The 120,620-nt window shown below is 38.7% G+C and overlaps 4 protein-coding genes across 4 annotated transcripts; 2 read left to right on the plus strand and 2 right to left on the minus strand.

The window, feature by feature from the left end:
* Nucleotides 1-29,047: 29,047 nt before the first annotated feature.
* On the minus strand, nt 29,048-37,845 carry LOC132650629 (vomeronasal type-2 receptor 116-like; the record flags this gene model as incomplete). The annotated part of the gene is made up of 2 exons (XM_060375977.1): nt 29,048-29,913; nt 37,731-37,845. Coding segments are annotated over 2 exons (981 nt in total), but the record flags the coding sequence as incomplete, so codon positions are not given.
* Nucleotides 37,846-46,019: 8,174 nt separating this feature from the next.
* Nucleotides 46,020-59,919, minus strand: LOC132650628 (vomeronasal type-2 receptor 26-like). Its single transcript, XM_060375976.1, has 2 exons — nt 59,359-59,919; nt 46,020-47,049 (listed from the first exon to the last, which is right to left on the minus strand). Exons 1-2 carry the CDS (start codon nt 59,577-59,579, stop codon nt 46,749-46,751), a joined length of 522 nt encoding a protein of 173 aa, XP_060231959.1. The 5' UTR covers nt 59,580-59,919; the 3' UTR covers nt 46,020-46,748.
* Nucleotides 59,920-86,097: 26,178 nt separating this feature from the next.
* LOC132650630 (vomeronasal type-2 receptor 26-like) lies at nt 86,098-90,564 on the plus strand. The gene is made up of 2 exons (XM_060375978.1): nt 86,098-87,020; nt 89,621-90,564. Exons 1-2 carry the CDS (start codon nt 86,800-86,802, stop codon nt 89,919-89,921), a joined length of 522 nt encoding a protein of 173 aa, XP_060231961.1. The 5' UTR covers nt 86,098-86,799; the 3' UTR covers nt 89,922-90,564.
* Nucleotides 90,565-99,743: 9,179 nt separating this feature from the next.
* Nucleotides 99,744-108,579, plus strand: LOC132650631 (vomeronasal type-2 receptor 116-like; the record flags this gene model as incomplete). The annotated part of the gene is made up of 3 exons (XM_060375979.1): nt 99,744-99,861; nt 103,958-103,963; nt 107,693-108,579. Coding segments are annotated over 3 exons (1,011 nt in total), but the record flags the coding sequence as incomplete, so codon positions are not given.
* Between the last annotated feature and the right edge of the window lie 12,041 nt (nt 108,580-120,620).

Here is a 120,620-nt window from a genome sequence, read left to right on the forward strand (position 1 = left end):
TTTCCTAGTATTAAACAATTATCTACACCTATGCTTGGAGCATCCCAGGTACTCCCCAAGGAATATAAACAACTGTGTTCTGTTTTCTGGAATTAAAGTTGAACTTACTTTCTGAGGTGGCTCCCAGAGTGGCTAACCACTGTTATGCTCGTGAGCTTTCCAAGCTTTATACTACTCATCTTCTGCCCCTCATGCCTTCCTGGGCTGGTGGGAAACAGCCCTCCAGGCAGCAAGAGAATCACATTCTCTGAAATGCCTGTGATAAAATATTTCAGACTGCATAGCATTTCAAATTTCACATGTTTCTGGATTTGAGATGGTCAATCAAACAGTATCTTGGGATGGGACTCATTAAAATGAGTTATACTTAGTGTTTAGTTCAAGGTAAGGTTGCAGGCAAGCTTCATGGTATGAAATCTTCTAAGGTGAGTACAGTGGCCCATGGAAAATAAATACAAGCAGAAATTTTATTTTTCTGTTTTTAATAGCTGAGTACTGTTCTGATAATGTAAGGGTGAATGGCAGGGGAGAGGGACTCTCCTTTTGAGTAGTCTACGGGAAGGGGATGGGGGAAGGTGGATGGAGGGACCAGTAGGAGTTGAGGGAGTGACCTTCAATCAGCATATATAATGAATAAATTGTGAAAAATAAAAACAATTAATAAAATAACATATAGTAAGGAAAACAAAGCAAAACAGCAAAAATTTGAGTCTAGTTTGGTTAACTGCCCTCCCTCAAAGAAAAGAAAGACGATATATAGAAAGAAAAGAAAAACAGAATCTTTGTCTTTGTCACCTTTCTTCCCTGTGAGCTCAGTTGAAGATCATTATGCAATGGAGACCATGATTCTCTCTCTGAAGTTTATGTTACCATAGAAGTAGGATTCAAACCTGAAACTAATGGGAGAGTTTCCTAGTTAACATATCAAATCAAACCTACCTGCCATTTTCTCTCAGAAATCCTTCAGTCCTTCCATGTTATCTGTCCGTCCAGGCTAGTACAGCCCATGCAATACCCTGAATTCTCCTTCCCAGGGCCTGGGATAACCTTACCCCCCCTCACCCACATATAGGCAAATTATTTGGGCTACCTGGTTCTGTCAAGCACCATGCAGGAGCAACAGCAGAACAGCGATAGAACTCATGGAATGTGGCTCCCTTGTTAGCATAATCATGATGAGTTTGTCTTGGAGAAGCATAATCCCAAGAACTAATTTTCCTGATGACTTTGTGTTCTTATGTAGCATATCTCTGCTTGTTGCCTTTGTGATGCCCATATTCCTTATAACATGAGTTGTATGAAAACTTTAAGAAAGCTTCTATCTCATCACTGGGCAATATCACTGGCATTTAAAATTAACAATGCTTGATCTCTTTTCACATGTTTACTGGAGCAGTTTAATGAATTAAGCATTGCCCTTGAAATGAGCTATAGATGTAGATTGTTAGCAATGACCATTATACTTAGAAAGAATTTGGAAAAAAATAGATTGTTTAATAAGGTCAGGGAAGATGTTTTTGCTAACGGCTCTGTTGTAAAAACTCTTAGAGAACAATTTAAATTTAAGAAAAGTACACTATTAATAGTAAAGCCATGGATGTTTTAAGGTTGATGAGCTGAAACAATAGCCCAAGGTAGCATTGGCTGTCTGGGCACCCTCAAACTGGGTCTAAAACTAAGACAGCAGTTGATTCCTCTATATTTGTTTTTCCCCTCAGCTTCCTGATATGATTTAATAAAAATGATTAATGAGTAGATGCACACCCCTTTAAGATTTAAAGTACAGTTGCCAGTACCATGCCATTTTTTATTACTGTTGCCCTATAGTACTACTTGAGATCTTGGATGAAGATATCTCCAGAAAATATTTATTGTGCAGGCATTTTTTTTTAAATCAATTCTGGTTTTTTTGTTTTTCCATATGAAACTGAGAATTGTTCTTTGAAGGCCTGTAATGAGTTGTGCTGGTATTTTGATTGGAATTGCATTGAGTCTTTAGATTTCTTTTGGTAGAGTGGCCATTTTTACTATGTTAATCCTCCAATCCTGGAGTATGGGAGATCTTCTGATATCTTCCTGAAGTTCTTTTTTTTTTTTCATACAAGTCATTCACTTGCTTGATTAGAGTCACACCAAGGTACTTTATGTTATTTGTGGCTTTTGTAAAGGGGTTTTGTTTCCCTAATTTCTTTCTGAGCCCATTTGTCTTTTGTATAAAGGAGGGCTTCAGAATTTTTAAATTTAATTCTGTATCCAGTCATTTTGCTGAAGTTGTTTATCAGCTGTAGGAGTTCCCTGGTTGAATTTTTTAGTGTTATATCACATCATCTGCAACACAAGCTGGAATGGATGTGGAGAAAAGGGAACCCTTCTCCATTGCTGGTAGGAATATAAACTTGTACAACCACTTTGGTAATCAATCTGGTGCTTTCTCAGAAAATTATGAATAGTGCTACTAGAATATTCATTTATACCAACCCTGGGCATATACTCAGAAGATTATCAACCATACAACAAGGACATTTGGTCAACTATACTCATAACAGCATTATCGACAATAGCCAGAATTTGGAAACAACTTAGATGTCCCCAAACCGATAGACAGAGAAATTGTGGCACATTTATACAATGCAATACTATTCAGCAATTAAAAAGAAGGAAATAAGGAGGCAAATGGATGCAACCAGAAAAGATCACTCTGAGTGAGGTATCCAGAAGCAGAAATACGCTCATGGTATATACTCACTCATATGTGCATATTAGTCATATAATATAGGAATAAAATACTAAAATCTAGAGTCTTAAAAGATCTAAACAACAGAAAGAACCCTAAGGAAGATGCTTAATCTTCATTCAGAAGGGCAAATGGGATAGACATCTGTAATGGGGGAAGATAGGAAACAGGGCAGGAAACTACCACAGAGGGCCTCTGAAAGAATCTACATAGCAGGGTATTGAAGGAGATTCTTAGACTCATACCCAAATTTTGTGCAGAAAGCATGGATTAATATGGAAGATTCAGGAGCTAAAAAGGCCTGGATGGGAGAGGCCCTCAACAAGGAGGCCAATTGAGCCAAAAAATATGGGCCTAGGGGGTCCTGTTCCAACCAAGGACCATGCATGAAGAACACCTAGAACCCCTGCTCAGATGTAGCTCATAAGTATCTCAGTTTCCATGTGAGTTCCCTATTAAGAGTAACAGGGGCTGTCTCTGACATGAACTCAGTGACAGGCTCCTTGATCAGCTACTCCTGGAAGGTTCAGCCTTGCCAGGCCACAAAGGAAGAAGGTTCAACCATTCTTGGTAAGACTTGATAAGATAGGCTAGGATAAGATAGTGGGAAGAAGGACTTTCCCTATCGTGGACTAGGAGAGGGGCATAGCGGGAGAAGAGGAAGGTAGGTTGTAACTGGTTGAAGATGAGGGTGGGGCTTACAGCCAGAAAATAAGGTGAATAAATTATAATAATCAATAAAAAAGAAAAAAAGGAGGATTTTTTTTTCCTGAGATGGCTGGACTCAGGCAACTGTCTCTTAAAAACAACTAGAAAGAATAGTATTTCATCTCTACTCATTTTCCTTTTTCCTGTAATACTATATATAATAAATACCCTTGATAAAATTCAGTGGTTTGTCATATATTCCTAGTATTATAATATTGTAAAATATTTTACAATTCAAATTTTGATGTTAAGTGTGTAAAAATAGTTTATGAAAAAGTGGCTTGAATTTTCAAAGAAGCAAAGAATGATTACTCAAAACTCAGGAGGGTGAAAATAAAAGGAAATTGATGGAAGGATAAATTATATATAAAAAATTAATATCTCTTACACAGTAATTAAAACATTTTGGTTATTGAGATTTAAAAAATATACACAGAATATTTCTCAAGTAAACAATGTAAGCTATTAGTAATAGCTCCTATGCATGCACCCTGAAGTATTTCTTTAAATTATTCCTCTTGTCACTGGAATGTGTTCTTTGACAAGTCATGCCACTACACCCTGATGTTCAGGCTCTAATACTGGCCATTCAATTCTTATTTCAGGGTACTGACTGCTTATAGCCCAATTAGGAGTGAAGTCAGACAATGTTTGATTTCTATGTCTAACTAAGGTCACAATTTTTGATGATACGTTTTTAGTTCGTCCACAATTTCAAAGTAAAATGATTGACTTTCTTGAAATGTTAAATGTTCTCTCTCACATACATGCACACACACGCATATATAATGTGTGATACATGTAATAGGAGTTATTGGCAACACAAGACTTGAAATTGAAAGAGCCAAAAGAGGGGTGTATGGGAGATTTTGTAGGGAGGACAGAGATGTGAGAAATAATGTGATTATATTAAAATCTCAAAAAAATGTATATGTTTTCCATGAATAAAAAAACTGAATATTATAATATTTTGCACTGATGTGATTCAGGACAATCAAGTCTATTCTATCTTAGCACACAGTCAGCTGTGTTTCAGTAAACATGAGTATATATGTGTGCTGGACTTGCGCAAGTCATCTGTTGTTTTCATATGGATAATGGTAGAACTCCTCATTCAGTGTGTACAGTATATATTCTCTTTTAAATTGACTCAAGAATTGTAGGAATTTTTTGTGCGAACTGTATAAAATAAAGTTCCCCTAAACTTCTATCTTGGTCCACATTCTTCTACTGTCTCCTTACATCCTTTTACACAGAAATGCTATCTAACCTGGATGGTAAAGAGTGTTCAGTAGATGAAGCAGAAGAATGGACATTTTTTGTCTAGTCCATTCTGTTAGTTCCTGTCCTTCTGTTGGAGAATTGGACAACTGAGTTCAGAGTTTTCAAAGAACAATGTTTATTATTTCCCTTTATTTTGTAGTTATGGTGTGTGGGTTTTGCCTCTTTTTATTTGATGCTTGGGATAATTCATTTTTTGTCTTTTATTGGATGTGATTAACATTTTTAGATAGGAGTTTTGCTTTGATTGGCTTCTGTAGTGAAGGAGTTTTACAAAAATACTGCTCATATTTTGGTTTATTGTACAATATATTTTTATTCACCATTTACTATTGAAAGTTTACTGGATATAGTAATAAGGATCCCTTAAAGATCATATACAATCGGTCTCAGCCATTCTAGGTTTAGAATCTCTCTTGAGAGATCAGGAGTTACTGTAATGAGCCTGAATGTATATGCAACTTAGTCTTTTCAACTTGCAACTTTTAATATACCTTCTTTGTTTAATATACTTTTCTTTACTTTTAGGGTTTTGATTTTATGTGATGAGCACAATTTCTTTTCTGGTAGGCTTTGTTGTTTTCTATACTTTTTGTACTTTTATAGGTTACCCCTTCTTCATTAGGTTAAGGATATATTCTATTATTTTGCTGAAAATATTTCTGGGATTTTGATGTGAGTTTTGTCTTCTTCCTCTATTTCTATTATTCATAAATTATTTTTTTGCACTTTTTAAATATTCTGGATCTTTTGTGCATGGCTATTTAACATTTCTTTTGATGCAATTATCCAGTTGTTGTTGTTTGTTTGTTCTTGTTGTTCATAATAATCATCTTCATCTTCATTTCTTTGTCCTCCTCCTGCTTCTCTTCTTGCTCCTCCTCCTCCTTTTTTTCTTTTCAAAATAGTCGCTTTACTCATATATTCACCCTGATTAAAGTTTTCCCTTCCTCTAACCCTGGCAACTCTTTCCCATCTCCCCTTCTATCCTGTTTAAATTCACCCTCATATAAAACAAGGAGGGCTATAATGTATAATAAGAAAGTAAAATAGAAAAAAGACAAAAACAATCACATCTTATTAGAACAAACAAAGAAAAGAAAAAGAGCTCAAGGGGAGAAAAGATGTAGACTTGTTCACACATGCAGAAATCTCATAAAATATTAAACACAAAGCAGTAGTACACACAGAGGGTCCATGTAGCTTTAAAACTAGTAAAAACTCTTCAGCAAATTAAAATGAGAACTGTGATAATTTTTTTTAAAATTCATGCCAGAATTACAGGACATGAAAATCCAAACATGCCAGTGAGCGAAATTTTTGCCATCTACCTTTTGGAATGTATGCTTAAAAGTACAATTAAGAGTAGTCCCTCGGATAAAATGAGTGTACCTTGGAGAAAACTACATTTTCATTTGCAAGCACTTATCATTTAGAGATAGGGCTAGGGACAACATTAAATGCCTTGTGCATGCTGCCTCAGTCTCTCACAGCTTATATATTCTTCTGTCCTCTTAATTTATAATGCTTTCTTCTTTGATATCCTCTATCCTTTCTGGCTCTTATACTCTCCTGGCTGAATTACTGAAGAGCCTGGAGGGCATATTCTGAGGTCTCTCACTGACTGTCTATTTTCTCTATTGGTCTCTGAATTTGTTTCCATCAGCTGCAGGAGGAAGCTTCTTTCATGATGGATGAACAAGATACTGGTCTATGAGTATAGCAGAATGGTGGCAAGTGTCATTTTATTACTTTTAGTACAACATATTATTTGCTTTTTCCCTAGAACCCTGGGCTGAGTAATTTCTTTTTCTTGATCAATAATCCAGTGTCAGGTGTGGATTGCATCATGTGAAGTGGGCCTTAAGTCCAACTATAGATTGGTTATTTACTCCTACAACTCTTGCACTAATATGTCTTACAGGTAGGACATTTTTATAGTTCAAAAGTTTGGTAGCTGGCTTAGTGTTTATATTTCTCCTCTTGTAGTTGCAGAGGACTTCCCATATCAAAATTGCTAGAATATAAGTGTGAAGGTTCTATGTAGGCACAAGCTCTATTTATCTATGTTCCATGTAAGTGTAAGTGTTGTCTCCAGCAAGAGGGCACTGCATTCAATTTGTGGAGAGCAGCCTATAGTCTTGGCAAAAGCCTGTATTGTTTTGGCATTACAATCACACTACTTTGGCCAATACCTCAGTTAAATATAAACTATTATCAGTACTGGATGCTTTACTTAGTGACAAGAAATTTCCAGTTGGGACTTTTATGTGTGGTGATTTCATTTATATTGGCTCTTAATATGAACATGATTTAAAATATTTCTATTGGATTAGGTTTCCACTGTACCAAACAAATGACCCTTAATTTTACCTGTCTTTCCTCATGTTACCTTTTCATTCCCCTCTTCCTTTCTCAATACCCTTCAATTCTATCTTTTTAGCCCACCTTCCATTTGTACCAAGTATTTTATTTCCCTTTCCTATGGAGAAATCTCCAGTTCTTAATCTGTATGTATCCCCTGCAGTATTATGTTTAGTTGCTTGCATATCATGCATCTTGCAACTAATATATATGTAAAACAAATACATACCTTATTTCTCTTTTGGGGTCTAGGTTCTCTCACTCTCAGTTACCTGCAAATGTGCATTTACCTTCATGTTTCATGATTTGATTTTTTAAATGTCTGAATAATATTTCATTATGTAAATGCACTAGTACTATAAAAAATAGAAATACACACTGGAAAGCTAGAAATACACACTGGAAAAACAGATAAAATCTTCATAAATGGTACTGACAAAACTAGATGTATATATGTAGAAACATAGAAATAGGAGCTTATTTTCACATAAAGTCACCTCCAAATGGATTAAAACCTCACCAAAGTTCATATACAGTTAAATCCATGAAGTCAGCACAGCTATTTGACAAATATTTAGCACAGCTGAGCTGCATGTTACAATATGCACCTCATGCTATCTTTCAGGCTTGGTCTTGATCTCCACTTGCTACATGCTTAGAGGGCTTTCAGTACTTGTACAACCTGGGGTCATTGGAGCAATGGAAAAATTTTTAATGAATCATTTATGTCTTCACTCTGTGGTACTGCTTCTAAGCTTCCCCACAAAAATCCCGAGCATACTGCCCCTCTCATTTTTAGGGGAAATATCAATTATCTGGCCCTACATGAATGTCTTCCTTGTGGAAGTTGTAACTCACATAAAAATGGCAGAGAATTCCTTATGAGACTTCAGCTCCAAGATAGTCTTGCAAAATCTACCCCTGTGCTTCCCCAAGAAGAAAACAATCAGAACAACATACTCTTAAAAAGGCAACCAAAGTTTGTAGTGCTAGGAGAGCTGATAGCATTTGAGATTAAATACCTCATACTGCTGTATCTTCAGGTGATTACTTGGCATATAAGATTAGGAGTTACATATGACATGCCCCCCCAATGACTATATGGAGCTGTAAATGAATGGCTGGATATACCATCACCTTAAACTAGAATCTACAATGATGGACAAAGAATGTTTTGTAAAAATTAATTTAAAAGTGAGGTATTAGGACCTCCTTTTCCTAGAAATATCAACTTCCACAGTATCACTGAGGTGTTGTATGAACAAAATAATGAAAGAATACTTCAATTTAGCACATAAATAAATTCTACAAAGATATGAGGTATAGACATTGCATTATGCCAGTAATTGAATAATAACTGTTGCTGCTTTGGCCTATATTGTTCTTCCTGAGGCTGTCCATTAAAATTTGATAATATACTTCTTGGGACAAAGCAATATGCCCAAGCTGGCTTGAAGATTTTTTATCTATTGCCATTGAATCTGAGAATGCTTCCAACCTGAGGATGGGCTTTCAGGCTGTGGCAAATAGGCCTCCAGATTCTCAAAAATGTCAGTTTATGGGATTGATGAAGAAAAATGATAGTAAAAGATAAGGTTTATCACTGATGACTAAATTTATGACCAAGAGACAGTTAAAACTTCTGTCTGGAGACAAAAAAGGATATCATCTATGCTTTATAACAATGTGAATCTATCTTTTATTATTGAAATCTGTGTAAATAAAGAAGTACTCTGACTGCCAGCCAGTCAAGACTCTCAGTTTCTTTGGACAACCATGTCTGACTCATTTCTGCCCTGCCTTATCCTTCCCTCCTCTCTGGATACTATCAACTGCTGGGGTGATCCCCAGTCTTTTGCCACATTTTTTCTTTTCTTTCACAGTAGGGTGAATACTCACAACTGAAGATCTAGAGCTATATGCTTCAGAGTAGATAGGACATGTGATATCTGTTTTCTGGATTTGAGTTACCTAACTCAATATCGACATTTGTATTTTTATCTACTTGTGTGCATACCATTTCACTTATCTATATCAGTTTTATTTAGGTGTTCCCCTTTTGTACCTATTGTGAACAGAATAGCAATGACTCTGGTTGAGAAAATATTTTTGAAGGAGTATGTTGAGTTCATTGTGCATATGTCAAGGTAAGTTATAAGCTGTTCATTTGATAGATTTATTTTCATCATTTTGAGAATTCTACACACTGATTTCTGCTGTGGATGTACAATTTTTCAAGCCCCCTTTGCCAGAGATCCAGGTATTTGCCTGTCCAATAGAAGATGTCAACTGTCAACCTAATTACTGTTTCCTCCAGAAAAACAGAATACTAAGGGAAAATATATAGTACTTGTATTATTTATCACAATTACTATTATGTAATTAAAATTTGAATACTTATATTGTCCACAAATTAAAAAGTAACATGTATAACTTACTAAAATGTGTTTTCAGATGTAGTTTCTATTCTGAAATAGAGTGTATCTATATAACATTGCTTAAATGAAGGGCTCTTTTAGTTATGGTTAGATATACATTTTATATAAACTTACTAAAAGTAAGGGTAAATAATTTCATTTGAAGACACTAAGGTATTTTATTATAGTCCAGTTATTGGACTTAATGATGGTGCTTGAGAAAGATCCCCAAAATGACAGCTGTGCTGACAGATAAGCACAGAGCCATGCAGGCCAGGACAAAGCCTAGAGGATCCTCAAAGGACAGGAAGGTCACTGCCATGAACAGGCACTGGTTTCTCTCAAGGTTTGGGTACTCTTGAACTCAGCAAGGAATACACTCCTGATCTGTGGGGATAAAGTAAATCAACATCTCAACTCCTATAAGTCACTCCATGTTCATTGCATGAAGAAAGATTTCCAATGATATTGTGTGCATCCTATCACATTCTCTTTTACTATAGTGCCAAGAAGGACACTAAACATACATTATTTGCAATTTGAGGTATTGGTTGCCTAATTTTTCTTTTTCTAGCTAGATCTATGATTAAAGATGGTGAGTAGTTTTTGTGAGTTTCTCAGTAAATTGTGTCTTATTTATGCTTCATTCTGTCACCCATGTTTATCATTAATTTTTACATTTTTATTTACTTTGAATTCCACTTGTAGCCCCCTCCCTCATCTACTCGATGTACCACTATCCCTTCCTCCTCCTCCCCTATCCTTCTCATGTAGTCCTCTGATCTGGAAGGACCTATCAGAGCCTAGCCTATCAGGTTCCATTAAGACTCCCTGTATCCTATTCATCTTTAGGCTGTCTAGGTGGCCCCACCAGGGAGAAGTGATCAAGAAGCAGGCAACCAAGTTCATAGACTGTCTCTTCTCCCCTTACTAGGAATCCCATATGGAGACTGAGCTGTCTATGGGCTACATCTGAGCAGGAGACCTAAGTCCTCTCATGCTCTTTGGTTGATGTATCAGTCTCTGCAGGGCCCCAGGACCCAGAATTTTTTGGCTTTGTTGGTCTCCTTGAGTGACTCCTGTCCCCTTTATGTCCTTCTATCTCCCACTTCTTCAATAAGACTTTTTGTGCTCTATACAAAATTTTGCTGTGGGTCTCTGCATCTGCTTCAATCACCTGTTGAGTGGAGTCACTTAGTGTACATCCGTGGAAGGCTGTTCTCTCTCTTCTATGGGTTCTGGCATCTATACTGATTTCTTTTCTGAATGAGAATTAAGCATCTTCCCTATGTTTATCCTTGTATTTTAGCTTTTAAAAGTCTGTAGATAGATTTTAGTATGTCCAATTTATGTTGTAGGGGTAATGTCCACTTATAAGTGAATATATACCATACATGTATTTCTGCTTCTGGGGTACATCACTCAGGGTGATCTTTTTGAGTTCCATCCATTTGCCTGCAAATTTCATGATTTTCTTGTTTTTAATACCTGAGTAGTATTTCATTGTGTAAATGTACCACAATTTCTGTATCCATTTCCCCATTGAGGGACATCTAGTTTGATTCCAGTTTCTGGCTATTATGAATAAAGCTGTTATTGTCATAGTTGAGCAAATGCCCTTGTTGTATGGTTCAGCATCTTTCTGATATATGTCTAGGGGGTGTTTAGCTGGGTCTTGGGGTAGCAGTATTCCCAGTTTTCTGAGAAAGCTCCAGACTGATTTCCAAAGGGGTTGTACAAGTTTACATTCTACCAGCAATGGAGGAGGGTTCTCCTTTCTGCACATCCTCTCCAGCATGTGTTGTCCCTTGAGTTTTTGATCCTAGCCATTCTGATGGGTGTGAGGTGGAGTCTCAGAGTTGTTTTAATTTTCATTTCTCAGATTTTTAAGGACATTGAGCATTTTTAAGTGTTTCTACACCATTCAATATTCCTCTGTTGAGAATTTCTGTTTAGCTCTATACTCAATTTTTAATTGGATTATTTAATTTGTTGAGTTCTTTATATATTCTGGATATTAGCCTTCTGTCAGATGCAGAGTTGGTGAAGATCTTTTCCCAGTATGAAAGCCATCATTTTGTTCTGCTGACAGTGTCCTTTGCTTTAGAGAAGGTTTTCAGTTTCATGAGGTCCCATTTATTGATTGTTGATCTTAGAGTCTGTGCTACTGGTGTACTGTTCAGGAAGTTGTCTTCTGTGCCAATGTGTTCAAGGATCTTTCTCATTTTTTAAATAGCAGAGTAAGAGTGTTAGTTTTATGCTGAAGTATTTGATCCACAAGGACTTTACTTTTGTGCAGGGTGATAAGTATGGATCTATTTGTATCTTTGTATATGTGGACATCCAGTTAGACAAGCACAATTGGTTGAAGATGTTCTTTTTTCCATTGAATGGTTTTCTCTTCTTTTCAAAAATCAGGTGTTTTAGGTATGTGGGTTTATTTCTGGTTCTTTGATTCAATTCCACGGATCCACCAGTATGTTTCTATGCCAATACCACACCGTTTTTACTGTTTCTCTGTAGTACAGCTTGAGATCCAGGATGGAGATACCTCCAGAAGTTTTTTATTGTACTGGATTCTTTTAACTATTCTGGCTTTTTTTGTGTTTTTATGTGATGTTGACAATTGTTCATTTCAAGGTCTGTAAACAATTGTGTTGGTATTTTGATGGGAATTGCATTGGATCTCTACATTTCTTTTGGTAGGATGGCCATTTTGCTGTTATTCTTACTGATCCATTAGTGTGGAGATCATTCCATCTTATGATATCTTCTTCAATTTCTTTCTTCAAAGACTTGAAGTTTTTTTTTATACACATTTCTCACTTGCTTGGTTAGAGTCACACCAAGTGCACTTTATGTTATTTGTGGCTATTGCAAGGTTGTTGATTTTGTTCCTAATTTCTTTCTCAGCCCTCTTGTCTTTTATATATGAGAGGGTTTCAGATATTTTAGTAACTTTTTATCCAGCCACTTTGCTGAAGATGTTTATCATCTGTAGTAGTTCTCTGGTAGAATTTTTAGGGTCACTCATGTATACTATGATATCATCTCTGAATAGTGATACTTTGACTTCTTCCTTTCTGCTTTGGATCCCCTTGATTTCTTTTAGTTGTTTTACTGCTCTATCTAGAACTTCCAGTACTATGTTGAAGAGAAAGGATACAGTGAGCAAACTTGACTCTGAGTTCAGTGGGATTGATTTAAATTGCTTTCCATTTAGTTTGATGTTTGCTATAGGCTTGTTGTATATTATCTTTACTGTGTTTAGGCATATGCCTTTTATCTCTGATATCTCCATGACTTTAAACATTAATTGAGCTTGGTTTTTATTAAATACTTTTCAGCAACTATTGAGATGATCATGTGGTTTTTCTTTTTCAGTTTGTTTATGTGGTACACTGATGGATTTCTTTATATTGTACCTCCCCTGCATGCCTGGAATGAAGCCTACTTGGTCATGGTAGATGAGATCTTTGATGTTTTCTTGGCTTCATTTTGTGAGTATTTTATTCAGTATTTTTGTTTCAACATACATAAGAGAGAATGGTCCGAAATTATCTTTCTTAGTGTATTTCTGCCTTTTAGTTAGCTTTTGTGAGGTTTAGGTATCAAGGTGAATGTGGCCTCATAGAATTAGTTTGGTAATGTTCCTTCTTTTTTTTTTTTGTTTTGTGAAATAGTTTGAAGAGTATTGGTGTTACCTCTTCTTGGACGGTCTGGTAGAAATCTGCGCTGAAACCATCAGGCTCTGGTCTTTGTTTGGCAGGGAGACTTTTGATGACTTCTATTTCATTAGGGCATATGGGTCTTTGTTTGGCAGGGAGACTTTTGATGACTTCTATTTCATTAGGGCATATGGGTGTATTAATTTAGTTACCTGATCCAGATTCAACTTTGATAATTGGAATCTAGCAAGAAAATATTCCATTTCACTTAGATTTTCAAATTTTGCGGCATATAGACTTTTAAGGTAAAACCTAATGATTCTTTGAATTTCCTCAATGTCTGTAATTATCCCCCCTTTTATTTTTTTGTGTTGCTGATTTGTATAGTGTCTTCCTGTGTTTTAGTTAGTTAGGCTAAAGGTTTGTCTGTCTTTGTCATTTTCTGGAAGAACCAGCTCTTGCTTTGTTTTTTTTTTTTTTTTTTTTTTTTTTTGTTTTGTTTTCTTTTTCAATTGTTTTCTTTGTTTTTAATTTATTGATTTATGCCCTAGGTTTGATTATTTCTAGCCATCTACTCCACTTGTGTATGTCTGCTTCCTTTTGACTAGGTCTTTCACGTGTGTTGTTATGTTGATTTGAGATGCCTCAGATTTCTTTATGAAGACACTTAGTTCTATGAACTTTTCTCTTAGAATTACTTTCATTATGTCTCATTAGTTTGGGTAAGTTGTGCCTTCATTTTTGTTAAATTCTAGAAAGTTTAATTAGTTTATTTCTTCCATAATCCAGCTGTCATTGATTAGAGTTCAGTTTCCATGCATATGCAGGCTGTTTACCATTTTTGTTACTATTGAGGTCTAGCTTTAGACCATGTTGTTCTAATATGATACAAGGGATTATATTGGTATAATGTGCTTTTTTTTTGGAATGTATACAATTTACCCTTGTCTCTTCAAATGCTGATTTCTGTCCTCCACTGTCTGGTTTCAATCCAGGTATTGTATTGTGATGCTTTTTCTAAGCATCACCTGCCTCAAGTTTGCATAAAAATGCCACCATTTGTTCACTATATTGTCAATTAAAACGAACAGTCCCAATACTGAATAATGGAGAGGATAAGGTGAGACATCCTGGTCCAGAGTGGGAGGAACAGGAAGGAGGCAGAAGAGGAGAAGAGGAGAATCTGCAGGAGAGGTCTTGGCACCACAGGTAGAAATGAACTGGAACTAAGATATCACTGAAAGCAATATGATGGGTGATTCTGAATGGTAGGAAACTCTGTGGGCTTAGAGGTTTAGGATGGAGTAACTGTTGGCCAGCATTGTGCTCTAGGTTAATTAAATAAATCCTAGTCTCTGTGTGGTGATTTTGTTATACAGCTGTTTGGGAATAACCACTACTTAACTAAAAGATTTATCAATAATAAATATTAATAACCTACAACAAATGGCACACAACTAAGCTAAGTATCTACACCCTTTAAATCCAACTTTAATATAATTTAGTGGGGGAGAGGAATAAGCTCCCAGTGATACAACCCAAACTTTAAACCTAAAAACTCCCAGATAAATTACTGGCTCTTTAAAAGAGACTCTTAAACATGCCTCAGAGCAAAAGACAGCCTACTGTGGGCAGACCTGAGACTGAACAAAACTGGTTGCCACTACAGTCTAACAGGATGAGAAAAATATTAAAACAGACTTCTTTGAGCCTGGCTGATAATCTCTTCTACGGTTTTAAGACAGAAATAAAGGAAAGTTTAGAAATTATGACTATGGTTACATTCCTATCCCTCAATTTAACTTTAATAATTGATTTAGCCTTTTATCTCTTCTCAAATGCAAAGGCTTTAGAAAAGATACTGGAACAACACAAAGAACAACTAGAACAATATAAAGAAAAAAATAAAAGTTAGAAGCAAAGCATAAAAACAAAATATACAAGAGATTATTGAATAAAACAAACAACAGAGAGATAGGTGGGAAATATGTGTACAGACCTTAAAAGAAGAGTTTAGAATACCAAGTAAAAAAAAATACTCAGGCAGACATGAAATATAATAGTAAAGAAAGCCAAACAAAGGTGGTTAGAAAACAAATGTTAGCTTATCTAGTCAGTGTACAGGAGAGACCAGCAGATGATGATCACCCACAGGAATACCATGAGCCTGAATGGCACCCTGTGGAAGTGCTAGACCTGAGAAAATTTAAAGAAAGTGTCACCAATTTTGGAATGGATTCACCATTTGTAAAACAAATGCTGACTTCCTGGCCAATCAGTAAAGTAATCCCAAAGGACTGGGAGGATATGGCAAAGGCAATAAAAGAACCTGAGCCATATTTACAATGGCTAACGTGGTGAAGAGAAGAGGCTAGAGAGATAGCATACAAAAATAAACCCAGGGTGTTGGTGTTTCTAAGCAACAGCTGCTTATTGATGGCCAATAGGCTGACACAGAGATACAAGCTGTATATAATGAAGAAACCTTAGCATTATGTCATCTAGCAGCCTTAAATACCTGGGACAAGGTTGAGGAATCAGGAAAAAGGCTTGAGCCATTCTTTCAGGTCATACAAGCTCCATGTGAAACATTCATTAATATTTTGCAAAGATTGACTTCAGCTGGGTACAATATATCAGATCCACTAGCTATAAAAGCTTTTGAAAATGCAAAGATTTTGAATGCAAAGAGGTAATACAGCCATTAAAATCAAGGTGTGCACAAATAGATAAATAGGTTATAAACACAATTGACAACAGACCTCAATCACCCAATTTGGCCTTGATAGGAGAAGCTACCCCTAAAGACATTGGGAAATGTCTTAATTTTTATGGGCAATGTTGCTGCAAATGGAGTTACCAGGAAAAACAAAATAATTCAAAAAGGGAGCCTATACTTTCTAGAATATGCAGAAGATGTGGTAAGGGTTAACATCGGATAAGTGAATATACAGCACAGATAAATGGGGTAATCCTTTATCAAAAAATGCCTGAAGGGGCCTTTCTCAGGCCCCAATACAGGACAGGGATACTCCTCCACAAGGAAGTTAAACACCACTGCTCTGGGAATAAACATTAAAATCTTCAACAGTGAGGCCAGGGTAGGTTTTATAGATAAATCAAAAAACAAAAAACAAAAAAAAACCAAAAAAAAAAAAAAAACAGGAAGGAGAAAAAAACAAATATATTGGCAAACCTCTATAAATGATCATAGGCCAAATTTAAAGATAATTTTAAATAATATTGAAATTGAAGGCATGGTGGATCCTGTGGCTGATGTCACAATTATCACTCCTAAATTCTGACCCCCAAATTATCCAATTCAAGAGGTGGATATCCAATTCCAAGGAGTTGGGACTTTATCTAAAGTAAAGCAACATGTCAGATGGCTTAAATGTATATGACTGGAAGGTCAAATAGGAAAATTAAGGCCATGTGTGGCTGAGATAGACATAAACTTATGGAGAAGAGATGTGTTACAACAATGGAAGACCCAGATTAACATCCCCCCATGTTATGAGACAAAAAACAGGTAATACTCCTGATAAAGAAGCTAAAATTATTTTAAAATGCCATCAAAAACAGTTTCAGACTGTCCAGGCTGTCCATAAACAAAATACAGCAGAGGCCATTTTTTCAACTGCCTGTTGGAAAGCCACTGCTGATAAAATTCCCATAGCCTTACCACTAAGGTGGTTGGAAAACCAACCTATTTGGATTGAACAATGGTCTATGAGTAAAGAAAAATTACTGGCACTAGAACAGCTAGTCCTGGAACAACTGGAGGCTCAACATATAGAGGAGTCCAACAACTCTTGGAATTCTCTGGTATTTGTCATAAAAAAGAAATCTGGCAAATGGAGGATGTTAACAGATCTCAGAGCCATTAACAAAATTATTCAGCCAATGAGATCATTACAATCTGGAATTCTATTGCCTTCCTTGATACCTAAAGAATGGCCTATTATGGTGATTGATTTAAAGGATTGCTTTTTCACAATTCCTTTACATGAGCATGATAGGGAAAGGTTTGCTTTCTTAGGATCCACTTTGAATAGAAGCTGTCCAATAAAGAGATACCACTCGAGGGTCTTACCACAGGGGATGTTGAACAGTCTTACTTTGTGCCAATGTTTTGTACAACAACCATTGGAGGTAATTCGTAAGCAGTTTCCTCAATCCATAATTTACCACTATATGGATGATATCTTATTGGCTGATTCAGATAGAAAAACATTAGAAAATATTTTTGATGAAATAAATAGAACTTTGCCTTGTTGGGGTTTAGAGACTGTGCCCGAAAAAGTACAAAGAGGAGATTCTATTAATTACCTATGATACAAAATAGGTCTACAGAAAACTCGACAACTTGGAAGAACCCAATTAAAAACTCTCAATGATTTTCAAAAAATTACTGTAAGATATTAACTGGCTATGGCCTACATTTTGTTTAGCTACTCAAAGCTAAATAACTTATTTTAAACCTTATGTGATGAAAAGGACTTTAAATGTCCAAGAACATTATCAACCGAAGATGAAAATGAATTGGCTCTGGTAGAAAGGAAATTACAAGATGCATATATAGACCATATTGATCCAAAGAGGGCCTGTATTTTGGTTATCTTGCTTTTCACTCATTCTCCCACAGGAATTCTTATGCATAAGGTGGACTGTGTCTTAGAATGGGTATTTTTGGTACACAAGCAAAATAAAAAAATAAAAATCGATATAGAAAAGTTCCTGAATTACTCTTAAAAGGAAAAATGAGACTTCATCAGTTGGCTGGAATAGATCCAGCTGGAATTGTGGTGACCTTTCCCAATGCTGAGATTGTATCATTATGGGCAGTGAACGGATATTGGCAAAGAGCTTGTTTTGAGTTTTTTGGAGAAATCAGCAACAGATACCCAAAAATCAAGTCACTTCAGTTTATAAAAAGAAACAATTGGATTCTTCCTCATATAATAAAAGGAACTCCAATTTTTGGAGCTCCCACATTTTATACGGATGCCAATAAATCAAAAAGGGCAGGTTCTAAGTCAGAAAATCTGAGTAAATTGATGGAGAGTCCTTATGATTCAGCTCAAAAATCAGAATTATATGCAATTCTCTTGGTATCTCTTAATATAGTCACTGACTCTCAATATGCAGAAATTATTGTTCTACATATAGAAACTTCTGATCTAATTCAGGATAATTTGGACTTAAGTTCACTGTTTCTTCAATTCCACCGAGTAATCAGAAATAAAAATAATACATTGTATATAACATAGATCAGATCTGATATGCATCACCAGGCACTCTAGCACAAGGCAATGATGAAATTGATCAACTATTGACAGGAAGTTTGTTAGAGGCCTCAGAATTTCATTTTAAAAACACTATGTTAACAGCAAAGGTTTAAAAAGAGAGTTTTCTATCACTTGGCAACAAGCCAAAGAAATTGTGCGAAAATATCCCACTTGCTCTTTATATAATTAAACTCCACTACCTGCAGGAAGTAATCCAAATGGTAAACAAAGAAATGAAATTTGGCAAATCGTGTGTTTTATTTTATAGAGTTTGGTAAACTGAAATATGTGCACCATACTATAGACACACATTCAGGGTTCCAATGAACAAAAGCCATAAGTTCTAAGAAGGCTGATTTAGTTATTACAAATTTATTAGAAGTTCTGGAAGTTATGGTTATGCTTACACAAATCAAGACTGATAATGTTGTTGAAAGCCGCGTGATTGTCTCACCAGCAAGAATGCACGCGGACACAAGAATCCTTCTGCAACAGGCTTTTTATTACAGTCAAGCGATGAAAGGAGGAGAGAGCCACGGGACCGGCCCCACCATGCTCGGGGCGGCAGCGCGCCACGGCACAGGCCTGGCCACCTCGCGGGTGCGGGAGGCGCTTGCATTGACCGACGGACGCCGCGGTGTCCCACGGGCCACGGCCGGGGCGGGCAATCTCCGGGCAAGAGAGATGGAAGAGAGCGCGAGGGCCCCGAAGTGGCGCTGTTTATATAAGCCCTGGTCGCACCTAAGTGACGTGTCATAACTTGATTGGCTGCTCACTCTTTACCCCTGGGCAGTGGCTTGGCGTGCTTATGCAACCCGCACATGCGCTCTGGAGGTTCTTTACAGTTTTGAGGGTGGATGTCAGTGCCAGTAGATGGCGTCTGAGTCTCAGCTCTCCACATCTCCCCCTTTTGTTTTAATAAATGAAAACTGCCTTAAAGCCTTATAAGCGCGGCACAAGAGAGCCCTAGGCTCGATCAAGCGAACTCCTTCTTTGGGGAGTAAGCGATCAAGAGCTTTAGATTACTCCCTTACCCCACCAGGTGCAATGGAGACAAGTCCTCTAGGTGCAGGGGCTAAGGGAGAAGATTAAAAATGGAGGTGACACCCATTCCCGTGCAATGGAATAAAATTCCAGGGAGTGCAAGGGCTGTCAGTCTCCTATCTAGGTACCATAGCCGCTTAGGCAAAGGCAACATTGTGACTTGGATCACTCATCGACTCAGTGCAATGAGTAAAACCCCTGAGGTGCATCGACTGAGTGTCACAGTCTGTTTTAATTTTTTAACATGGATAACCAAATCTTGGGAGATGATCCTTGTTCCAAGGCCACAAGTGCTTGCGCGATCGTGACCTTGTCACGTTTGTGTTGGGTATTGAGTTTGCAGAACAACCAGAGTAAAAACACTAAGCCACAACATAGTGCTGCACCAAACATTCCAACCCCCACCCAATCTTAAAATAAGAAAAGGTGGAAGAAACCCAGGATAATAAGCCATCTGTGAGCGATGAATCCACTCGAGTTGAATTAGTGGTCACCATTGCCGCCCTTAATTCTTCAAGTAGTAGCAGGTGTATTTGTTGAAAGATCATCTTCAGCTGTCAGGAGCTTTCATGTGAGGTGCTCCGGTACCCAGAATGGATTGTTTTCTTCCTGTGGGAAAACACAGACAGCTCCCTTAGATCTTATTAAGATAGGATCCGGGCCTTTCCATTGACCAGTCAAGACCTTCCATTTGATCATTTCCTTAGGCCTATCAGGCCCTAAGCAGTGGCGATCAGCCACCGAATGGCCCTGACTGTCCAAATTTAAAAAATTCAGAGTAAAGAGTGTCAAGGAAACAATTTGGACCTTTTTAGTGGCAATATGCAATCCCCATTGCTGTAGGGTTTTTGCAACAAAGGATATGGCATTAAAATTGAACAGTACCTGAACAAAATGGTGGCAAACTCATAGTTTCACCCTCTTTATCTCCGGACCAGGATGGCGGCTGGCCACGTGCAACTGAACTCAGCTGGAAACCCTAGACAAACATGGCAGCCAAACTACAGCTTTACGTGTTTTTTTATTGCTGAACCATCATGGCGGCAGGCCATGTGCTAGCATTAGCACAGGCTGTGACTGACAACACCAAGTACAGCCACTAGGTGGTGTTGATACAGTAAACACTGTGGAGCATCTATAATCCCCCACAACCAAAAGTTTTTAGTGATTAAACAAGCTTTAGAATCAACTGCTTAACAGAACAATTTTAAACTGTAAGAATTATTTTAGCCATACCAAACCTATCAGCTAGAATTTTTTTCTTAAAAGAGCATAAAAAACATTTCGTAATGAACAATCACCAGCCCTTTAAATGAATTATGTGGAGAGCACACGGGAGGCAGGGCCTCCTTGCCCGAATTAAAGATGGCGCCGGCCATGTGGAAACCGCTGATATACCCAAGGTCCCGCCCATTTTTCCCAAAGCCAAGATGGCTGCGCCCAGTTACCGGCCACGTCGAAGCCTCTGATGAAAGCCAAGATGGCTGCGCCCAGGCATTTAGCGGGAATTTTAATCTTATTGGATAAAGAGGCTTTTCTTTTGGGTTTTTCCTTCTCCTTTTACCTTTCTCTCCCAGGGCGTTTTTTCCCCTTATCTCTTGCTTCTGTGGCTTTAACATCCACAGAAGGGCCTTTCTTCTTAGAGACGTATCTATTTCTATCCATTGGGGCCCCTAATCTTTTGTCACGTCCTGTTTCTGACATGCCGTCTCGCATCTCCCCTAACACTCCCTTAGTGTCTACTCTTAGCCTTTTGTTAATCTCTTTCCTTCCGAGGCCGCCCTCAAGCTTGCATGAAACCAAAAGAAAGAGGGCTAGGGCAGCGATCACAACAGGGAAGGCAATAAGGGCTTCTGCTAGCTGAAATGAAAAATGAGATAAATCAAGATCGAACATGCCTCTCAGGACTAACCTCGATGTTGCAGTTCTGAATCCTTCCCCGCGAACGGGGGCTCTCCTGGGTGGCACTGGCGGTGGGAGGCTCCATGCTTCCTCAGTGGTTTGGTCCTGGGTTTCGGCACCAGATGTTGAAAGCTGCGTGATCGTCTCGCCAGCAAGAATGCACGCGGACACAAGAATCCTTCTGCAACAGACTTTATTACAGTCAAGTGATGAAAGGAGGAGAGAGCCGCAGGACCGGCCACCTCGCGGGCATGGGAGGTGCTCGCATCGGCCGACGGATGCCGCAGCGTCCCGCGGGCCAAGTCCGGGGCGGGCAACCCCCTGGCGGGGAGAGATGGACAAGAGCGCGGGCCCCGAAGTGGCGCTGTTTATATAAGCCCTGGTCGCACCTAAGTGACGTGTCATACCCTGATTGGCTGCTCACTCTTTACCCCGTCTGACGGCTCGGGCTTGGCATGCTTAGCGTGCTTATGCAACCTGCACATGTGTTCTGGAGGTTCTTTACAGTTTTGAGGGTGGATGTCAGCGCCAGTAGGTGGCGTCTGAGTCTCAGCTCTCCACATAATGTTACAGCATATGTCTTTAATAAAATGGAAAGATTTTTTTTACATATTATAAGATAAAACATGTAACAGGTATTCCTCAGAATCCTGACAGTCAAGCAGTCATTGAAAAATCGAATCGTACTTTTAGGGACATGCTTAACAAACAGAGAAGGGTATTAAAATACCACAGAGATAGATTACATAATGCTTTATTGACCTTAAGTTTCTTAAATGTTAATGATCAACAAACAACAGCTGCACAAAGACACTGGGTTATAGAAAAAAATTGCTGAATTATTTCAGCCTATATATTTCAAAGATACCCTAACTTCACAATGGACAGTAGGGAATGTGTTACATACTGGGGAAGAGGTTTTTCATATGTTCATACAGGAGAAGAGAAATTATGGGTTCCTTCAAAACTAATAAAAATCAGATATCACAGAGGAAGACCACCCGATAACCTTGGTCACACACAAGAAGAAAGAAATCAAGAAGACCAAACAATACAGGTAATATAAATTGATAATCGCTTCACATGGGAACAATTCTAAAGCTGACTGAGACATAAAAAATGTCTCTAGCCAGAACTTCAGCAGTACATGACCAATAAATCCTTGGCTATAATATCCTCAATATTTATTATGCCATTCTTTTAATTGGCATTGATAAAATTGGTTTACAGCTTAATTTCATTCTGAACATCTCATACATTTATAATTTTGGAACTGTATAATGCTTGTGAGAAATTATGTTTGCAGAACAAAAGGAGTGAATACTGGAGATGCTGGACAAAACCTGACAGAATACTCCTTCCAGCATGCTGAGACATTAACACATCTGTTTCAGAATCTTGCATGTTCCAGAATTCTGCTTGTTTCTGCCTCAACTGCTTCAATTGCTGTTTCTAATCATGACCTGTTCCCAAGAGAGCTTTGAAGAAAGCTACAAATCTTAATTGGTCCAGCATTTTAGACTGTTCTAAACAGGACTTTTATTAACTCTTATTATTTTCTCAACATTCAAAGACTGGACCACAAATATTGCCTGCTTAATTAAACATGTTTTCCTTTATCTTTGGGTCCCCAGCAGTATTTTTGCATGTCCAAAATGTCAGCTATAAGAAATCACTGATAATGATGTCCTATTTTTTTTATGGGGGAATGGGTAGGTTTTTGGTTGTTTTCTGTGGCTACAAGTGTTTATTGTCGTTGGGAGATATTTATAAATTAATAATGGTCTTACTCAGAGTAAAACTGTTATGTCCAGTACGGGAACCCCAAAAGACCATGGATACACTCTGCTGTAAATACATGAGGTTTTTAAAATTGTATACATGTTTGGATATGGGACATAAACTTCCTGTGGACACAGGAGAGGGATGTAGCCCTGAGATCTAGGGAAGCATGGTTTTTATGGGGCAAAACTGCAAGCAGGAACTTACATGCTTTGGCATTACATGATTGGGGAAGGGGAATTGACTTTTGAAATGATTGGTCCACTTTAGGTACTGAGAATACAAACAGTTCTAGCCTGGTCTTATGGGCCAGTTTCTTAGCAACTGTATAATTAGTGGGCAGGAAAGAATGCAGTAAGGGTAATTTGTCCCCTCAGGGCATTAAGGCTAGTTCTTCCCCAAGGTGGCTGGACGTGTTTCCAAGTAACTAGCCTTTATTCATACTTCTGCTTTAAACTTTAAAACAATACCCACTGATTTTAAGTCTTTGGTCTCTCAAATCCACTTAGAATTAATGTAATTGAGATTTTAAAACTGAAATAAAATGAAGTTTCAAATCTTTCTTCCACCTGCTATTTTTCCCATAAACTCTACTGTGTGCCTTCCTTGTGAAAGGAACCTGACAATGTGCCAGTAGGCCTGGTTTTGATATTTTTTATTTCAATATTATTATTATTTTTTTTATGTGTTTTTGAGACAGGGTTTCTCTGTGTAACACTGGCTGTCTTGAACTTTCTCTGTAGAACAAGCTGGCCTTGAACTCACAGATACTCACCTGCCTCTGCCTCCCAAGTGCTGGGATTAAAGTGCGTGCCAACGTGCTTGGCAGGACTTTTCTGTAGCCTGGTTGAAGTCATACTATGTAACTTAGAACATGTCCAGTGTTGTGAGTGTAAAGAGCTGGCAGGGGGCACAAGCCCTTGTTTTTTGGAGACAGGCTTTCTCTGTGTAGCCTTGCATGTCCTGGACTCGCTTTGTAAACCTAGATGACCTGGAACTCATACCACTGCTTGCCCCACTGAGGGTCACAGGCATGTGACATCACAGCTGGCTTTTGTTATAATCCTTAAAAATGATTTATAATCTCTGTCTACCTTCCCGAGACCAGGCCTGTTTTGACTGGGAGAGTGGGCACTCACTAAAATAAAGAGGGCCAGGGACCCCAGGATTCCTTTTTCAGTGAGCAGGGACTGGTTGGGCCCTGGCTGAATAGAAGAATTTAAACTGGACACATTTAAACTGGGATTATGTAAATTTGTGGCTGGGGCTGTGTGTGCAATAAACTAGCTTTACTTACTAATGGAAGGGTGTGTTTTTCCCCCTCTCTTAGGAAGTGTAATTCTCATCTGATTGTTTTTATATGTATGAGTGTTTTGTCTGCATGGGTAGGTGTGCCTGTGTATCAGATGGAGGTGAAGGTGTATGAAGAGGGCAGAAGAGGGAGCTAAATTCCCTGGAACTGGACTTACAGATGGGGGTAGATACCAGGTGCAAAACAGATCTGGTCCTTGGCAAGAACAAGTACTCTTAACCCCTGAATAATCTCTGTAGCCCCTGAACTATAAAAGGCATCCATGATCTCATCCTCAGTGTTGTGGCATATTGGTAGAAATCCTCTCACAATATTGACCATAAGTCTAGAAGGAGGTCACTGAAATTTCTGGGATCCTGCGATGCTCTTCAAGCAGCATGACCTTGCCCCCGGTGGTATGGGGGTTAGTAAGGAAAGTGGCCAACACACTGCAGAACACCACCATGCTGGGTGTCAGAAGCCTGGCTTCTGTAAATATGTAAAGCTCTAGCCAGTAAAGTGATAGTGGGCACTCCCCAGTGATGGGACAGGTGGGTATCCCAGTATACAGTAGAAAGCAGGAGTTTTGTCCTTGTTGAATATGACAATTGCCATGGCCCGAGAGCATAGATTTGGGTCACTCCAAATTCCATGTTCCAATGTGGAGGGAGTCCCATGAAATATTTATAATATCAGAACAGCCATAAATTCTCTTCAGTTAGACCTTAGAAAAGTTGGTTATGGCAAAGCATAGAAAATTCAGCTATGAGACTCCAATGCCATCAGGTGAAATTCTTAACATTGGGCCTGCCAGACGCTTGTGTTCTAGTTAGCACCACCCTACAAGTATTCATCAGTCCTAGAATACTAGGTCCAACAAAGAAGCTGGAAAGGAATGGCTAATAGGGGCTGAAGAGGGCCAAGACAAATTGTTATTAGGCTCTGGACACACCGTCTCCACCTCACTCCAGTTCTGATTGGTCGGTCAGATCTGTCCACATGTTTCCTCTGTGGGAATTCTCTTTCCTATGATGAGGTAGGTGTACAGGTTCAGGGTTTGCAAATCTGTCAACATGGGAGAGACATTCCCACCAAACTCCACAGACAACAAGTCAAATCCAAGAGCAAATGAGAAGGACAGATAGGCGACTGATACCAGAAACCACCTCAGTGTTCCAGAATTATAGAAAGATCCACACATACACATATAGCAGTATTTTTTCTCTGTCTGTCTGTCTCTACCTCTGTCTCTCTTTCTTTCTCTCTCTCTCTCTCAAACATATACACCCCAAATGAATCATGAACAGAGTCTCAGAGTGTCTTGCTGGGTAATGCAGATGACTGTGCTGTGGTGGCCAATAAAGAATAAATAGTAGAGGAAGCAGTAGCAGCAGATAATCAAGGGATGGCTTAGAATTCTGGGATTGCCCTTGACAATGGCCAGGAAAGCCTTAGTACTTCACAAATTTATTTAAACTACAGCAGTGATAGCAAAGAAGCACAGAGATGCACCAAACCCTAGACCAGAAAACCCTAAATGGCAGGCCATATCATTAGTTTGGGGAGGTGGATTTATGTCACGGGCACAAACTTTCGTATTTCATAAAGAGGAAATTGTCAGGCTCCAATCTTCCAGAAATCAATAAAATGGTTGAAGTGCCTAATGTTATTAATAAAAGGAGCAAAGAAAAAACATGAGGGAAACATGGGTGCAGAGATACAGATATTCGCTCAAACAGAAATACCATGAAATCGTGAAACTAGAAGCCATATGCATACAAAAGAACTGAACATATATTGTTGCCTTGAAAACCCACAAATATGCCTTTGAGTTTTTCTGTTGCCATTTGTTGCTGCTCATGGGGCTAACCAGTTAGTCTGGTTTGTGGGCCCTTGGAGAAAACTAACTTTAAAACTTATTATTATTATTATTATTATTATTATTTAAAGAGGTAGTGAGTGTTCTTTTTGGAGGGAGGGGAACTTTGTTGATGATCCATGGTGTATTTCTTTTTTTTCCTTTGAAAATTTATTATTTGTAGAGTATTTTGTCTGCATACCAGAAAGAGGAGCCAGATCTCACTATAGATGGTTGTGAAGCCACCACGTGGGTGCTGGAAATCGAACTCGGGATCTTTGGAAGAGAAACCTGCACTCTTAAGCTCTGTGACATCTCTCCAGCCCCCTCGTTTATTATTATTTTATTTTTTAATGTTTTATTGATTCATTTTACATCCCTGTCATAGACCCCTCCCTCCTCTCCTCCTTGTCCTACTCTCCCTCTTTCCCCTATCATGCCTCACCTGGCTCCTCAGAGAAGGGGATCACCCCCCTCCCTTGTGTCCACCAACCCATGCCACCAAATCAAGTCGCATCAGGCCTCAGTGCATCCTTTTCCCCTGTGGCATAGCAAGGTAGCCCCAACAGGGGAATGTGATAGAAAAGCTAGCTTGTGGGTCAGGGTGCATTCATATGTGTGTTGGTCATCCTACTCTCCCTGTTTCCCCTATCACCCCTCACCTGGCTCCTCAGAGAAGGGGATCATCCCCCTCCCCTGTGTCCACCCACCCATGCCACAAAATCAAGTCATATCAGGACTCAGTGCATCCTCCTCCCCTGTGGAATGGCAAAGTAGCCCCAACAGGGGAATGTGATAGAAAAGCTAGCTTGTGGGTCAGGGTGCAGTCATATGTGTGTTGGTCCTGCTGTGTTTACAAGACCTTGTTACCCTCATGCCCTTCATCCCCTCTGTCACTTACACTCTGCACACAGAGTTCCTTGAGCCCTTAGGGGAGGGAATTGCTGGAGACATCTCATTTAGGGTGAAATGGTCTAAGGCCCCTCACTGTCTGCGAATCAACTGGATATGGGTCTCTGTATTTGTTCCCATCTGCTGCAGGAAGAAGTTTTCTATGATGGCTGAGCAAGGCACCCATCTGTGAGTATGGCTGCTCCTTTAGCACAACTATAGCATTTACATTTCTCTGATGTCCCTGGTCTGTGTAGACTCAGGCTCTTGGCCACCCAAGCCATGTTGGATCAAGGTTCCTTTTCATGGAGTGGGCCTCCTGAAATTCAACCAGATATTAATTTGTCACTTGCATGAAATTTGTGTCACAAGCACATCATCAAATCTTGTAGGCAGGTTACCATTGGAGACTGAAGGGTGTATGGCTGGGTTGGTATGTACTTTCCTCTTTTGGTGGCCTGTGGTGAATGCTAAGGGTAACACGAGCACCCGCAAGCATGCATGCCATGTCTTCAATGTCTTATGTATTGTTGAAAAAGCAGGCACTTGAGAATAACTATAAAGTTATACTCCAAGAATCTGACACTTGGTGGAAATTAAACTTTCAGGAGTTAGCATGGCTCCTCTTCATTTTCCTAGTTCCTCCTGTATCATATTATTTTCAGGTATTTGAGACTGAACAAAAAACATCTTTTCAGGCTGGAAATGGACTGTAGTTTTTAGGTTAGATAGCAGTAGCATAAAATTTGGTCAGTGGTGAACTATACTTATCTGTGTGCATTATTGAAAATATCTAGATGCAACATGTTTATATTCATGAATGGACTTACATGTATTATAGGGATTTTATGTAGATAATTCACAGTATGATTGCTTAAAACTCTTTCAAAAATTTACTGTTATTTCACCCACTTCCTTTTTTTATCTTTATCCTCCTTCATAATTAGAGTACCTCCCCTGGTTTATTTCAATCGGATCAAATGTATCTGCCATTGTATTGCTTACCCACCATGCCTTCTTGTTTCTATAGTTATTCCATGATGAATACTCACAAATCAACATTTGGAGCTAGATGCCCCAGAGTAGAGAATGAAATATATTTGTCTTCTGGATATGGGTTACTTAAATTATGTTTTTTTTTTACTTACATCTATTTATATGTATGATATTTATCATGATAAACATATTTATGAGTTTCCATTTCTACCTATTGTGAACAGAATAGCAATGAAGGTGACTGAACAAGTATTTGTAGAGTGGGATGTCTAGTCATTTTTACGTATGTCAAGGAAAAGAGAGCAGAGTCAGGCAGCAGATTTATAATTTCTGTTTAGAAAATTCTCTACTCTGATTTCTGGAATGGCTCAACTGTTTAAAAGACACACCACCAACCCCTTTCCAGAAATTGATTTTCATGCTTGGTCTATAAAAGAATCTCAGATATCACCCAAAGCCCTGTATACTCCCTAAAATAACAAAGAAAACAAGTATTTGTTCATGTACTGTTTATCTCAATTACTTTCATGTAACTACATTTTGAATATGTATATTTTCCAAAAATTAATAACATGCATAACTTACTAAAATGTGTTTTCAGCAGCAGCTTTTATTCTAAAATAGAATGTCTGTGACTGTTCGACAAAGTGAGGGGCTCTTATGTTTGTTTAAATATACATTTAAGAAAAAGTTACTTAAAAGTGGGTAAATAATTTAATTTTAGTATACTAATGGGTTTTATTAGAAAAAAGAAAACTAATACATCAAAATGATCACTTTTTATTTGCTATTTTTTGTTTTTAATAAATCTCAAAGAGTTTTTATCAGGTCTTAAGATAATAATGTAGCACTTAGGGAAGAAGATGCACCCCAGCAGCCCTGCACTAGAGGCCAATATGGAGAAGACCTCCACAGCCACGACGGCTTTGCCCTTGGTGCTCTGGTAGACAGGGATGAAGATGACCCAGACACTGAGGAAGACCAGCATGCTGAATGTCAGGAACTTGGCCTCATTGAATGTGTCAGGCAGGTTCCTTACCAGGAAAGCCACAGTGAAGCTGCCTAAAGCCAGGGTCCCTAAGTAAGCCAGCACACAATAGAAAGCAGTAACTGAGCCCTTGTTGCATAAAATGATGACATGAGCATGTTCAGAGTGTTCATCTGAGTCAATGTAGGGAGGCGAGATTCCCAGCCAGACTCCAGAAAGAATAAGTTGGATCAGGACACAGATGGGAATGACAGTATTATAGGCGCCTGAGACAAACAACCTTCTCATTGTTCTTCCTGGCTTCATGACCCTAAAAGCCAGAATTACAGTTATAGTTTTTGCCAAAACAGTGGAAAGAGCCAAGGTGAACACAAGTGCAAATGTTATTTGTTGCAGTATGCAGGAGACTGTGTTTGGGCGTCCAATGAAGAAAAAGGAGCAGAAGAAGCAGAGGAGGATGGAGGTGAGCAGGATGTAGCTGAGAGTCCGGTTATTGGCCTTAACAATGGCTGATTCTTGGTGTTTGAGAAAGATCCCAAGAACTGCAATTGTGCTGATAGAGAAGCACAGAGCTGTGCACGCCAGAGCAATGCCCAGAGGATCCTCAAAGGAAAGGAAGGTCACTGCCTTGGGCAGGCAGTGGTTTCTCTCAGGGTTTGGGTACTCTTGACTTGGGCAAGGGATACACTCCTGCTGATCTGTGTGGAGAAATTGGATCAACATTTCACCTTATATAAATATCTATTCATTGCACATTTAATTCATTAAAGTGCTTTCGAATGATGTGTGTACCCTGGTATATTCTGCATCCTGTTTACTGCCAAGGACACGAACTCTTTACAATTTGCATTTCTATTGTTTATCTTGTTTAATTAACAATAAGATTTCTGCTCAACAGCTTATCACTGTTTCTTTGGGGCACTGAAAACTATTTTATTTATATTCAGATAAAGTAATACTGTTAAGTATGCCTTCAAATGATTTTTTTACACTTTGAGTTTCTAAATACGTGTACTTTGTGTTTTGATGACATCAATGTATAAAAATGCACTTCCTTGTTTCCATCATCATGGGTTCTTCTCATTTTTCTTGTTATTCACTGTTTCAGTGGATATTTGTTATCCCACTCCTATAATTTTTCTAAGGTAACATGGGAATAATTTAGGTCCCACCTCCATGACCTACGGAACAGTTTCTGATTTGGCAATAAATATACAACACTTGCATCAACAAACTCCCGATATAATCTCAGACCAATCTTTACCTATCTCAGCTGTGGAAGTTGCAAATAAATTTCTATAGTCTTTGATATCCTTTGATTCAGGAGAGGACTCTTTGATTTTCATTATTAAGTCCAGAATAATCCTGGGAATTGTTCTAATTTTCACTCTTGTTCTTACAGTACTATTCTTAAGACTAAAAAATGACCTACATGTCATAAATACCATAAATCTACAAAATGTTAAATCAGAAAGGGAGAATGACAAAGCCATATTCACTGAAATTGTTGAGAGTCATGAAGCCGGTACAGTTATTCGTGCTATTCCAGCAAAGCTGAGCAGATTGTTACAATCATTGTTCTTCTATTTTTAACTTCTGTTTTTCTTGTGTGTGTGTGTGTGTTTGTGTGTTTTGCATTACTGGGGTATTTCTGCACTAAGATTCAATTTCTGTTTTTTTTTTTTCTACAGAGAAATTGTGTCTGAGTCATTTTTTAAATTAGGCATTTTAAATTAATTATAGTTTCTTCACTTTGTATCTTGCTGTAGCACCCTTGCTCATTCCCTCCACACCTTCCCATGCTCATCTCCTCCCATGCCCCTCTCCAAGTCTTCTGATAGGGAGGTCCTCCTCCCCTTCCCACTGACCCTAGCCTATCAGTTCTCATCAGGACTGGCTGCAGTGTAAGGGGACCAGGGACTCCCTATGACATAAACTCAGTGGCTGGCTCTTTGATCACCTCCCCTTAACAGGGAGCAGCCTTACCAGGCCATAGAGGAAGACAGTGCAGCCAGCCCTAATGAGACCTGAGCCTTATGATAATACTAAACTTAACTTTATCTATCCACTGTTTTAAAATCTTTGTGACCTGGAGATTGTTAAGCAGAGTTAAGCAGAGAGAGAGTTGAGGCCATTATTTCTGGAGTTTTTTGGGGTATATGCCCCTAAACAGTATATTGGTGCAGGGTAAACAGAGGCAATGTGACTACCCTGAGAGGCCTGGAGATTCATGTATAGGTTTAAGATCCTTTATTATAAGCTTAGAGCTCCTGGAAAATGTAGTTTAATGATAGAAGGTCACAGAGGGTACACTCCTGACAGAATAAAACTTAGTAAATAAGATAGATTGACTTAAATAAACTTTTTCTAGTTTGTAGCATAGATGGTGATACATATAGTAAAGGGAGCTATTTATTTGTATTTGCTGTGCATAAAAAGACCAGTTAAAGTATTTTCTGTTTCTCTGGACTGCACTCATACTGCAAACAATGCCAGCCTAAAAGCACACTTTCACATATTAAATGTGTTTTCTTTGAAGGAGACATTCTTTAGATTATTTAGAGTAGAGTTATAGGGCTAATAATGATGATCAAATATGTTCTGTGTGTACTTTTTAAATTGTAACTGAGCTTTTATTCCTGCATAATAAAAAAAATCAAACACCCATTCTGTACCACTTGTATAATCATTAATCGGTGTTCGCACTGTGAAACTTGTATAAACAAGAAGAGCCTTATCAACAATAAGTCAGAGACAAAGAAAGGTCTGAATTTTAGACGTCAGCTGCTAGAGTACCCTGACCACTTGAGCTGACTAACTTCCTCTCATTGCTGACCCCTCATCTGCTCTCTGGAGCACCCTGTAGGCAAAGACCTCTCTTTTCCATGCTCAGAATTGCCCCACAGAAAGGCTCCTGGCACAAGCTCACAGAGAATGAACTCCCAACAATAGAGCATGCATGGGACAGATATGGGATCTCTGCACATACATAACAGTTGTGAAGCTTGGTCCTTATGGGGACACATAACAGAAAGACCAAAGCTGTCTCTGACTCTTTTTCTCCTAATTTTACTGCCTTGTGTAGTCTCAATAACAGAAGTTGTGCTGAATCTTATTTCAACTTTATATGCCAAGGCTGATTGATATCCATAGGGGACTTCTTTTTTTTTTAAAGAAAGGGAAGAGGGGCACATTAGGTTGGTAGGTGAGGTGAGAGAGAGGGTCTGAGAGGACAGGTGTGAGCAGATGCTGCGATAGTACACAAATTAATAATATAATAAAAAGAAATAATATTGTAATGAAAATGAGTGAAACAGAAACAAAGAAAACAATACATACAATTAACCAAAGGAAGAGCTGGCTCTTTCTGAAGATAAAGAAAATTGACAAACCTATATATCAAGTGAATTAAGGAAAAAATTGAGTACTTAAATTAAAGGAAATTACAGAAAAAAAAACATTACTACAGAATTCAATGAAATTCAGACTATTCTAAGGAAATATTTTTAAAACATACTATATTCTAGTCAGCTTAAAAATGGTCATGAGATGGATGTTTTAGATTTAGTCAAGCAACCATTATTCAAAGATATATTCAACAATAATTCAGCAACCTAAATAGAACTAAACAGACCCAAGTGTAAATTCAAAAGATCAGAAAAGGCTCCCACCCAAAAACGAAAATGATGAAAGATCAAAACAAGGAGACTCCAATATGGTGGAGACCAGTGTGCACCATATCTGAAGGGCAGAGATTCAGAGATTCTGAGACCAGTGTATGGACAGGTGGCTAGATCCAGAGCATCAAATTTGCTGCTTCCTTTTCTAGACAGGTCGTCCAGAAAATGGAGTTGATCTGATCCAGGCTCTCTGTGGCCATCTCACGGAGTCAGGAGTAGCAAAATTTGGGCCACCTGCCCCTTCACATATTCCAGTGAGTTTGGATCCCCATATCCAGGGACAGTTTGCTCTAGCAGCCAGAATTCGGATTCCTCCTGCTCCCTGTAGAGCAGCTTCAGGATTTCTTGGAGAGCATCCAAGCCACCAAGCCACTGTACTACTGGTCATCCTGTGGACACGAGGTGAGCAATAAAATTACAGGGATCCCAGATCCAAGAAGAAAAATCTCAGAGGAATCTGAGTACAGGGAGCACCATTTGGGGCAGGCCTGCAAGTGGCAGCCCAGCTTTATTCTGAGGAATCCAGGGATGCCACTTGAGGCACCTGCACCTTGATAATGATGAGCACCAGTACCTGCACCCCAAAATTCATGGTTCCATTGCATGCACACACTTGTCTTCAATTCACCAGTCCCTACATGTTTATGTGTCCATATGCTGCCATGTGCTTTGCCCTTCAAGGTGCTGGCATCTGAACTGCCAGTATCCATTCTTGAGCCACTGCACATTTGACATCTTCCTGAATACTACTCTAAACTCCAAAGACAGGAAGATCCAGTCTTTGCTGCAGTTTCCAAGAAGAAACAGGTAAGGCTACAGACAACCAGATGGCTAAAGGCCAGCATAGAAATGCAGTCAACAAAAACTGGGACATCCTGGCTCCACCAGAACCCACCCCCAAGAGCAATGAATATTCTAATACAGCTGAAACACAGAAAAAGCACATTAAATATATGTTTATGCAGTTATTAGAGACATATAAAAAGGAAAAGAACAAATGTTTCAAAGAAATACAGGGCAAACAAAGAGAGGCCATCAAAGACAAGAAACCACAATTAAACAGGTGAAGGAAATTATTAAAATTATTCAATTCTTGAAAACAGAATTTGAATCAATAAGGAAACAAACAAAAACCCTGGAGATGGACTATGTAGAGAATAGATCAAGTACCACAGAGATAAGCATCATCCACAAAATATAAGAAATGAAGGAGAGAATCTCAGGCATTGAAGATACAATTGAAGAAACTGATCTATCTCTCAAAGAAAACATACAATCAGAAAAGTTCAAGGACTCCATGAAAATGTGAAACCTAAGAAAAATAGGAATAGACTAAATAGATGATTCCAGGCTCCAAGGTACAGAATATATTTTTAATAAAATCGTAGAAAAAAATTTCTCCAACCTTAAGAAAGAGATAACCTTAAACATACAAGAGGCTTACAGTACACTAAATAGACTAGAACAGAAAATTTTCTTGCCATAAAATAATCAAAGCAATTAATCTACACAACGAAGAAAAGTATGTCAAAAGCACGAACGAAAAAGATCAAGTGACATATAAAGGCAGACTTATCAGAATCACACCTGACTTTCCAACAGAGGCTATGAAACTCAGAAGGGCCTGGGGGATGTCATGTAGATGCGAAGAGACCACAGATGCCAGAGCAGGCTACTGTACTCAGCAAAATTACAATCAACAGAGATGGAGGAATCAAGATATTCCATGACAAAACTAAATTAAACCAATGTCTGCACTATCCCTGACCTTGAGAAGCTACTAGAAGGAAAACTCCAACCCAATGAGATCAACTACACCCACAAAACACATGATATAGATAACTTCAGAACAAAAATAAAAAGAAAACAAACACACTATCAACAATAACACCACAATAAATGGAGCTCATATTCATTGGTGACTAGTATCTCTCAACATCAATGGAATCAGCAATCTAATAAAAAGACACATGCTAACAGAATAGTTATGGAAACAAGATCCAACATTCTGCTGCATACAATAAACACACTTCAGCCCAAAAGATAGACACTACCTTGGAGTAAAGTGCTAGAAAAAGGTTTTCCAATCAAATGGACCCAAGGAGCAAGTGGCAGTATAATCTTAATATCTAATAAAAAGTCTTCCTACCAAAATTAATCAAAAGAGAAGTGAAGGATACTTCATTCTCATTACAGAAAAATCCACCATGAGGACAACAATATCTTGAACAACTATGCCCCAAATAGAAGGGCACCTGAATTTTGTAAAAGAACCATTATTAAAACTTCAACCACACATCAGTCACAACACAGTAATAATGGTAAAGTTCATTACCTCACTCTCACCAAGTGACAGATCATTGTCACAGAAGCTAAAGAGTGAAGTAATGAAGCTTACATAGGTCATGAATCAAATACCTAATAAAAGTCCTCAAATATTTTCACCCAGGCACTAATATGCCTTCTTCTCTGCAAATCAAGGAACTTTCTCCAAAATTGAACATAAATTCAGGCAAAAAGCAAGTCTTAACGCATACAATAAGACTGAAATAATCCCTTGGATCCAATTACACAACCATGTTCTAAATCTGTACTTCAACAATGACAGAAAAAGCAAAATGCCTACTCATACACATGGGACCTAAACAACTCTACTCAATGACAGGTGTCATGGAAGAAATAAAGAAAGTATTTAAAGATTTCCTAGAATTCAATAAAAATTAAAGCACAACATGCCCAAACTTATGGGACACAATGAAAGCAGTGCTAAGAGAAAAATTCATAGCACTAAGTGCCTTCGTATAGGAATTTGAGACATCTCTTACAAGCAATCTAATGACACAACTGAAAGACCTAGAATAAAACAAGATGTAGACAGGGCCAAGAGGAGTAGAGGTCTGGAAATAATAAAAATCAGTGCTGAAATCAACATACTATAAATGAAATGATTCAATGAATCAACAAAACCAAGAGCTGGTTCTTTGAGAATATCAAACAAAGAGACAACCTCTTAGCCAAAGTAACTAAAAGGCAGAAAGACACTATCCAAATGAACAAAATAAAAAAGGAAAAGAATGATAGAAGTACAGAAATCGAAGGAATCATTAGGTCTTACTTCAAAAGTGTATACATCGCAAAAATTTAATATCTATATAAAATGGACAATTTTTGTGATAGATTCTACTTACCAAAGTTAAACCAAGATCAGGTAAATAAAACATCCTATCTTCCATAAGGAAAGAGAGGAAGTCATCAAAAGTCCCCATCCAAAATACCCAGGGCCAAATGGTTTCAGCTCAGAATTTGATCAGACCTTCAAATAAGAGTAAATACCAATACTCTTCAAACTATCCCACAAAAAGAAACAGAAGGAACATTAACAAATTGATTCTATGAAGATGCAGTCACATCACAGTCAAGACCCAAGAAAGACATGAACTTCAGACCAATTTCCCAAATGAACACTGACACAAAATCCTCAGTAAAATACTTGCAAACTAAGTACAAGAACACATAAAAGATATCATCCACCACTGTCCCATAAGCTTTATCCCAGGTATGCAGGAGTGGTCCAGTCTATAGAAATCCATCAATTTAATCCACCACATAAACAAACAGAAGGGTAAGAATTCCATGATCATATCCATAGAAGCCAAAAATCCAACACCTGTTCATGTATAAAATTTTGGAGAGATCAGGGACACAGATCACATATCTAAACATAGTAAAGTCAATATACAGCAACCCTACAGAAAACATTAACCTAAACAGAGAGAAACTCAAATCAATCCCAATTGAGGACTTCTATTAGGTATTTGATTCATGACCTATGTAAGCTTCATTATTTCACTGAAATCAGGGACAAGGTATGGCTGCCTGCTCACTCCATATCTTTTTAACATAGGGATTGAAGTCATGTGTCACTCTGCAAGGAATTTAACCCATGATAGCTTTAGAACTTAGAATTAATTTTCAACATTTGATCATTTGCAATAATACATAAAAAATTCTGCTTGTATTATGGTTGTCTAAGGATTGGCCTTTTTAATATAATAAATAGTTGATTCTCATCATTATATTAATGTATTTTCCTTCTGACTTTTTATTTTCTTGTAAAAATTTTCATTTTAAAAGTAATATAATTACCTCACTATGCTTCTTCTTTTTCATTTCTCTAAATGTTCTCCTGGACCCACCTTATATTTATTCACTCTCAAATACATAGCCTCTTTTCTTATTAAATATGTTTGTGTCTTTGTGTGTGTGTTTGTATATAACAATGCAACCTGCTCATTCCATATGATGTTACTTATATACGTTATCACACAGTTGACCACAACACTAAACAGGCAGCCATGTTTTCATTTACAAAGACTTGCTTTTTTTCTATTGTTGATACTGAAAATGACAACTGTGTTGTAAATGCAGTTCAGTTTCTTGTACATTCAGAAACAATCAGACGTAGTTTTCCTGGAGTTACTTTGAGGCAAGAATCATTAGGCTTGTTAAACACAGAAATACAAATAGATCCTGGACAACTGGAGATCTCATATTTAATGGGGAACACTGCAAGAGCTGGTACACTGCAAGAGCTAAGATGGCACTTCCATGCACCAAAAGGCAGGTTTTTAAAAGTAGGGAACATATGACACAATAGCATGAGAATTGCTACTCTAAACTTCACACATTGTGTGGCTTCAGCAATGATTAATAATGGATTAAGGGATGAATGTTAGAGACATAGGGAACAGCACTACATTATGACACCAAAGTCACTTCTTAACTTTCCCCCTCTGCATTCCCAAACATTTTGAGTAAAAGTATTATTTTTCTACCTGTCTGGTTGGAAATGTGCTGCTCTGGACAAAATGCACAAGAAAAACAGCAGACCAGTCTGTCTTTTTGTAGAACTTTCCAGAATCCTGGACCACAGCTCTGTGTACATACAGATTGAGGAGTCTGAAAGCAACACAGAAAAACTGGTCATGATATTGAGCATCAGTTTAAAATAGTTTAGGCTAAATACACATAACCTATGAAAATTGTATTTGTTTATGAGGAACTCTGCGGTTTTAATGTGGGAATGTAGAATGGAGATTTAAACTTACCATGCTTTTCAATACTAAATGTTCAACATCCCTTTATGTGACCAAACCATGACTCATTACTACCTAGCCTGTGTGAAATGTATGGGGCATCAACATATCCTCTTCTGTGATGCAGCCAGCCAGAACTCATTTTATTGTATGAATATTGGAACAGTTTGTTTTTAAGACAAGAATCTAATCATACTTGCCTCCAGGCACACTTGTTTCTACCTTTATATTTCCAGTCTTGTAGTAACACCCATGCACTCTGATTCAGCTGCAAAAAGAAGTTTAATTTTCTCATGAAAATGGTTTGGCCATTGGTGAATTATAATCTGTTACTGTGACTTTTACCCTTGACTCCCAAAGCTAGTGATTGTTCTTTGCCTTTCTTTTCAAACGTTATTGTAGTCATTAAATGGGATTTCAGCAGTTGCATTCTTAGATAATCACATAACTAATAAAATTCTAATGCAATTTTAATTTGTTATATATTAGAAATTTTGTAGGAGAGAGAATATTTCTATCTTAGACCTCTTTTCTGCCTTGGTTTGGATTCAGTTTCTGTCTAATATGTACATATTAACAGTAATGTGTTTCTGGATAACTGGATCAGCTGTTAAGAGTGCATACAGCTCTTGCACTGAAATATGAATTCAGTAACTGACACACATTTTGGACAGCTCATATGCATTGTTTACAGAAATGTCTTGTGTCCAAATCCATAATTTATTGTTTATGCTAGCTCACAACATTGTGGAATTATTGATATGCTTGACCATAAGTTGTGTGAATGGAAGAATGCTTGAGCATCAGCTAACCTGTATAATTAACATATGTGAAAATTTCATAAGTTTGTGTGCATGTGTATGTTTACATATAGAAACACTCATACATACCACTATATCACCATGAGCTCTCAATTATCCATTCACTGCATTATGAACAAACACAAACATTCAAATTCAATTCATCTAATTCTAGATAAGGAATTATCTGACCTTATGTGTGCATTTGTATGTGTATTTATGTATATATAAATATATGTAATTCTAAAATATTGGTTCATTTCTGATTTAAAGTAATCAAACACAACTAAAGAGATGTTTAGTATTTAACATGCTTGCCACATAAGCAGGAAAATGTGAATTTGATCATGATGAAAGGATGGAAGACAAGCTGGGTGCAGAAAAAAATAGGCCTGTAATCAAAACTTTATGATCATGAAGACAGAGAGAGAACCTAGGTAATGCTGGCCACTGAGTTCAACCAAATCAGAAAGTAAGGGTTTCACACAGATAAAAATAAAGTTGACAGTAACTGAAGAAGATAACCACAGTTTACTGTGGACTTAAGAAGCACATGTGGTCGTGTGCATGAACACCCACACAAGCTCAAAGTCACAATAGAGCTAAGAATTAAAATTTCACAATTATTTTAAAAATTCAAAGAATCATTACACAATCATTTTTTATAATTCTTTACAAATAATTCCCTTCATATTAAATACTGAAAATTTTCCAGACCTGTTTGTAGTTGCTTGGCCATTGAATCAGAACTTCATTGATGAAAAAGCCTTGAACTTGTGCACTCTTGAAGACAAACTCTCCCACTTTAAGTAATAATGCATTTCGAAAACTATATGCAATAAAGTTTTGTATGTCATACGTTTCCCTAATATTCTTGTTCTCATCAAAGCTTATTTCATCTCCAGCAGCATTTATAAATTTAATTTTCCTCAGAAATGGATGCAGCTGAAGAGAGACATCATATGATATGAGTGGCCCACACAGATTACTGGCTGACTTTAAAGAGAATTTCATTTTCCCTCTCTGTAACATGGCTTTCTTTTTGAAAGTGCTTAGTTTGTTTATTTGTCTTCCCAGTTGTTTAGAGAGATTAAAATTATTCCCCATAGAAATAATGCAAAAGCTACTGAACACAAGTAGAAATATTGTCTATGAGATGCAAGATACTATAGTGTGTAGCATGTCCTTAGTTGAAAAAAAGCCCTGTGTTTTTCTCCAGGACCAGAAAATAATATTTCCATTTAGAAGATGTAGATTTGAAGAGGATCCAAAATGGCAACACCCAGTGTACATGGTTACTAAGGATTTGACTGTAGTGACTTCACAGCAAGTGAGAGGTCATGCTGTGGACTAGAAAATGCCAGTGTCTATGCTTCACAACTGTAAAGAAGATACTAGAAGGAAAAGCCCAACCAAAGAAAGTAAACAACACCCAGAGAAACACAGAAAATAAATAACACCGCTGCTGCAAAACCAAACGAACAGAAACACAAAAACTTGCTGCAATCTTAAAAATCAAAATAACAGGCACTAGCAATCATTAATCATTAGTATCATTCAACATCTATAGACACAGTCCCTCAATAAAAAAACACAGACTAACACAGTGGATGCATAAAACAGGACTTATCAATTTGCTACATACAAAAAAATCTTAAAAACAAAGGAAGACATTACCTCAGAGTAAAGGGATGGAAATAGGTTTTTCAAGGAAACTGACCCAAGATGAAAGTTGAAAGAAGCCATCGTAATATCTAATAAAATGATCTTTTAACTGAATTTATTCAAAACAGATATGAGAGGACACATATCATAGCAAAAGGATACATAAAATAGAAAAAAATACACCAAGATGATGCCTAAATTTTGAATATTTTGCTCCAAATACAAGGGCACCTACATTTGTAAAAGTAACATTACTGAAGCTTAAATTATACACTAATACAGCCACAGTAATAGAGGGAGACTTCAAAACCCCACACTCACTAAAATACAGGTCATGAAGACAGAAAATAGAGAAACAATTACACTAACATATGCACAGATCAAATAGATTTAACAGACATATATAGAATTTTTACCCAGAGAAAAAGAATATACCTTCTTTTTAGCAACTTACAGAAGCTTCTCCAAAATTGCCCATTGACTTGGACAGAGAGTGAGCCTCAAAAGGTACAATAAAGTTGAAATAACCTTTTTATCTTATCAGACCACCAAGGATTAAAGCTAGATATCAATAACAATGGAAACAAGAGAAAACCTAAAAAAACAAAACAAACAAACAAACAAAACAAAACAAAAAAAAAAACTCATGGAAACTGAAAAACTCAGTGGCCACTGAGTCAGGGAAGAAATAAATTAAAGAATTTCAAGAATTCAATGAAAATGAAGGGGCTATTTCACTCAGAATGATCTTTTCTAGATCCCACCATTTGCCTGCAAATTTCATGATTTCCTCCTTTTTGATTGCTGAGTAGTATTCCATTGTATAAAAATACCACAATTTCTGTACCCATTCCACCGTTGATGGACATCTGGGTTGTTTCCAGGTTCTGGCTATTACAAATAGAGCTGCTATAAACATGGTTGAGCAAGTGTCCTTTTTGTGTACTTGAACAAACTTTGGGTATATACCTAGCAGTGGTATAGCTGGGTCTGGAGGAAGCACTATTCCTATTTGTCTTAGAAAGCGCCAGATAGCTTTCCAGAGTGGTTGTACCAGTTTACATTCCCACCAGCAGTGGAGCAGGGTTCCCCTTTCTCCACAACCTCTCCAGCATGTGTTATCGCTTGAGTTTTTCATCTTGGCCATTCTGATGGGCGTAAGGTTATATCTCAGGGTCGTTTTGATTTACATTTCCCTGATGGCTAATGAGGATGAGCATTTCTTTAAGTGTTTTTCTGCCATTCGATATTCCTCTGTCGAGAATTCTCTGTTTAGCTCTGTTCCCCATTTTTTAATTGGATTACTTGGATTGCTGCTTTTCAGCTTCTTTAGTTCTTTGTATATACTGGATATTAGTCCTCTGTCAGATAAAGGGTTAGTGAAATATCCCAGAAGGAGAAAGACAAACATGGGATATACTCACTTATATAGACCTATAAGATATGATAAACATAATGAAATCTATACACCTAAAAAAGATAATCAATTGAGCGGACATGGGGTAAGATGATCAATCCTCATTTAGAAAGACAGATGGGATGTGCATTGAACGTATGACAGGAGTCTACTGAGCGCATCTGAAAGACTCTAACTAGCAGTGTTTTCAAAGCAAAGACTCATGACCAAACCTTTGGCAGAGTACAGGGAATCATAAGAAAGAAGGGGAGTTAGTCTGATGGGGAAAGGATAGGAGCTCCACAAGGACCAAATATATCTGGGCACAGGGTCTTTTCTGAGACTGACATTCAACCAAGAACCATGTATGGATATAACCTAGAACCTCCACTCAGATGTAGCCTGTGGTAGCTCAGTAACCAATTGGTTTCCCAAAGTGAGGGGAACAGGGACTATTTCTAACAGGAACTCGATGACTGGCTCTTTGGTCTCCCCACCCCCGAAGGGAGGAGCAGTCCTGTTAGGCCACAGAGGAGGGCTTTGCAGCCAGTCCTGAAGATACCTGATAAAACAGGATCAGATGAATGGGGAGGAGGTCCCCCCCATCAGTGGACTTGGAAAGGGGCACGGTGGAGATGAGGGAGGGAGGGAGGGAGGGACTGGGAGGGAATGAGGGATCGGGACACGGCTGGGATACAGAGTTAATAAAATGTAACTGATAAAAAAACAAAAAAAAAAAAAAAAAAAAACATCCGCCTGCATTTAAAATGACATTCTCACAGAAGACTCTAAGGACACATCTTCATTATTAGATCAGACATTGGCCTTTCAGGAAACAGTGACAGTGAGGGATGTGACCCAACTTCAAGCTCTTAGAAGCAAGGACAGCATCCTTTCTTTGGGTGTGCAGAGCCACAGGGCATTGCAGCATGAACAGACAGATGCTTGATGAATGTCCACTGACTGACTGGATGGATGAATTCATGGATGTTTCTTCATTTATAAAACATGTGGCAATAAATAGATAAAGAAAGAAAGAAAGAAAGAAAGAAAGAAAGAAAGAAAGAAAGAAAATGAAGGGGCAACATGCCTAAACTTCTGGGACACAATGAAAGCAGTGCTAAAAAGAATTTTATAAGTTATAAAATTAACATATAAAATCAGTAGTCCACATGACTATAAATGATAAATGGGCTTATAAAAAATTAGGAAAACAGCATACATCACAATATCCAGAAGTAATATAATATATCTTGGGGTAACTATCCAAGCAAGAGAAAGACCTCTGTGACAAGAACTTCACATCTCTGAAAAAAGAAACTGAAAAAGACATCAGAAGATGGAAATATCACCCATGCTCATGGATTGGTCAAATTAACATAGTAAAAATGACAGTCCTACTAAAAGCAATCTACAGGTTCAATGCAATTACTATCAAAATACCAACACAATTCTTCACAGACCTTGAAAGAACAATTTTCACCTTCATATGGAACACACACACACACATACACAACAGAATAGCTAAAACTTTTTGTATAATAAAAGAACTTCTGGAGGCATTTCCATACCTGACTTCAAGTTGTACTACAGAACAATAGTAATAAAATCTTATGGGACAAAATGAAAGCAGTGCCAAGAGGAAGTTCATAGTACAAAGTGCTGCCAGAAAGAAGTTTGAGACATCTCATACAAGCAACTTAATGACACACCTAAAATCCCTGGGGGGAAAACTAGCAGACACGCCCAAAAGGAGTAGAGAAATGGAAATAATCAAACTCAGAGCTGTAATCAATGAATTAGAAACAAAGAAAACAATTCAAAGAATCAAAGAGACCCAAAGCTGGTTCTTTGAGAAAAATCAACAAGATAGACATATCCTTAGGCAAACTAACTAAAAGGCAGAGAGAAACTGTCGAAATCAGCAAAATCAGAAAAGATAAAGGGGACATAACAACAGATACTGAGGAAATCCAAACAATCATTACGTCTACTACAAAAGCCTATATGCCACAAAATCTGAAATTCTAAATGAAATGGACAATTTTCTTGATAGATTCCATTTATCAAAATTAAATCAAGATTGGGTAAATAGATTAAATATAGAACTCTATATGCCCCAAAGAAATATAAGCAGTCTCAAAAGTATCCCTTACAAAAAAGTCCAGGGCCAGAGGGTTTCAGTGAAGAATTTTACAGACATTAAAAAGAGCTAACTCCAATTCTTTTCAAACTATTCCACAAATGAAAAGCAGAATGAACTTTACCAAACTAATTTTATGAAGCCACAGTCACCTTGATACCTAAACCTCATGAAGACCCAACAAATAGAGAACTTCAGACCTATCTCTCTTAAGAACATTGATGCAAAAATACTCAACAAAATAATTGCAAACTCAAACCCAAAACACATAAGAGATATCATCCACCATGACCAAGTAGTTTTAATCCCAGGAATGCAGGTTCAATATACAGAAATCCATCATTGTAATCAATCATATAAACAAACTGAAGGAGAAAGACCACATGATCATCTTCTTAGATGCCAAAAAAGCATTTGACAAAATCCAATACCCACTCATGTTTAACTAAGTCTTGGATAGATCAGGGATACAAGGCACATTCTGAAACATAGTAAAGACAAAAATACAGCAAGCCTATAGCCAACCTCAGACTAAATGGAGAGAAACTTAAACCATTTTCCATTTTAACTTATACTTTCAATTATAAGATGAAAATGTTTTATTGGCTTGACCACAGCAAATTACTTACTAATAATGTAAGATTCTCAGCTTCCCCTGCTTATGAGTGAGGCTTACCTGCCATGGTAGAAGCCAGTCTGTGTTTTTGTCTTCTTTAGATTCCATTTCAGTTTTGCTCAATAGCATTTTATGCAGGGCATGGGCCACTGCATACACTGCACTCCATATGGAATAGCTTGGCTCAGAAATAGTCATCATATCATTTATTTTATCCTTAGTCTTTAGGGAAATATTCACTGGACAAGGTTTATGATTTCCACATCCTGAAGCAGGAGGTGAACAATTAAAATTGTCAATCCAGAACTTAGAGAAGTAAACATCTCCTGGGTAATGGGAGGGTGTAAGGGCCTCAAGAAAGTGCTTGAAGCCAGGGATAGTTCTCTTTTTTAAAAATGAGAAGCTTCCACTGAATAGGTTTATCAAAACATGCTTTTCATTTAGTATAGACTCTAAGTATGTCGAGTGTGGCTTTGCAAAGATCCACACCCTCTTTCTGGTGATAAAGATACGCATGTTTACACAGAAGAACAGCAAGTCATCCATATCACCATAGAATAAATTCACATTTACTCCTGTATGTTGTTTCAAGTTCAGCAAACCATAATCATATTTTACATTTTCATTCCAATTCTCTGGGAGTTTTTCTGCAAAAGCCACACAGATATCTTCTGACACCATCATTACTTTCAGGTCAGAGAGAAACTCCCGTCCTCTCTGATCATCAGAAACAATGAGCCCCACCCACTTCCAGCCAAAGTGGAGTAATAAAGAGATTAGCCCTTGGGCTAGACCTCTGTCTTTAGTAGACATCTGATAAAGAAATGGGAATGTATCTTTGTCACTAAGCATGGAATCAAATGGTCCATATGTGACCTGAGGAAGCAAAGAAAAAAAGTGATTCTGAGTTTCAGGTATTTGGAATCATCACCCTGTGTGAGGAAGTGACTTCATTATTCAAATATGAAGATTAAAGGACTGAATACTGTTAAGGAGAATGTCTTCTGTGAGATTAGCTTGTCCCTAAATTATGTGGTGGAATAGTCTTTTACAAATACCATAGGATCCAAAGTTACTAAGGTGTCTGCAGTAGCCAAGAAGTAAACAATAAGCTGTTCACTGGCTTTGAAAGGCACGAAAGATCTCTCTTGTTGCATTAACAATGCAAAAGAGTAACTGATGTAGAGAAAACTGCAGAAAGCATTAACATTAATCACATAACACCATATTTCAGAGAACCTTCACCTTTATAAAAGCAAATACAGAAAGAGACTAACAAAGTTTTTAGAGATTCAGTTTCCTAAGTTAAAATGGTGCAAGTTGTGATGACCTGGGGCCCCATTGCCAGGGTTTATTGTATCATCCCTCTAGTTAGATTTGATACAGACAAATCTCAGACAGATGAAAATTATTGTCTTTTATTTTTATTAACTTAGCTTAAAATACATTGATGAATTGTTTAACTGAGTGATAACAATGAGAGTTACCATGTGGGTTTTTTAATCTTGATTATTGCTGATTCTTGTTGTCACCAAGTATTTTTTGTTTGTAGTAATGCCTGATGACAGATGCATTTCTTCAGTGTAGCCTGGCAAGAGTCATTTGTGATGATACAGCTAAGTGGTTGGTCTCTGTGGCTGCTATTCTAAGATCTACTTTCCTGAATGAGATCATTAATTCCTTGAAAGATTTTCATCAGTGATGGCATTAAACATTGTTCCAAACTTAGTTACATGTCCTGGACTTTCTTTTTCCATATGTCAGATATTGACAATTGTAGGAATTTTGAGATGTTTATATGCTAGATTGGGCAGTTAGGAATCTTTGCTGTAGAATTTGACTTATTATCAAATGCAGACTGAGTATCTACAGTACATCATCCATTTTTTGGAGATCATGGATACTACTAAATGATCTGCTTGGAAATTTCGAGAATTTGCTGTCCATGGTTTTCACCACACTCTGTCATCTGTTAACTATTGCTAAATCAAAATAATTTGTTCACTACTATTTGAAATCTGCCTACAGTAAACATAATCCACTTTTCTGTTTTCTTTTGTTTCTTCTGTTATTGCTCTTTTGTTGGTTTGTTTATTTCAGTCATGTGTAAGATGTGGTTGTGCTTAAAAATATGTTTCTAACTTACTTGTGGGACATTGTAGAGCTCTGAAAGTGTTTCAATTGCAGCAGAAAATTCCGGCTTTTTTCCTGAAATGATTCCTAGAGCTTTGTGTTGAGTGTTGCACTTGTAGTTAGGGATATACTCACTTCTTCCAGACAGCCACATCAGAGGGCCCTCCAAGGTCATTTTGTTAGAATTAAAGGCATTGTAGATGTGAAAACCCAAGGTCATATTGGGAAGCAGGTTTGAGTCCTTGTTGATCTCTTCAATGGCAAAGTATAAGGTCAGCAAATATTGATAGTTTCTCCATTTCAGTCTAAACCCGAGGGATAGAAGGATGGGTATTGTCAGTACATTTTTCTCAAAAAGTCTTTATCAAATACAGGACTCTAGAGGTCCTAGCCTTTGACTTTTCCTGTTACATGTAAATCTTGTGTGAATAAGCCCCTGACAAGTCAGGAACGTCATGGAATGGCTCCTAAACTCTCAGAAATTTAACTGTTTCTAATATTTTTTGGTGTACATTGTGTGCGTAAAATATCACTTCTTTGTATCTTATGACTACTGAATACTTAGGTGCTTATGACATTTCAGCTCATGGAAGCCCTGGGTTATAGAAGAGTCACTAAGGTGTTCACTAGGAATATAATAAGTAAGAGCTTCACAACCTTTTCTTTTGTAATGATTTAATGTCATACTCACTTTTGAAAATTCTAACAAGTTTATGTGCATTCCTAGTGTTAAATTGTCTCTTTGTGGTATAGACCCCTTTGAATAAAAGCTAGTATCAGTTCTCAGTGCCCACAGGGTGGCCTTGGAAACATGTTTAACTCCAATTCACAATATCCTTTCTGGCATCTTTGGTCACCAAGGACACCTGTGGTATTCACACATATATAAGAAGGTGAGCTCTCGAATAAATGAAATAAGAATAAATAAGTATGTGCAAAATAGTGTTCTTGGGTTTGAAAAATGACTGATATGTTATGACTAGTTGCTGCTCTTGTGGAGGACCCTTATTCAAGTCACAGTAGCCAGTTTTAGGTTCCAATAGTGTGTATCACCAGTTCTAGAGGATCCATGTCCTCCACTGGCCTCTGAAGGGACACTGCATACAAGTGGTACACACAAAAATATGTAGGCAAAACACTCATAAACATAATGTAAACTTTATTAAATCTTTACAAAAACTCAAAAAGTATTTAAAAATTAGTAAAGGAAAGGTGTTTCTCTAAGCTTGCAAATTAAATGAATGAGTAGAGTTTTCTAGGTAAGGCAGGGGGAAAAAGTAATTTAAAATAACATATAAAAAAGAGGAAAACCCAAAATACATTAAGACAGTACAAAAGTGCTCATAATGGGAGAAAGTGGTACTTTGTTGCAGGTAGGTGAGTTGAACTGTGTCACACATAGCCTTCAGTGCTTGGGGTTGGGTCCTCAGAAGCTTGTTTCAAACATTTAGTATATAAGAATCTGGGTGACCCTAACAGAGGGAGCTAACAGAAATTATTAGCCTGAAATCCACTGGGTTCTACTGAAGGAAGGATTCTGCTTTCTGACCTGCCATCACCAGAAAGAAATTCCATTTGGTTGTACCACATTAGTCTGGGATCTGTGGCTAGATGTTCTGTTAAGAAAGAATCTATTGGGCAAAAGCAGGGAATTAGCAACAACATAGAGAAAGAGAATTTGTCTTCCTTAAGGATTATCTCATACTAAATATTGAACTGTAGGAATGTATGCATGTATCAATGAGAACTCCTGGACAGAGCTGTGTCTACAAAAACTGGCTATAAAAAATTCATTGATGTGGAGAGATTGCAATGTTGTAGTTTGAGAGGTTCATTAACATAGCCCAGGCTACCTGTAGCACCCTGAGTAGCCATTTCTTGGACAAGTTATGGTTAAGATGATGCCTATATCTATATCTGTATCTGCATCTCTATCTATCATCTATCTATCTATCTATCTATCTATCTATCTTTCTATCTATCTAGATATGCTATAGCTGAGATGATGAATAAAATAATTTTAGAATGTAGTAACCCAGCACATTCCTAGCTTTTGCCAATCTAAAAGACAAGAATGACATCACATAGCCATCTTGGGCCTATATGATAACTTGCTCCATTTTACTGTCAACATCCTCTCTGAGGTTTCCAGTGCTTTATTGGATTTATAGTTTTCTTTATATATGCTGTTACTATGAAAATTCATGAAGCTGCTTCCACATTGTATCATGGAATTTGTGATAGCCTAAATTGTGTTCACAGACTCTCAAATTTATAGAAGAAATTCTATCTTTTTTTCCATTTTAGCTGAGGGCTTATGTTTTTCCAATCACATGAAAGCAATACTAAAGACTAAAGAATCGATTCAGTTGGTTATGTCTGTATATTTATTCATTTATATTTGTGTGACAGGAACGTCACAAGAAGATCATCAGGGTCAATCAACCAGGCCCCAGAGGGTTCTAAGAAGTCTGATGCACCCACCAAGCACAATACAGGGTCTCAACCTAGCTCCTCTACATATAAGTAGCTGATGTGCTGATTAGGTTTTATGTGGGCACACTAGTTAATGGAGTGGACATGGATTATATTGTATGTTTGTTTATCACTTTACCCTGATAGAACTTATCTAACTGACCACAGGGGAGTAACACAAACTCAATCATCATAAGACTACAGGGGCTGGGGTGTGTAGGTAGGGGCAGAAGAGTGGAGGAGGATATGGGAGAGAGAGTAGGATTGGGAGGAGAAAAGAGTGGGGCCTATGACTAAGATGGAAATGTAATTAATCAATAAAAAATATTCCAGTGAAAAATACGATAATAAGCTAGATGTTCTCCCTCAAAGCCCTCAGAGAGTTCTGCTGAGTACGGATTTAAGGAATGTAATGAAAATTATTTCTTTGCCAGACATCTGGAGTTGGTTGCTAAGATATGCAGAAATGGCCTTTCCTTTGATCATATTTCAACTGTGATGATGATGACGACTGAACCATGAATTGCCACATGCTTCACCCAACAATAAATCCCTGCCTAACCTTTGGACACTGTTGAGTTAAATGCTCTACTCTGCCTGACCAAGGTAGGTTACTTTTCCAAGTTCCTGCTCCATAAAAAAATAAAAAGCAAAGGCCTCACAAGTCTGATGTTTAGTTTTCGTGATGCCTTATGTGGCAGCTGAAGACAATGTTGTTTTGTGTGGCATCCAAAGACTGTCAACCTCTGTTCCCTACAAAGTCTTTGAGAACAGCATGGAGGATCCCAGACTTGGTGCCCAGGTTTCCAGTAAGTCTCTGTCATTTTGACTGATATAGAGGCCAATTGGATTATACTTCCTGCTCAAATTTACCCCTCTCAGATCTCTTGTCATGTTCAGAGCATGTTGTCACCATAGAATTTTAGCAGAGTTTATGAAACTTTATACAGCTCCTCTGAACAAGGCTGCAGCTGCATGGTTAGTCCATATCATGCATGAAAGCCAGGCTTTGTTCTTTTCTACAGATATCTAGATCCCCTGCTGAAGAAGGCATTATCTTGCTGGCTTCACACTGAAACATCCAATCTCACAAAATTAGATTTAAATGAGATTCAAAATGAATCTACTAATACCTAACAGTTTACATTTTATGATTCTTTCATTTAAAAGAACTTGCTTGTCAATCTGTCTCCTGGTAAATGCATGGATGGGGGAAACAAATACTTTAAAGTTGATGGAAATTTTGAATGTCTAAGAAAGTTATTTAACGTATGTAAATGCAAGTTGTAAATGTCTGAGAAAGTGGTTTAAAGTATGTGAAAATGAGACTTAATGAGTTTAATATTTCAGAATTTTAAAATATTAATCAGTGGAGTAATGATATGCTATGAAAACCACCAGGTGAAAGCACTGGCTAGTCTTCTTATAGTTACAGGACCAAAATTTTTAATGTCATTTCATTCCTGCTGAAGATATAGTTCAATGCTTCTCATTGTGCTGAAATCTTATCTGTCATTAAATATTCAGAGAGTGGAAAGGCTGTTTGTTTTTTAGCCCAGAACCATCCTTATTTGGTGCCCAGTCTGATTTGTGAAGCATCAGTCTACTCCAACTGTTTACAGACACTTGTTACCTGTTTTTCCTACAGTGAGAATTTCAGTGTAGATTATAGATTGTGGTCATGTTAATATATTTAAAACTTGTATATCTCTGTGTAAACTTTAAACAACTATGATTTAATCTTCAAGGAGTTGAGACTTGATCCACCTATCATAGCTCAAACAGAATCTAGATTAAGACAGGTCAATTAACGATTCAGTCTTTTCTGTCTTTTATCCATCTCTGAGGATGGGCTCTTTTCTTCCTCCTGTATTGGGATTCCTTCTCTCTCTTGCTGCAGTGGGCTACTGAACTATGGTTTCTCTATCTTGTGAAAGCATTCTTAAGAGTTCTTTACTTCCAGAATAAATTAGACATCCTTGGTCATTGTTTTTTTTTTTTTTTCTATTCAAGTACTCTATAACAGTAAAAGTACCAGGACTTTAGTCTAGTATGTTTGTTTCCTAATCTGAGAGGAAATAGGCATTGAAGTTTCAAGAAGGTACTTTTCAGCAAAGGACCACCCTATTCCCAACACTGATGTTCAAATGAACATATGTACCAATTATAGCATCAACTGAAAAACAGGAATATAAAAAAGCCTAATGATTCCTCCACATTATCATAAATAACCAACAACCTACAATACAGTTTCTCAGAGAGATAAAGTGGCAGATATATATTTCAGAAAGTAAAGAGATGAACAACAGAAAAGAAGACAGAACCAAGCAATGAATTCAACTGGGCATCGAGATAAGAATCAGGAGTCGCTCCTTCCTCCTCGGCACAGGGGCACAGCGGACTCATCTTTCTCAGTGCAGACCTAACTGCCTGGGGTATACAGCCACTGAGACGGAGCCCCAAGCACTTTAGCGGCAGACAAAAGCCAACAGTACGTGCCCCGGAGTCCCAGATTCGCGCAGCGGCTGCACCATCCTCCCAGGGCGCGAATCTGCTAGACACCATACTAGCTCAGCAGGATCGCCATCACTGACGGTATGGCCCACCTAATCCCACAGTGACAGAGAATACGCTATATACTCACCAAAACCAGGCAGAGACGTCATACAACCTGGACACACCAGGCGCTGGGCCTCCCAAGCTTGGAGAGCACAACAAAGAGATCCCAGGACTTCCCAGAAAGCATTGGGACTAGCAACCAAGTCTCCACTTACAGCAGGACGTGGCAGCGGAGCAGCACTGAACTGACGGGGCACCACAGCCCTCCAGTTTAAGAATAACCAGGGCCAAACCAGAGAACAGAGAGCCTGGTTACCCCATCCCTGCTGAAGTGACCACCCTGAAATCTCCAGCTGCAGCAAGACCTCAGAACCTGGCAGTGACAGCAGCACAGAACTGGCGGAACACATCAAAGAAGCAGGGCCAAACCAGAGAGCAGAGAGCCCCAGATACCACGAGACCTGCCTGTAAGTGAGTGCACCCTTGAGAATCTGCAGTTCCCCAGATCCTGGGTTCTTCTAAATCAGAAGCCAGGCATCGAACCCCCCTCCCACCCACATACCCACTTTGGGAAACAGAGGGGCACTAGGGACATTGAAGTTCCTGCCCTGTGGGCCTGATTGAGGAGTTAAGACAGTTAATGCCAGAAATTGCACTGCGATCATCATTAGCGCCTGTGACATATACAGTGCAGATCCCCTCCCACACACTCAAGGGTTCAACATTAGCCATCACTCTGTCCCTCGAGTAACTCATCCACGCACACTTACACACACAGACACACACACGCGCGCGCACACACATGCTTGCATTTGCCCCGTTTGCGCCTGCGTACTTTCCTCCCACAGGTACAGCTAGTCCTCAGCACACGCTGAGAGTGCTCAGCTTCCTGAAGAACTCTCCAGACACCAGAGAGAGACAGCCCCAGTCTGATCTGCAGAATCCAAAAACAAACAGGGAAGGTTTCAGATAAGCCAATGGCCAGAGGTAGGCGAAAGAACACTTCCAACATAAATCAGGACATCATGACTTCACCAGCAAACCCCAAAATCGATGGATACACCAATTCAGCAGAAGCACAGGAAAATGATTTTAAAGCCATGCTTGCCCAATTATTTGAGGCTCATAAGGAGGAAATGAACAAGTCTTTCAAAGAGATGGCCAGTCAATTGGAGGCAAAGAAAGAAGAAATAGACAATATCCTTAAAGAAACACAGGCAAACATAGCCAAACAAATAGATACACAAGTAGAGGAAAAATTAGTGGCATATAAGAAGGAAATGAAAAAAGAAATAGAGGCCATCGTGGAGAGACAGGAATCCAAATTCAAACACATGAAAGAAATGGTGCAAGACATGAAAACAGAATTAAAATCAATAAAGAAAACACAAAATGAGAAAACCCTTGAGCTGGAGAACTTGGAGAAAAGATCAGGAACCACAAAAGTAAGCATCACCAACAGAATACAAGAGATGGAAGAGAGAATCTCTGGAGCTGAAGACACACTTGCAGAAATGGATACTTCTCTCAAAGAAAAAGTAAAATCAGAAAAGTTCCAATCACAAAATATCCAAGAAATCAAGGATGCTATGAAAAGACAAAATCTAAGAATAATAGGAATTCATGAAAAAGAAGACTCCAGACTCCAAGGTCCAGAAAATAGTTTCAAGAAAATCATAGAAGAAAATTTTCCCAACTTAAAGAAAGAGATGTCCATAAATATACAAGAGGCCTACAGAACTCCAAATAAACTAGACCAGAAAGGAAACACATCACATCACATCATAGTCAAAACACTAAATCTACAGAACAAAGAAAAGATATTAAAAGCAGCAAGGGAAAAAGGCCAAGTAACATATGAAGGTAGACCTATCAGAATCACACCGGACTTCTCATCAGAAACTATGAAAGCCAGAAGGGCCTGGGCAAGTATCATGGAGACTCTAAGAGATCACAAATGTCAACGCAGACTACTATACCCTGCAAAGCTTTCAATCAACATAGATGGAGAAAACAAAATATTCCATGACAAAACTAAATTTACACAATATCTACACAGCAAACCATCCCTACAGAAGATACTAGAAGGAAAACTCCAATCCAATGAAAACAAATTCACCCAAGAAAACAGGGCATACAGATAATGTCCCAACAAAAATGAAAAGAAAACAAGCAATGAAACAGGGTTAGATCATCGACTCCATTACAAAAGGAACTAACATGCATTGGTCACTATTATCTATCAATATCAATGGACTCAACTCACCAATAAAAAGACACAGGCTAACAGAATGGTTAAGGAAACAGGATCCAACATTCTGTTGCATCCAAGAAACACACCTATGCAACAAAGACAAACACTACCTCAGAGTAAAGGGCTGGAAAACTGTTTTTCAAGCAAATGGTTCCAGAAAACAAGCTGGAGTAGCCATCCTAATATCTAATAAAATAGACTTTCAACCCAAGTTAACCAAAAAAGATGAGGGCCACTATATTCTCATCAAAGGAAAAATCCACCAAGAGGACATCACAATCTTGAATATCTATACCCCAAATACAAGAGCACCGACATTCGTAAATGAAACATTATTAAAGCTTAAATCATACATTGATCCTAATACCTTAATAGTGGGAGACTTCAACACTCCACTCTCACCAAGGTACAGATCAACTAGACAGACACCAAATAGGGAAATAAAAGCACTCACAGAATCCCTAAATCAAATGGACCTAATAGACGTCTACAGATCATTTCACCCAAACTCAAAAGAGTACACCTTCTTTTCAGCACCGCATGGAACCTTTTCCAAAATAGACCATATAGTGGGCCACAAAGCAAGCCTCAACAGATACAAAAGGATTGAAATAATCCCTTGTATACTATCTGACCACCATGGACTAAAGCTTGACCTCAACAACAACAGAAACAACAAAAAGCCGACACGCACATGGAAACTGAACAACTTACTACTCAATGACAGCTGGGTTAAGGAAGAAATAAAGAAAGAAATTAAAGACTTCCTAGAATTCAATGAAAAGGAAGGAACAACATACCCAAATTTATGGGACACATTGAAAGCAGTGCTCAGAGGAAAATTTATAGCACTAAGTGCCTGCAAGAAGAAATTCGTAACATCACATACAAACAACTTAATGGCCCAACTGAAAACCCTAGAAAAAAAAGAAGCAGATACACCCAAGAGGAGCAGATGGCTGGAAATAATCAAACTAAGGGCTGAAATCAATCAACTAGAAACAAATAAAACTATACAAAGAATCAATGAAACAAAAAGCTGTTTTTTTGAGAAAATCAACAAGATAGACAAACCCTTAGCCAAACTAACTAAAAAGCAGAGAGAAACTATCCAGATCAGCAAAATCAGAAATGAAAATGGGGATATAACCACAGACATTGAGGAAATCCAAACAATTATTAGGTCATACTACAAAAGCCTATATGCCACAAAATTTGAGAATCTAAATGAAATGGATAATTTTCTTGAAAGATTCCATCTACCAAAACTAAGTCAAGATCAGGTAGAAAGACTGAATAGCCCTATATCTCCCAAGAAAATCGAAGCAGTCATTAACAGTCTCCCCTCCAAAAAAAGCCCTGGAGCAGATGGCTTCAGCGCAGAATTCTACAAGACCTTCAAAGAAGTGCTAACTCCAATTCTCCTCAAGCTATTCCACAAAATAGAAACAGAAGGAACACTACCAAACTCATTCTATGAAGCCAGGGTCACCTTAATACCTAAACCACACAAAGACCCAACAAAAAAAAAAGAGAACTTCAGGCCTATCTCTCTTATGAACATTGACACAAAAATACTCAATAAAATACTTGCAAACCGAATCCAAGAACACATCAAAGATATCATCCACCATGAGCAAGTAGGCTTCATCCCAGGCATGCAAGGGTGGTTCAACATACGGAAATCCATCAATGTAATCCACTACATAAACAAACTGAAGGAGAAAAACCACATGATCATCTCCTTAGACGCCGAAAAAGCATTTGACAAAGTCCAACACCCATTCATGTTTAAAGTCTTGGAGAGATCAGGGATACAAGGCACATACCTAAACATAGTAAAGGCAATATATAGCAAGCCTATAGCTAACATCAAACTCAATGGAGAGAAATTTAAATCAATCCCACTGAAATCAGGGACAAGACAAGGCTGTCCATTGTCCCCATATTGCTTCAACATAGTACTTGAAGTCCTAGCCAGAGCAATAAGACAACTAAAAGAGATCAAGGGGATACAAATCGGAAAGGAAGAGGTCAAAGTGTCACTATTTGCAGATGATATGATAGTATACATGAGCGACCCCAAAAATTCAACCAGAGAACTCCTTCAGCTGATAAACACCTTCAGCAAAGTGGCAGGATACAAAATCAACTCAAAAAAATCAGAAGCCCTCCTATATACCAAAGACAAAAAGGCTGAGAAAGAAATTAGGGAAACAACACCCTTCACAATAGCCACTAATAACATAAAGTACCTTGGTGTGACTCTAACCAAGCAAGTGAAAGACCTGTTTGAGAAAAACTTCAAGTCTCTGAAGAAAGAAATCGAAGAAGATATCAGAAGATGGAAAGATCTCCCATGCTCATGGATTGGTAGGATTAACATTGTGAAAATGGCCATACTGCCAAAAGCAATCTACAGATTCAATGCAATTTCCATCAAAATACCAACTCAATTCTTTACAGACCTTGAAAAAAAGATTCTCAGCTTCATATGGAGAAACAAAAAACCCAGAATCTCCAAAACGATCCTGTACGACAACAGATCATCTGGAGGTATGTCCATTCCTGATCTCAAGCTGTACTACAGGGCAACAGTAATAAAAACTGCATGGTATTGGCATAGAAACAGAAAGGAGAATCAATGGAACCCCATAGAAGAGTCAGAAACAAATCCACACACCTATGAATACTCGATATTAGACGAAGAAGCCAATTCCAATCAATGGAAAAAAGACAGCATCTTCAACAAATGGTGCTGGACCAACTGGATGTCTACATGCAGAAAAATGAAAATAGATCCATATTTATCACCCTGCACAAAACTAAAGTCAAAGTGGATCAAGGACCTCAACATACAACCAGATACCCTAAATCAATTGGAAAAAAAAAGTGGGGAACAGCCTAGAACTCATTGGCACAGGAGACAACTTCCTGAACAGAACACCAACAGCACAGGCTCTAAGAGCAACAATCAATAAATGGGACCTCATGAAACTGAAAAGTTTCTGTAAAGCAAAGGATATCGTCATCAAAACAAAACGACTGCCTACAGATTGGGAAAGAATCTTCACTAACCCTTTATCTGACAGAGGACTAATATCCAGTATATACAAAGAACTAAAGAAGCTGAAAAGCAGCAATCCAAGTAATCCAATTAAAAAATGGGGAACAGAGCTAAACAGAGAATTCTCGACAGAGGAATATCGAATGGCAGAAAAACACTTAAAGAAATGCTCATCCTCATTAGCCATCAGGGAAATGCAAATCAAAACGACCCTGAGATATCACCTTACACCCATCAGAATGGCCAAGATGAAAAACTCAAGCGATAACACATGCTGGAGAGGTTGTGGAGAAAGGGGCACCCTCCTCCACTGCTGGTGGGAATGTAAACTGGTACAACCACTCTGGAAAGCTATCTGGCGCTTTCTAAGACAAATAGGAATAGTGCTTCCTCCAGACCCAGCTATACCACTGCTAGGTATATACCCAAAGTTTGTTCAAGTACACAAAAAGGACACTTGCTCAACCATGTTTATAGCAGCTCTATTTGTAATAGCCAGAACCTGGAAACAACCCAGATGTCCATCAACGGTGGAGTGGGTACAGAAATTGTGGTATTTTTATACAATGGAATACTACTCAGCAATCAAAAAGGAGGAAATCATGAAATTTGCAGGCAAATGGTGGGATCTAGAAAAGATCATTCTGAGTGAAATATCCCAGAAGGAGAAAGACAAACATGGGATATACTCACTTATATAGACCTATAAGATATGATAAACATAATGAAATCTATACACCTAAAAAAGATAATCAATTGAGCGGACATGGGGTAAGATGATCAATCCTCGTTTAGAAAGACAGATGAGATGTGCATTGAACGTATGACAGGAATCTACTGAGCGCATCTGAAAGACTCTAACTAGCAGTGTTTTCAAAGCAAAGACTCATGACCAAACCTTTGGCAGAGTACAGGGAATCATAAGAAAGAAGGGGAGTTAGTCTGATGGGGAAAGGATAGGAGCTCCACAAGGACCAAATATATCTGGGCACAGGGTCTTTTCTGAGACTGACATTCAACCAAGGACCATGTATGGATATAACCTAGAACCTCCACTCAGATGTAGCCTGTGGTAGCTCAGTAACCAATTGGTTTCCCAAAGTGATGGGAACAGGGACTATTTCTAACAGGAACTCAATGACTGGCTCTTTGGTCTCCCCACCCCCGAAGGGAGAAGCAGTCCTGTTAGGCCACAGAGGAGGGCTTTGCAGCCAGTCCTGAAGATACCTGATAAAACAGGATCAGATGAATGGGGAGGAGGTCCCCCCTATCAGTGGACTTGGAAAGGGGCACGGTGGAGATGAGGGAGGGAGGGAGGGACTGGGAGGGAATGAGGGATCGGGACACGGCTGGGATACAGAGTAAATAAAATGTAACTGATAATAAAAAATAAAAAAAAAATATGTACAGGATTTGAAAAAAAATAAAAAAATAAAAAAAATAATAATTTTGTCACACACACACACACACAAAAAGAATCAGGAGTCTCCATGAGAACTCGGATGAGGGATAGAACAAACAGCTGTACACAGAAAAGACTGTGTAACATAAAAGACAAATCATAAGTTAACACTGAGATTGTGAGGGAGGAGAAAGACAGATAGAAATGTTGTAAATTAAAATCATAAAACCACCAGTCAAATCAGACAACACTGGGTTTCCAGCAGAACTAATTAAGCAGAGAACAGAATATGGGCATAAATGACATGGATTTCAGAACGCTCTATTACAATATCAGTGATGATCAAATAAGTGATAAGTATGACCACAGTGTCTAAACTCTGAGATACTTTAAAGATAGTAAAGCCAGAACACGTGAAATTGGAGAGTCTAAGATTTGTACTGAGCACATAGGGATATTCAAGTTCACTAGAGCAGAAACTCTCCAAGTCTCTGGAAACAGATATTCAAACATAAGACATTTAGATGGCCAGATAGACCTGAGAAGAATGGAAACTTATCTTGACATATTAAAGTCAGTGTGTTAAAAATATGTAAGTCTCGCCATGGAATCACACCATGGAGAGACACAAAAGTCGTTCTTTTTTTCTATCCCTGATTTCTTTCTGAATGGAAACATAACAAAGAGAAGTGGAAATGTTTTCAGAGGCACAATGAAGCAGAAAAAAAATGTGAAACTATTTTTCACATTATTCTGTATCTAGTTCATTATTCTCAATGGAATTACATGTGTTTAGCAGGTCATCTAGTACTATCTTTTAACCAGAACAACCATAGCACATTCAAGCAAGTACTCACAGGTTGAAATTCCATCGTAGACTTGGTTCTGTGTCAAAAAAGTTCTGGTCATTTTGGGATAGATCAAGTGGAATGGAAATGGGAATAAATGTAGCAAGGTTAACATCTGCCTCCATGTAGGTGTTGGACTTTCCATAATAACCACAATGGATCAGAAATATCTCTGTTGATGTATACACAGGTTGCAGGAGGAGGCTGAAGCAAAGCAAAGGAAGGGGCATGTCAGGCTCTTCACTACACAGAAACAGTCCCCTGCATCGAGGCAGATCCAAGGAGATTGTTGGCTTATGTCCTGCAACAGGCTCAGACCTCAACAATGTCAAAGAAGACTTTGTATGCTGCAGCTGATTCCTACTGTTGCTTCAGGCTCTCAGTCTTTGCATAATCAAAGGTTCTCATGATAGGCCAGCTCACTCACTGTAGCAAAGTCCAGAAAACTGAGGGTCACAGTGCTGAGATATTTCAGTCACTGTAGCCAGACTTGCTCTGAATTTTCTGTCTTTTTATTGTTCTGTTCCTCACATCCATGTACTCTTGGAATCCCATAGCCCTGAGGCTTTGCACCTGGTTCCTCCATGTGGGTGAAAAACATGTTTGGTTCTTTTTTCAACAACCTGTATGATTTCATCATGGTCCACAGTGATTTGGAGAGCACCAGAGTCTGAGACAAAATTGTAGGTCATCCAAAAACAGCTTGTTTGTTTTGGATTGCTGTTGTGAAAGTAGTTTGAACATTTGATTTCTCCTAGGAAGGGGAGCAGGGGCAGTCATGCTTTGTTCACTTTGATAGCTCTTTGGTCACTTCCATCAGTCAAGGTGGCTAAATTAAGCAACAGGGAAAGTACATCCAGACAGTTTTGATGAGATCTGATAAGCTACAGTAATATAGTAGAGGAGGAGGACGTCCTTAGTGGACTTGAGGAGGGACATGGGGTGGGGGGGTGCTGGAGAGGGAGACTTCAGTCATACTTTGACATGGGGTTTTGACCAAGAAAGTAAACAGTAGTGACTCAGCCATATGCAGGACACCTGGGTTCAGGGTTCTCAACTCAGCTTTTGCATTCAGACCTCCTCCTGGATGTCTGGCACATAATTCAGAATAATACATGACCAAAAGAGGAGGCAAGCTTCTCATAGTCAATTTAAATCATGACAGGCAACACATTTACGGCTTGTGTGCTTAGTTTAGATTATCAGCCACTTTCCTCTTTACATTCTTTCGTGATTAAAAGACAAACATGCATCACTGAAGAATCAGGATAGGAGTAGGTTTTAGGGCCTGTGAATATGAACTCAGTTTTGAACCTGGAAGCAGAAGTCTTGAGATGGCTGGATTCAGTCAACTGTCTCATAACAACAACCAAAAAGAAAAATACTTCATCTCTATACTTTTTCTACTTTACTGTAACACTATTTATCATAATTACTGCTGATATAATTTCATGGTATTATTATATATTATTGTTATAATATGATATATACAATATAACACAAATAAAATTTTGATATCTAACTTAGGTAAAATTCATGAAAATACGGCCATATAAATTTCAAAAGAGCTAAAACTGCAAACGGCTTTGAAGGTAGGAAAGTGAAAAAATGATGTAATGTTAATTCTTATATATAAACAAACAAAATAATTAATTGATGTCTCCTATGTATAATCTTACAAAACTTTGGTTACTGGAATTTAAATATATATATATACAAATTACACACACAAATCTATCTATCTATCTGTCTGTCTGTCTGTCTGTCTGTCTGTCTGTCTATCATCTATCTCTCTCTCCCTCTCTATCTATCTACCTATAAATAAATATAACTATATAGTGAATTTTTTTGGAGACACCAGCTTAATTTCTCTATGTTCAGTGAGTTGAATAAGTGTTGTATTCAGCAAAAGAGACTTGCAGTGAATTTATGGAGAGCAAATTATAATCTTGACAAAAGTGTGCATTGTTTGGGGATTCCAATAAGACTCCTTTGGCCACCAGCTCAAGTAGATATAACCCAGTCTTCATTTGATGCCAAGTGACATCGTATTGGGACTCTCATATTATTTCATTTGGATCACCTTCAGTTATGTATATATTGTAGGAAGCAAACTGTTGTGTTAGTTTGCTACAGGAACATTCAATTGACATTTAATTTTGGCTGTCTCTCTTCATATTACTTTCCTTAATGTCTTCTTTCTTCCCCACTTCCAACCAATTCTCCTTTATGAGCCCTTCTTCAATCTATAAATAACTATTTTATTACCCTATCCTAGGGAGATCTATTACTTCTTCTTCAACACTAGTCCCTTATTCTTTGTGTATCCTACATGGTTTTATGTACTATAGGTTGCTTATCATTCACTTTACAAGTAATAATATCATGTAAGTAGGTACATGTCATATTTGTATTTTTGAACTTGTGTTATTATATACTCAGAGTGATTTTTTCTAGTTTACCTGTAGATATGCATTTACTTTGAAATTTCATTTACTTTTTTAAATGACTGAGTAATATTTTGTTGTGTAAATGTCCACATTTTCATTATCTATTCTTCTGTTGATGGAAATCAGTGTTATATCCAATTTTGGGAAGTGATGAATAGAGCAGTCATAAACATCTTTGCAAAAATGTCTCCATGGAAGGATGAAACATTCTTTGAATATATGCCCAAGAGTGCTATAGTTACTTCCTGAGGTAGAACAATTTCCATCTTGCTGAGGAAGAGATGTCCTTAGTGGCTAAACATGTTTGTCCTCCTACTAGAAATGTTTGACCATTCTTAGCCATTGTGACTCTCTTTAGGCCATATCTCAAACCACTTTTGGTTTTCATTTCCCTGATGACTATGGACCTTGCACATATCTTTAAATGTTTCTCAGCTGTTTGAATTATTTCTTTAAGAATTCTCTTCTGATATCTTATTCTATTTCTTTCTTCAGAGACTGAAAGTTTTTTCTTTCAATGCAAGTCTTTGACTTGCTTGGTTGGAGTTACAGCAAGGTATTTTATGTCCTTTGTGGCTATTGTGAAGGGTGTTGTTTCCCTAATTTCTTTCTCAGCCCTTTTGTCTTTTGCATACAAGAGTGCTACTATTTTTTGTGAGTTGATTTTGTATCCAGCCACTTGGCTGAAGGAGGTTATCAGCTGTAGGAGTTCCCTGATAGAATTTTTTGTGTCACTCATGTATGCTATCATAACATCTGCAAATAGTGACCTGACATGAACTCATGGGCTGGTCCTTTGATCACCTCCATCTGAGGGGGTAGCAGCCTTACCAAGAGAGGAATACAAAAAAGCCAGTCTTGATGAGACCTGATAGACTAGGGTCAGATTGAAGGGGAGGGGCTCCTACCCTATCATTGGACTGGGGAGGGGTATAGGAGAAGAAGAAGGAGGGAGGGTGGGATTGGGAGGGTTGGAGAAGGAGTCTACAGCTGGGAACCAAAGTGAATAAACTGTAATTAATAAAAATAAAAAATTCTTTATTTAGAATTGTAGGTATGTTTTATTTGGATTGTCTATTTTCTTGATATATATTTTTTTCTTTTGATTTATTTATGCATTTTAATATTAGCCTTTATTTGGGTGGGTAGATGGTAGAAGTATTTTAGTTTTGTGTATACTGCTACATTTTCAGAATGATGGCAGTCCTTTGTTATACAGAAGATTTTCAGTTTTCTGCTGTATTCCTGAAGACTATTTATCTTTATGCCTGAGCAAGGGCAAGGAAGCTCTCCACTGCTCATAGATAAGATGAATAGTGTAAAACTCTCCATCCTAAGAAAAACAATCAACATCAACATTCAGTGCAATCCTCATCAAAGTTCCAGACAATTCTTTCTAGATGTTGACAGGACGATTTTCAGCTTCAAATAGAAGCATAAATAAACCATGACAGCTAAAACAATCCTAAATAAGAACTGCTAGAGGTATCACCCATCCAAAACTTAAATTGAACAAAAAACTATAGTAGTACAGGGAAAATTCTCATGTTGTATGCTAGTGACTCAAAATCCAGCATACTTTCATTGACAGCCAAGTTGAGCGATTTGCCATAGGGTATCAATTTGCTCCTGCAGGAGGTCAATCCTCTGATTGAACACCATCAAGCCTCCTTTTAGTTGAGTATTAATTCCTTTTTGTACATCTAAGGCATGAGATACATTGGCTAAAAGGTTATTCAGGGTCTGAGCAGTCTGCCCAGTATGACTCATGTCTAATGCCGCGGTGGTAGCTCCAATAGCCGCCAATGAGATGGCAGTAACAATGGCAGCTGTAATTCCAAGATCTCTTTTCTGTCTGAAGAGAGTTATAGCGTGAGGGGCATCAACGGGCACAGGCACCCAGCGAGGTATGTGAGTAACCAGCTAGTAAATTTACTAGCATTGCAGCATTGGGCAAAAAAGCAAGTATCATTACCACAATTACTTGGCTCTATCTGGCTAATAATGAATAAAAATGGGGGATATAAACAAGCAGGTGTGGGCTTATAGGAAATATTATGAGAAGCCTTAACCCCCTCATTGGAACATCCCGCATCAGTTCTATAACTAGCAGTGGTGGTGTCCGAGGTCTGAGTAGGTTCAGGAGACCATTGACCCCAGGGGCGAGACGTGCTCCATGTAAATTGACTAACTCCATGTTTTCCTCCACTTTTAAAAGTCATTTAAGGTTCTTAAATTATTTTTTCCCTTTTTTTAAAATTTTTCATCAATTACACTTTATTCATTCTGCATCCCCCCATAAGCCCCTCCCTCCTCCCATCCCAATCCCACCCTCCCTCCTCCCTCTGCATGCATGCCACTCCCCAAGTCCACTGATAGGGGAGGTTCTCCTCTCCTTTCTGATCTTAGTCCATCAGTTCCCATCAAAAGTGGCTGCATTGTCCTCTACTATGGCCTGGTAAGGCTGCTCCCCCTCAGGAGGAGGTGACTAAAGAGCAGGCCAGTCAGTTCATGTCAGAGGCAGTCCCTCTTCACATTACTATGTAACCCAATTGGACTCTGAACAAATCTGTCTAAGCAATTGTCTAGCTATATTTTAGGTAATTGGACTCGAGAATTCGATACTATGATAGAGCAGCTGAGAGTGGCCATTGTCATGGTAAATTCTACCAGAGTGGACACAGGACTAGCCACAGGATTATCATCATGGATTGCTGCAGCCATGAATCATCTGAAGGAATGGGTGGGCATGGGAGCGTTAGCAGGACTTCTGGTGTTGGTCACCTTGGTTTGCCTGTGGTATATATGCAAGATTAGAGTCTCACAACAGCGTAATGCAGCCATGACCATTCAGGCCTCTACAGCCATTGAAGCAGGACAGTCTCCCCAAGCATGGTTGGCTACCATAAAAAGCCAAAATGTTATGCTCAGGATGCGAGGCTAAGCACTGCACTCAGGGTCAGCCGCTTTGGACCCAGAGAAGAGCATGTCTGATTGCATGCGGGTTGATGCCCCAGGTCCCGCCTCTGAGAAAAAGGTATCAGACAGGTCTGATGCTCTTTGGGTGGATGAAACCTAAATGAACATCAGTACAAAGTCCCAATTTATTTCTAATATCAGAGATCAGACCTCTACTCTTGCGTGATGCATCTAAAACAAAAAGGGGGAACTGTAGAGAGCTGTGTAATGCTGTGCCTGAAAGATGGAGCTGGTTTCTGCCTTCCACCTTCTCAATATGAGTGCTCTCTGTCACAAACAACTCCACATTTGGCTAAGGCTGAGGATCTGGCTTGCTTCCATGTATGTGGACCTATCTGCATTGCCCACGTGGCATGCTGAGGTTGGCTACCCAGAGGCTATTTAAAGTGGGCTGGCTTTACCCAGGGTCAGATGATTGTTCAAGGTTCCTGAATAAACTGCATTGAAAAAAAAAAACTATAGTAGTAAGTAACAGGATGGTATTGGCAGAGTAAAAAACACTTTGGTCAATGATGGGATCAAAGATCCAGGCAGAAATCCAAATACTTATGGACACTTGATATTTTTAAGATAAGAAATCTTGAAATAAACACTGGAAAAAAAGACAGCATCTTCAACACATTGTTGTGGTCAAACTAGAAGTATGCACATAAAATAATTCAAAAGATGCTTATGTATCACTCTGCACAAAACTCACCAGAATAAAGAGCTCAGTAAAAATCAAGAAACAGAGAATCTGATGGATGAGAAATTAAGGATTAGCATTTTATCTAGTCATGAGAATGACTTTTTGATGTTTTAGACTGTGTTGGTGAGGCTTATCACTTAAGTTTTTGTTAGACTTCTTCAGTTTTTTATTTCTAGATACATCTCAGGTTTTAAGTTTATCGATTTCTTTTGTAATAAAATGTCTTCAACTATCTTCAGTGTTTTATTTCACTTTTTATTTGTTTTCACAAACATCATTGAGGTTTTATCCATATCCTCTGTTATATCCTTGATTTATCTATGTTTTGAAATCATTGTCTTGTTCTGTGGCTATATTGAATTCCTCAGGGTCTCCTCTAGTAGGGTTGTGGTGATTTGGTGTCTTGGGTGTTAATGATTTTGATTTCTCTCTGGTGTCTAGTGATCTGGGTTTGGGATGATTGTGATTCTAGCTGTTGCTATCTGGACTTTTCTATTTTAGGTTTATGATGTTTAATTTCTTCACTTCTGTTTTTCCCTCTGGATCTTAGGGAAGGGTGTTAGCTGTGTATTGTCTTGTAGAGAATTCTTCTGAGTGTGTACCTTGATAGGTCATTAGGAATACTAGAGAGAGACTGTTCTTAGGTGTGGGTGATTACACTAAAAAATAATGATGAATAAAGATAGCCCTTTCCTCAGATTATAGGGCTGGAAATGGTTTGGAAAGAAAATTGACCCAAAAAAACAAGATGAAGTAGATATTTTCATCTCTCAAAAAATAAGTTATCAATCAAAATTAATCAAAAGAGATGGGGAAGAACACTTTATACTCACTGAAGGAAAAACTCACCACTACAACCATTTAATAATGAACATCTATGATGCAAATATAAGGGTAGCATCATTCATAAAAGAAATATTACTAAAGCTTAAATCACACATTGAATCTCACACATCAATAGTAGGAGACTTCAGCACTGACTTTCTCCAAAGGACAGATCAAGACAAAAAGTAAGTGGGGAAATAAAGAAACTAACAGACATCTTTAATCAAATGAGACTAAACAGATATCTACAGAACATTTCTCAGCAACTCATGAAACCTTCTCCAAATTTGACCATAGAATCAGTCACAAGGCAAGCCTCAGAAGATATAAGAAGGTTGAAATAACTCCATGACTCTTATCAGACATCCATGGATTAAAGCTAGACTTCAATAAAAGAAACACCACTTGATCATGGAAGAAACAAAAGAAGAAGTAAAAGACATTCTAGTTTTCAATGAAAATGAAGGCAAAACATACCCAAACTTATGAAACACAATGAAAGCAGTGCTAAGAGAAAAGCTCACAGCATTTTGATAAATGACATGCCTTTATAAAGAAACTGGAGAGATCCCATACTAGTAATTTAGCAGCACACTTGATAGCTTTCTAACAGAAGGAAGCAAACACACCAACATGGATCAGTTGACAGGAAATATTCAAACTTGGGGCTGGAACCAATACATTGGAAACAAAGAGACTGATACAAAGAATCAATAAAACCAAAAGCTGGTTCTTTGAAAATATCAACAAGATAAACAAACCCTTAGCCAAACTAACTGAAAGGCAGAGGGAGAGGATCCAGATAAACAACATCAGAAACAAAAAGGGGACATAACTACAGACAATGAGGAATTCCAAAAAAATCAATAGGACTTATTTCAAAAGCCTGTATTCCACAATTCAAAAATCTAAAGTAAACAAGTGATTTTCTGGATAGATTTAACCTACTGAAGATAAATCAAGATCAGGAAAAAGCTTAAACAATCCAGTAACCACTAAGAAAATAAAATAAAAAGCCAGGATCCAGATGGTTTTCGTGCAGAATTCTGTCAGACATTCAAAATAGAAACAAAAGGAACATTGCTAAATTTGTTCTATGAGGCCACAGTCATGCCTAAACTACATAAAGATCCAACAAAGAAAGATAATTCAAGACCAATTTCATGCATGAACTTCCATGTAAAAAAAAAACCTCAATAAAATAAAACTGAATCCAAGAACACATCATATACATCATCACAGGGATGCAGGGAGGGTTCAACATACACAATATCATCAATGTAATCCACCATATTAAAAAAATTAAAGAAAAAAATCACATGGTCATCTCATGAGATGGAGGAAATATGTTTGACCAAATCCAACATCCCATCATGATGAAAGTCTTAGAGAGATCAAAGATACAAGATTTATATTTAACCATAATAAAGGCTATATACAGCAAGCTTATTGCAAGTATCAAAATAAATAAATGAAGAAATATTGTAAAAAATAAATAAATGTAGAAAAATTCAAAGCAATTCCACTAAAACCAGGGACAGGAGAAGAATGCCCACTCTCTCTGTTTCTCTTCAATATAGTACTTTAAGTTCTAGCTATAGCAATAAGACAACTAAGGGAGATCAAGACATACAAATCAGCAAGGAAGAGGTCAAAACATTGCTATTTGCAGATGAGGTGGTAGTGTATGTAAGCAACCCCAAATATTACACCAGAGAACTCCTACAGCTGATAAACAGCTTCAGCAAAGTAACTGGATACAAGATTATTTTTTTTAAAAATCCGTAGCTCTCCTGTACATAAGGGACATATGTGCTGAGAAAGAAATTAAGGAAACTACATCATTCATAATATCCACAAATGCTATAATATATCTTGGTGTGACTCTAACCAAATAAGTGAAAGACCTGCATGAAAACAACTTCAATGTTCTGAAGAAAGAAAATGAAGAAGATGTCAGAAAATGGAAAGATCTCCACATTTCCTGGATCCATAGGATTAAGATAGTGAAAATGGCCATCTAACCAAAGGCAATCTACAGATTCAATGGAATCACATCAAAATACCAACACAGTTCTTTTCAGACCTTGAAAGAACAATTCTAAACTTCATACGGAAGAATAAAAAAACCCGGAACAGCTTAAATGATCCTAGACAATAAAAGAACTTCTGGAATTATCTCTATCCCTGACTTCAAGCTACAACACACAGCAATAATAATAAAAACTGCATGGTACTGGCATAGAGATAGACTGGTTGATTGATCGATGGAATTGAATCAAAGACCCAGAAATAAACCCACATACCTTTGGTCCATTGATTTTTGACAAGGAAGCCAGAACTGTACAATGGAAAAAAAGACAGCATCTTCAACAAATAGTGCTGATCTAACTGTATCTCTGCATGTAGAAAAATGCAAAGAGATACATATTTATCTCCCTCCAAAAAAACCTCTCACATTCAAGTGGGTCGGAAACCTCAATATAGCAGCAGATACACTAAATCTGTTAGAATCGAAGGTTGGGAAGAGCCTTGAACTCATTGGTACAGGAGAAAACTTCCTGAACAGAACACCAACAGATCAGGCTCTAAGATCAACAATCAAAAAATGGGACCTCATGAAACTGAAAACTTGTGTAAGAAAAAAAAACACGATCAACAGAACTAAATGTCAGTCTAAACATTAGGAGAAAAACTCATCAATCCTATTTTCAACAAAGTGCTAATATCCAAACTATACAATGGACCCAAGAAATCAAACGCCAATAAAAAAATGACTCAGTTAAATAACTGGCACAGATTTAAGAAGAATTTTCAACAGGAAAATCTTGACTGGATTAGAAGCACTTAAAGAAATGCTCACCTTCCCTCATCATCAGAGAAATGCAAATCAAAATGACTCTGAGATTCTATCTCATACCAGTCTGAACAGCTAAGATCAAAATTCAAGTTACAGCACATCCTGGCTAGGATGAGGACAAAGGGGAACAGTCCTTCCTTGCTGGTGCGAGTGTAAACTTTTACAAGCACTGGTGCTTTCTCAGAAAATTGGGAGGAGCCTTACCTCAACACCCAGCTCCACCACTACTGGATATATCCCCAAAAGATACTCAACAAGGACAACCTAATTAACCACTTTCATAGAAGTTTTATTTGTAGTAGCCAGAATATGGAAACAACCTAGATGTCTCACAACTGAAGAATGGATAAAGAAACTGTGGCACATTTACACAATGGAATACTACTCAGCCATTAAAAACAAAGCAGTCATGAAATTTGTAGGGAAATGGATGGAACTGGAAATGATCATCCTGCGTGAAGAAATGCAAACCCAGAATGACACACATGGTGTGTAGTCACTTACATGTAGATTTTAGCCACATCATACAGGATAAGTATACTATGAGGCACAGACCCATAGGAGATAAGCAACATAAGAGGATCCAAGGGAGGATATATAAATCTCACTTGGTTGTAGAGTCAGCATGGACACAAGTAGTGGTTGAAGAGAGGGAACAAAGCAAGGGAGGGGGTGTAGAGAGTTAAGAGAGTAGAGATCAGAAATGAGGAGAGAAGACAGAAGACTTTTAGGGAAATGGCCTGAGGGTGTGGTATCTCTGTGACAAGCTGGAGATCTAACTCAGAGCAGACTCCTGTGAGGATATGAGGGAAATTCAAGCAGAGACTCCTAAAAGCAGAGGCCATAGAGACTGAAGAGTGCACCCACTAACTAGAGTAGTCTCCCAGTACAGGGAGGGGAACACCAACATACCCTCACTAAATTCAATCCCAAATTTACCCAGCCTTCAAGATGTGTAGGAAAAATGATAGAGCAGTTAGAGCCAAGAGTGAAGGAATACCCAAACAATGCCTGTCCAAACTCAATACCCATATTATGGGAGAGTGGCCATTTCTCTTACTATAAATGATACTCTGCTAAGGTTCCTTACAGGAGCCTGTGAGATGTCCTCTGAGAGACTCTATGTAGTAGTGCCTCAAAACATAGCTTGAAATTAATAGGCCAACATATGATGATCAGTAGGAAGTCTTGTCGAAAAGTGAGAGGAAAGAGAGAAGGACCTGGAGGTGACAGGAACTCCACAGGAGGACCAAGAGAGCAAACAACCATGCCCAAGGGATGCTAGCTAAGACAGATGCATCAACCAAGATCCATGCATCAGCTGAACCTAGGCCCCTACTAAGATGTAGCAGATGGGAAGTTTAGGAATCTTGTGAGTCCTCTAGTAAGGGAAGTGAGGTCTGCACTGAAGGCTGACTAACTTGCCAGCTTTTTGATCACTTCCCTCTGGTGGGACTTCCTTGCCAGACTAAAATGAAGAGGACATGGTATTTCCTAATGCAACTTGATGAACTGGGTTGTATTGGAAAGGGGATTTCCCTTTACTGAGAAACAAGAAAGGGTAGAAGGATCAGGGAGAAAGGTAGGGAAGGTGATACTGAGAGGGGAGGAGGGATGGGGCTACAACCATAATTTAAAGTTAATAAAAAATAAATTTAAAAACAGAAGGAATATAGGAACAATAGGAAAATAGTAGATTATTGAATCTATTCTTATAGATGTTTGGACATTGATACCAAAATTAAGCTCATAATTGGTTACATTGGTATAGATAATTTGTATAATGATACAAAATTAAGGTTATGTTTTGAGCTTTCTGTGAACAGGATTTGACAAATTAACCATAGGTCAAGAGTTGGACCTAAAACAAGCTGACAGAGATTAAAGAGCAGGAGGGACTTTGAGTTGAGGTGTATTGAAGACAGTGTGGAGAAGAAGAAAGGGGTTATCTTAAACTCTGGCTTTAGCTTTAGCTTATACTTCATCTTTTAGCTCTCTGGTTTTGGGGACTTTGACCTAGTAAGCCTTCAGCCTCTAGTTTTTTGGCCTTTTCCTCCTGGGTGTTAGTTTACCTAGTGAACCTATTGGGATTTATTTATTTATCTGGACCTGATCTGGAAAGTAATGCCAGCTGTGTGCTTTCTCTTCTTCTCTGAGTTAGAAGGTTTTCACTGCAGCATATGGCCCCTGACTCTTTATTGGTAAAATTGAATGTTTGGGATTTTCATTTTTGTTTATAACAACGTTTGCAATTCAAAACATTCACCCAACATTCTGTCTGAACTGTTACAGCATAAAAAATTCATCTGATCATGGTAATTCTGGGAGAAAAAAAAAGGTTTATATTTAAAAGATAATGTCCTGTTGCTATGCCTAGATCATGAGACGTCCCCTGCCTCCAAGAGACCAGCAGGAATACGAGTATGATGCAAACACATAAGGGTTTTTATTCAAGCTTGAGCTTAAGCCATCAATCATCCCTGACACAGTAATTCAGAAAGAGAGTCCCTGAGCCTAGAGAGGGTAGAGTTTTTAAGAAAAACCACAAGCGGGGAATTCCAAGCCTTGGCATTACACAGTTGGGTAAGAAGTGAGTAGGTAGATTGAGGTAGATTGACCTTTAAGCTGATTGTTTTGGATCAGTTGGCCAATCCATAAGGAGGAAACAAGCTATTGTTTTTTTAACAAGTATAAGAACTTGGTTTTTATCTCCACATTCACAAAAAGGCAGACATAGTTCTGAGCAACTATAACCTCAGTATCCAGAAAGACAGAACTATCATTGAAGCTTGTTTGCTAGGTGACCAAACTATCTGAAATGGCAAGCTTCCAATGAGAACTGAGAGACCTAGTTTGAAGAAAATAAGAGTGATAGAACAAAAATTGGTATGCCTGAGGGGCATATACACTCTCATGTATATGTGCCATATTCGCTTATACAACACATACATCACATATAAATAAATTCTTAGTATAACAAAGATATACAAAGTTCATATATAAAAATTATATATATATAATTTATATATATATATATATATATATATATATATATATATATATAGTTGATACCCTGTAGGCTTACAAAAACTGGATTATTCTATATATATTAGTTAACTACTTTTAAATGTTGCTTATATTTCATTTTTATGTTTTGATTTATTATTTATTACAATTTATTTAGGTTGAATCCCAGCTGGATCCCCATCCCTCATCTTTTCCTGTCTCACCCTCCCTCCCTCTACTTTCAAAATGCCCCCAACTTCCCTCCCTCTATTTGCATAATGCTCCTCCCATGCTCCACTGATAGGGGAGGTCCTCCTCAGATTCTATCTGACCTAGGCTATCAGGTCTCATCAGGACTGGAGGCATCTTCTCTGTGGCCTGGCAAGGCTGTAACCCTCAGGGGGAGGTGATCAAAGAGCTGAACACTGAGTTTATGTCGGAGACAGGCCTTGCTCCCCTTAAGAAAGTACCAGCTTGGACACTAAGCTCCCTATGGCCTATGTCAGAGCAAGGGGTCTTGGTCCTCTTCATGTATAGTCCTTGGTTGGAGTATCTGTCTCTACAGGTCCCCCTGGACCCAAGTATTTGGCTGCTGTGGTGTCTTTGTGGAGATCCTTTCCCCTCTAGGTCTTTCTATCTCCCCATTCTTCCATAGGATTCAGTGAACTCTGCCCCAAAATTTGCTATGAATATCCACATCTTCTTCAATGTCCTGATGCATAGAGTCTTTAAGAGTTCCTCTGTGGTAGGCTAATGTCCTGATCCCTGCTTTCTCTCACTTCTGCTTCCAATGTATATCCCATATGCCCTTCTGAGCATTTTCCCTAGAGTATTCCTTGTTGTTCAGGGTATTAACTCTATAGTAGAAAAACCTGGCAGACACTGATTATATGTAATCAAATGAAAGTTTGTACAACCTGAGAAAACACAGTGTGTGCCACTGTTGTGATACCCTTGCCCAAGCATATGCATTGATCCATGAAAGCACAGATTACTTAGAGGTGGCAGCTCAGCATACAACTGGGTTTTTCTAGTAAGGGGAACAGGGACTGTCTCTGACATGAACTCAGTGGCAGGCTCTTTGACCCCAAGGGAGGAACAGCCTTGCTAGGTCACAGAGCAGGACACTGCAGACAGTCCTAATGTGACCTGATAAACTGGGGTCAGATGGAAGGGGAGGAGGTCCTCCCTATCAGTGGACTTAGAGAGGATCAGGGAGGAGATGAGGGAGAAAGAGTGGGATTGGGAGGTATTGAGGGAGGGGCTATAGGGGAGATACAAAGTAAATCACCTGTAATTTAAATATATATATATATATATATATATATATATATATATATATATATATATATAAACAACTAACCCAGGATACTAGCCATATAGTACATGATAATCTAGTACAAGCCACAGACAGAGGGATCAAGAGAAGATATTTGATTCCCACTAAGAAGGGGAAATAAAATAGACATCACAGACATAGGAAGTGGAGGGAGAGAGGAAGTGAGTGGGAGAGGGGGTGAAAAGAGGAACAGGAGGGGGAAATCAGGTGTGGGTATAGTGGGGATGGTGGTGAGAGGGCTTGGGGAGAAGGGAAATTGGCATATCTGAGACAAGATGAATATCTGGAATATTGGAGGTGCCTGGGAAGATATGGGGGTGATCCTGGCTGAGTCTCCTAGCACCAGGGATATTGAGACTGAAGTGGACACATCCTGTAGCTAGTGGAGGGAGGGGGACACCAACGAACTCAGAAAACCCTCAACCAAAAATTTCTGCCTACAAGATATGCAGGGATAAACGATGGAACAGAGGTTGAGGAAATGGCCAAACAATGACTGGCATAACTTGAGACACAACCCATGCGAGAGACCCAACTTCTGACACTATTAATACTCAGCTATGCTTATAGATAGGAGACTAGCATAACTATCATCTGAGAGGCTTCAACCAAGAGATAATGGAAACAGTTGCAGAGACCCACAGCCAAACAAATATTAGGCAGAACTCGGGAGATTTGTGGAAGAATTAGAGGAAGGATTGAGGGAGCTGGAGAGGTAGGACACCACAAGAAGGTATATATAGCTAGCTAACCTGGGGTCATGGCGCCTCATAGAGACAACCACCAACAAAAGAACATGCCTGGACTAGTCCCAGACCCCCTACACATATGAAAATGTTGGGCTGCTTGTCCTCAAGTGGGTCCCCTAACATCTAGAGCAGGGGCTGTCTCTGATTTGTACTCTGTTGCCTCCTTCTGGATCCCATTTCTCTACCAGGGCTGCCCTGTCTTGCCTCAGCGAAAGAGGAGATACTTAATCCTGATGAAACTTTATGTGCAAGGTTGGTGGTGGCGTATTATAGGGAAAATGGGTGGGGAAGTAGGACTTGGAAGAGAGGAAGGAGTGGGGTTGTAAGTGGGACATAAAATGAACAAATAGATAAATTAAAGAAGAAAAAATATAACTGACCCGTAGTCATCAAAAGTGACAAGATCATGAAAAAGATTAGGGAAATGTTCCATATTGAAAGAGACTAAAGAAATAAAGAAATAATACAACACTTAAATGTACCAACTTCTTTCAATATTTATGTGAGTAATAACATAGTCAACAAAACCCAAATAACATGGAATACTGTGTCAGTGTGAATTTCCTGTTTTGATAACTGCACTGTTATTATGTAGGACAACATTCTTGTTTGTATAAAATTGACAATAAACTATTCTGAGTAACAGGACATAAGGTCAGCAGCTTCCTTTCAAAATGTCCAAAGTAAAATAACCATTAACTGTGTACCATACTTGGAACATTTTTCAAGTTTGTTATTGTTTCAAAATTGTTGTAGGGGAAGCTGGGCGTGGTCTTTAACCCCAGCACTTGGGAGGCAGAGGAAGGCAGATCTCTGTAGGTTCAATGCCAGCCTCATCTACATAGGGAACCCAGGACAGCCAGGGCTCTATAGAGAGAATTTGTCTCAAAAAAAAAAAAAAAGGAAACAAAACAAAACTAAATAAAATTGTTGTAGGGGGAAGAACAATGCAACTAAAAACAAGATTGAAAACAAAACTGATTCTCCACACTGGCAGTCCCGGTAAGGCTATGTCTGTAAGAGACTGAAAAGTGAAATGACATGACATTTTGAAGCAGCAAGAAGATTCTCTAAATACACCCCGAAGTCTTCGTTTTTTAGTGTGTGTGTGTGTGTGTGTGCATGATGCAGGTGAAGCATGCATACTAGGGAACACATAGGAAGCTCAGAAGACAACTCTTTGTGATCACTTCTTGCCTTCCACCTTTTCATGAAATCAGATATTGAATTCAGGTCTCCAAGCTTGCCCAGCAAGAGCCTTTGTTTCCTGAGCCATCTCACTGACCTGAAAGCAATTCTCTTAAATGACCTTAATTAGGTAGTAGTGAGAAAAAAATTGTGAAGGATCCCTTCTCTTAAACAAATTCTTAGGGATGGATAAATAATAAAGAGATGAGTAGAACAGTGGTACTCTAGGGCTACCAACGACTAACAATCAGCAAAACACAACCTAAGCACCTCCTGAGACAAGAGGCTACAGGGCTGGTAGCTAAAATTCCTTGCAAGGGTAAAAGTGGAATTAACCTGAAATAAAAGAGGTTTCCCCAGCTCTACAGTAACCTTGTTATTATGTCCTGGTTATCTATACATAGCAACACAAAGAGATACAAATAGAAAAATAAGCCCACATGAACCCTGTATTCTCCTGGTTGTGCAAGTCCATCAAAGTATAAACAGCAATGTATCTGCCAAACTGTTCCTTATGAAGAATTCTCTGATGAATAAGGGGAACAATCAAATCACGTGAAAGCTAAGTGAGAGAGAGCACCTGCAGTGGTTGGCTGGCTGTCTTTTATTTAAGAAGCATCATTTCATTCTGGAACGCCGGCACATACATTCTGAAACAATGTTGCGAGAAATGTGCAAGGCTCCTGTCGCCTTTTCCAGTACATTCATTAGACTGGGATGTCCAAGCTCCCCCACCCCACCCCACCCCACCCCACCCCACGCAGCACTGGACTCTCTGCATGTTCTTTCCTGGCGAACTGGCCCCAGCGTTACTCTTCAGTGTGCTCCTTCCCTCCCAACCCCAGCGGCAGGAGGGCGCGGTCCCGGGTAACAGCAGCCTCCACAGAAGCTCTTCGCAGAACACCCGCAGGCTCTCCCGACCCGCCCAGCCCGCCAGCCCCTGGATGCAAAGCTGAAGCCTCGCCCCGTGATCGCCATCCCGCGGGTCCCTCACAGATGGCCACCGCCAGCCAAGCTCAACCGTTGGGCGATGGCGGACACCCGTGGACCCGCCGCTTCTCCACCGCGGGACCCAACCCTCTTGCCTCCCCGCCTCCCAGTCACGACGCCCCGCTCCGCAGAGGCTACTGGATGGCAGAGGTGGATCACGGGAAGAACGGAGGCGGAGCCCTGGACGGAGACGGGGGAGGAGCCCGGGAACAACGGGAGGCGGAGCCCTTGCTGGTAAAGGCGAAGCCCGGGGAAGGAGGGAGACATAGCCCGGGGTCGGGGACGGAACCGAGGAGGGCAGAGGCGGAGCCTGGTAGGGCGGGGGCGGAGCCCGGGAGACAGAGGCGGAGCCCAGGGCGGGGTGGGGGTAGAGCCCTGGGATGGAGGGAGGAGCCCAGGGCGGAGGCGGAGCCTGAGGTGGAGGCGGAGCCCAGGCGGCGCCCGCCCCACACCCTTACCTGGCTTCTCCAGGTCTCAGCCTACCACATTGAAGTAGTCCACTAGCTGAGCCATGACCGCACCCACCACGCCCAGGAAGCGGGTTCCCGTCGCCGCCCTCGCCGCCGCCGCCCACCAGGCCTGGGAGGAGCTCAGAGTTTTCCTTCAGCGTCTGTAGCAACGGCGCTTCCGTCACGCTTGACAATGGAAGCGCGCACTGCGCCTGCCCTGCGCCTGCCCTGCGCCTCGCGCCCGCCCCTCCCCCGCCCCACCCGAGAGGGCTCGGCCTTCAGGTTCCTCCGTGGCCACTGGGACCCGAGGCTTGGGAAGTGGGCGGCCGGGCGCATTCTTGCCACCAAGGCCGAGCTCTTAGAAGCCGGGCCTCTGCTTCAACGCCCTCCTTCCCTATTCTTTATTTTCTTGTATCAGGGGTCTTTCCTTCCGCCTTCTCTCTCCCTTTTGCAGTGGGGGGAGAAGGGCATGGAGGGGTGCGGGGTCACTGGAAAGTTTGCTCTTTTCTGCTGCCTGCTTGCCACTGGCAGCAGGGAGGAGATTCTCTCGCCCTCGGCTGGAAGCTTGGAATTTGCATCGCCCAGACTTTCTGGCTGCACGTTTTTTGTTTATGTTGTGCAGATGGGAATTTTAGAAACAAGCCACCGAGCTGGCGGGGGAGGAAAAGACTTGTGCAATCTTCAGAGGCACCTATGGTTTCTGGGATACCTGGGCTGGGGGCGGTTAGCTGGGGCTTTCCTCTGAGTGCCCAAGAGAGTTGGGTTCTTCCTAGGAACAGGGCATCAGGGCATCCCAAGGATCCTCCTGAAATGGTCCTGTCTCTCCCCAGGGAGACCTGCCCACCTGAATTTCACTGTTTTTTTTTTTTTGTTGTTGTTGTTTTTGTCTCAAAGTTCTGGTAGCTGAAGCAGGTATTAACTTCCAAGTTGCTCTATTGCAAAAGGGCAGTCAGATAAATTCGTGGGGCTCTTTGTCCAGTCTAGAGATTATCCTAGTCGATTGAGTTTATTTTTTATTTCTTTTTTAATTTTTTTTAATTTTCATTAGTTACAATTTATTCACTTTGTATCCCCCCTGTAGCTCCCTCCCTCCTCCTCTCCCAATCCCACCCACCCTCTCCCTTCTCCACCCATGCCCCTCCGACAGTCCACTGATAGGGATGGTTTTCCTCCCCTTCATTCTGATCCTAGTCTATCAGGTCTCATAAGGACTGGCTGCATTCTCTTCCTCTGTGGCCTGGTAATGCTGCTCCCCCCTCAAGGGAAGGTCATCAAAGAGCAGGCCAATCAGTTCATATAAGAAACAGTCACTTTTCCCAAAATATCCACTACTAATGTTTTCAGATTTGGCTGGCATAACGCTTGGATGAGTTTACTTTCTCACTTCTTAATGATTATGAAGTTTTAGTAGTAGAATATGTATGCAAATTAAGACTGAAGTTTTCGGGACCTTTGGTTTAGAAATTATTTTAGTGAGGACATCATTTGCTGGGGGGTTTTATCCTTAATATATTGTATATAGTAGATGCCAATGTGCTTAGCACGACACCTAAACCCTCTGCACTAGCAGAAAGCTAGTGACTAGAGCTGTGAACTCATAGAGTCCAAAGGGTCATCAGTTCAGCAGTGCCTTCAAATTTTTCTCAAGCAATTGGCACAGTGAATTCAGGTGGCACTAACCACTCTGGTGACTGCAGGGAATTTGAAACTCCTCCAGAACTCGTCTCATCCAGGAAGGGTTTGGATGAATTCCTCCGCAAAGGTTCCTGGGTTTGTCTGAGCTTGGAGAGCATCTCTGGAGAGGAGGAGGGGGTCTTCCTTTCCTCATCCTTAGTGTATCTCCTCATCTAACTGTGCAGGCCTGACCTGGGCGCATTTGCCATTTATAAAACCCATGAGGATGTGCATTTGTGGCCTGTGGTCTCCTTAAATGCCATAATCACTATGACACTATTCTATCCTATTCTAATCTGATTACTATAATCCTAGAGAAACTTGTTTTTTTCAGAAGTCCCAACCCAAACGTGAAGTTGTTGTCATATGCAGCCAATATGGGGGAAGGGGATTGGGTGGAGTAGGTAGGGTGTGTCTATGTGTGCTCAATGCAAGATTTCTTTGCCTGATAAGAAACAGAGAATTCAGAAAACCTCACTGCTGGCTGGGGAAAGCAGTGGAAGTTGATTGCTTTGTTTTCAATGGCTGAGTATTAGCTTTTGTGTAAATGTGCCATGGTTTCTTTATCCATTCTTCAGTTGTGGGACATCTAGGTGGTTTTCAGACTCTGGCTACTACAAATAAAACTGCTATGAATGCAGCTGATTAGGTGTCCTTCTTGTAGAGGCTCTTTTGGGTATATATCCAGTAGTGGTATACCTAGGCCTTCCTAATTTTCTGAGAGAGCCCCAGATTGTTTTCCAAAGTGCTTGTAAAAGTTTACACTCACACCAGCAAGGAAAGCATGCTCCCCTTTGTCCTTATCCTCACCAGGATGTACTATAACTTGAGATTTTATCTTAGCCGTTCAGACTGGTATGAGATGGAATCTCAGAGTCCTTTTGATTTGCATTTCTCTGATGATGAAGGAAGATGAGCATTTCTTTAAGTGTTTCTAAGCCATTCAAGATTTCGATGTTAAAAATTCTTTGTATACTTCTGTGCCAATTATTTAATTGGGTCATTTTTATTGGAGTTTGATTTCCTCGGTCCATTGTATAGTTTGGATATTAGCACTTTGTTGAAAATAGGATTGATGTGTTGTTTTCCTAATGTGTAGACTGACATTTAGTTTCATTGATATTGTTTCCTCCTTATAGAAGTTTTCAGTTTCATGAGGTCTCATTTATTAACTTTTGATCCTAGAGCCTGATCTGTTGGTGTTTTGTTCAGGAAGTTGTCTCCTGTACCAATGAGTTCAAGGCTCTTTCTAGCTTTCTCTTCAACAGATTTAGTGTGTCTGCAGTTATATTGAGGTCTCTGCTCCACTTGGATTTGCTATTTATTTCAGGGAGAAAAATATGTATCTATTTGCATTTTTCTACATGCAGAGATACAGTTAGACCAGCATGGTTTATTGAAGAGGCTGTCTTTTTCCATTGTACGGTTCCGGCTTCCTTGTCAAAAATCAATTGACCAAAGGTATGTGGGTTTATTTCTGGGTCTTTGATTCAATTCTATTGATCAACCAACCAGACTATCTCTATGCCAGTACCATGCAGTTTTTATTACTACTGCTGTGTGTTGTAGCTTGAAGTCAGGGATGGCGATAACTCCAGAAGTTCTTTTATTGTATAGGATTGTTTAAGCTGCTCTGTTTTTTTTTTTTTATTATTATTATTCCATATGAAGTTTAGAATTCTTCTTTCAAGGTCTGAAAAGAACAGTGTTGGTATTTTGATGTGATTATATTGAATGTGTAGATTGCCTTTGGTTAGATGACCATTTTCACTATGTTAATCTTATGGATCCAGGAAATTGGGAGATCTTTCCATTTTCTGACATCTTCATTTTCTTTCTTCAGACCATTGAAGTTCTTTTCATGCAGGTCTTTCACGTATTTGGTTAGAGTCACACCAAGATACATTATTGCATTTGTGGATATTATGAATGGTGTAGTTTCCTTAATTTCTTTCTCAACACATATGTCCCTTATGTACAGGAGAGTTACAGATTTTTTTTAAATTAATCTTGTATCCAGATACTTTGCTGAAGCTGTTTATCAGCTGTAGGATTTCTCTGGTGTAATGTTTAAGGTTGCTTATATACACTACCACCTCCTCTGCAAATAGCAATATTTTTACTTCTTCCATGCTGATTTGTATGCCCTTGATCTCCCTCAGTTGTCTTATTGCTCTAGCTAGAACTTAAAGTACTATATTGAAGAGGAACAGAGAGAGTGGGTATTCTTCTCCTATCCCTGAATTTAGTGGAATTGCTTTGAATTTTTCTACATTTATTTATTTTCTACAATATTTCTACAATTATTTATTTTGATGCTTGCAAACAGCTTGCTGTATATAGCCGTTATTATGTTTAAATATAGACCTTGTATCTTTTTATCTCTCTAAGACTTTCATCATAATGGGATGTTGGATTTGGTCAAACATATTTTCTCCATCTAATGAGATGACCATGTGATCTTTTTCTTTAATTTTTTAATATGGTGGATTATAGTGATGACATTTTTTATGTTGAACCATCCCTGCATCCCCGGGATGATGTATATGATGTGTTCTTGGATTCAGTTTGTATTTTATTGAGTTTTTCACATGGAAGTTCATGCATGAAATTGGTCTGGAATTATCTTTCTTTGTTGGATCTTTGTGTGGTTTAGGTGTCAAGGTGACTGTGGCCTCATAAAATGAATTTGGCAGTGTTCTTTCTGTTCCTTTTTTGTGGAACAGTTTGAAGAGTATCTGTATTAATTCTTTTTTGAATGCCTGACAGAATTCTGCACTAAAACCATCTGGATCTGTGCATTTTTTGGTTGGGAGATTTTTGATGATTCCTTCTATTTTCTCAGTGGTTATTAGACTGTTTAAACTTTTTCCTGATCTTAATTTATCTTCAGTAGGTGAAATCTATTCAGAAAATCAATTTTATTTTGCTTTAGATTTTTGAATTTTTTTTTTTTTTTTGTAATACAGGCCTTTGAAGTAAGTCCTAATGATTTTTTTTTATTTCCTCATTGTCTGTAGTTATGTCCCCCTTTTTGTTTCTGATGTTTATCTGGATACTTTTCTCCTGCCTTTCAGTTACTTTGGCTAAGTGTTTGTGTATTTTGTTGATATTGTCAAAGAACCAGTTTTTGTTTTATGGATTCTTTGTATCAGTCTCTTTGTTTCCAATGTATTGATTTCAACCCCAAGTTTGAATATTTCCTGTCAACTGCTCCATGTTGGTGTGTTTGCTTCCTTCTGTTAGAGAGCTTTTAAGTGTGCTGCTAAATTATTAGTATTGGATCTCTCCAATTGCTTTAGGAAGGCACTTCATTTATCAAAATGATGTAAGCTTTTCTATTAGCACTGCTTTCATTGTGTCTCATAAGTGTGGGTATGTTTTGCATTCATTTTCATTGAAAACTAGAATGTCTTTTTTTTTCTTCCTTTGTTTCTTCTATGATCAAGTGTTTCTCTTGTTGTTGAAGTCTAGCTTTAATCCATGAATGTCTGATAAAATTCATGGAGTTATTTCAATCTTCTGAGTCTTCTTTTGTGACTGATTATATGGTCAAATTTGGAGAAGGTTTCATGAGCCGCTGAGAAATGTTCTATAGACAACTGGTAGGCCCATTTGATTCAAGATGTTTGTTAGTTTCTTTTTTCGCCATTTACTTTCTGTTTTGATGATCTGTCCTTTGGAGAAAGTCGGTGCTGAAGTCTCTGACTATTAATGTATGAGATTCAGTGTGTGATTTAAACTTTAGTAATATTTCTTTTATGAATGATGACATCCTTACATTTCCATCACAGATGTTCATTATTGAGAGGTTGTAGTGGTGGATTTTTCTTTCGGTAAGTATAAAGTGTTCTTCCCCATCTCTTTTGATTAATTTTGATTAAAAACTTATTTTTGAGACATGAAAATGGCTACTTCATCTTGTTTTTTGGGTCAATTTGCTTTCAAAACCTTTTCCAGCCCTATACCCTGAGGTAAGGTTTATCTTTATTCATCATTATTTTTTAAAACACCTAAAAACAGTTTCTGTCTAGTATCCCTAATGACCTATCAAGGCACACACTCAGAAGAATTCTCTATAAGACAATACACAGCCAACACCCTTTCCTAAGATCCAGAGATGAAAATAAAAGTGAAGAAATTAAACACCATAAACCAAAAAAATAGACAAGTCCAGATAGCAACAGCTAGAATCACAATCATGCCAAATCCAGATAACCAAACACCAGAGTGAAACCAAAATCATTAACACCATGACACCAAATCACCACAACCATCCTAGAGGAAATCAAGGTTATAACAGAGGATATGGGTAAAACCTCAATGATGTCTGTGAAAACAAACAAAAAAGTGAAATAAAACACTGAAGATAGCTGAAGATATTTTATTACAAAAGGAATCAATAAAATTAAAAACTGAGATGTGCCTAGAAATAAAAACTCAAGTGATAAGCCTCATCAACACAGTCCAAAACATGAAAAAGACATTCTCATAACTAGAGAAAATACTCTTTCTTAATTTCTCATCCATCAGATTCTCTGTTTATTGATTTTACTGAGCTCTTCAATCTATTTTTTGGTGAGTTTTGTGCAGAGTGAAAAATAGGGATCTATTTTAATTATTTTACATGCATACTTCCAGATTGACCACAACAATGTACTGAAAATTCTTTTTTTTTTTTTCAGTTGTCAATGAAAGTATGCTGGACTTTGTGTCACTAGCATACAACATGAGAATTTTTCCCGTGCTGCAAATCTGTCTAAACAATTGTCTAGCTATATTTTAGGTAATTGGACTGGAGAATTCGATACTATGATGGAGCAGCTGAGAGTGGCCATTGTCACAATAAATTCTACCAGAGTGGACACAGGACTAGCCACAGGATTATCATCATGGATTGCTGCAGCCATGAATCATCTGAAGGAATGGGCGGGCATTGGAGCGTTAGCAGGCCTTCTGGTGTTGGTCTCCTTGGTTTGCCTGTGGTATATATGCAAGATTAGAGTCTCACAACAGCATAATGCAGCCATGATCATTTAGGCCTTTACAGCCATTGAAGCAGGACAGTTTCCCTGAGCATGGTTGGCTACCATAAAAAGCTAAAATGTTATGCTCAGGATGCGAGGCTAAGCACTGCACTCAGGGTCAGCTGCTTTGGACCCAGAGAAGAGCATGTCTGATTGCATGCGGGTTGATGCCCCAGGTCCCGCCTCTGAGAAAAAGGTATCGGTCGGGTCTGATGCTCTTTGGGTGGATGACACCTAAATGAACATCAGTACAAAGTCCCAATTTATTTCTAATATCAGAGATCAGACCTCTACTCTTGCCTGATGCATCTAAAACAAAAAGGGGGAACTGTAGAGAGCTGTGGAATGCTATGCCTTAAAGATGGAGCTGGTTTCCCACCTTCCACCTTCCCGATGGTGAGTGCTCTCTGTCACGAACAATTCCACATTTGGCTAAGGCTGAGGATCTGGCTTGCTTCCATGTATGTGGACCTATCTGCATTGCCCACGTGGCACGCTGGGGTTGGCTACCCAGAGGCTATTTAAACTGTGGGCTGGCTTTCCCCAGGGTCAGATGATTGTTCAAGGTTCCTGAATAAACTGCATTAAAAAAAAACCCAAAAAAACTTCAGTCTCTGAAGAAAGAAATGGAAGAAGATATCAGAAGAGAATTCTTAAAGAAATAATTCAAATGGCTGAGGAACATTTAAAGATATGTGAAAAGTCCATAATCATCAGGGAAATAGAAACCAAAAGTAGTTTGAGATATGGTCTAAAGAGAGTCACATGGCTAAGAATATTCAGACATTGCTAGTAGGAGTACAAACATATTCTGCCACTAAGGACATCTTTGTGGCTTTTCCACAGCAAGATGGGGATTGTTCTACCTCAAGAACCAGCAATACCACTCTTTGGCATATATCCAAAGAATGTTTCATCCTTCCATGGAGACATTTGTGCAAACATATTTATGTTGCTCTAATCAGCACTTCCAGAAATTGGATATAACCCAGATGTCCATCAACAGAAGACTAGATAAAGAAAATGTGGACATTTGCACAACAAAATGTTACTCAGTCATTTTACAAAGTAAATTATGAAATTTCAAAGTAAATGCATATCTACAGGTAAACTAGAAAAAAAATCAGTCTGAGTGTAATAACACAAGTTGAAAAATACAAATATCGCATGTATCTACTTACATCTTAATATTACTTGTAAAGTGAATGATAAGCAATCTATAGTACATAAAACCATGTAGGATACACACAGAAAAAAGGACTAGTGTCCGAGAAGAAGTAAATAGATCTCCCTAGGATAGGGCAATAAAATATTTATAGATGGAAAACGGGCTCATAAGAGAGAATCAGTTGGAAGTTGGGAGGCAAGGGGACATTAAGGAAAGTAATATGAAGAAAGACAGCTAAATTTAAATGTTATTTGAATGTTACTGTAGTAATCTAATCTAATTCCTAAGCAGAAGCAGAAGCTTCCTAAAATATATACATAACTGAAGGTGATCCAAACGAAAAAATAAAAGAGATTCCCAACAGGATGCCACTTGTCATCAAATGAGGATTCCAATACTTGGAATGGTTTATATCTACTTGAGGTGTTGGCCAATGGAATCTTATGGGAATGCCTAAACAATGCAGACTTTTGTCAAGATTATAGTTTGCTCTCCACAAATGGATTGCAAGTCTTTATTGATGAATACAGCACATAAACAACTCACTGAACATAGAGAAACTAAGCTGGTGTAGGTATATTTATCTATATCTAGGGAGATACACACGTGTGTGTGTGCAATTTGTATACATTTTTTAAATTCCAGTAACCAAAATTGTATAAGATTACACATAGGAGACATTATTTTGTTTGTTTATATATAAGAATTAACATTACATCATTTTTTTCACATTCCTACCTTCAAAGCTTTTTGCAGTTTTAGCTCTTTTGAAATTTTATGGTCCTGTTTTCATGAATGGATTTTACATAAGTTAGATATCAATTTTGATTTGCATTATATTGTTTATATTGTATTATAACAATAATATATAATAATACAAAATTATATCACTAGTAAGTATGATAAATAATATTTCAGTAAATTAGAAAAAGTATGGAGATGAAGTGTTTTTCTTTTTGTTTGTTGTTATGAGACAGATGGCTGAGTCCAGCCATCTCAAGACATGTGCTGCCAGGTTCGAAACTAAATTCATATTTACAGGCTCCAAAACCCACTCCAATTCTGATTCTTCAGGTGATTCGTGTATGACTTTTAATCAGGAAATAGTGTAAAGATGAAAGTGGCTGATAATCTAAACTAAGCACACAATTCATAAATTTGTTGCCTGTCATGACTTATATTGACTATGAGCAGCTTTCCCCCTCTTTTGATCCTGTATAATTCTAAATTTGGTGCCAGACGTCCAGGAGGGGGTCTGAATGCAAAAGCTGAGTTGAGAACCCTGAACCCAGGTGTCCTGCATAAGGCTGAGTCACTAGTGTTTACTTTCTTGGTCAAAACCCCAATGTCCCTCCTCTAATCCACTGATAAGGGATGTCTTCCTCCTCTATCTTACTGTAGCTTATCAGGTCTCATCAAAACTGTCTGGATCTACTTTCCCTGTTGCTTAGTTTAGCCACCTTGACTAGTGGAAGTGATCAAAGAGCTATCAAACTGGTCAAAGTCTGACTGCCCCTGCTCCCTTTCCTAGGAGAAATCAAATGTTCAAACTACTCTCACAACAGCAATCCAAAACAAACAAGCTGTTTTTGGATGAACTACAATTTTGTCTCAGACTCTGGTCCTCTCCAAAGTCACTGTGGACCATGATGAAATCATACAGATTGTTGAAGAAAGAACCAAACATGTTTTTCACCCACATGGAGGAACCAGGTGTAGAGCCCCAGGGCTATGGGATTCCAAGAGTACATGGATGAGAGGAAAACAGAACAATAAAAAGACAGCAAATTCAGAGCAAGTCTGGCTACAGCAACAGAAATATCTCAGTACTGTGACCCTCAGATGTCTGGACTTTGCTGCAGTGTGTGTGCTGGCCTGTCATGAGAACCATTGTGTATGCACAGACTGAGAGCCTGAAGCAACAGTAGGAAGCAGCTGTAGCATTCAAAGTCTTCTCTGATATTGTTGAGGTCTGAGCCTGTTCCAAGGCCTAAGCCAATAATCTCCTTGGATCTGCCTTGACGCAGGGGTCTGTCTCTGTGTAGTGAAGAACCTGACATGTCCCTTCCTTTGCTTTGCCTCAGCCTCCTCCTACAACCTGTGTATGCATCGATGGAGTTTCCTCTGTTCACTTGTAGTTATAAAGGAGAGACCAACACCTACATGGAGGCAGATGTTAACCTCGCTACATTTATTCCCATTTCCATCCCACTTGATCTATCACAATACCTCCATATCCTTTTTGACAGAAAACCAACTCTACTATGGAAGTTCGACCTGTGAGTACTTGCTTGAATGTGCTATGGTTGTTCTGGTTAAAAGATACTACATGACCTGCTAAACACATGTAATTCCATTGAGAATAATGAACTAGATACAGAACAATGTGAAAAACAGTTTCACATTTTTTTCTCCTTCATTGTGCCTCTGCAAACATTTCCACTTCTCATTGTTATGTATCCAGTGAGAAAGAAATCAGGGATAGAAAAAAGAACAACTTTTATGTCTGCCTCATGGTGTGTTTGCATGGTGAGACTTACATATTTTTGACACACTGACTGTAATATGTCAAGATAAGTTTCCATTCTTCTCAGGTCTATTTGGCCATCTAAATATCTTATGTTTGAATATCTGTTTCTTTCTAAAGACTTGGAGAGTTTCTGATAAAGTGAAATTGAATATCCCTATGTGCTCAGCACAAATATTAGAATCTCTGTTTTCATGTGTTCTGGCTTTAGCATCTTTAAAGTATCTCAGTGTTTAGACACTGTGGTGGTCATATTTATAACTTATTTATTTATAGTTGATATTGTAATGGAGTGTTCTGAAATTCATGTCATTCATGCCTATATTCTGTCCTCTGCTTAGTTAGCTCTACTGACAAACAGTGTTCTCTGATTTGATTGGAGGTTTTATGATTTTCATTTCCAACCTTTCTATCTGTCTTTCTCCTCCCTCACAATCTCAATTTTGTCTTGTGATTTGTTTTTTCTGGTACTCAGTCTTTCTTGTGTACAGCTGTTTATTCTATCTCTCATCCAAGTTCTGATGGAGACTGCTGATTCTTGTCTCAATGACCAGTTGAAGTCAATGCTTGGCTCTGTCTTCTTTTCTGTTGTTTGTCTCTTTACTTTCTGAAGTATTCATCTACCACTTGATCTCTCTGAGAAACTCTGAGTTAGGTTGCTGGTTATTTATGATACTGTGCAAGATTCATTAGGCTTTTTCATATTCCTGTTTTTCACTTGATGCCATAATTGGTACATATGTTCATTTGAACATCAATTTTGGGATTAGGATGGTCCTTTGCTGAAAAGTACCTTCTTCAAACTTCAATACATATTTCCTCACTGAGTAGGAAACTCTACTAATTCATTTAATCTGCAAGCCTAGAGAAACACATTTCCTTTACTACTTTTATACTACTTTTTTGAATTTTTGTAAAGATTTATTAAAATTTACATTATGTTTATGAGTGTTTTGCCTACATGTTTGTGTGTGTACCACTTGTGTGCATGGTCCCTTCAGAGGACAGTGGAGGACATGGATCCCCTAGAACTGGTGTTCCACACTATTGAAACCTAAAGCTGGCTACTGTGACTTGAACCAGGGTCCTCCAAAATAGCAACAACTAGTCATAACATATCAATCATTTTTCAAACCCAAGAACACTATTTTGCACATGCTTATTTATTATTATTTCATGTACTCAAGAGCTCACTTTCTTATATATATGTGAATACCACAGGTATCCCTGGTGCCCAGAGATGCCAGAAGGGATCTTATGAACTGGAGCTAAATATGTTTCCAAGGCCACCCTGTGGGCACTGAGAAGTGATGCTAGCTTTTTTTGAAAGTGGTGTATCTATAGATAGATGGCTGGGCATCTGTCTATACCTCACAGAGACACTTTAACACTAGGAATGCATATAAACTTGTTAGAATTTTTAATAAGTGAGTATGAAATTGAATCATTACAAAAGAAAAGGTTATGAAGCTCTTACTAATATTCCTTTAGTGCTTCCATGAGCTGAAACATCATAAGCACCTATGTATACAGTACTCATAGGACACAAACAAGTGATATTTTATGTACACAATGTACACCAAAAAACATTAGAAACAATTAAACTTCTGAGAGTTTAGGAGCCGTTCGATGATGTTCCTGGGTTGTCATGAGCTTATGCACACAAGATTTACATGTCACAAGAAAAGTCAAAACCTGCAAAGCCAGGTTTTGTGGCCCACATGTTGTAATCTTAACACTTAGGAAGCAGAGGCTGAAGGATGGAGAAATCAAAAACAGCCTGTGGTAGATAGTGATTCACTATCAAAAGAAAAGAAAGAGGGGGAGAGAAAAGGAAGGAAGGAAGGAAGGAGGAGAGGGAGGAGGAACAGCCTCCTCTATCAGTTCCAACCTACCATTGCTTTAAGCCTCTGCAACTTGAGAAGCTGTTTTTGCAACATAACCTAGCATATTCTGAAAGGCTGACCCTCTCTAGTGTTTGTCTTTAATGTTTCTGTTTCTCAGTAGCATATAATTTTTGTCATAGCCTGTATTTCTGTGAACCTTTGGGGGGCTTAGTTTACATTGTGTGTGTGTGTGTGTGTGTGTGTGTGTGTGTGTGTGTGTGTCCCAGTTTATTATGCACTGTTATTCTTTATAGACTCAACATCTAGAATTATGATCCTCTGGCTTCTTACTTAGATTGTAGTCCTGCCCTCCTCACCTTTAGAATACTGATTTTCAAATTAATAAAGTCATTAAATCAAAAAAAAGAAAGAAAAGCAAAGGCTATGGCCTCTAGGTTCCTGTATTTGATAGACTTTTTGAGAAAAATGTACTGACAATACCCATCATTCTGTTCCTCTGGTTTAGATCGAAATGGAGAAACTATCAATATTTGCTGACCTTATACTTTGCCATCGAAGAGATCAATAAGGACTCAAACCTGCTTCCCAATATAACCTTGGGTTTCCACATCTATAATGCTTTTATTTCTAACAAAATAACCTTGGAGGGCCTTCTGATGTGGCTGTCTGGAAGGAGTGATTATATCCCTAACTACAAGTGCAACACTCAACACAAAGCTCTAGGAATCATTTCAGGAAACAAGCCAGAATTTTCTGCTTCAATTGCAACACTTTCAGAGCTCTACAATGTCCCACAAGTAAGTTAGAAACATATTTTATGCACAATCACATCTTAGATCTGACCGAAACAAACAAACCAACAAAAGAACAATACCAGAACAAACAAAAGAAAACAGAGAAGTGGATTATGTTTAGTGTAGGCAGATTTCTAAGAGCAGTGGACGAATTACTTTGATATGTTAATAGTTAACAGATGGCAGTGTTTGGTAAAAAGCATGAACAGTAAATTCTGGGAGTTTCTGAGAAGATCACTTAGTAGTATCCATGATTCTATCTCCAAACAATGGATGATGTACTGTGGATGCTCAGTCTGCATTTGATAATAAGTCAAATTCTATAGCAAATGTACCTAACTCCCCAATCTAGCATATAAACATCTCAAAATTCCTATGGTTGTCAATACCTGACATATGGAAAAAGAAAGTCCAGGACATGTAACTGAGTTTGGAACAATGTTTAATGCCATCAAATATGAAAATCTTTCAAGGAATTAATTATCTTATTCAGGAAAGTGGATCTAAGAATAGCACCCACAGATACCATCCACTTAGCTATATCATCACAATTGACTATTGCCAGGCTACACTGAAGAAATGCATCTATCAGCAGGTATTACTACAAACAGAAAATACTTGGTGAGCACAAGAATCAGCAATAATCAAGATTAAAACACCCACATGGTAATGTTCATTGTTATCACTCAGTTAAACAATTCATAAGTGTATTTTAACCTAATGCAATAAAAAATAAAGACAATAATTTACATTTCTGAGTTTTGTCTCTATCAAATCTATCAAGAGGGATGATACAATAAACCCTGGCAATGAGGCCCCAGGTCATCACAACTTGAATCATTTTAACTTAGGAAACTGAATTTCTAAAAACTTTGTAGTCTCTTTCCATATTTGCTTTCCTAAAGGTGAAGGTTCTCTGAAATATGGTGTTATGTGACTAGAAAGTAACTGTTAATGCTTTCTGCAGTTTTCTCTATATCAGATACTCTTTTGCATTGTTATTGCAACAAGAGAGATCTATCATGTCTTTCAAAGCCAGTAAACAGCTTATTACTTTCTTCTTGGCTGCTTCAGCCACATTTAGGGACAATGTAATCTCACAGAAGACATCCTCCTTAAAAAAATTCAGTCCTTTAACCCTCATATTTGAATTATGAAGTCACTTCCTCCTAAGGGTGATGATTCCAAATACCTGAAACTCAGAATCACATTTTTTTTTTTTGCTTCTTCAGGTCACATATGGACCATTTGATTCCATGCTTAGTGACAAAGATACGTTCACATCCCTTTATCAAATGTCTACTGAAGACAGAGGTCTAGCCCAAGGGCTGATCTCTTTATTGCTCCACTTTGGCTGGAAGTGGGTGGGGATCATTGTTTCTGATGATCAGAGAGGAAGGGAGTTTCTCTCTGACCTGAAAGTAAAGATGGTATCAGAAGATATCTGTGTGGCTTTTACAGTAAAACTCCCAGATAATTTGAATGAAAATGGAAATTCTGATTATGGTTTGCAAAATTTGAAACAACATGCTCGAGTAAATGTGAATTTATTCTATGGTGATATCGATGACTTGCTGTTCTTCTGTGTAGACGTTAGTATCTTTGTAACCAGAAAGAAGGTGTGGATCTTGGCAAAGCCACACTCGACATACTTAGAGTCTATAATAAATGAAAAGCATATTATGATAAACTTATTCAGCGGAAGCTTCTCATTTTTAAAGAAGAGAACTATCCCTGGCTTCAAGCACTTTCTTGAGGCCCTTAGACCCTCCCATTTCCCAGGAGATATTTACTTCTCTAAATTCTGGATTGACAGTTTTAATTGTTCACCTACTTCGCGATGTGGAAATTATAAACCCTGTCCAGTGAATATTTCCCTAAAGACTAAGGATAAAATAAATGATATGATGACTATTTCTGAGCCAAGCTATTCCATATGGAGTGCAGTATATGCAGTGGCCCATGCCCTCCATAAAATGCTATTGAGCAAAACTGAAACAGGATCTAAAGAAGACAGAAACACAGACTGGCTTCTATCATGGCAGGTAAGCCTCACTCATAAGCAGGGGAAGCTTAGAATCTTACATTATTAGTAAGTAATTTGCTGTGGTCGTCAATAAAACATTTCATCTTATAATTAAAAATATAAGTTAAAATGGAAAAGGGTTTATGTTTCTCTACATTTAGTTTGATGTTGGCTATAGGCTTGCTGTATTTTGTCTTTACTATGTTTAGGGATGGGCCTTGTATCCCTGATTTCTCCAAGACTTAGTTAAACATGAATGAGTACTGGATTTTGTCAAATGCTTTTTTGGCATCTAAGAAGATGATCATGTTCATAAGAGAGATAGGTCTGAACTCTTTTTTGTTGGGTCTTTGTGAGTTTTAGGTGTAAAGGTGACTGTGGCTTAGAATGAGTTTGGTAATGTTCATTCTGATTCTATTTTGTGGAATGCTTTGAAGAGAATCGGATTTAGCTCTTTTTTACTATTTTTTTTATTTTTTTATTAATTACACTTTATTTACTTTGTATCCCCCCTGTAGTTCCCACCTCCTCCTCTCCCAAACTTTCCCTTCCTCTTTCTTTTCCATGCATGCCCCTCCCCAAGTCCACTGATAGGAGAGGTGTTCTTTTCTTTCCTTCTGATCGTAGTCAATTAGGTCTCATCAGGAGTGGCTGCATTATCTTCTCCTGTGGCCTGTTAATGCTGCTTCCCACTCAGGGAGAGGTAATTAAAGAGCAGGCCAATCAGTTCATGTCAGAGAAAGTCCCTCTTCCTATTACAATGGAACCCACTTGGATACTGAACTGTCATGGGCTACATCTGTGCAGGGTTCTTAGGTTATCTCCATGCATAGTCCTTGGTTGGAGTATCAGTCTCAGGAAAGATCCCTGAGTTGAGAATTTTTGGTTCTGTGCTCTCTTTGTGGAGTTTCTGTCCTCTCCAGATCTTACTGTTCTCCACTTCTTTCATAAGATTCCCTGCACTCTGCCCAAAGGTTGCCCATAAATCTCAGCATCTACAATGATAGTCTGCAGGGCAGAGCCTTTCAGAGGTCCTCTGTGTCAGGCTCCTGACTTGTTCCCTGTTTTCTCCTTCTTCTGATGTCCATCCTCTTTGCTTTTCTGGATAGGGATTGAGCTTTTTAGCAAGCTTCCTGCCTCTTGATTAGTTTCTATAGGTGTACAGATTTTAGTAGGTTTATCCTATATTATATGTCTATATGAGTGAGTATATACTGTGTGCATCTTTCTGCTTCTGGGATAGCTCACTCAGGATGCGCTTTTCCAGATCCCACTGTTTACCTGCAAATTTCATGATTTCCTTGCTTTTTTTATTGTTGATTAATATTCCATTGTGTAGATATACCACAATTTGTGCATACATTCCTCCACTGAGGGGCAATTGGGCTGTTTCCAGATTCTGGCTATTACAAATAAGGCTGCTACAAACATGGTTGAGCATATGTCCTTATTGTGTACTTTAGACACTTTTGGGTATATGCTTAGGAGTAGTATAGATGGATCTTGAGGAAGCACTATTCCTAGTTGTTTGAGAAAGCGCCAGATTGCTTTCCAGAGTCGTTGTACAAGTTTACATTCCCACCAGCATTGGAGGAGGGTTCCCCTTTCTCCACAACCTCTCCAGCATGTGTTGTCTCTTGAGTTTTTGATCTTAGCCATTCTGTTGGTTGTAAGGTGAAATCTTATCATCCTTTTAATTTGCATTTCCCTGATGGCTAATGAGGTTGAGCATTTCTTTAAGTGTTTCTCTGCCATTCGATATTCCTCTATCGAGAAACCCAGAATTGCTAAAACAATCCTCTACAATAAAAGATCTTCTGGAGGTATCTCCATCTCTGATCTCAAGCTGTACTATAGAGCAACAGTAATAAAAAACTGCATGGTACTGCCATAGAAACAGAGTGGTGGATCAATGGAACCGAATAGAAGATGCAGAAATAAACCCACCCACTTATGGCCACCTGATCTTTGACAAAGATGCCAAAACCATACAATGAGAAAAATATAGCATCTTCAACAAATGGTGCTGGTCTAACTGGATATCTAAATGTAGAAAAATTAAAATAGATCCATACTTATCACCCTGCACAAAACTAGAGTTAGCTCTTTTTAAGGTATGTAAAATTCTGCACCGAAACCCTCTGGCCCTGGGCTTTTTTGTAAGGGATACTTTTGGCACTGCTTCTATTTCTTTGGGGCATATAGGACTATTTAATTTATTTACACAATCTTGATTTAATTTTGGTAAATGGAATCTATCAAGAAAATTGACTATTTCATTTAGATTTTCAAATAATTTGGCATATAGGCTTTTGGAATAGACATAATGATTGTTTGGATTTCCTCAGTACCTGTCATTATGTCCCCTTTATCATTTCTGATTTTGCTGATTTGGATTGTTTCTCTTTGCCTTTTAGTTAGTTTGCCTAAGGGTTTGTCTATCTTGTTGATTTTCTCAAAGAACCAGCTCTGGGTCTCATTGATTCTTTGAATTGTTTTCTTTGTTTCTAATTCATTAATTATAGCTCTGAATTTGATTACTTCTAATCATCTACTCCTCTTGGGTATGTCTGCTTTTTTTTTTTTCCCAAGGGATTTTATATGTGTCATTAAGTTGTATGAGATGTCTCAAACTTCTTTCTGGCAGCACTTTGTTCTATGAACTTCCTCTTAGCACTGTTTTTATTTTGTCCCATAAGATTTTTTTTTTTTTACTATTGCTCTGTAGTACAACTTGATCAGGATAGAAATACCTCCAGAAGTTCTTTTATTATACAAAAAAGTTTTAGCAATTGTGTTTTTGTTGTTGTTGTTTCTGTTTTCTTTTGGTGTTCAATATGAAATTGAGAATTGTTCTTTCAAGGACTGTGAATATTTTGGTTGGTATTTTGGTAGTAATTGCATTGAATCTGTAGATTGATTGTAATAGGATGGCCATTTTTACTATGTTAATTCTACTGGTCCATGAGTATGGGCAATCTTTCCATATTCTGATATCTTTTTCAGTTTCTTTTTTCAGAGATGTGAACTTCTTGTCATAGAGGTCTTTCTGCTGCTTGGGCAGTTATACCAAGATATATTATATTATTTCTGGCTTTTGTGAAAGATGTTGTTTCCATAATTTTGTTATCAGCCAATTTATCATTTATAGTCAAGCAGAATACTGAGTTTATGAGTTAATTTTATAGCATCCAGTTTACTGAAGGGGTTTATCAACTTTAGAATATCTCTGGTAAAATTTTGTGGGTCACTTATATATATACTAGTGTATCTTCTGTGAATAGGGATATTTTGACTTCTTCCTTTCCAGTTTGGACCCCTTGATCTTTTTTAGTTGTCTTATTGCTCTAGCTGGAACTTAAAGTACTACACTGAAAAGCTATGAAGAGAGCGGGCAGCTTTGTATTTTCCTTGACTTTAGTGTAATTGCTTTGAGTTTCTCCCCTTTAATTTTATTTTGGCTATCAGCTTGTTGTATATTACCTTTATTATGTTTATGTAGGGCCTTGTATTCCTGATCTTTACAGGGCTTTTATCATGAAGTGGTGCACGATTTTATCAAAGGCTTTTTTTTTGCATCTAATGAGATGAACATGTTTATTTAATTTTTTTCTTTCAGTGAATTACAGTGATGGATTTAAATATGTTGAACCATCCCTGCATCCCTGCGATGATGCTTTTTTGATCATAGTGGATGATGTATTTTATGTGGTCTTGGACTGGTTTTACCAGTAACTTTCTGAGTATTTTTGCATTAAAGTCCATACAGGAAATGGGTTTGAACTTTTCTTTCTTTGTTGGGTCCTTGTGTGGTTTAGGTACCAGTGTGACTGTAGATTCATAGGAAGTGTTTGGCAATGTTCCTTCTGTTTCATTTTGTACAATAGTTTCTGAAGTATTGGTGTGAGCTCCTCTTTGAAAGTCTGGTAGTATTCCATGCTAAAACCATCTGGTTCTGGGATTTTTTTTTTGGTTGGTTGGTAGACTTCTGATAACTGCTTCTATTTTCTTAGGGTTTATAGGACTCTTTAATCTGCTTACCTGATCTTGATTATATTTGGTAAGTGAAACCTATCAGGAAATTTTTCCATTTCCTTTAAATTTTTGAAACTTTCAGAAATCAGGCTTTTGAAATAATATCTAATGATTCTTTGGAGTTATTCCCCCTTTTCATTTCTGATTTTGTTTATTTGGATGCAGTCTCTCTGACTTTTTGTTAGTTTGTTTAGAGGTATGTCTATCTTGTTGATGTTCTCAAGAGAAACAGCTCTTGGTTTCTCTGATTCTTTATATTGTTTCCATTTTTACTATGATACTGATTTCATCCATGAGTTTGATTATTTCATGCTGTCAATTCATCTTGGGTGTGTTTACTTCTGTCCTAGAGCTTTTACAGATATTTTTAAGTTGCTACTGTGAGAATTCCTTAATTCTTTTTAGGAAGGCACTTAATGTTATGAAAATTCTCTTTAGCACTGCTTTCATTGTGTCCCAGAAGTTTAGACATGTTGCCCCTTCATTTTCATTGAATTCCCAAAAATCTTTAATTTATTTCTTCCCTAACTCAGTGGTCACTGAGTTGTTCAGTTTCCATGAGATTTTTTTTAGGTTTTCTCTTGTTTCCATTGTTATTGATATCTAGCTTTAATCCATGGTGGTCTGATATGACAAAAAGGTTATTTCAACTTTATTGTACTTTTTGAGGCTCACTCTCTGTCAAAGTCAATGGGCAATTTTGGAGAAGCTTCTGTAAGGTGCTGAAAAGAAGGTATATTCTTTTTGTCTGGGTGAAAATTCTGTAGATGTCTGTTAAATCTATTTGATCCATGCATATGTTAGTTTAATTGTTTCTCTATTTTCTGTCTTCATGACCTGTCCTTTGGTGGGTGTAGGGTTTTGAAGTCTCCCTCTATTACTCTGGCTGTATTACTGTATAATTTAAGCTTCAGTAATGTTACTTTTACAAATGTAGGTGCCCTTGTATTTGGAGCAAAATATTCAAAATTGAGACATCATCTTGGTGGATTTTTTTTCTATCATACGTGTCCTTTTGCTATGATATGTGTCCTCTCATATCTGTTTTGAATACATCCAGTTAAAAGATCATTTTATTAGATATTAGGATGGCTTCTTTCAACTTGCTCCTTGGGTCAGTTTCCTTGAAAAACCTATTTACATCCCTTCCTTCTGAGGTAATGTCCTCCTTTGTTTTTAAGATTTTTGTATGCAACAGATTGATAAGTCCTGTTTATGCATCCACTGTATTAGTCTGTGTTTTTTTTTTAAATGAGAAACTGTGTCCATAGATGTTGAGTGATACTAATGATTAATGATTGCTAGTGCCTGTTATTTTGATTTTTATGATTGCAGCAAGTTTTTGTGTTTCTGTTCTTTTGGTTTTGCAGCAGCGGTGTTACATATTTTCTGTGTTTCTCTGGGTGTTGTTTATTTCCTTTGGTTGGGGTTTTTCTTCTAGTGTCTTCTATACAGATGTGAAGCATAGACACTGGCATTTTCAAGTCCACAGCACGACCTTTCACTTGCTGTGAAGTCACTACAGTCACATCCTTAGTAACCATGTCCACTGGGTGCCGCCATTTTGGATCCTCTTCAAACCTACATCTTCTAAATGGAAATATTATTTTCTGGTCCTGGAGAAAGACACAGGACCTTTTTTCAACTAAGGACATGATACACACTATACTATCTTGCATCTCATAGAAAATAGTTCTGCTTGTATTCAGTATCTCTTGCGCTATTTCTATGGGGAATGATTTTAATGTCACTAAACAACTGGGAAGACAAATAAGTAAACTAAGCACTTTCAAAAAGAAAGCCATGTTAGAGAGAGGAAAAATGAAATTTTCTTTAAAGTCAGCCAGTAATCTGTGTGGGCCACTCATGTCATATGATGTCTCTCTTCAGCTTCATCCATTTCTGAGGAAAATTAAATTTATAAATCCTGCTGGAGATGAAATAAGCTTTGAAGAGAACAAGAATATTAGGGAAATGTATGATATACAAAACTTTATTGCATATAGTTTTCAAAATGCACTATTACTTAAAGTGGGAGAGTTTGTCTTCAAGAGTTCACAAGATCAAGGCTTTTTCATCAATGAAGTTCTGATTCAATGGCCAAGCAACTATAAACAGGTCTGGAAATTTTTCAATATTTAATATGAAGGGAATTATTTGTAAAGAATTATAAAAAATGATTGTATAATGATTCTTTGAACTTTTAAAATAATTGTGAAATTTTAATTCTTAGCTCTATTGTGACTGTGAGCTTGTTTGTGGGTGTTCATACACCCGAGCACATGTGCTTCTTAAGTCCACAGTAAACTGTGGTTATCTTCTTCAGTTAATGTCAACTTTATTTTTATCCGTGTGAAACCCTTACTTTTGGATTTTGCTGAACTCAGTGGCCAGCATTACCTAGGTTCTCTCTCTGTCTTCATGATCATAAAGTTTGGATTACAGGCCCATTTTTCTGCACCCATCTTGTCTTCCATCCTTTCATCATGATCAAATTCACATTTTTCTGCTTATGTGGCAAGCATGTTAAATACTAAAACATCTCTTTAGTTCTGTTTGATTACTTTAAATCAGAAATGAACCAATATTTCAGAATTACATATATGTATGTATACATAAATACACATACAAATGCACACATAAGGTCAGTTAATTCCTTAGCTAGAATTAGATGAATTGAATGTTTGTGTTTGTTCATAATGCAGTGAATGAATAATTGAGAGATCATGGTGATATAGTGGCATGTATGAGTGTTTCTATATGTAAACATACACATGCACACAAACTTATGAAATCTTCACATATGTTAATTATACAGGTTAGCTGATGCTCAAGCATTCTTCCATTCACACAACTTATGTTCAAGCATATCAATAATTCCACAATGTTGTGAGGTAGCATAAACAATAAATTATGGATTTGGACACAAGACATTTCTGTAAACAATGCATATGAGCTGCCCAAAATGTGTGTCAGTTACTGAACTCATATTTCAGTGCAAGAGTTGTATGCACTCTTAACAGCTGATCCAGTTATCCAGAAACACATTTCTGTTAATATGTACATATTAGACAGAAACTGAATCCAAACCAAGGCAGAAAAGAGGTCTAAGATAGAAATATTTCCTGTCCTACAAAATTTCTAATATATAACAAACTAAAATTGCATTAGAATTTTATTAGTTATGTGATTATCTAAGAATGCAACTGCTGAAATCCCATTTGATGACTACACTAACGTTTGAAAAGAAAGGCAAAGAACAATCACTAACATTGGGAGTCAAGGGTAAAAGTCACAGTAACAGATTATAATTCACCAATGGCAAAACCATTTTCATGAGAAAATTAAACTTCCTTTTGCAACTGAATCAGAGTGCATGGGTGTTACTACAAGACTGGAAATATAAAGGTAGAAACAAGTGTGCCTGGAGGCAAGTATGATTGGATTCTTGTCTTAAAAACCAACTGTTCCAAAATTCATACAATAAAATGAGTTCTGGCTGGCTGCATCACAGAAGAGAATATGATGATGCTCTATACATTTCACACAGGCTAGGCAGTAGTGAGTCATGGTTTGGTCATATAAAGGGATGTTGAACATTTAGTATTGAAAAGCATAGTAAGTTTAAATCTCCATTCTACATTCCCACATTAAAACCTCAGAGTTCCTCATAAACAAATACAATTTTCATAGGTTATGTGTATTTAGCCTAAACTATTTTAAACTGATGTTCAATATCATGACCAGTTTTTCTGTGTTGCTTTCAGACTCCTCAATCTGTATGTACACAGAGCTGTGGTCCAGGATTCTGGAAAGTTCTACAAAAAGACAGACCGGTCTGCTGTTTTTCTTGTGCATTTTGTCCAGAGCAGCACATTTCCAACCAGACAGGTAGAAAAATAATACTTTTACTCAAAATGTTTGGGAATGCAGAGGGGGAAAGTTAAGAAGTGACTTTGGTGTCATAATGTAGTGCTGTTCCCTATGTCTCTAACATTCATCCCTTAATCCATTATTAATCATTGCGGAAGCCACATAATGTGTGAAGTTTAGAGTAGCAATTCTCATGCTAATGTGTCATATGCTCGCTACTTTTAAAAACCTGCCTTTTGGTGCATGGAAGTGCCATCTTAGCTCTTGCAGTGTACCAGCTCTTGCAGTGTTCCCCATTAAATATGAGATCTCCAGTTGTCCAGGATCTATTTGTATTTCTGTGTTTAACAAGCCTAATGATTCTTGCCTCAAAGTAACTCCAGGAAAACTACGTCTGATTGTTTCTGAATGTACAAGAAACTGAACTGCATTTACAACACAGTTGTCATTTTCAGTATCAACAATAGAAAAAAAGCAAGTCTTTGTAAATGAAAACATGGCTGCCTGTTTAGTGTTGTGGTCAACTGTGTGATAACGTATATAAGTAACATCATATGGAATGAGCAGGTTGCATTGTTATATACAAACACACACACAAAGACACAAACATATTTAATAAGAAAAGAGGCTATGTATTTGAGAGTGAATAAATATAAGGTGGGTCCAGGAGAACATTTAGAGAAATGAAAAAGAAGAAGCATAGTGAGGTAATTATATTATTTTTAAAATGAAAATTTTTACAAGAAAATAAAAAGTCAGAAGGAAAATACATTAATATAATGACGAGAATCAACTATTTATTATATTAAAAAGGCCAATCCTTAGACAACCATAATACAAGCAGAATTTTTTATGTATTATTGCAAATGATCAAATGTTGAAAATTAATTCTAAGTTCTAAAGCTATCATGGGTTAAATTCCTTGCAGAGTGACACATGACTTCAATCCCTATGTTAAAAAGATATGGAGTGAGCAGGCAGCCATACCTTGTCCCTGATTTCAGTGAAATAATGAAGCTTACATAGGTCATGAATCAAATACCTAATAGAAGTCCTCAATTGGGATTGATTTGAGTTTCTCTCTGTTTAGGTTAATGTTTTCTGTAGGGTTGCTGTATATTGACTTTACTATGTTTAGATATGTGATCTGTGTCCCTGATCTCTCCAAAATTTTATACATGAACAGGTGTTGGATTTTTGGCTTCTATGGATATGATCATGGAATTCTTACCCTTCTGTTTGTTTATGTGGTGGATTAAATTGATGGATTTCTATAGACTGGACCACTCCTGCATACCTGGGATAAAGCTTATGGGACAGTGGTGGATGATATCTTTTATGTGTTCTTGTACTTAGTTTGCAAGTATTTTACTGAGGTTTTTGTGTCAGTGTTCATTTGGGAAATTGGTCTGAAGTTCATGTCTTTCTGGGGTCTTGACTGTGATGTGACTGCATCTTCATAGAATCAATTTGTTAATGTTCCTTCTGTTTCTTTTTGTGGGATAGTTTGAAGAGCATTGGTATTTACTCTTATTTGAAGGTCTGATCAAATTCTGAGCTGAAACCATTTGGCCCTGGGTATTTTGGATGGGGACTTTTGATGACTTCCTCTCTTTCCTTATGGAAGATAGGATGTTTTATTTACCTGATCTTGGTTTAACTTTGGTAAGTAGAATCTATCACAAAAATTGTCCATTTTATATAGATATTAAATTTTTGCGATGTATACACTTTTGAAGTAAGACCTAATGATTCCTTCGATTTCTGTACTTCTATCATTCTTTTCCTTTTTTATTTTGTTCATTTGGATAGTGTCTTTCTGCCTTTTAGTTACTTTGGCTAAGAGGTTGTCTCTTTGTTTGATATTCTCAAAGAACCAGCTCTTGGTTTTGTTGATTCATTGAATCATTTCATTTATAGTATGTTGATTTCAGCACTGATTTTTATTATTTCCAGACCTCTACTCCTCTTGGCCCTGTCTACATCTTGTTTTATTCTAGGTCTTTCAGTTGTGTCATTAGATTGCTTGTAAGAGATGTCTCAAATTCCTATACGAAGGCACTTAGTGCTATGAATTTTTCTCTTAGCACTGCTTTCATTGTGTCCCATAAGTTTGGGCATGTTGTGCTTTAATTTTTATTGAATTCTAGGAAATCTTTAAATACTTTCTTTATTTCTTCCATGACACCTGTCATTGAGTAGAGTTGTTTAGGTCCCATGTGTATGAGTAGGCATTTTGCTTTTTCTGTCATTGTTGAAGTACAAATTTAGAACATGGTTGTGTAATTGGATCCAAGGGATTATTTCAGTCTTATTGTATGCGTTAAGACTTGCTTTTTGCCTGAATTTATGTTCAATTTTGGAGAAAGTTCCTTGATTTGCAGAGAAGAAGGCATATTAGTGCCTGGGTGAAAATATTTGAGGACTTTTATTAGGTATTTGATTCATGACCTATGTAAGCTTCATTACTTCACTCTTTAGCTTCTGTGACAATGATCTGTCACTTGGTGAGAGTGAGGTAATGAACTTTACCATTATTACTGTGTTGTGACTGATGTGTGGTTGAAGTTTTAATAATGGTTCTTTTACAAAATTCAGGTGCCCTTCTATTTGGGGCATAGTTGTTCAAGATATTGTTGTCCTCATGGTGGATTTTTCTGTAATGAGAATGAAGTATCCTTCACTTCTCTTTTGATTAATTTTGGTAGGAAGACTTTTTATTAGATATTAAGATTATACTGCCACTTGCTCCTTGGGTCCATTTGATTGGAAAACCTTTTTCTAGCACTTTACTCCAAGGTAGTGTCTATCTTTTGGGCTGAAGTGTGTTTATTGTATGCAGCAGAATGTTGGATCTTGTTTCCATAACTATTCTGTTAGCATGTGTCTTTTTATTAGATTGCTGATTCCATTGATGTTGAGAGATACTAGTCACCAATGAATATGAGCTCCATTTATTGTGGTGTTATTGTTGATAGTGTGTTTGTTTTCTTTTTATTTTTGTTCTGAAGTTATCTATATCATGTGTTTTGTGGGTGTAGTTGATCTCATTGGGTTGGAGTTTTCCTTCTAGTAGCTTCTCAAGGTCAGGGATAGTGCAGACATTGGTTTAATTTAGTTTTGTCATGGAATATCTTGATTCCTCCATCTCTGTTGATTGTAATTTTGCTGAGTACAGTAGCCTGCTCTGGCATCTGTGGTCTCTTCGCATCTACATGACATCCCCCAGGCCCTTCTGAGTTTCATAGCCTCTGTTGGAAAGTCAGGTGTGATTCTGATAAGTCTGCCTTTATATGTCACTTGATCTTTTTCGTTCGTGCTTTTGACATACTTTTCTTCGTTGTGTAGATTAATTGCTTTGATTATTTTATGGCAAGAAAATTTTCTGTTCTAGTCTATTTAGTGTACTGTAAGCCTCTTGTATGTTTAAGGTTATCTCTTTCTTAAGGTTGGAGAAATTTTTTTCTACGATTTTATTAAAAATATATTCTGTACCTTGGAGCCTGGAATCATCTATTTAGTCTATTCCTATTTTTCTTAGGTTTCACATTTTCATGGAGTCCTTGAACTTTTCTGATTGTATGTTTTCTTTGAGAGATAGATCAGTTTCTTCAATTGTATCTTCAATGCCTGAGATTCTCTCCTTCATTTCTTATATTTTGTGGATGATGCTTATCTCTGTGGTACTTGATCTATTCTCTACATAGTCCATCTCCAGGGTTTTTGTTTGTTTCCTTATTGATTCAAATTCTGTTTTCAAGAATTGAATAATTTTAATAATTTCCTTCACCTGTTTAATTGTGGTTTCTTGTCTTTGATGGCCTCTCTTTGTTTGCCCTGTATTTCTTTGAAACATTTGTTCTTTTCCTTTTTATATGTCTCTAATAACTGCATAAACATATATTTAATGTGCTTTTTCTGTGTTTCAGCTGTATTAGAATATTCATTGCTCTTGGGGGTGGGTTCTGGTGGAGCCAGGATGTCCCAGTTTTTGTTGACTGCATTTCTATGCTGGCCTTTAGCCATCTGGTTGTCTGTAGCCTTACCTGTTTCTTCTTGGAAACTGCAGCAAAGACTGGATCTTCCTGTCTTTGGAGTTTAGAGTAGTATTCAGGAAGATGTCAAATGTGCAGTGGCTCAAGAATGGATACTGGCAGTTCAGATGCCAGCACCTTGAAGGGCAAAGCACATGGCAGCATATGGACACATAAACATGTAGGGACTGGTGAATTGAAGACAAGTGTGTGCATGCAATGGAACCATGAATTTTGGGGTGCAGGTACTGGTGCTCATCATTATCAAGGTGCAGGTGCCTCAAGTGGCATCCCTGGATTCCTCAGAATAAAGCTGGGCTGCCACTTGCAGGCCTGCCCCAAATGGTGCTCCCTGTACTCAGATTCCTCTGAGATTTTTCTTCTTGGATCTGGGATCCCTGTAATTTTATTGCTCACCTCGTGTCCACAGGATGACCAGTAGTACAGTGGCTTGGTGGCTTGGATGCTCTCCAAGAAATCCTGAAGCTGCTCTACAGGGAGCAGGAGGAATCCGAATTCTGGCTGCTAGAGCAAACTGTCCCTGGATATGGGGATCCAAACTCACTGGAATATGTGAAGGGGCAGGTGGCCCAAATTTTGCTACTCCTGACTCCGTGAGATGGCCACAGAGAGCCTGGATCAGATCAACTCCATTTTCTGGACGACCTGTCTAGAAAAGGAAGCAGCAAATTTGATGCTCTGGATCTAGCCACCTGTCCATACACTGGTCTCAGAATCTCTGAATCTCTGCCCCTCAGATATGGTGCACACTGGTCTCAACCATATTGGAGTCTCCTTGTTTTGATCTTTCATCATTTTCTTTTTTGGGTGGGAGCCTTTTCTGATCTTTTGAATTTACACTTGGGTCTGTTTAGTTCTATTTAGGTTGCTGAATTATTGTTGAATATATCTTTGAATAATGGTTGCTTGACTAAATCTAAAACATCCATCTCATGACCATTTTTAAGCTGACTAGAATATAGTATGTTTTAAAAATATTTCCTTAGAATAGTCTGAATTTCATTGAATTCTGTAGTAATGTTTTTTTTTCTGTAATTTCCTTTAAGTACTCAATTTTTTCCTTAATTCACTTGATATATAGGTTTGTCAATTTTCTTTATCTTCAGAAAGAGCCAGCTCTTCCTTTGGTTAATTGTATGTATTGTTTTCTTTGTTTCTGTTTCACTCATTTTCATTACAATATTATTTCTTTTTATTATATTATTAATTTGTGTACTATCGCAGCATCTGCTCACACCTGTCCTCTCAGACCCTCCCTCTCACCTCACCTACCAACCTAATGTGCCCCTCTTCCCTTTCTTTAAAAAAAAAAAGAAGTCCCCTATGGATATCAATCAGCCTTGGCATATAAAGTTGAAATAAGATTCAGCACAACTTCTGTTATTGAGACTACACAAGGCAGTAAAATTAGGAGAAAAAGAGTCAGAGACAGCTTTGGTCTTTCTGTTATGTGTCCCCATAAGGACCAAGCTTCACAACTGTTATGTATGTGCAGAGATCCCATATCTGTCCCATGCATGCTCTATTGTTGGGAGTTCATTCTCTGTGAGCTTGTGCCAGGAGCCTTTCTGTGGGGCAATTCTGAGCATGGAAAAGAGAGGTCTTTGCCTACAGGGTGCTCCAGAGAGCAGATGAGGGGTCAGCAATGAGAGGAAGTTAGTCAGCTCAAGTGGTCAGGGTACTCTAGCAGCTGACGTCTAAAATTCAGACCTTTCTTTGTCTCTGACTTATTGTTGACAAGGCTCTTCTTGTTTATACAAGTTTCACAGTGCGAACACCGATTAATGATTATACAAGTGGTACAGAATGGGTGTTTGATTTTTTTTATTATGCAGGAATAAAAGCTCAGTTACAATTTAAAAAGTACACACAGAACATATTTGATCATCATTATTAGCCCTATAACTCTACTCTAAATAATCTAAAGAATGTCTCCTTCAAAGAAAACACATTTAATATGTGAAAGTGTGCTTTTAGGCTGGCATTGTTTGCAGTATGAGTGCAGTCCAGAGAAACAGAAAATACTTTAACTGGTCTTTTTATGCACAGCAAATACAAATAAATAGCTCCCTTTACTATATGTATCACCATCTATGCTACAAACTAGAAAAAGTTTATTTAAGTCAATCTATCTTATTTACTAAGTTTTATTCTGTCAGGAGTGTACCCTCTGTGACCTTCCATCATTAAACTACATTTTCCAGGAGCTCTAAGCTTATAATAAAGGATCTTAAACCTATACATGAATCTCCAGGCCTCTCAGGGTAGTCACATTGCCTCTGTTTACCCTGTACCAATATACTGTTTAGGGACATATACCCAAAAAAACTCCTGAAATAATGGCCTCAACTCTCTCTCTGCTTAACTCTGCTTAACAATCTCCAGGTCACAAAGATTTTAAAACAGTGGATAGATAATGTTAAGTTTAGTATTATCATAAGGCTCAGGTCTCATTAGGGCTGGCTGCATTGTCTTCCTCTATGGCCTGGTAAGGCTGCTCCCTGTTAAGGAGAGGTGATCAAAGAGCCAGCCACTGAGTTTATGTCATAGGGAGTCCCTGGTACCCTTACAATGCAGCCAGTCCTGATGAGAACTGATAGGCTAGGATCAGTGGGAAGGGGAGGAGGACCTCCCTATCAGAAGACTTGGAGAGGGGTATGGGAGGAGATGAGCATGGGAAGGTGTGGAGGGAATGAGCAAGGGTGCTACAGCTAAGATACAAAGTGAAGAAACTATAATTAATTTAAAATGCCTAATTTAAAAAATGACTCAGACATAATTTCTCTGTAGAAAAAAAAAAAAAAAAACAGAAATTGAATCTTAGTGCAGAAATACCCCAGTAATGCAAAACACACAAACACACACACACACACACACACAAAAAAAAAAAAAACAGAAGTTAGAAATAGAAGAACAATGATTGTAACAATCTGCTCAGCTTTGCTGGAATAGCACCAATAACTGTACCGGCTTCATGACTCTCAACAATTTCAGTGAATATGGCTTTGTCATTCTCCCTTTCTGATTTAACATTTTGTATATTTATGGTATTTATGACATGTAGGTCATTTTTTAGTCTTAAGAATATTACTGTAAGAACAAGAGTGAAAATTAGAACAATTCCCAGGATTATTCTGGACTTAATAATGAAAATCAAAGAGTCCTCTCCTGAATCAAAGGATATCAAAGACTATAGAAATTTATTTGCAACTTCCACAGCTGAGATAGGTAAAGATTGGTCTGAGATTATAGCGGGAGTTTGTTGATGCAAGTGTTGTATATTTATTGCCAAATCAGAAACTGTTCCATAGGTCATGGAGGTGGGACCTAAATTATTCCCATGTTACCTTAGAAAAATTATAGGAGTGGGATAACAAATATCCACTGAAACAGTGAATAACAAGAAAAATGAGAAGAACCCATGATGATGGAAACAAGGAAGTGCATTTTTATACATTGATGTCATCAAAACACAACGTACACGTATTTAGAAACTCAAAGTGTAAAAAAATCATTTGAAGGCATACGTAACAGTATTACTTTATCTGAATATAAATAAAATAGTTTTCAGTGCCCCAAAGAAACAGTGATAAGCTGTTGAGCAGAAATCTTATTGTTAATTAAACAAGATAAACAATAGGAATGCGAATTGTAAAGAGTTCGTGTCCTTGGCAATAAACAGGATGCAGAATATACCAGGGTACACACATCATTCGAAAGCACTTTAATGAATTAAATGTGCAATGAATAGATACTTATATAAGGTGAAATGTTGATCCAATTTCTCCACACAGATCAGCAGGAGTGCATCCCTTGCCCAAGTCAAGAGTACCCAAACCCTGAGAGAAACCACTGCCTGCCCAAGGCAGTGACCTTCCTTTCCTTTGAGGATCCTCTGGGCATTGCTCTGGCCTGCACAGCTCTGTGCTTCTCTATCAGCACACTTGCAGTTCTGGGGATCTTTCTCAAACACCGAGAATCAGCAATTGTTAAGGCCAATAACCGGACTCTCAGCTACATCCTGCTCATCTCCATCCTCCTCTGCTTCTTCTGCTCCTTTTTCTTCATTGGACGCCCAAACATAGTCTCCTGCATACTGCAACAAATAACATTTGCACTTGTGTTCACCTTGGCTCTTTCCACTGTTTTGGCAAAAACTATAACTGTAATTCTGGCTTTTAAGGTCATGAAGCCAGGAAGAACAATGAGAAGGTTGTTTGTCTCAGGCGTCTATAATACTGTCATTCCCATCTGTGTCCTGATCCAACTTATTCTTTCTGGAGTCTGGCTGGGAATCTCGCCTCCCTACATTGACTCAGATGAACACTCTGAACATGCTCATGTCATCATTTTATGCAACAAGGGCTCAGTTACTGCTTTCTATTGTGTGCTGGCTTACTTAGGGACCATGGCTTTAGGCAGCTTCACTGTGGCTTTCCTGGTAAGGAACCTGCCTGACACATTCAGTGAGGCCAAGTTCCTGACATTCAGCATGCTGGTCTTCCTCAGTGTCTGGGTCATCTTCATCCCTGTCTACCAGAGCACCAAGGGCAAAGCCGTCGTGGCTGTGGAGGTCTTCTCCATATTGGCCTCTAGTGCAGGGCTGCTGGGGTGCATCTTCTTCCCTAAGTGCTACATTATTCTCTTAAGACCTGATAAAAACTCTTTGAGATTTATTAAAAACAAAAAATAGCAAATAAAAATGATCATTTTGATGTATTACTTTTCTTTTTTCTAATAAAACTCATTAGTATACTAAAATTAAATTATTTACCCACTTTTAAGTAACTTTTTCTTAAATGTATATTTAAACAAACATAAGAGCCCCTCACTTTGTCGAACAGTCACAGACATTCTATTTTAGAATAAAAGCTGCTGCTGAAAACACATTTTAGTAAGTTATGCATGTTATTTATTAATTTTTGGAAAATATACATATTCAAAATGTAGTTACATGAAAGTAATTGAGATAAACAGTATATGAACAAATACTTGTTTTCTTTGTTATTTTAGGGAGTATACAGGGCTTTGGGTGATATCTGAGGTTCTTTTATAGACCAAGCATGAAAATCAATTTCTGGAAAGGGGTTGGTGGTGTGTCTTTTAAACAGTTGAGCCATTCCAGAAATCAGAGTAGAGAATTTTCTAAACAGAAATTATAAATCTGCTGCCTGACTCTGCTCTCTTTTCCTTGACATACGTAAAAATGACTCGACATCCCACTCTACAAATACTTGTTCAGTCACCTTCGTTGCTATTCTGTTCACAATAGGTAGAAATGGAAACTCATAAATATGTTTATCATGATAAATATCATACATATAAATAGATGTAAGTAAAAAAAAAACAAACATAATTTAAGTAACCCATATCCAGAAGACAAATATATTTCATTCTCTACTCTGGGGCATCTAGCTCCAAATGTTGATTTGTGAGTATTCATCATGGAATAACTATAGAAACAAGAAGGCATGGTGGGTAAGCAATACAATGGCAGATACAATTGATCCGATTGAAATAAACCAGGGGAGGTACTATAATTATGAAGGAGGATAAATATAAAAAAAGGAAGTGGGTGAAATAATAGTAAATTTTTGAAAGAGTTTTAAGCAATCATACTGTGAATTATCTACATAAAATCCCTATAATACATGTAAGTCCATTCATGAATATAAACATGTTGCAATCTAGATATTTTCAATAATGCACACAGATAAGTATAGTTCACCACTGACCAAATTTTATGCTACTGCCATCTAACCTGAAAACTACAGTCCATTTCCAGCCTGAAAATATGTTTTTTGTTCGGTCTGAAATACCTGAAAATAACATGATACAGGAGGAACTAGGAAAATGAAGAGGAGCCATGGTAACTCCTGAAAGTTTAATTTCCACCAAGTGTCAGATTCTTGGAGCATAACTTTATAGTTATTCTCAAGTGCCTGCTTTTTCAACAATACATAAGACATTGAAGACATGGCATGCATGCTTGTGGGTGCTCGTGTTTCCCTTAACATTCACCATAGTCCACCAAAAGAGGAAAGTACATACCAATCCAGCCATACACCCTTCAGTCTCCAATGATAACCTGCATACAAGATTTGCTGGTGTGCTTGTGTCACGAATTTCATGGAAGTGACCAGTTAATATCTGGTTGGGTTTCAGGTGGCTCACTCCATGAAAAGGAACCTTGATCCAACATGGCTTGGGTGGCAGGGAACCTAAGTCTACACAGGCCAGGGACATCAGAGAAATGTAAATGCTATGGTTGTGCTAAAGGAGCAGCCATACTCACAGATCGGTGCCTTGCTCGGCCATCATAGAAAACTTCCTGCAGCAGATGGGAACAAATACAGAGACCCAAAACCAATTGATTCACAGTGAGAGGCCTTAGACCATTCCACCCTAAATGAGATGTCTCCAGCAATTCCCTCTCAAGGGCTCAAGGACCTCTGTGTGCAGAGTGTAAGCACCAGAGGGGATGAAGGACACGAGGGTAACAAGGTCTTTTAAACACAGCAGGACCAACACACATATGAATGCACCCTGACCCACAAGCTAGCTTTCTATCACATTCCCCTGTTGTGGCTACCTTGCCATGCCACAGGGGAAGAGGATGCACTGAGTCCTGATGCGACTTGATATGGTGGCATGGGTGGGTGAACACAGGGGAGGGTTGATCCCCTTCTCTGAGAGCCAGATAGGGGAAACAGGGAGTGTAGAACCAGGAGGAGAGGAGGGAGGGGTCTATGACAGGGATGTACAATGAATCAGTAAAAATTAAAATAATAATAATAATAATAATAAATGATGGGGCTGGAGAGACATCACATAGCTTAAGAGTGCAGGCTTCTCTTCCAAAGGTCCTGAGTTTGATTTCCAGCACCCATGTGGTGGCTCACAAACATCTATAGTGAGATCTGGTGCCCTTTTCTGGTATGCAGGCAGAATACTCTACAAATAATAAATTTTCAAAGAAAAAAATAATACACTATGGATCATCAATAAAGTTCCCCTCCCTCCAAAAAGAACACTCACTACCTCTTTAAATTATACTAATAATAAATTTTAAAGTTAGTTTTCTCCAAGGGGCCACAAACCAGACTAACCAGTTAGCCCCCTGAGCAGCAACAGATGGCAACAGAAAAAATCAAGGGCATATTTGTGGATTGTCAAGGCTACATGACAGAGTGACACATTTTAATATTTTATTAAAAGTGGGAGATATGTCATGCATATAAAGTTTGGAAATGTAAAAATGTGATAATTCCCCCCCCCCACGCAAACAGATAAATGTATCATTTGCTTCATTGTTCTCACTTTAGCAGCCCAACCCTGGAACCCTAGCATTCAGAAGGCTGAGACAGGAGGATCACAAGGATCACAAGGCTGGCTTAAAAGCTGCTGTTTACTCATCCATCCAGTTTGATCAGCTAAGGCAGCTTACAGCTTCCTAGTGGTCATAGGTAAGAAATAGTTATCATCCTGAAAACACAATGATAAATTTAATTCACCACATGGTGACGTGAGCTCTTGAGATGAACTCAGCAGTATTTGTTCAAACTTATGTGTGACCATAGTAAAGAATCATTAAGACATTTCTTAATGTCTTACACATTCATTTATGTTTAAGAAAATTTATGGAACATGAGCTAAAACAAAGTAGGACCAGGGTTGGGCTCATATGACAAGAACATTGGTTGTTCTTCCAAAGGTCCTGAGTTCAATTTCCAGCAACCACATGGTGGCTCACAACCATCTATAGTGAGATCTGGTGCCCTCTGGTGGCTTGCAGGTGTACATGTAGGCTGAACACTGTATAATGAATGAATGAATGAATAAATAAATAAATAAATAAATAAATAAATAAATGGGTGGATGAATAAATAAATAAATAAATAAATAAATCGGAAGGAAGGAATGAAGAATGAATGAAATAATGATGGGACCACCAACAAATTAATACCATAAATTCCTTCTTAAAAATGTGTCTGGCAATGTGATCCTCCTGCCTCTGCCTCCTGACTGCTTACCCTACAGGTATGTTCGCTCATACACCTAGCCTAGAAATTTCAGTTCAGATAACATAGTCTGAAGAAGAAGCCCACTTTTTTGTCAAATATCACCAAATAATATTGAAATATTGATGAGAAACAGCAATTGAAGCAGTTGAGGCAGGAACAAGCAGAATGCTGGAACATGCAAGATGCTGGAATAGATATGTTAAGGTCTCAGCGTGCTGGAAAGAGGATTCTGTCAGGTTTGATCCAGCATCTCCAGTGTCCAGTCCTTTTGTTCTGAACACATATAATTTCTCACAAACATCATACAGTTCTAAAATTATGAATGTATGAAATGTGCAGGATGAAACTAGACTGTAAGCCAATTTTATTTACGCAAATTTAAATAATGGCATAATGAAATTTTTGAAGATATTATAGCCAAGGATTTATTGGCCATGTATGATTGATGTTTTGACTGGAGACATTATTTTTTTATGTCTCAGTCAGGGTGAGAGTTGTTTCCATGTAAAAGGATCAGCAATATAAGTTACCATTATTATTGAACATACAATCATTATCACGTCGAAGTAAAAACAAGGTTGGATAAATCAAAGTATCTTTTTTGGAGTCTTGGGTAAGTGTTGCATTAGGCCAAGCTTCTACCTATCTCCTGAGAGGTCTCCCATTAGAGAGACAAGCTGGTTGCCTTGAGCAACAGAAAAGGCATGTTTTAGGTAAACTTTATATAAACTCCTTTTTAGTTTAGAGTTTAAGCAGACCCTAGGCATCTTGTACCTGTTTGAAGGTTTAGGCCTAGATTTTTATATACGTTGTAGCTATTTTTCCTGTCCCCCTTTTTATATAGAATGGGGAGTTATGCCTTAATAGCCAAACTTTATTTAAACTCCCTTTTACCTTTAGCATTTAAGCATACCCTAGGCATCTCGTACTTTGCTTTTACATTGGTTGTGGCTATTTTTTGGCTTGCCTTTTTTTTTTTTACACGGGATGGGCCTTTGTATCCAAACTTTATATAAACTCCCTTTCACCTTTAGCATTTAAGGATATGCTAGGCATCTTGTACCTGGATTTTTACATTTGTTTGGGCTACCTTTGGCCTGCCCCTTTTTGATAAGGAAGGAAGGAAGGAGGGAGGAAAGAAGGAAGGAAGGAAGGAGGGAGGGAGGGAGGGAGGGAGGGAAGGAAGGAAGGAAGGAAGGAAGGAGGGAGGGAAGGAAGGGAGGAGGGAGGGAATGAAGAAGGAGAGGAGGGAGGGAGGAAGGGAGGAAGGAAAGAAGAAGGAAGGGAAGGAAAGTGGGAATGAGGGAGGGAAAGAAGAAGGAAGGGAAAGGGAAGGGAGGGAAAGAAGTTGGGAAGGAAGGAGGGAGAGAAGGAAGGAAAGAAAGAGAGAAAGAATTCCCAGGCTGCCGCATTGCTTGTGAGTTATTTCGAGACAGGGTCTCTCCGTGTGGCCCGGCCAAGTCCCGGATTCACTCTGTGAACCAGCGTTCTGGCCTCCCAGAGCTCCAGAATGCTGCAGGAACCGAATCACCACCCTCCTCTCCCCTCCCCTCTCCTCCCTCCCCCAGCCAGCAGCCCCCACCGGGTTTGGACTCACTTGGAGGTGTAGACGCATTCGAAGGCCAGCGTCCCGGTCCTCTGGAAGCTCCTGCCTTTGTGTGTCTTGCTCTCGTGTTCCACCTTGTGGGCGAAGAACGCTGTGAGGGGGGCAGGGAGGTGAGGAGAGGGTCACAGTCAGACACACTCCGGGGTGGAGGTGAGGACGGGGGGTCGGACCTTTCAACTGTCTCCCCAAGATTTTACGATGCTTCCTGGATCCTGGAGGCCTAGGAGGAGGAGGAGGAGGAGGAGAAAGAGAAGGAGGAGGAGAAGGAGGAGGAGGAGAAGGAGGAGAAGGGAGAGGAAGGAGGAGAAGGAGGAGGAGGAGGAGGAGGAGGAGGAGGAGAAGGGAAAGGACGAATAGAAGGATGAGAATGAGGAAGAGGAGGAGAAAGAGGAGGAGGAGATGGAGAAGGAAAAGGAGGAAGAGAAGGAGGAGGGGGAGAAGGAGAAGAAGGAGGAGGAGAAGGAGGAGGAGGAGAAGGAAAAGGACGAAGAGAAGGAGGAGAAGGAGTAGAAAGAGGAGAAAGAGGAAGAGGAGGAGAAGGAGGAGAAAGAGGAAGAGGAGGAGAAGGAGGAGGAGGAGATGGAAAACGAAAAGGAGAAAGAGAAGGAGGAGGGGAAAGAGAAGAAGAAGGAAGAGAAGGAGGAGGAGAATTAATGAGTGAATGAATGAATGAATTAATGAATGAGTGCACAGAGGGCTGAAGGATTTGCACACAGGGTCAAGTCCATCGGTCTTGACAATGGACTTGACCCTGTGTGGACGGAGCCCAGAGGGAAGGAGCTGATAACACATCATTATCATTATAACATACTAATAACATGTTTGCCATCCTCCGGGCAGCGTCATGTGACCCAGGTCGTAGGACAAGGACCCCCGTGTGACCCCTCAGGCAGGTTACCCAGAGGGAGATCACTTACCATCAGACCAACCTCCAGGAGGTGACATCTGAGGAGCTGGGAGGGACTGGCCTGGAAGGACATTCTTTGAGCTCCACAGCTCATTCCAGCACATCGGGTAATGTATTTAAATACACTCAAATTTATTTAAATATCCGTGTATTTAAATATAATCAAACACATTCAAATATATTTAAATGAGCTTAAATGCTTGAGGTTCATGGACAAGGAGAGACAGAGACAGAGAGACAGTGAGAGAGACAGAGACAAACAGAGAGAGACAGAGAGACAGAGACACAGAGACAGAGACAGGGACAGAAACAGAAAGACAGAGAGACAGAGACAGAGACAGAGATACAGAGAGAGAGACAGACACACACAGAGACAGAGATAGAGACAGAGACAGAGATACAGAGAGAGTCAGAGACAGACAGAGACACACACAGAGACAGAGATGGAGACATGCAGAAAGACAGAGACAGAGACACACAGAGACACAGATGGAGACAGAGAGACAGAGACATAGACACAGATACACAGAGACAGACAAAGACATACAGAGATAGAGAGACTGAGAGAGATAGAGAGACAGGGACAGAGAGAGACACAGACAGACAGAAAGACAGAGAGACAGAGACAGAGACATAGAGAGACACAGAGAGACAGAGACAGACATACAGAGAGACAGAGTCAGGGACAGACAGACACAGAGAGACAGAGACAGAGATAAAGAGAGACAAAGACAGAGAGAGACAGACACACACAGAGACAGAGATGGAGATATACAGAGAGAGAGACAGAGACAGAGATACAGAGAGAGAGACAGAAACAAAGAGACAGAGACAGAGATACAGAGACAGAGATACAGAGAGAGGCAGAGAGATAGGGACAGAGACAGAGAAAGACAGAGACAGAGAGAGACAGGAACAGAGACAGAGAAAGACAAAGACAGAGAGAGAAAAGGACAGAGACAGAGAAAGACAAAGACAGAGAGAGAAAAGGACAGAGACAGAGAGACAGAGACAGAGAGAGACAAGGACAAAGACAGAAAGACAGAGACAGAGACAGAGAGAGACAGACAGAACCAAAGAGACAGAGATATAGAGAGAGACAGAGAGACAGGGACAGAGAGAGAGACAGAGAGAGAGAGACAGAACCAAAGAGACAGAGATATAGAGAGAGACAGAGAGACAGGGACAGAGAGAGACAGAGACAGGGACAGAGAGAGACACAGACAGACAGAAAGACAGAGACAGAGAGACAGAGACAGAGACATAGAGAGACACAGAGAGACAGAGACAGACATACAGAGAGACAGAGAGGAGACAGAGACAGAAACACACACAGAGAAAGAGATGGAGATATACAGAGAGACAGAGACAGAGACAGAGAGAGACACAGAAAGAGAGAGACAGAGACAGAAAGAAAGAGACAGAGAGGCAGAGAGAGGCAGAGAGACAGACACAGAGACACAGAGAGACAGAGACAGATACAGACAGAGTCAGAGAGACAGAGTCAGAGAGAAAGAGACAGAGATAAAGAGAGACAGAGACAGACACAGACAGAGTCAGAGAGACAGAGTCAGAGAGAAAGAGACAGAGACACAGACACAGAGAGAGACAGAGACAGAGAGAGACAGAGACATTGACACAGAGAGACAGAGATAGAGACAGACTAAGACCGACAGAGACAGAGAGATACAGAGACAAACACAGAGACAGGGATGGAGACAGACAGAGAGACAGAGACAGAGGCACAGAGAGACAGAGACAGAGAGAGACACAGAGAGAGAGACAGAGACAGAGACAGAGACAGAGAGACAGGGACAGAGAGAGACAGAGACAGAGAGAGACAGACAGAACCAAGGAGACAGAGATACAGAGAGAGACAGAGAGAGACAGAGACAGAGAGACTGAGACAGAGCGATACAGAGACAGAGAAAGAGAGAGTCAGAGAGACACAGAGAGAGAGATAGAGACAGAGAAACAGAGACAAGGACAGACAGATACAGAGAGACAGACACAGAGAGAGACAGAGAGACAGAGATACAGAGAGAGCATGGTTGGAGGTGTGAGCATGCAGGGAAGTGTGAGCGTGCAAGGAGGTGTGAGCGTGCAGGGAGGTGTGAGTGTGGTAGGAGGTGTGAGACTGCAGGGAAGTGTGAGCGTGAAAGGAGGTGTGTGAGTGTGCAGGGAGGTGTGATCATGCAGGGAGGTGTGAGCGTGCTTGTAGGTGTGAGTGTGGTAGGAGGTGTGAGCCTGCAGGGAAGTGTGAGGAGCATGCAGGGAGGTGTGAGCGTGCAGGGAACTGTGAGGAGCATGCAGGGAGGTGTGAGTGTGCAGGGAAGTGTGAGGAGCATGCAGGGAGGTGTGAGCATGCAGGGAACTGTGAGGAGCATGCAGGGAGGTGTGAGCGTGCTTGTAGGTGTGAGTGTGGTAGGAGGTGTGAGCCTGCAGGGAAGTGTGAGGAGCATGCAGGGAGGTGTGAGCCTGCAGGGAAGTGTGAGGAGCATGCAGGGAGGTGTGAGCATGCAGGGAACTGTGAGGAGCATGCAGGGAGGTGTGAGTGTGCAGGGAAGTGTGAGCGTGCAGGGAGATTTGAGCATGGTAGGAGGTGTGTGCGTGGTAAGAGGTGTGAGCCTGGTATGAGTTGTGAGCGTGCAGGTAGGTGTGAGTGTGGTAAAAGGTGTGAGTGTGGTAGGAGGTGTGAGCATGCAGGTAGGTGTGAACAGTCCAGGAGTTATCATTTACCTCACCCTAAGGAAAGAATCAGCTATTCCACCCGTAGCTATTGGACCCAATCCTGTCCTTGCCCCTCCCGCACAGATAGAACCCAAGAAAAATAATTTTCCTGCACGGACAGAGCCTAAGCAAAATGTCCCCGCCTCCCCGACTCCTTCCTTTGCTGATAAGCCTATCCCCTCCTTGATTGAAGATGGGATTGATACACGCCATATTAATGTAGACCTTGTTAATCATACCTTTTTAGCCCTGAATCATACACACCCTGAACTTACTGAGTCCTGTTGGCTTTGGTATGATTCTGCCCCACCCTTTTATGAAGGCATTGCTGTCACTGAGGAAATCTTCTACTCCTCTGACCATTCTAAATGCAGATGGTCACAACAGGCTGAGGCTAGATTGACGTTGATTTCTGTTTCTGGCCTTGAGTTATGCATAGGCAATAGTATTCTTCAGAAACACAGACATCTTTGTAATGTAACCATTACACCATCAAACCCCTTTCCCAATTATATCCTCCCAGGCAACAACAGCTGGTGGACTTGCAGTGATGGCCTTATTCCCTGTATACACACCCCACCCCTCAAAAGCAATCTTACTACCATCTGTGTCCTTGTCTAATTAATTCCCTGCCTGACTTATTATTCTGGGGAAGATTTTGCTCAGTTTTGGGACCCCATTAATGACCATGCATTGCTTAGAACAAAAAGAGAGGCCATAACAGCTATTACACTAATTGTCCTCCTCGGCCTCGGAGCTGTGGGTGCTGGGACGGGTATAACCTCTCTCGTTCTCTCCAACAAGCATTACTCTGACCTTTGCTGTACAATTGGCAAGGATGTTGAGAGACTGGAGATTGGCATCACCAACTTGGAGAAATCCCTCGTCTCACTGTCTGAAGTTGTCCTACAAAATAGAAGAGGGCTAGACTTGCTTTTCCTTCAGCAAGGGGGACGCTGTGCTTCACTGAAGGAAGAGTGCTGCTTTTACACAGATTATACTGGGATTGTAAGGGACAGCATGGATAAGGTTAGGGAAGACCTAGAAGAGAGAAAGAGACAGAGAGAACAAGAGGAGAGTTGGCTTTATAATTGGTTTTCAACCTTTCCCTGGCTTACCACCTTCCTTCCTTCAATTTTGGGACCCATGGTGAGTTTCCTTCTCCTCATATCTTTCGACCCATGGGCCATTAAAAGACTTACTAGCTTTGTAAAACAGCAAATTGACTCCTTGGCATCTAAACCTACACAAGTTCATTATCACCGACTTGATTTGGCTGACAGAGGCTTAGCTGAGCCCAAGGAAGATTGCTGACAGTCTATCACATGGGTCTTGACTACTTGCATTTGGCTCTCATGAGAACAGCATACTCAGATAAATGCTTGCCTGATGTAGCCTAGGTACCTATAAGGGGTGCAAGACAAAGTACTGCAGGGGGAGGGTCCAACTGCCCCCTTCTGAGTCCCCTGAGAAGCAAACCTGATTGCATAGAGGTTGGTGTCTGATTACCCCTAACCACAACCTGCTGGGGATGCCCTCAGGTGTTGATGAGGTCTTCCTCTCCTCCCCAAAGAGACACCCGAAAAGGCTGCAAAACGCCTTGGGAGGATCAGGTCACTACTTCCCCCCTCTGGTTAATGCCCACCGTCTGCAAAAGACCTCATGTTCAAAATCTACCTGCTAGCCTCTTAAACTGTTTAAGAAGGCTAGAAGATGCCAGGAGCCAAAGCTATTTACTGAAGCCAAAGCCAATTAGTGAGCCAAAGCCATTTAGTGGAACCAATGCCATTTAGTAGAAAAGTTACCAACAGCTGCACTAGGACCCTAGGTCATGGGTGATAGATTTATGTAAGAACACCTGCTCGTTAGTCTTGGAGCATCCTTGAGATATATTAAGGAGACATTCTTGAGGTATCTTGCAGGAGGTATCTCAAACCATAAAGCACTCTTGCTATCTTCTGCAGCAGTAAATTAGCCTTCCCTCATTCCTGCCTTCTCCCTACATAGTTGTGTAAAATTTTCAAATAAACAAGGCTTTGATCAGACAAACAGGCTTAGCCTCATTCTTTGTGTCTCTTTGTCTTACTTCATTCTTTCCACCCCCACCCTCCCTTTAGGAAGCTGTTGAAGTCCCACAGTTCAGGACACTAAAGAGAAAGATTATTATCATATGTAAACCAATCATCATCTTCATTGTTATATAGTTAAAAATTACATTCTCATGCCCTTTAAAAAATTCTTATTACAAATGATTTTAACCATTGTATTTCCAAATTTGAAGCAACCATATATCTATTATTAGTAAAATGGTTTTAAAAAAAGCACCATAGTTGATACACATATACGTCCTTACACAAGTAACTCTTATGTCTGAACCTCAAATACTATGCAACAATATGAAATATTAAGCTAATCTTCAGTTATATTTATTAGAAAAAGTAAAATATGCTGAATATTCAATATATTCCTGAATATATATCTTAAAAACAAAATGAGCAAAGAAACCAAACAAGACAACAAAAAAAGAAGAATTGGAAAATACTATAGTGCCATTAAAACAGTGCTCAAAATGGGATGTCAGATGGTGTATCTATTGAAGAATAATATAAAGGATCCTTATAGTAGCGGGAATGTCTTACTGTTCACTGTATCATATTATATAGCTATCATATATATGTAAATGCTATTGTAAATATGTAAATTTAATAAAACACTTTTAGTGCAAAAATTGTTCAAAAGAACTTGTTAAATTTAAAAGTGTTAAGGAAATAAAATACACGTGTGACTTTGTCATTTATGGCCTGAGCCTTGGAATGTTGACATCACAGTGGTTTCTCCCCCGACTACTACAGAATGTTTACACTTCAGTGGTTTGTCTACAAACTGCTGAAGCCATTTTTGGTTAGTACCAGGAAAGAAAAGGATAATTTTGTGCCCAGTGAAAGTTCTCTATTCCAGGCTCAACTGTAAAGGTATTTAAAATGACTATTATGAATCCCATGGTAGACTAATGGTTTCAGGAAATGTTCTGTCTTTATTTCTCTAGAACATGTGAACTAATTCTTAGTAGTTGCTTCATGAAAAGTTACTTCTGATAACAACAGTCAATACCATTTTCCCCAAGAAACAAAGTTATCATGTCAGAGAGGTATGCTCTGAACTGTTTAAGAGACTGATATGTGTGTATCTTCAAAACTGTCTGCCCAGGTTATGAGAGATTAATTTCTGTTTTATCTAGTTGTTTTACCCAGTATGCCAACAAAGATTTCCTGGAAACTGCTCAGATTTTAGGCCAAACCGCAATAGCTTTCTGGTTTCAAACATATATTTTTCAATATGAAGCATTGATTCAGCTAAATAAGGTACGCAGTTGGTCACTTTCAGAACATTTCATCACTAAAAAAAAAAAAAAAAAAAAAAAAAAAAACACCTTCTCTACAATATATTAGCAACTG

This window comes from Meriones unguiculatus (assembly GCF_030254825.1).
Source record: "Meriones unguiculatus strain TT.TT164.6M chromosome 13 unlocalized genomic scaffold, Bangor_MerUng_6.1 Chr13_unordered_Scaffold_28, whole genome shotgun sequence".
In the NCBI taxonomy this organism is placed as follows: Eukaryota; Metazoa; Chordata; class Mammalia; order Rodentia; family Muridae; genus Meriones; species Meriones unguiculatus.

Coding starts and splice junctions, on each gene's coding strand:
- LOC132650628 (XM_060375976.1), bottom strand. CDS start 59,579: ATGCCCCTTCCTTTGCTTTGCTTCAGCCTCCTCCTGCAACCTGTGTAT. Junction 47,050..59,358: donor CTACGATGGAATTTCAACCT/GTGAGTACTTGC, acceptor CCTCGGGTTTAG/ACTGAAATGGAGAAACTATC.
- LOC132650630 (XM_060375978.1), top strand. CDS start 86,800: ATGTCCCTTCCTTTGCTTTGCCTCAGCCTCCTCCTACAACCTGTGTAT. Junction 87,021..89,620: donor CTACTATGGAAGTTCGACCT/GTGAGTACTTGC, acceptor CCTCTGGTTTAG/ATCGAAATGGAGAAACTATC.